At 37.1% G+C, this 144,179-nt stretch overlaps 8 protein-coding genes and 3 long non-coding RNA genes across 15 annotated transcripts; 7 read left to right on the top strand and 4 right to left on the bottom strand.

Moving 5' to 3' along the window:
• Positions 1-9,614: 9,614 nt before the first annotated feature.
• Positions 9,615-13,669, top strand: LOC130470593 (uncharacterized). The gene is made up of 2 exons (XR_008931290.1): positions 9,615-10,642; positions 13,069-13,669. It is a non-coding gene; the product is annotated as an uncharacterized lncRNA (long non-coding RNA).
• A 10,619-nt stretch (positions 13,670-24,288) lies between these two features.
• Positions 24,289-31,841, top strand: LOC130470592 (uncharacterized). Its single transcript, XR_008931289.1, has 2 exons — positions 24,289-31,213; positions 31,313-31,841. It is a non-coding gene; the product is annotated as an uncharacterized lncRNA (long non-coding RNA).
• Positions 31,842-31,845: 4 nt separating this feature from the next.
• Positions 31,846-33,728, bottom strand: LOC110789201 (uncharacterized). Its single transcript, XM_056839845.1, has 3 exons — positions 32,118-33,728; positions 31,898-32,027; positions 31,846-31,862 (listed from the first exon to the last, which is right to left on the bottom strand). Exons 1-3 carry the CDS (start codon positions 33,726-33,728, stop codon positions 31,846-31,848), a joined length of 1,758 nt encoding a protein of 585 aa, XP_056695823.1.
• Positions 33,729-42,828: 9,100 nt separating this feature from the next.
• On the top strand, positions 42,829-51,665 carry LOC130470157 (uncharacterized). Of its 2 annotated transcripts, XM_056839776.1 has the most exons (5): positions 42,829-44,621; positions 49,004-49,087; positions 50,202-50,508; positions 50,603-50,833; positions 50,940-51,665. In XM_056839776.1, the coding sequence occupies exons 1-5, from the start codon at positions 44,353-44,355 to the stop codon at positions 51,192-51,194; spliced, it is 1,146 nt and encodes a 381-aa protein (XP_056695754.1). In that variant the 5' UTR covers positions 42,829-44,352; the 3' UTR covers positions 51,195-51,665. The 2 variants fall into 2 exon arrangements, with proteins under 2 accessions (XP_056695754.1, XP_056695755.1); XM_056839777.1 differs by lacking the exon at positions 49,004-49,087 and having other exon boundaries at positions 42,830-44,621; positions 50,940-51,339.
• A 10,036-nt stretch (positions 51,666-61,701) lies between these two features.
• Positions 61,702-67,596, top strand: LOC110795992 (uncharacterized). The gene is made up of 11 exons (XM_056839775.1): positions 61,702-61,749; positions 61,874-62,296; positions 62,399-62,674; positions 62,774-62,986; positions 63,073-63,419; positions 63,506-63,709; positions 63,802-63,909; positions 63,987-64,068; positions 64,152-64,253; positions 64,359-64,503; positions 67,209-67,596. The coding sequence occupies exons 1-10, from the start codon at positions 61,744-61,746 to the stop codon at positions 64,455-64,457; spliced, it is 1,860 nt and encodes a 619-aa protein (XP_056695753.1). The 5' UTR covers positions 61,702-61,743; the 3' UTR covers positions 64,458-64,503; positions 67,209-67,596.
• Positions 67,597-68,176: 580 nt separating this feature from the next.
• LOC110789202 (ABC transporter C family member 8) lies at positions 68,177-80,348 on the top strand. 4 transcript variants are annotated; one of them, XM_056841008.1, is made up of 13 exons: positions 68,177-69,463; positions 71,491-71,678; positions 71,789-73,433; positions 74,803-75,123; positions 75,193-75,279; positions 75,679-76,278; positions 76,426-76,590; positions 76,681-76,975; positions 77,152-77,366; positions 78,079-78,384; positions 79,083-79,146; positions 79,252-79,491; positions 79,898-80,348. In XM_056841008.1, exons 3-13 carry the CDS (start codon positions 71,997-71,999, stop codon positions 80,026-80,028), a joined length of 3,861 nt encoding a protein of 1,286 aa, XP_056696986.1. In that variant the 5' UTR covers positions 68,177-69,463; positions 71,491-71,678; positions 71,789-71,996; the 3' UTR covers positions 80,029-80,348. The 4 variants fall into 4 exon arrangements, with proteins under 4 accessions (XP_056696986.1, XP_021849538.2, XP_056696984.1 ...); XM_021993846.2 differs by lacking the exon at positions 68,177-69,463 and adding an exon at positions 70,470-70,586 and having other exon boundaries at positions 71,491-73,433; positions 79,898-79,995; positions 80,263-80,348; XM_056841006.1 differs by lacking the exon at positions 68,177-69,463 and adding an exon at positions 70,470-70,586 and having other exon boundaries at positions 71,491-73,433.
• Positions 80,202-86,823, bottom strand: LOC110789203 (aldehyde dehydrogenase family 3 member F1). Its single transcript, XM_021993848.2, has 10 exons — positions 86,556-86,823; positions 84,351-84,419; positions 83,580-83,676; positions 83,263-83,469; positions 82,913-83,037; positions 82,003-82,107; positions 81,718-81,890; positions 81,542-81,632; positions 80,828-80,977; positions 80,202-80,702 (listed from the first exon to the last, which is right to left on the bottom strand). Exons 1-10 carry the CDS (start codon positions 86,751-86,753, stop codon positions 80,451-80,453), a joined length of 1,467 nt encoding a protein of 488 aa, XP_021849540.1. The 5' UTR covers positions 86,754-86,823; the 3' UTR covers positions 80,202-80,450.
• Positions 86,824-91,896: 5,073 nt separating this feature from the next.
• Positions 91,897-94,366, bottom strand: LOC110789190 (transcription factor TCP18-like). The gene is made up of 3 exons (XM_056839772.1): positions 94,215-94,366; positions 92,674-93,938; positions 91,897-92,265 (listed from the first exon to the last, which is right to left on the bottom strand). The coding sequence occupies exon 2, from the start codon at positions 93,634-93,636 to the stop codon at positions 92,692-92,694; it is 945 nt and encodes a 314-aa protein (XP_056695750.1). The 5' UTR covers positions 93,637-93,938; positions 94,215-94,366; the 3' UTR covers positions 91,897-92,265; positions 92,674-92,691.
• A 36,000-nt stretch (positions 94,367-130,366) lies between these two features.
• Positions 130,367-132,535, top strand: LOC110789204 (glutaredoxin-C3). The gene is made up of 4 exons (XM_021993850.2): positions 130,367-130,630; positions 131,789-131,862; positions 131,942-132,040; positions 132,162-132,535. The coding sequence occupies exons 1-4, from the start codon at positions 130,437-130,439 to the stop codon at positions 132,215-132,217; spliced, it is 423 nt and encodes a 140-aa protein (XP_021849542.1). The 5' UTR covers positions 130,367-130,436; the 3' UTR covers positions 132,218-132,535.
• Positions 132,536-132,576: 41 nt separating this feature from the next.
• Positions 132,577-137,198, bottom strand: LOC110789205 (probable methyltransferase PMT27). Its single transcript, XM_021993851.2, has 8 exons — positions 135,705-137,198; positions 135,325-135,474; positions 134,760-135,030; positions 134,389-134,499; positions 134,131-134,305; positions 133,416-133,688; positions 133,140-133,334; positions 132,577-133,056 (listed from the first exon to the last, which is right to left on the bottom strand). Exons 1-8 carry the CDS (start codon positions 137,196-137,198, stop codon positions 132,855-132,857), a joined length of 2,871 nt encoding a protein of 956 aa, XP_021849543.1. The 3' UTR covers positions 132,577-132,854.
• On the top strand, positions 136,020-137,521 carry LOC130470591 (uncharacterized). The gene is made up of 3 exons (XR_008931288.1): positions 136,020-136,160; positions 136,679-136,720; positions 136,946-137,521. It is a non-coding gene; the product is annotated as an uncharacterized lncRNA (long non-coding RNA).
• Positions 137,522-144,179: the final 6,658 nt, after the last annotated feature.

Here is a 144,179-nt window from a genome sequence, read left to right as displayed (position 1 = left end):
TTTTATGTTCAAAGTTTTAGAATTCACCACCAAATTCTAACGTCTGTTAATTGCGCCGTCTGTGGGGCCCACATCCAACGACCAAAAATTAACTTCCCTCCAATTTCACTCGTCACCCTCTCTCTCTCTTCTCATTTACTGCGCTCTTCATCTTCTCAACCATCTTCTGCTTCCTCTTTCACTCTTCCCCTGAATTATTCTCTGTACTTTTGTCCTCAACCACCAGTTTCGAATCTCTCTCTCTTCCATCATTGTTTGTTTCTGCAACAAAGTACAAGAAAAAGGCAAGGTTGGGGACCAAAAGGATCTTCTTGGACGTCACAAGGGGGGGACCAAAAACCCCATGTGTGTGTTGTAATTTGTGGAGAAAGCACGATTAAGGTATTAAACAATAACCCTAATCTCGAATTTGGTAATTAATTAGTAAAAAATTTCTGGTGTTGTTGATTATGAACCCTAAAAAATTGATTTGTTAAAATTGATGCTTTTTGGTTGACTAAAATATAATTGGGTGTTTTTGTATGAATAAACAATGAAATTAGTTTGTAATTGGATTGTTGTACATGAAATTAGTTAAATAATCATTTATTTAATTTGCCCCTTATTATCCAACATTGAAGGTGTTTAGTTGTTTGTGTTACGTGTTTGTTTCCGGGTCTGATAATATGTTCGGGTTTCGTGTGTCGTGTTGAACCTCGTTTCGTGTTTCTGTTTTTGTTTGGTGATTATTGTTTATTTAATTTTGGCTTTATTTTACGGATTTTCAGCAAAATGGCACACTTGTATGAGGATGGGTTTGCTGATCTTAGGATTAAATTAGGTGGGGAATTTAGGGACTCAACATTTAAAGGCAGGCACATTGTGGAGTAAGTGGGGGGTTGTGTTTACTTAAAACCATATGTTTGTATTCAAAACAAGGGAGTGAGTGGGCTTAGACAGATTGTAATCGAGGGGTTCAAAGTCTCTAATCTACCTATACCATCGGATTTGAGGATGTTTTACCGGATGAACGGGCGGTCATTAACCACTGGGAAGGTTGAAATTAGCAATGAAGAGGACATTTTAGGAGTTTTACAGACTAAGGACATACATGGGTATGTTGAGATTTTAACCTTAGCAACATTTGAGCGACCCCAATTACCACCACTTCCTGTAACTCCGTTGTATAGAACCAAACTTCCCGGGTTTTCAGACATTTTAAGAGGGGAAAGCAGGCCCAGAACCAATCTGATCAACCCATTCAGACCTCCTTCCCAAACTTCCCACCCAAGTGAACCCACCACACACAAATCAGCCCAACCCAATATCTCTTCCTTACTGAAATCAGCCCACCCAAATCATTCACAGTATAGAGCAAGGTTGAGTGAAGATGAGGGTTGCAGCAGCCAAAACACAGGGTTTGATTTCAGTGGTATAGGGGGGAGAGTGAAATTGTCTGCTAGGAGGAGCATTAGAAACAGTGGAGTGGGTTCTTCTTCCTCCAATTGGGCAGAAGCTGCTGTTGTGTTGAGTGAAGATGAGTGGTTAGCTAGCCTATCCAACAGGGAACCATCACCACAACCATCTCCCCATCAATCTCCACCACCATCTCCAGTTGCAGATACACAACCTTCCCCACAACTCCACACTGAAAACACTGACAACACACCCCAGAAGACTCCAAAAGTTAAGAGTGTTGCACAGAGGAAGAAAAAAGGGGAGAAAGGGCATACTGAAGTGGGTGGTAAGAAAAAGAAGAAGAGAACAAGTAAGAAAAGGTTGTTTGAAGGGTCATCTAGTTCAGATCTGTCTGATTTGGACATAGATTGGGTTGCAGGTGAGGAAGAGATAGGCTTAGATGATGATGAGTCCTTGTTTTTGCAGACCAAAGTTAGTGATGATCTGTTTAGGCAGCTAAGACATAGTATTGGGGGGAATGCTAACATTGGAGATGAAGGTGTTCAGAGGAATTTGAGAGATCTTGAAGAGCTTGAGGTGAATAACCAAGAGGAGCTTCATTGGGACAGTGATGAGCTAAAAAGTGTTGGTGGATCTGATGATGATTTTGAGGATGATTATTGTACTTTCAACCCTGTAGTGGACTTCAAAAGGAAGATCCAGTTGAAGATTGGGCAGAGATTTTCATCTGCTGTAGTGGTTAGGAAGGCACTAAGGGCACATGCTGCTGAGAACAAGTACGATTTCTACTTCCTTCACAATGAGCAACAGAGGATAACTGTGCAGTGTAGGAATAGGTGTGGGTGTCCTTGGGACAGCAGCAGGGGTAGGAAACCTAATTGTGCATGTCCAAACAAATTCCCTTTCAAAATCCATGTGAGGATGTTGCCACAAACTGATTATCTGCATATTAGGACAATGAATCTGAGGCATACATGTGTTAGGACTACTGTGAACAAAACTGTGAACTCTGATTACTTATGTGAGAGATACTTGGAGACTTGGAGATCAGATCCTCACTGGAAGCTGAAAAAGTTCATGGAAAGGGTGATGCTTGAATTAGGTGTTAAGATAACTTATTCCACTGCTTGGTTGGCAAGGGCTAGAGCAAAGTTGGCTCTATATGGGTCATCAGCAGAGCAGTATGGAAGAGTGTGGGAATATGCCAAAGCATTCTTGAAACATAACCCTGGCAGTAGTTGTTTGGTGTTGGTTGACAGCAGTTTTGGGCCTGAGAAGCCTCTGTTCTTGAGGATGTACTGCTGTCTGGAACCTTTGATGAATGGGTTTAGGAATGGTTGTAGGCCAATTGTTGGATTGGATGGCTGTCACTTGAAGGGTGCATATCCAGGTCTGATATTGGTAGCTGTTGGGAAGGATGGGAATAATAATATCTTCCCCATTGCATAGGCAACTGTGGAGATAGAAAACACAGAGACATGGTGTTGGTTTATTGATTTGTTTATGAGGGATTTTGATGGTGGAAGCAATGGTGTTGGCTTGACTTTTATGTCTGACAGACAAAAGGTAATTTCATTTGATTTTGTTGCTTATATTTCTGGTTTTACTTGTTCATGAAGGTGCACACACTGACTTAAACAATGGTGTAGGGTTTGCTTGAAGCAATCAGGACAGTGACTCCACAAGCCAACAACAGATTCTGTGTTAGGCACATATGGGCAAACTTTAAGCTCAATTTCACTGGAACTTTGTTTAAGGACTTGTTTTGGGATGCAGCTAGAGCTACAACATTTGTAAGTGTCTAATTTCACTGGCATTTGTACACACTTAGTTCAGACTAGATGATATGTGCAGATCAACTGATCTGTACAGATCAGTTTATGCAGATCAGCTGGTCTCTATAGATCCTTTGATATGTGAATATCAGCTGATCTGTACAGATCAAATGATTTGTGCAGCTCAGTTGATCTGTGCATATCATATGATCTGTGCAGATCAGTTAAACTGTACAGATCAGTTGATCTGAACTGATCTGTACAGATCAGATGATATGTGCAGGCCAGCTGTTCTATACAGATCAAAGGATCTGTTCTACACAGTTGGACTCGTTCCCGAGTTGGTTTTCACTTAAAGTCAAACTTTTTAAGAGTCGGACTCGTTCCCTATTATTGCTTGTTTTTAATAAGTTGGTAATGTCAAACTTTTTTAAGTTACACTTTTTAAGAGTTGGACTCGTTCCCGAGTTGGTTTTCACTTAAAGTCATACTTTTTAAGAGTCGGACTCGTTCCCGATTATTGCTTGTTTTTAATGAGGGGGTAATGTTTTTGTTGTAGATGGACTTTGAAATTGCAATGGAGTCCATCAGATTCCTTGATGAGGATGCTTGGTGCCACCTAGATGACATCCAACCAACACATTGGTCTAGGTGGGCCTTCTTGACTGATGTGAAGTCAAACATGTTGTTGAACAACTTGTGTGAGACTTTTAATGCAGTCATCAAAGATGCAAGGGACAAACCAATTCTAACTCAGATGGAATGGATGAGGAGGTTCATGATGAAAAGGAACAACGACAAATGGGAGGCTGCTAAGAAGATGAAAGGAAGGAAATTGATGCCATACATAGGCACAGTGTTTGATGGCTTGGAGAAGTACAGCAGGGGGTGTATTGTGCAACAGAGTAGGGATGACCAATATGAGGTGGAATTAGGCAGTGACCAAGTCACTGTTGATTTGGCTAATAGGACATGCTCTTGCTTCCACTGGGATCTAACAGGTATCCCCTGTGTGCATGCATACTCCTGCATCATGGACAAAAGAGCTAATCCAGATGATTATGTGCATGAGTATTACAGCATGGAGAACTACCTAAAAGCTTATGAAAAGCCAGTGAAACCAATGCCTGGTGCTAAGTTTTGGGAGAAGGTGGATGTTCCTGCACCAGCACCACCTAGATACAAGGTACAACCTGGCAGGCCAAAGGCAAACAAGAGGAGACTGGAAGCAGGGGAGAAACAAGGTAAAGGGAAGAAGGCCAAGGGAGACCAACATACCCAGGTTGAGCACCCTAAAAGACCAAAAAAAAAAAAAAAAAACAAGTGTGGGAAGTGTGGTGGACTAGGTCACAACAGAACAACTTGCAAGAAGGATGGTGCACCTGATCAACCAGCTTACAAAGGGCAGGGTGGTAGGCCAACATCCAACACTCAATGGGTTGCTGAACAGAGAAGAAAGAAGGAAGAAAGGGTACTTAAGGCTGCTGTAGCTGCAGCTGCATGTGCAGGATCTTCAAGTCAGCCCCAATCCCAAGTAACCCAAACACAACAGTCCCAAACTCATCAACACCAGTCCCAAACTCAGCCACAACAACCTAGGACTAAAATGCCAGTGAGGAGGAACATTACTTCTGATTTGTAGTTTGTAGCTTGTAGTTTCTAGCATTTGGAAACAATGCCTTGAAGTGTAATTTTGCTATTTTCAGAACAACACAACAACTCGTGATAATTTTGCTAATTTTGACTTAGTATTATGACAATTAATCAAATTAATGCCTTGGTAATCTTGTTTTTAAGTTCTTGTTCCTGGTATAATTGTTCTTGCTTCTGGTATTGGTGGTGATTGCTGCTGGTATTGTATTTGTTCTTGTTGCTGGTGTTGTTCTTGTTGCTGCTGGTGTTGTTCTTCTTGCTGCTATGGTTGTTCTTCTTGCTGCAGATATTGTACTTCAGTTGTTGATGTTGGTACAATTGTTGCAAGTTCTGAATTGGCAACACAGCCAAAGTTGACTTAGGTTGACTTTGTTCAGTCAACTTTGGTCAGTCAACTTTGGTTGGTAGTTGTTGCTTAGGTTGCTAACTGTAACATGTTCATAATGCTACATTCCTCTTTTAATTGTTGACTTAAAGTTGACTTAAGTTAACAAAAGTTGACTTAAGTTGACTTATGTCCAGAATAGTTCACTTTTAATTGTTCAATTCAACTCATTCTCGAGTTGCAATGACTAAATCTTTCTTCGTTTACGATTCTTTCAAGATTGATCATTTCTTTTCAACCATTATTTCAGTGTCGAATAATTGACAGGATTAGGAGAGGCCATACCCAATTTGGAAAGTTTTGAGTTGACAGAGTTTAGACCTAAAAGAACATAAAAATGACAAGATTTACGACAATTGTAACAACTTATTTGCCTCTTCATTACTCCTATTAAAACGGAACGGTAAGACGAACATATTCATTCATTGATTCCAACGATATTACATTTCCATCCATCAATTAAACGCAATCAATTCGACCATCGTTACACTAAATCATTCAATGATACCATCCTATATTCGGATCAATAACAACCCCAATAATTAAAAAACTACTTGACTAAAATCACAACACCAAATACAATAACTACAAACATTAGGCAAGCCACGAATAACAAACTTTGATCTGCTCCTCCGTTACGAATGTGCTTTTCCGGATCGTTCGTGATCCACCTTTTCGGGTAGCTCAACTCATCAAGTTTTTTTTCATGTCATTCATCTCAATTTGCATCAATATTTTCTCCAACAACAAATTCCTTATGACATCCCTCTGCCAGAAAGTGCTTCCCAAATCAGTCCACCAAAAATACGAGCATCTCCGTGTATCGGTTTCTCGATCATAGAATTTGCAACCAATGAATTTTCGACCCAGATTTTCGTGGGCCCAAGAAGTCAGCCTTGCCACAGGAGCTCCGCAATAACAATATTCTCGTGGACCATCAACCTGCAACAATCAATTGAGTTAAATTCCCCAAATTGCAAAACCCCCAAATTCAACAATTTATGAACCCTAATTTCAATTAACCTGTTTAATCACGCGAACCATGTTGATTTTTGGGGGAAAGCGCCGAAATTGGATTGTTGATGAATTGTACTTGATAATTTGGAAGATGTATTTGCGAATTTTTGAGAATTTTTGAGAATTTTTGAGAATTTTTTGAGGGTGGAGTATAACAATGGAGGTTCAGCTTAAAAGGAAGAAGAAGAAAGAAAAAGAGGAGGGAAAATCAATATGGCCGTTGGATGTGGGCCCCACAGACGGCGCAATTAACAGACGTTAGAATTTGGTGGTGAATTCTAAAACTTTGAACATAAAAGGTGGTTTTTAAAAAAAAAAAATATATAAGGTGGTTTTTTCAAAAAGTTGAACTTTAAAAGGTGGTTTTATCCAAAAAAAATCCTTCTTTTTATTGGTGAGAGAGAGTATTGAGGCCGTGGATTCTTAGCAAGGGATGACAATTACATATGGGTGCTTATTGATTTAGATGTTAGGAAGGGAGACTCAATATGGTTTAACCTTTTAACTTGCAGAACGACACCCAGCATTAGGACCGATTCTATGGATAAGACAACTAAGACTTAGGATTTAGATTGTACTTTGGCATAGCCTAGTCTAGACTCAGATTTTTTTTTTTTATTCGAACATTACTTTTCCTTGAAAACTTCATTTGAACATTATTTTTTGAATATTTTGCCCATGTGACATTTATAATTATTAGCATGTTCGGTTTTGATGCCGAGCTTTGTCGTCGTAGGAGGCCTAACAACGACGCAAAGAGTTATTCTTTTTTATGAGTCGCTTTTAGAACCGAGTGCTTTTCTTACGCCCTCGCAGCAATTTTTTTACGAACGGTTTTTTTGCTACGTGTTTTCTTTTTCGCGGGCACCGAGGCCGCTGCGCCTGACCAGAAGGCCAAACAACAACTTCAGCGCCCAGCGTCGGGCGTGAGAAATTCTGGCGCCCAGCCTGGGGCGTTGAAAATGCGTCCCTGGCTGGTTCTCGTTTTCTGTTTGCGTCTACTTTTGTTTATGCGACTTCGATTTTGCGTGCTTGCCTAATAACGTCCTTTACGCGTTGTGCAGCGTTTGTGGGATTCGTTACAGGCCATCCCGAGCGTCGCTTATTTTTGTGGCGATCGTTCGGGTTTGCGGAACACGTATTTCGGTATAACTCTTTGGCAAATTGGTTTATGAATGTTTGGACAATTTTTAAGGTCGTTGGTTTTTCTAGGACAGTTTGTCACACACAATCATATATTTCGCTACACATAACTAACATTCCATCATGAGGCAATAATAATATGTCATGTAGGTAATGATAGGCTTCTATGGGTAGTTATTTGCGCCTGGCTTGGTACCGTTTCTATCGTAGATCCAACACATGCCCCGGTCGAGGTAGTGTCTTCAGCAGACGAATTTCGCTCAAGAGGCCAACCCGCAAGTGCAAGCCAAGGGGGCATGCAGGCGAGAGGGACCTAATGGGCGAGCGATTGGGTTCGGGATAGGTGTACTACCTGCACAAGTACCGAGTGGGCAACATGCGCGGCGTGTGCACCCCCCTATTGGCGAGAAAAGGTATCCTTAGTCCCAACTCCCGAGGGAGCCGAGATTCGTTATGCGGTTCTGCCCGTTCACATTAATATGCTGATTTTCAGGTCGTCCCAACTTGATAGGGAAATAAACGCGGGGTAGGATCGTTTCACCCTTCGGCTATTTTGATTACCTACAAGCACGAGTATTTCCTTCACTATCCCCAGTGGAGTCGCCACTGTGAGGGGGTCGAAAAAGCACGAGGCTAATGCGTGACCTCGTCACTCGTGGGTGTGACGATTCTTTTTATTCAATCAAGTGTAATTGGATTTCCTGTGAGTTTACACCCAATTGACTAGTAATATAAGAGTCGCCATTCAGTTTTTAACGACAATGAGAAAAACTGACAAAACCCGGTTATCGTGACATAAAGGGAGTGCAATTATGTTTGACCACGACGGCCGTAGGTTCCCTTGTGATCCCTGGTGTGGGGATCTCTCAACATACATCCGCAAGGTAGAGATTGAGGGTTCGGGGGACTGTAACTACCGAGAGGAGTACTCGCTCGTCGATAACTCCAGAGGCAGGATATCCTTACTAGCTCAGCATAAATAATTGAAGGGACATGCGTTAACTATTAAGCTAATCTGAGTTGATTTTAGCAATATGCAACATATAATACTAGATCGATCGCGATTATCTGATTTAAATAGCATTAAGGGACCTAGCATGATAATCCAATTTCCCAAAAATATTATATTTGTTAGGCGTGGTAGAACAATCAGATTTAGTTAGTTTAACAGTTCATAAAAAGGGCGAGGAAAGCAATTAAATCATAGAAAAGGGGCACATTACGACGCACCCTTGAGAGGTGTGTCACGATTCTCAGAAAACTAACCACTTTGACTTTGCTATTGCTCCTTTTTATTTAACGAATCTCAAATTAGGGGACATGATACGTTCTGTTCGATTTATGGATCGATTGCGACAGAACGCGTGAACAATTTCGCAGCGTGAGGCTTAGGCTAGGGGTTGGATCAATACTCATAATAATAATTGTGTGTTGTGTGTTCTTTTCACGTCGAACTTAAGACCCTATTTATAGAAAAGAGTTCGTGGAAAGATAGAATTGCAGAACTCTAATCCACGAGGAATTAGGAAAAAACACGTACCAGGTATTTTCAGCGCCCAAGCCTGGGCGCCGAAGATTTCGGCGCCCAGCTCTGGGCGTTGAAAATAGGATCCAAGCAATTTCAGCGCCCAGGGCTGGGCGTTGAAATTGCTGTTTGGGCCGTTTCTTTGTCAGATTCGGACTCTTAGAATCCGGAGTGTATGAGACTTAATCGAGTCTTTTAGTGCGTATTAATTTTATGACGGAATGCGTCTGGGCCCGTTACGAACTCTAGGCTCGTTAGGATTTCGATCAATACGTAACTCTTATTTTCGAATCGTATTAGGAATAGGATTCTCTCGCAGTTTCTATCTCATTTAGGATTTATGTTGGAGTGCAACATCTAATTCTGACAGGTTTCTATCTTTTATGATTTGCCACTTTTAACAGCTACCCATTACGGCAGTTACTATTTTTAGCAGGTTTCCATAAATGGCAGGTTTCTATAAATAGCAGGTTTCGGGTGAAATGAAAAGGAGAATTGAGATTCGTTATTTTATAGGAGATGCGTTGTCAAGTGAAGATTTATGTTTTCATCATCGAATCTTCCCTTTCGGGAATGGGGACAAAAGTAGGTGTCTAAACGTACGAATCACAATAAATGGCCAAAATCGTAGTGTGAATAGTGTAAAAACAAATGGTGCAATATTTCCGGAACGGAGAAAGTATATTTACTGATTTATTTCTTTCTTTGACATAGGCTACTGAAATAATTTTAGTTTTATACAGAGTACTAAAAGAAATTTACATGTTGCGGAACGTGATTACATGATAGATTGTGTAACATAATCAATGTATTTATGTACAGAACAAATGAAAAATGCAAGTGGTTTTAACTTTTAAGTGTGCTTATCACTATCAAAAAAAGGTAACACAAGTGTACGGGATACTCCCGTAGGCCCAATTCTATACCAGAATATCATATTCTAGTGTTATGGGCTCAAAGTGCAATAAAGGCCAAGGCCCAATCTATGACCTAATACTCCATCAAACCCCTATAAATACTCATTTATGGGGGAAGGTAAACTTAACTTCTCTACACTCTCTACCCCCTCCTCTCTGTACTCCATCTCTTTTATGATATATTACTAATGTTGGGCGTCGGAGGCTCCGATCCGGGGAACCTCCCTCGGGTTCGGGGTTTACTTTGCAAGAAATCACCTCCACATTCAAGATATGAAGATCCGACCACACCACCGATTCCAATACGAAGGAGGGGCACAATAACAAATCATTGTGCCACGAATATCCGATTGGAGTAGAGAAAGAGAGTTCACTGCCAAACTCAAGTTAAAAACAAAACTGACTTATTCAATCTACCACTAGAATTCACAAAACCATACGTTACCTGACTGGAGGGTATTTCCATATTCCAGATCTAAAGTTAACATAGCACATAGTTCTTCTCCTCGAACATATCAAAGAAGTTGATGAAAAAACCATTGCAAAATCAAAGAGCCGACTTTACCTTCTATGCAAACACAAATAGCCGGCTGTTAAGCATCAATTATGGGTAAAGAAATTGACCACAGTATATTGTCGGTCAATTTAAAGAAGAAGACGGAAAGTTAAGCATCAATTGTGGGTAAAGAAGTTGCTCAACGTGAGTATTAAAGCAACAGGAAGGGTTCAGATGCCAAAAGAACCGATTAAATCAACGCTATCGGTGCTTCTCCTACCGACTGGTATGCTACCGGCGTCACCGGATGAGTGCCGTTTTGGTCCGCTAAAGGTGACGACACCAGAACACCGATACCGCAGCTAAGATTTTTCTCCCCTTATTTACGCGATTAAGAGGGTGTTTTAATTCTTCAATGCTCATCCATGATTAACTTACCCATTAAATGGCTGGTTAAAAGTACCTTGCCGACTGGCTTATTGCCAGCTAAAGTTATCTGATTTACTCCAAGGATAAGTCATACCAATGCCATTTGATTTATGGCTGACTTGCTTTCTCCATATCCCAATAAACTATAGATTATTTACTAGCAGGTGATTAATTATTACCTGATTTACTACCGGGAAAGTCCATAACCCATAGTCTGATAGTCACATACCCTTTAAATTGTTGTCAGCCCTGTGTGTAAAATAGTTGTTATGATGATGTGTGTGCATGAATTTCCACAAGTACTCCTTAACGTTCGTTTCCCAGCAAGTACAAAGAGTAATAAGATTTATTGTCAGTCATTGTGGTTTGCAGTCGTACTATTTCTCTGTCACATAAAAATTACAAGGTGGATGAATTCCCTCACTCTCCCTTGTCACCTTACGCATGTAATAATCCTATGTTTTTAAATAGGTTACCATCTAGCCATAATGGACAATACAATTGTGTTAGTGTTACTTCTAACCCATTACCTATAGATTTGGGTCCAAATCTTCGCCATTTACAAATGGGTAAAGTTTTTTGTCTACTCTCTGTCGGGTCAAACTTAGAAAGTTACTACCAGTTTAATTTGCACATGGTCTAAATTCTTACCATCATAATCTTACCGTAAGGTACATGCCTTATACTTTGCTGTCAGCTTTGATATTTTCAGCAAACTACTGTGCTACCTGCTTTTGTTTCCAGTCGCACTAAATTGTTGTCAGCCTAAAGTGGTAAATTATAATCAGCAAAGAGTGGTAATCTCACCCCATACCCCTTTATGTTTTATTTGTTGCCAAATGCGATGCTTTTTAATTCGCTGCCAGTCATATGCAATCAGCAATCCGTCTAGACATGAATTGTCTACTGACCAAATCCCCTCTAGACTCAGAGGAGTGAGTCATGTTGTGAGAGTTTTCCAAAAATCATAATCTAGTACCATTTAATTTACTACCGGTAGATACCAGTCTTATTTGCAAAATCAAAGTCCATACCGGTCTTTTTAAGCGGCATCGACTTAATTCATTTGTTGTTAGCAAGAGTTTAAGTACTCCAACTGTCTTGTAAGTTCCCACGTGTTTGTTAAGTGTATATTATGCAACATCTTGTAATAATGAATACCAAGGGCCACCTACTTTCCTACCAAGAGCTTGCTATTTTTGTTTCTTAAAAAACCGAGTATGTATATTCATAATTACGTGATAATAGGCGGATGCAACCATTTTATTTGCAACCGCCATTTTAAACGGCCTAAGTCGTTAGGTGGTGTTTGATAAAACTAATAAGTTCAATAGCCAGAGTAAATCTAATTTATGATTTAATTGTAAGATCGAGCTATCATTCATTCATTTGTGATTTACTGTCCAAGTATTAAAATTTTCTGCCAGCGAAATCCTTGCCATGCTATGTGCTACTATCTAAAGGGAATTGCAAACCATAGTATAGAAGTTTTTGAAAAATCACACTCATACCATTTAGTGAGACTGTGTGCTACTGTCTAAAGGGATGTCGGTCTAAAAGTGTTAGGGCCCATACCTTCTAATTTTATCACTGATTGTGCTAGAAGTAAATTTAAAATAAAACAAGTAATATAAAATAAAAATTCTTGCTAGCAGCCTGCAACTCTGCAAGGCCATACCTTGTACCAAGCAGCTTTGTACCACACCTAAACATAAGTGTCAATCACAATCTCTCTGTCATACCATAAGTGTTGATGAAGTCAGACTTAGTCTATATTTTATTGAGGAATAGTTCATACTTCCCGTGTCGGTTGAAGTTAATAAGAAGATTTATTGTTTGCAGGAGCTTCTCATAATACAATTGTTGGGTAATAGCCCCTGTCATCGAATTTATTGCATAAAGTGTTGTGAAAAAAGGATATTCTTACCATATAATTCGCAACCGGCCTATTTCTTGATGGACCCGTAAATATGTTGATTACCAAGGGCTTAGCTCACTCACCGTCAAAGATAGTATTAAGCACTCTAGTTTGTGAATTATACAAGGGTCGCAACTCCAATCTGAATACCATGGTATATTGCTTCAAGTTGTGTTGGTAAAGGGTAGTAGTAGCATACCTGTATTAAATATTTTTGGTAGTAATAAGATTTAGAATCTTATACCCATTTGTTGGTCATGATATCAAGTTTTTTACAGATTTAAATAAAGCATAGTGCATTCATATGGTGGTTAAAGGTTATTAAGAGTCTCATTACATATACAATCCCATTTGAAAGCGGAAAGTGGCCAACTTCAGTTTGTAAGTAATTCGTTTGATATGTATGATATAGGTGCTTAATCCAACCATTGCCTCGCATTTTCCGAGTTGAAGTCTAGTCAATCCCATGATAACCTATGAAAGACATTTCATCATTTACGGACGTAAGCAGAAAATTTCTGAAAAACGGATAAGCGGGCAACAATTACAACACTTCATCGTGCGCTAAGCAGGAAAACTCTGAAAAGATAAGCTTGCAGCAATTACGATAAAAGTCAGGAAAGTCTCCCTAAATCCTTATTGTATATGCTTGATGTTAAGTATGGTTATACGTGATTATATGCATGAGAAGGGAACTGCTTCTTAATTATTCATTACACTCACATGAAGTATGTGGTTCAGTGGTTACACTCCTAAGACACAAAGTCAACCTAAAAAGAAAGAGAAAAGCACTATGATCTTAAGGTGATATGTTGTTCCAACTATGTTAGCTAGTACCAATCATGATGTATGTTGCAACGAATCAGGCTTAGAGGTGTCAAGTTTCAATAAGGTTAAGCCTTTAGCGACTTGACTAATCGGAAGTAATCGTGTCCAATTCTCTTGTATGTTGTTAGTTGTAGCCAACAAATACAGTCGTCGTGGAATAAAACATTTAATATGGACTCATCTAACTGCCAAGCATGTAAAGTTAGTCGTACCACCAATAAAGTTCCACAAATGGCTTAAATAGTCTATTTTCCCTTTAGTAAGGAGTCTTGGTATTGTCCCTAAATAGTCCGCATTATAATTAGTGCTGCAAGAAAGTTTTTATCAAATTTGAGGGACTAGCAGGTAAAATGTAACACAGTAATGGCCCAAAGTTTTTTCTTAAAGTAGCAGTGAAAGAGTAAAGGGGTGGCATTCCCTAAATGGTAGAAGCTTGGACTGACTTCGAGTCAAATAATCACACACTCACTCATATGAGCGTATGAGCGTATCATATCCTAAATATGTCATGTAGTATTAGCACCTAAAATTAAGCCTTGGTTTAAGGGTACTAAAGAATAAATAGAATGCCATAACATTTCTCAAATCTCGTTATTGAAGGAAATAATGCCCTTGGTCCAAGTATGCATTCTATGTTAAGTCTAATAAATGCGGTTCAGTATTAATTAACAAGTTAATAATTCAGTGAGATCAAGTGAGCTGAATGCCTAGCTAGAGGCCGCTTCAGTTCAAGTGGAATTAATGATATTAATCCACAGCTTACTCTTGACTGAACCCGTAGGGTCACACAAATAGTACGTAAACGGATCAAGTATTTAATGACATTAAATACTCCATCTATGAATATTCGGAACCGACGGATCTTGGTTTCAGTGGGAGCTAAGATCGTCACAGGCAAGAAATGAATACTCCGGAAACGATGATATTGCCGGAAACGGAAATATGGATCGTATCGGAAATATAAATATTATCCAAGTCGTAGATGTTGTCGGAAACGGAAACATGGTACGTATCGGAAAATATTATCGGAAATGGAAATATTGCTAGAATCGGAAATATTGCCGGAAACGGAAATATTGTCAGAATCGGAAATATTACCGGAATCGGAAAATAATTCCGGAAACGGAAATATTAAATATTTGTTCGAAACGGAAATTAATTCCGGAATCGGAAATATTAAATATTGTTCGTATCGGAAATGAATTCCGGAATCGGAAAATTTAATCGGAAACGCATCGTACGAATAAGCATCGGACGAGGCCTGCCGGACGAGGCCCAGCACGAAGCCAGGCCATCGCCCAGCAAGCCAAGCGCGCCGCACAAACAGCCACGCCAGGCCCAGCGCAAGGCCAGGCCCAGCAGGCTGCGCAGCGCGCACAGCACGCGCAGCGCGCAGCGCGCGCGGGCGCTGCGTGGGCTGCTGCTCGCGCGCACGCATGGGGGCCCATCGTGGCTGCCGTGCGTGTGTGTGCAAGTGTTTGTGTTCGTGCACGTTTCCTAAAACATGCAGAGTTCGGTTAATGATTAAATTCCTAATTCTATTTGATAAATTAATTAAATTAGAGTTCTTGTAGGATTCTAGGTTTAATTAATTTGTATCTGAATAGGATTTCGATTCCCTTTCCATACCCCTATAAATATGAGGCTAGGGCTCACAATTTATAAAGAAGTTTTAAAAGTATTCAAAAGTGAGTTTTTGAGAGAAAATTAAAACACACATCTTGCTCATAAAAGTGCCGAAATTTTCTAGTACCTTAAGGGCGATTCTAGTTGGTCAATCTTAAGGCGGATCCGGACGTGCTGTGGACTATCTACGGAGGGACGACACTTGGAGTCCTAAAGACTTGTTCTTGTTCGGTTCGGGCGCAGCTAGGGAGGGCACGCAACAAAGAGTATGCATCTAAATTATGCTATATGATTACGTGTAAATAATATGTTGTCCTGGGTTAATGGTTGTTTCCGCATGATCTATGTAATGTCATATGTATCATAACCTAACAGTGGTATCACGAGCCCCTTATTATTTTCATAATCTAAATTGCATGAATAGGGTTAAATATTACAAATTTGCAAGAATTAAAAGGGGTGAATAATTTTCGTAATTGTTAATTAATTGCAAATTGCGTTTATTTAATTATACGTACGCAGTTTTTCGGCAGTTTCTTCGTTACTCATCCGAATTGAGTGATTTTTATGTCAATTCCGCATGTAAAAGGCATTCTAAAATATTGACAAAAGTAGTTTTTTTCTGCCGAACCCAGAATTCTCAAATTCGAAGCCTAACTATGACTTTTCGAAGGTTTTAGTTTTTCGAATGCAAAATTTCGTAAATTTAAGATGTTAAATTAAATATTTGCGATTCTTGTTGATAAATCTTGAATTTTTGATTGACCTACTGCATATGTTTAACAAGTTTGAATGCCTAGTCTTGTTAATTATGCAATCTAATTTGTAATTATGATTAATTTGTTGAAAATTAGAATAATTTAGAATTAATTTGATTTTCATAATTAATTGTAATTTAATTAGAAACCTATGATTAAAAACCACCATAAAAATTGTAAATTTATGATAAATTTTAAATTTTTATGACCTAGACTTGAATCCATAACAATCGGAAATCAATTGGATAATAAATTTTCGATTTTTCGCCCTAAAATTATGAAATTAATATTATTTATTAATTTGTCATTAATTTTAAATATAAATTTTAAATTTTTATGCGATTCGTTCATAAAACTTGCACGCACGAAGCAATGGACGCTTCGTGTTACCCTTAAGGGGTGTTGTATAATGCGGGCATGCGACGACGAGCAAGGGAGCTCGTCGCCCGTGCGGCACGAATGCAATGAGCAAGGGCGTAGTGCACGAGCACAAGGCAGCAGCCCTGCCTTGTGTCGTGTGCCACGAGCAATGGACGAATGGGCATGGGCGAAGGGCGAGCCAAGGCAGTCGCGTGTGGGCAGAAAGCAAGCTGCGCCACAACGCCCGTGGCGCGTAGGGTGTTTGCGTTACGATTAAAGATCGTTTTGAATGTTTAATTTGAAAATTTCAGTTCACGTAATTTTAATTAATTTTAAAATTAATAATTTAAATTATTTTCTTGGATTTTAATTTTGAATATTGTAATTATAATAAATTTTATTTATTCTAATTATTTTACTAAAATTAAAATCATGAATTAATTTAAATACGACTGAAATTAAATTAAACTTTTGGATTCAATTATAAATTGATATGAGCTTTAAATTTTAATTAAATTTGTATGTTTCCGGTTGGACTATAAATACATTTTTATGTTTAAAATTAGTAAAGCATATAAATTTATTGGTTTAAGTGGGAGCGCTTTTTAGTCATAAACTCTTGATTAGGTCTACAAATCCTTAAGGTTAAAACAACTTGATTAGAATTAATAAGGACTGAATAATTGGTAGATTATTGGTGCCCTTGATTAATTGCTGCAAATGTTTACGTGATGCATAATGTGTTTTACTAACCAGCTATGTGGGCCATTCATGATAATGAATGGGTGAATGGTATATATTGTATATGTACTGTTTTGCAGGTTATGAAGTGACTAGTATGGCCCAAATAGGATAGAAAATATGGTCTGCGTACCATTAATTTGAATGTAATTGGTCTGAAGTACCAAAGTTATTTTTCAATTCAAATATGGTCTGCGTACCATCAAATAGTTGTAATTAGTTATAGCTTATCCTATTTGAAGAAAATGGTGCCTCCCACGGAGATTTTCAAGACGGACTTTGAAGTTAAAGCTTCAAGATGAAGTCGGGCCATACTAGATCACAAATATCTTATGCATGTTTTAAGTTATTTATTGCTTTTAAATATGTCTTAAAATGCATGAGATCAAAACATGCATAAGACCGATTACATGCATTTTAATGGTACGCAGACCATATTTTCTATCCTATATTTAAAACATATTTAAAACAATAAATAACTTAAAACATGCATAAGATATTTGTGATCTAGTATGGCCCGACTTCATCTTGAAGCTTTGACTTCAAAGTCCGTCTTGAAAATCTCCGTGGGAGGCACCATTTTCTTCAAATAGGATAAGCTATAACTAATTACAACTATTTGATGGTTCGCAGACCATATTTGAATTGAAAAATAACTTTGGTACTTTAGACCGATTACATTCAAATTAATGGTACGCAGACCATATTTTCTATCCTATTTGGGCCATACTAGTCACTTCATAACCTGCAAAACAGTACATATACAATATATACCATTCACCCATTCATTATCATGAATGGCCCACATAGCTGGTTAGTAAAACACATTATGCATCACGTAAACATTTGCAGCAATTAATCAAGGGCACCAATAATCTACCAATTATTCAGTCCTTATTAATTCTAATCAAGTTGTTTTAACCTTAAGGATTTGTAGACCTAATCAAGAGTTTATGACTAAAAAGCGCTCCCACTTAAACCAATAAATTCATATGCTTTACCAATTTTAAACATAAAAATGTATTTCTAGTCTAACCGGAAACATACAAATTTAATTAAAATTTAAAGCTCATATCAATTTATAATTGAATCCAAAAATTTAATTTAATTTCAATTAATTCATGATTTTAATTTTAGTAAAATAATTAGAATAAATAACATTTATTATAATTATAATATTCAAAATTAAAATCCCAGAAAATAATTCAAATTATTAATTTTAAAATTAATTAAAATTACGTGAACTGAAATTTTCAAATTAAACATTCAAAACGATCTAATCGTAACGCAAACACCCTACGCGTTGCACGCCCATGGACCGTACGCACACAGCCATTGCTGGCCATGTGCGCGCAGCCCATGCGCTCGTCGCATAGCTGCTGCTTCCCTATCGCAAGCCTCCGCACGCATTGGTGCTCGCTGCGCGCGCCAGCGCTCATCGCATGCGAGCTATCGCTCGCAGTGCGCGCGCGCGACATCGCTCGCTGGGCGCGCGAGCCATCGCTCGCTGGGCGCGCGACATCTCTCGCTGTGCGCGCGAGCCATCGCTCGCTGGGGCGCGACATCGCTCGCTGGGCGGGCGACATCGCGCGCTGTGCGCGCGAGTAATGCTGGGCGCAGCGCTCGTGGCACGCGAGCTTGCGCTCGCTGCGCGCGAGGCTGCGCGCTCTTGTGCGAGGCAGCGCGCGTTGTGGCGCAGCTCGCTTGCTGCCCACACGCGACTGCCTTGGCTCGCCCTTCGCCCATGCCCATTCGTTCATTGCTCGTGGCACACGACACAAGGCAGGGCTGCTGCCTTGTGCTCGTGCACTACGCCCTTGCTCATTGCATTCGTGCCGCACGGGCGACGAGCTCCCTTGCTCGTCGTCGCATGCCCGCATTATACAACACCCCTTAAGGGTAACACGAAGCGTCCATTGCTTCGTGCGTGCAAGTTTTATGAACGAATCGCATAAAAATTTAAAATTTATATTTAAAATTAATGACAAATTAATAAATAATATTAATTTCATAATTTTAGGGCGAAAAATCGAAAATTTATTATCCAATTGATTTCCGATTGTTATGGATTCAAGTCTAGGTCATAAAAATTTAAAATTTATCGTAAATTTACAATTTTTATGGTGGTTTTTAATCATAGGTTTCTAATTAAATTACAATTAATTATGAAAATCAAATTAATTCTAAATTATTCTAATTTTCAACAAATTAATCATAATTACAAATTAGATTGCATAATTAACAAGACTAGGCATTCAAACTTGTTAAACATATGCAGTAGGTCAATCAAAAATTCAAGATTTATCAACAAGAATCGCAAATATTTAATTTAACATCTTAAATTTACGAAATTTTGCATTCGAAAAACTAAAACCTTCGAAAAGTCATAGTTAGGCTTCGAATTTGAGAATTCTGGGTTCGGCAGAAAAATACTATTTTTGTCAAAATTTTAGAATGCCTTTTACATGCGGAATTGACACAAAAATCACTCGATTTGGATGAGTAACGAAGAAACTGCCGAAAAACTGCGTACGTATAATTAAATAAACGCAATTTGCAATTAATTAACAATTACGAAAATTAATCACCCCTTTTAATTCTTGCAAATTTGTAATATTTAACCATATTCATGCAATTTAGATTATGAAAATAATAAGGGGCTCGTGATACCACTGTTAGGTTATGATACATATGACATTACATAGATCATGCGGAAACAACCATTAACCCAGGACAACATATTATTTACACGTAATCATATAGCATAATTTAGATGCATACTCTTTGTTGCGTGCCTTCCCTAGCTGCGCCCGAACCGAACAAGAACAAGTCTTTAGGACTCCAAGTGTCGTCCCTCCGTAGATAGTCCACAGCACGTCCGGATCCGCCTTAAGATTGACCAACTAGAATCGCCCTTAAGGTTCTAATATTTTCGGTTAGGTAGGCAAGAATATTGGCTGATTTTTCTGCTTAAAAATCTTAGTTTTGAATACTTAAAACTTGTGTATAAATAATGACCCCTAGGCCTTTATTTATAGAGTTATGGAAAAGGAATCGTAATCCTAGTAGGATACGAATTAATTGAAATTAGAATCCTACATGAATTCTATTTAATTAATTTATCCAATTAGGAATAGGAATTTAATCATACACTAACTCTTGTAGATTTAGGAATCACGCATGAGCACAAACTCACACACACACGGCAGCCACAAGGGCTGCCCATGCGCGTGCGAGCAGCAGCCCACGCAGCGCGGCCCACGCATCCGTGGCCTTGGCGCGCGCTGGGCCTGCCTTGTGGTAGGCCTGGGCGCTGCCTTGGCTGGGCTTGTGGCGCGCGTGCTTGCTGGGCGATGGCCCGGCTTCGTGCTGGGCCTTCGTCCGGCAGGCCTCGTCCGATGCTAATTCGTACGATACGCTTCCGATTAAATTTCCAGTTCCGGAATTTTTTTCCGATACGAACAATATTTAATATTTCCGATTCCGGAATTAATTTCCGTTTCGAACAAATATTTAATATTTCCGTTTCCGGAATTATTTTCCGATTCCGGTAATATTTCCGATTCTGACAATATTTCCGTTTCCGGCAATATTTCCGATTCTGGTAATATTTCCATTTCCAATAATATTTTCCGATACGTACCATGTTTCCGTTTCCGGCAACATCTACGACTTGGATAATATTCATATTTCCGATACGATCCATATTTCCGTTTCCGGCAATATCATCGTTTCCGGAGTATTCATTTCTTGCCTGTGACGATCTTAGCTCCCACTGAAACCAAGATCCGTCGGTTCCGAATATTCATAGATGGAGTATTTAATGCCATTAAATACTTGATCCGTTTACGTACTATTTGTGTGACCCTACGGGTTCAGTCAAGAGTAAGCTGTGGATTAATATCATTAATTCCACTTGAACTGAAGCGGCCTCTAGCTAGGCATTCAGCTCACTTGATCTCACTGAATTATTAACTTGTTAATTAATACTGAACCGCATTTATTAGACTTAACATAGAATGCATACTTGGACCAAGGGCATTATTTCCTTCATATCTGTCGTGGAAGCACGGAGGACAGGGACCTGAACGTCCATGAGTTGATTGAATCAATGTCTGGTCTAAAGGTTAGTTCTCCCAACAGGTGTTATAGGATGGAAGTCCAAGAAACACATGTTCAGCTCCTTCGCACTAAACAGAGGGTAGGCGTCCCACTGAGGTTCCATGTGGATCTTATGCGTTCATACTTTGATCGCCTAAGTCTACTAGGAACACCAATAAGCGAAAGGATGGCAGTCTCTATCTTGCTCAATTCACTACACAGTGGGTTTGGTCGCTTCAAGCAACTATACCTAAGTGAACCAAGAGAAGAAACAGTTGCAGAATTTGTTCACCTTGTCAGAAAGGCTGAAATAATACTGGACTGTGAAGCCAAAGATTTACTCAAGGCTAGAAGGAGACCGTTCAAGAAAGGTGGAAAGTCCAAGGGCAATGCTAAATCAAAGCAGGACAAGTCCACATCAAGCTGTCTTTATTGTGATGGAATAGGCCATTACAAAAGAGAATGTCCAAAGCTAAAGGAAGATCAGAAGAACGGAACAGTCGTTCCATCTTCAGGTATTTTCGTTATAGACTGTATACTTGCTAATTCAACTTCTTGGGTATTAGATACAGGTTGTGGCTCACACTTATGTTCCAATCCACAGGGACTAAGAAGAAGTAGAAAGTTAAGCAAGGGAGAAGTCGACCTACGAGTGGGAAATGGAGCACGGATTGCTGCATTAGCCGTAGGAACTTACTATTTGTCGTTGCCCTCCGGGCTAGTTTTGGAACTGGAAGAATGTTTCCATGTTCCAAGTCTTACTAAAAACATCATTTCAGTTTCTTGCTTAGATGCTAAGGGATTTTCCTTTTTAATAAAAGACAATAGTTGTTCGTTTTATTTTAAAGAGATGTTTTATGGATCTGCTAGATTAGTCAATGGACTTTATTTATTAGATCACGACAAACAAGTATATAACATAAATACCAAAAAGTCCAAAAAGGATGATTCAGATCTCACCTATCTGTGGCATTGTCGATTAGGCCATATAAACTTGAAACGCTTAGAAAGACTTCAAAGGGAAGGAATTCTAGAACCATTTGACTTAGAGGATTATGGTAAATGCGAATCATGTTTACTTGGCAAAATGACAAAGCAACCTTTCTCTAAAGTTGGAGAAAGAGCAAATGAACTATTGGGTTTAATCCATACAGATGTATGTGGACCAATGAGTACAAATGCTAGAGGTGGTTTCAGCTACTTTATCACTTTCACTGATGACTTCAGTAGGTATGGTTATGTCTACCTAATGAAGCATAAGTCTGAATCCTTTGACAAATTCAAGGAATTTCAGAGTGAAGTAGAGAATCAATTAGGCAAGAAGATTAAGACACTGCGGTCTGATAGAGGCGGTGAATATCTGAGCTATGAATTTGATGACCATCTGAAAGAATGTGGAATTCTATCAGAATTGACTCCTCCTGGAACACCACAATGAAACGGTGTGTCAGAACGGAGGAACAGAACCTTGCTAGACATGGTCAGGTCAATGATGGGTCAGGCCGAACTTCCATTAGAATTTTGGGGACATGCACTAAATACAGCTGCACTCACTATAAATAGAGCTCCGTCTAAAGCTGTCGAAAAGACTCCATACGAATTATGGTTTGGAAAGCCTCCAAATGTGTCTTTTCTTAAGATCTGGGGATGTGAAGTATACGTCAAACGATTAATTTCAGACAAACTTCATCCAAAATCTGACAAATGTATCCTTGTGGGCTATCCAAAGGAAACAAAGGGGTATTACTTCTACAATACATCTGAGAACAAAGTGTTTGTTGCTCGAGATGGTGTCTTTTTGGAGAAGGATCACATTTCCAAAATGACAAGTGGGAGAAAAGTAGACCTCGAAGAAATTCGAGTCGAACAACAAACTCTAGAGAATGCTCAAGATGACATTCAGGATGAAACTCAGAGATCTTTAGAAGAATCTGGTGAGAATCATGGTCAATCTAGAAATGTTACCCCGCGTAGATCGCAAAGATATAGATCTCAACCGGAAAGGTACTTAGGTATTTTGACGAACGAGAGCTATGACGTTCTATTACTTGAAAGTGATGAACCTGCGACTTACAAGCAAGCTATGACGAGCCCTAGCTCCAAGCAGTGGCAAGAAGCCATGCAATCTGAATTAGACTCCATGTCTGAAAACCAAGTATGGGATTTGGTCGATTTGCCAGATGGCTACCAAGCCATTGGAAGCAAATGGGTTTTCAAACTGAAAAAGGACAAGGATGGGAAACTTGAAGTTTTCAAAGCTAGATTGGTCGCAAAAGGTTACAGGCAAGTCCACGGTGTGGATTACGATGAAACCTTTTCACCAGTTGCAATGCTAAAGTCTATTCGAATAATGTTAGCAATCGCTGCATATTACGATTACGAAATATGGCAGATGGATGTCAAAACTGCTTTCTTAAACGACGTTTTAACAGAAACTGTGTTTATGACACAGCCTGAAGGTTTTGAGGATCCAAAGAATGCTAAAAAGGTATGCAAGCTAAAGAAGTCAATCTACGGATTGAAGCAGGCATCCAGGAGCTGGAATATACGTTTTGATGAAGCAGTCAGTGACTTTGGTTTCATCAAGAACGCGGACGAATCTTGTGTATACAAGAAGTTCAGTGGGAGCAAAATTGCTTTCCTAGTATTATATGTCGACGACATATTGCTTATCGGAAATGACATTCCTATGTTGAACTCTGTCAAGATTTGGCTTGGGAAATGTTTTTCGATGAAGGATCTAGGAGAAGCACAGTACATATTGGGCATCAAGATTTACAGAGATAGATCTAAAAAGATGATTGGACTTAGTCAAAGCACTTATATCAATAAGGTGCTTGATAGGTTCAAGATGGCGGACTCCAAACGAGGCTACCTACCCATGTCTCATGGAATGACTCTAAGCAAGACTCAGTGCCCAAAAACACTTGATGAGCGTAGACGAATGAATGGGATTCCATATGCATCATTGATTGGTTCAATAATGTATGCTATGATATGTACACGCCCAGATGTTGCGTACGCACTCAGTGCTACGAGCAGATACCAGTCAGACCCAGGAGAGGCGCATTGGACTGCTGCCAAGAATATTCTGAAGTACCTGAAAAGGCACAAAGATGACTTCCTGGTCTATGGTGGAGATGATGAATTAATTGTTAAAGGCTATACGGACGCAAGTTTCCAAACCGACAAAGATGATTTTAGATCACAGTCTGGGTTTGTCTTCTGCCTCAACGGAGGAGCAGTAAGCTGGAAAAGTGCTAAGCAAAGCACCATTGCGGATTCTACAACTGAAGCGGAGTACATTGCTGCACATGAAGCAGCAAAGGAAGCTATATGGCTAAGGAAGTTCATAGGAGAACTTGGTGTAGTCCCCTCCATTAAAGGACCAATAGCCCTGTATTGTGATAATAACGGAGCTATTGCACAGGCAAAAGAGCCTAGACACCACCAGAGAGTCAAGCATGTACTTCGTAGATTCCACCTTCTACGAGAGTTCGTTGAAAGAAAAGAAGTCGAGATAAGCAAAATTGGAACTGATGACAACATATCAGATCCATTAACTAAACCTCTGCCGCAGGCGAAGCACAACTCGCACACTGCAGCTATGGGAATCAAGCATATTGGAGAATGGCTTTGATGTCTCTGTTTAATGTTTTAAAGTTTTAGAGTTTAAATCTTTGTAAAACATTATTGGTTAATCATTCACAATAAATGAAATGAATTCATTTTTCCATTTAATTTGTGGTTTATTAAATGATGAGTCCCTTCAATTTGACGATATATTCAAGATAGACTGTCAGGACCAGTCCTGTGACTAAGAAATGTCTATCAAGTGAACTTGAATGTCAAAGGTTGAAAATGGTCCGTAATCGGAGTTTTCTATAAAATTGGACGCATAGAAAACGTTAGACGATTAGAATGCAAGATGACTAGTAGTTCTGTTTCTTGAACTATGTGGACATGGCAATGTCATAATCATTTGCATAGATACTTACTTTGGGAATACTAGTATCGGACAAGACCTATGAAACTTTACTGTAAGAGATGAAAATCTGTCATGAGTAAATTTCATTAAATTATTAAACACTAAATCCTCAATACCTGAGTGATTTGAGATTACTTGTTTGAGAACTGGTTGCTTTGACGTTGACCAACCGTCGCACCGTAAAAGGAGGCTATAAAGGCAACGCTCAGGTAATCACCTATCAAACGAAGTCTAATCTCAAGATCGCAAGATTGGGATTGTCCTCCCATAAATCGGGATGAGATGCTTAAAAGTTGTACAAGGCCACTCGGAGAGCTAGAAACTGTGAAATGCATGGCCGTGCTCGGATGAATCATAGGCTATGATTATCTGTTTATTTGATCAGTTGAACTCTGAAACCGAGGAACACCTCTGGACGTAATAAGGATGACAACTCTTACCTTATGTTCAAGAGCAAGCATCGAGCGACAAAGGAATTAGGAAATGCACACTTGTCCCTAAGGACAAGTTGGAGACTGAAGGAAATAATGCCCTTGGTCCAAGTATGCATTCTATGTTAAGTCTAATAAATGCGGTTCAGTATTAATTAACAAGTTAATAATTCAGTGAGATCAAGTGAGCTGAATGCCTAGCTAGAGGCCGCTTCAGTTCAAGTGGAATTAATGATATTAATCCACAGCTTACTCTTGACTGAACCCGTAGGGTCACACAAATAGTACGTAAACGGATCAAGTATTTAATGACATTAAATACTCCATCTATGAATATTCGGAACCGACGGATCTTGGTTTCAGTGGGAGCTAAGATCGTCACAGGCAAGAAATGAATACTCCGGAAACGATGATATTGCCGGAAACGGAAATATGGATCGTATCGGAAATATAAATATTATCCAAGTCGTAGATGTTGTCGGAAACGGAAACATGGTACGTATCGGAAAATATTATCGGAAATGGAAATATTGCCAGAATCGGAAATATTGCCGGAAACGGAAATATTGTCAGAATCGGAAATATTACCGGAATCGGAAAATAATTCCGGAAACGGAAATATTAAATATTTGTTCGAAACGGAAATTAATTCCGGAATCGGAAATATTAAATATTGTTCGTATCGGAAATGAATTCCGGAATCGGAAAATTTAATCGGAAGCGCATCGTACGAATAAGCATCGGACGAGGCCTGCCGGACGAGGCCCAGCACGAAGCCAGGCCATCGCCCAGCAAGCCAAGCGCGCCGCACAAACAGCCACGCCAGGCCCAGCGCAAGGCCAGGCCCAGCAGGCTGCGCAGCGCGCACAGCGCGCACAGCACGCGCAGCGCGCAGCGCGCGCGGGCGCTGCGTGGGCTGCTGCTCGCGCGCACGCATGGGGGCCCATCGTGGCTGCCGTGCGTGTGTGTGCAAGTGTTTGTGTTCGTGCACGTTTCCTAAAACATGCAGAGTTCGGTTACTGATTAAATTCCTAATTCTATTTGATAAATTAATTAAATTAGAGTTCTTGTAGGATTCTAGGTTTAATTAATTTGTATCTGAATAGGATTTCGATTCCCTTTCCATACCCCTATAAATATGAGGCTAGGGCTCACAATTTATAAAGAAGTTTTAAAAGTATTCAAAAGTGAGTTTTTGAGAGAAAATTAAAACACACATCTTGCTCATAAAAGTGCCGAAATTTTCTAGTACCTTAAGGGCGATTCTAGTTGGTCAATCTTAAGGCGGATCCGGACATGCTGTGGACTATCTACGGAGGGACGACACTTGGAGTCCTAAAGACTTGTTCTTGTTCGGTTCGGGCGCAGCTAGGGAGGGCACGCAACAAAGAGTATGCATCTAAATTATGCTATATGATTATGTGTAAATAATATGTTGTCCTGGGTTAATGGTTGTTTCCGCATGATCTATGTAATGTCATATGTATCATAACCTAACAGTTATAACTTTATGAATAAAATGCATGTTGGAGCTTCAAGGTAGTATAATCAGTAGTCATGAGACTCTAAAACTCGCAACTGTATGTCTGTATACACTACTCAATGAATGGTGCTTTTAAACTTGTTTAAAATGTTAAATAAATGCCCAATGACATCCCAATAAAAGCCAAGGAACTCCTTAGTGGCTATAAATTTATTGGTTTGGAGTAAATTATCTACGCACTTAACCATATGATCCGCATAAAAAAATTGTTAAAATCATGTTCGTGCTAATACAACTTTCGTATCAAGAGGGTTGACGTGTTAACTTCTCGCACAATATGATGATGCCATGCTAGTATGTCATAAGATCTGCATGATTAAAGTACCATCGCTTGTCTAAATGCATGTATTCCTTTTAAGTATCACGATCGAAAATTAATCTCTTACCGGTCAAATTTCTTTACCGTCATTTGAGGTGCATATAATAGACAAATATTATACTAATAGCTATGAGGATGTTGTGCAATCTCACATATACATTTGATTTGGTTAACTATGATTATCACCTTATATTCTCTACAACAAGATTGCAGGTGCTAAATAGCCGGTATGTTTGATATAAGTAAAAGGCCGACATCGCATATCAAAGGTGAAATATGGCAACCAATAAAATGTATGGATGTGATCAGTAGCTTTGGGGAAAATAAATGCCGTAAGGGCACTCCACTGTGAAGCGTAGCAGTCCATAAAGAATGGATGTGATCAGTAGCTTTGGGGAAAATAAATGCCGTTAAGGGCACTCCATTGTGAATCGTAGCAATCCAACGAAATGTATGGATGTGATCAGTAGCTTTGGGGAAAATAAATGCCGTAGGGGCACTCCACTGTGAAGCGTAGCAGTCCATAAGGAATGGATGTGATCAGTATCTTTGGGGAAAATAAATGCCGTTAAGGGCACTCCATTGTGAATCGTAGCAATCCAACGAAATGTATGGATGTGATCAGTAGCTTTGGGGAAAATAAATGCCGTAGGGGCACTCCACTGTGAAGCGTAGCAGTCCATAAGGAATGGATGTGATCAGTAGCTTGGGGAAAATAAATGCTGTTAAGGGCACTCCATTGTGAATCGTAGCAATCCAACGAAATGTATGGATGTGATTAGTAGCTTTGGGGAAAATAAATGCCGTAGGGGCACTCCACTGTGAAGCGTAGCAGTCCATAATAAAACATTGATAAAATACAAACGACAAGGCATATCAATAGAAAAATGGGCTATTTGTCCTAAAAAATCAAGGAGGTTAGTCGTCCTAAATATTAAATAGGCTAGTCGTCCTAAAAAATCAAGGGGGCTAGTCGTCCTAAATATTAAATAGGCTAGTCGTCCTAAAAAAAGGGGGGGGGGGGGGGGCTAGTCGTCCTAAATATTAAATAGGCTAGTCGTCCTAAAAAATCAAAGGGGCTAGTCGTCCTAAAAAAAATCAATGGGGCTAGTCGTCCTAAAAAATCAAGGGGGCTAGTCGTCCTAAATATTAAATAGGCTAGTCGTCCTAAAAAATCAAGGGGGCTAGTCGTCCTAAATATTAAATAGGCTAGTCGTCCTAAAAAAATCAAAGGGGCTAGTCGTCCTAAAAAAAATCAATGGGGCTAGTCGTCCTAAAAGATCAAGGGGGCTAGTCGTCCTAAATATTAAATAGGCTAGTCGTCCTAAAAAATCAAGGGGGCTAGTCGTCCTAAATATTAAATAGGCTAGTCGTCCTAAAAAATCAAGGTGGCTAGTCGTCCTAAAAAACCAAAGGGGCAAGCAAAATAGATTATTAGTTTTATCTGCATATCTTCGACTCATGAGCAGAATCAAGATATCCGCCAATTCTGCGAACCTCTGCAGATAAGGGGGCTAGTTGTACGGGGTGATTACTTTTTCAGAGCAAGCACAACAGTCTAAGACGGTTGTACTTACTCTGAGGGGGCTAGTTGTACGGGATACTCCCGTAGGCCCAATTCTATACCAGAATATCATATTCTAGATTATGGGCCCAAAGTGCAATAAAGGTCAAGGCCTAATCTATGACCTAATAATCCATCAAACCCCTATAAATACTCATTTATGGGGGAAGGTAAACTTAACTTCTCTACACTCTCTACTCCCTCCTCTCTGTACTCCATCTCTTTATGATATATTACTAATGTTGGGCGTCGGAGGCTCCGATCCGGGGAACCTCCCTCGGGTTCGGGGTTTACTTTGCAGGAAATCACCTCCACATTCAAGATACGAAGATCCGACCACACCACCGATTCCAATACCGGAACAACAAGTTACCAATTTATGTACTTCAAATAAATCGATAAAATCATAAAGGGGTAATAAACCCATAACTAAGGATGGAAATATTCAGTAGATGATCCATTAATTCGGTCATCCGTTATAATTAAACGGGTGAAAACACAAATTAAATGGATGAAAAGCGGGTGATGAATGCGGGTCGGATGCGGTTATTACCCATTTATTAATCTATTATTCATAAAGTTAGTGCTTGTGTTTTTTTGTTTGGTTATAAGTTATGCGTGTTAAAAAGTAATTACGTGTTTCGAAAATAAATGTATGTGTAAATAATTAACCTTTTTCTATTGGTTAGTTATTGTTCATATCATTAGGTAGTAAAGTTTTAATGGTTAATAATTTTCACTCGAATGTCACCCGATCCACTCGGTTCACCCGCGGGTGATGGATGAACAAAATGCGAGTGACGGATGGACCAAATAGATACGACAAGAGGCATGCTACATCGCTGTCCACCAGCGATAAAAAAGACCCATACCCACCTTAAAAAAAATATAAAAAAAAAAAAAATGGAAAGATGGTCCACACTTAAATAAATGTGTACAAGTGTTGCTAACTTCTTATATACTGTCATCGGTAATATAAGTATTGTCATTGTTATATATATACTGTCATTGTTGTATTAAAATACTGTCACAATCACCCAAAAAAAGAAAATTATGTATACAAGTGTAATGAAATAGAAAAAGTAAAGGGGTCACTTAAATGAATGGACAGAAGTGTTGCATATTAAATGAATAGATAAAAATATGTATACAAGTGTTATATAAGTATTATCATCGTTTACATAAATACTGTCATTGTTGTATTAAAATATTGTCATTGTTGTATCAATTACTGTCATATTACCGATATTTAGTAATTTGTTTGACTTTTCAACTCATGTAGCGAAAATACCATTTTGCCCTGGGTATGGTCTCTTTTTGTCGCTGTCCACCAACGATGTAGCACTCCTCGATACGACAATGCTCTACCAGATCTAAATTACACCCATTTCCATCCCTACCCATAGGGTCATAACGTATTCCTCCGGGCTCCAGCAGCCGAGTTTTTAAACTACGCATTTTTTTTTAGAAGTGCCCGTATTTTAGACCTGATCAAGACGAGCCCGACCCGCCCGAATTTTTTACGAGTTTGGGTAGAATTTTCCATCCCGGCCCGAAAATTTAGTTTTTTTGGCCGGGTTTGGGAAACACAAAAATACACCTTTTTAGTTATAAATTGGCCCGAAAGCCCGGTATTTCAGGCCTGAAATTAGCAGTTTTGGGCCCGAATCTTAACCCGGCCCGACATAGCGGACTGTTTTATGCATAGGCCCGGCCCGAAGCCCGACCCGGCGTTTGATCAGGTCTATCGTATTTTATAAGCGAAAGGACGATTTTGCCATTCTTAAACAAACCCCCAACCCAATCACTACCACGGCACCACCCCCACCCCCACCCCCCATCTCATCGCAACCACCCCTAAACATTGTCACCAAGGAAAACAAGAGTAAATAGATCTGCAGGTTCCTAAACTTTGCCAAAAGGAGCAGTTAGGTCCCTCAAGTTTCAAAAGGAGCATTTAGGTCCCTGCGTTTGGATGGAATCCGCTGCTTTTTGTTTTCCGTCACTAACGTCCGTTAAAATGCATTTAAATTAAAAGGAAACTAAATAAAAGGCACTAAACGACAAAAAAACAGTTACATTTACCATTTACCAATAATTAAATAAAGGGAAATTCATTTCAGTTAGCTTTTTACAAAAATATAGCTGTTAAGGCTCTCAAAAAACAGAGTATTTAACATTTCATGCACATCAAAACAACAACAAAACACTTAAAAAAAAAATTCTTTCTTCTCCATCTTCTGCTCTGTGTTTTTTCTCTGTTGCTCCACCATAGCTGACTCTTCTCAACATAAAAAGGTATTTTTCTGCCATTTTTTTGTAAATCTTAAGTTAGCTTATTTTAACAATAATTAAACATATTTAGGAATATATTATTAAAACGTAATTTATTTGCAGAATGATGAACAGGGCTATCTCTTTGTTCAACAATGGTGATAATGAACACCCTAAGAGGTGCTACTGTGGATTCACAGTATCCATTCAAAAGGCATGGACAAAAGAAAATCCTGGAAGGAGGTTCATTGCTTGTCCAGATTATGATGTTGAAACAAACAGAAGGGGTTGCATTTTTTTTAGATGGATTGATGAACAAGAACCAACAACTTGGCAAACAATTGTCATACTAGGGTTAATGCAAGATAAACAAAGCCTTGCTGCTGAAGTTGATAGTTTTAGGACAAAACTTAGTGAAGCTAACAATTATGCAAGGAAGAGGGAGGCAGACTATGTGATGAGCAAGATGAGAAGACCTATTAGTGTGAAATGTGAAGTGTGGGTTGTAATCCTAGTGGTTCTGTTTTTTTTTATCTGGTTTGTTTTAAGTTAAGTGGGTTAAGTGGGTAGGTAAAATGTAATGATCTGCACTAATGAAATGTAATGAAGACTTTAAATTCAATAAAATCTAACCTCATGGTCTTTTTTCTAATCTTCTAGCCATTGCAAGATCCTGCAATGCTTGGCTTGATATTGTGTGTCCTTGACTTGGTTGAGTCTGTGACAATGGGAAGTCATGTGTAGGGAAGGAGTAGATGGTTTGCTCACCCCCATGATCAGAATAGAAAGCTGCAGGAGGTCTTTGCCTCTGTGGTGTGGGGAAGTGTTGTGATATAGGCTACATTAATTAAAACAAATTAGGAACAAGTTGGCTTCAGTACAGTAAAGTAACATGTAAGAAAGAATTTGAGTATATTGAATGACTTACAGTAGCTATTCTTTGATACCCATTTGGGTAGGTATAAATACCCACACCCCTATTGTGCATTGGTATAGCTGAACTGGTTCTTGGGTGTTGTTGCTGTGGTGTGGTCTGCTCTGCAGTAGCATGATTGTTGCTGTGTTGTTGTTGCTTAGGGGCATTCTTGCAACCCCTTTTGTTGTGGCCTATCACACCACATAAGCTGCATTTCATAGAACAACCTGTTCTCTTCAGCTTACCAGATGCAGTTACCTCTCCAACACCATATCTCCTCTTTGTTTTAGGTCTTCCATTGACCTTTTTCACCTTTGGAGCCACAACAATGCTATCAGAAGTAGGCCACTCTTGAGGACCATTTAAAGGCTCTAACAAAAATTCATATGCCTTCATGTAGGTCTGTTTGTAGAAATATGCATTGACATATTGTTCTGGGTGGTCTACTTTATTCCATATAGCAACAATTGCATGTTTGCATGGAATCCCACTCACCTGCCATGCATTGCAACTGCAAGTATGTTGGTTCAGATCCACCACATACTTAACCTGTGTTGCACCTTCTCTTACTCCATAGCAAAACCCACCATCCCAGTATGCATTCCAACCCCTAGCCCAAATTTTGTGTTTCTCTAACTGAATTTGGATCCTAGGACACAACATTATCTCCTTTTTACCAATGAAATCTCTTTTCTTATGCAGTCTTTCTATCAAACCCTCTCTGATATCTTCCAACATGGTAATAATAGGCTTGTGCCTTGCACTCAAGATGTATGCATTAAACACCTCACTCATGTTGTTGTCTACACTGTCACAACAAGATAATGGAGTGTAGAATGCCCTACACCATTTCTTGTAGTTCCTTTTCAGTAGGTCTTCAGCAGCTTCATGTGAAATACCCCTCATTACTTCAATGTTTTCATTGAAGTGATTTACTGTGTTGCTTTTTGCAATAGTCCAAAATTGTTTTCTGTACTCTAAACCACCTCCAAACACTCCCCTAAAGTTACAGTACACATGCCTTGCACACACCCTACTTTCAGCTTGTGGAAACACATTTGACACAGCAGCAAGTAAACCCTTTTGTTGGTCAGACATGAAAGTGTACCCTGCTCCTTCACTAGTGCCTAAATCAGTAGCTAGAAGTTCTAGAAACCAACTCCATGTGTCAGTGCTCTCAACCTCACAAACAGCCCAAGCCAAAGGGAACATTTGATTGTTTCCATCCCTCCCTACTGCTACTAACAATTGACCCCCAAATGGTCCCTTTAAGAAACATCCATCAAGTGATATGAAAGGTCTGCATCCTGCCAAGAACCCTTTCCTAAGTGCCTCAAAACACAAATACAGTCTGTCAAACACATTTGCATCCAACTTCAACTTCACTGTGTTCCCTGGATTGCTTCTTAGTATCTCAGCTGCATACCTTGGGAGTAATGCATACTGCTCTTTGTATTCACCAACAATGAGTGCTTGACCCCTTCTCCTAGCCCTGGCAGCCTTGTCTTTGCTCACCCTTATACCCTTTTCTAACCAAATGGTTTCCTGAATATCTTGCACTCTCATGTAAGGGTTAACCTTAAACAGATTCTGGTAGTGTTCTGCAATCCAATGTGAAGTCATCTTCTTAATGATAGGTGTCCTACCACAAGTGTGCTCACTGACAAATGTTTTCACTGTAAATGACCTTCTTCCTCTCTCCCATGAAGCCCAAATTCTCCATTCACTAGTGGAAAAAACCCCTGTTGTAGCCCCCTTGTTGAGGGGGGCATACATAAGCGCGCCTCAATAGCTACTTAGTCAACGCGGGTCAAATATTTTACTATTCTGTTGAGGCGGGCTTTTTTAGTGTTCGCTTCTACAGAAGCTGTTGAAGGGGGCTTTCCTTGCCCGCCTCAATAGATAGAAGCTGTTGAAGGGGGCTTTTAATTGCCCGCCTCAATAGGGTCTATCTGTTGACACTAGTAGAAAAAACCCTTATTGCAGCGGGCTTTTAGACCCCTGTTGCAGCGTACATCGTATGCTGCAACTGGGGGGCCTGCAACAAGTCTGAACTTGTTGCAGCGTACAAGTTCGCTGCAAAAAGTGATTTGTTGCAGCGGGCTTTTAGATGTACGCTGCAACAAGTGCCAAAAAATTGGCAAAATTTTGGACTTGTTGCAGCGTACATATAAAAGCCCGCTGCAACAGACTCAACTTTTTGCAGCGTACATTTATTTGTACGCTGCAACAAGTCTGAATTTTTGCGAAATTTTTTTCCCTTGTTGCAGCGTACAACATATATGTACGCTGCAAAAAAGCACTTTTGGCGGGAAAATTCTAATTTTGTTTAGGGATACCTAGAGTGCCTTGCACCAAATATAGAAACCTGTCAAAACAATAATAGAATAACGCAACCTGTATAACAAATATAAAAACAACAACTGGAGTTTTGTATACTATATATCCCAAAACCAAAGTGCACATATTACATTTAAATATATGTTCCAATTTCAACATAAACATACATTTTAATATAAAATTTATTCTATAACAACTAAACCAACTCGATCAAGCGCGCTAAAGCCAATAATAAATACTTGTTGGTAAAAAACTTAGCCCATTGCTCACGAACCACATCAAATTCCTCGCATAAGGCGCAATCCTCGGAGTGTAGACCTTTACAAAAACAGAAATTTAAATTAAACATTAGATTAAATACAAATTAAATATCACATTTTAACATTCAAGAAACTAATGACAATGTCCTAATAGTCTAAAATGAGTCCTTAGGTTCTTTAGTTCAAAGTTGGGAGCGAAAATGTCATTTTAGCCTAAATATGTCCTATAACGACCAAACAAGCCTTAAATGTGTATAAGTAGTTAGAATAAGTCTTAGAAACTTAAAACTAAGCATATTAAACATGTAATAAGTTTAAAATAAGTCCTTAGGTTCTTTATTTTAAAGTTGGGATCGAAAATGCCTTATTTTATCCTAAATATGACCTATAACGATAAAACAAGCATTAAATGTGCATAAATAGATTGGAATAAGTCTTAGAAACTTAAAACTAAGCATATTTATCATATAATAATTTAAAAATGAGTCCTTAGGTTCTTAAGTTCAAAGTTGGGAGCGAAAATGTCATTTTAGCCTAAATATGACCTAAAACGACACAATGAGCCTTAAATGTGCATAAATGGATTGGAATGAGTCCTAGAAAGTTAAAAATAAGCATATAAAACATTTAGTAAGTTTAAAATGAATCCTTAGGTTCTTTGGTTCATAGTTGGGAGCGAAAATGTCATTTTAGCCTAAATATGTCCTATAACGACCAAACAAGCCTTAAATGTGTATAAGTAGTTAGAATAAGTCTTAGAAACTTAAAACTAAGCATATTAAACATGTAATAAGTTTAAAATAAGTCCTTAGGTTCTTTATTTTAAAGTTGGGATCGAAAATGCCTTATTTTATCCTAAATATGACCTATAACGATAAAACAAGCATTAAATGTGCATAAATAGATTGGAATAAGTCTTAGAAACTTAAAACTAAGCATATTTATCATATAATAATTTAAAAATGAGTCCTTAGGTTCTTAAGTTCAAAGTTGGGAGCGAAAATGTCATTTTAGCCTAAATATGACCTAAAACGACACAATGAGCCTTAAATGTGCATAAATGGATTGGAATGAGTCCTAGAAAGTTAAAAATAAGCATATAAAACATTTAGTAAGTTTAAAATGAATCCTTAGGTTCTTTGGTTCATAGTTGGGAGCGAAAATGTCATTTTAGCCTAAATATGTCCTATAACGACCAAACAAGCCTTAAATGTGTATAAGTAGTTAGAATAAGTCTTAGAAACTTAAAACTAAGCATATTAAACATGTAATAAGTTTAAAATAAGTCCTTAGGTTCTTTATTTTAAAGTTGGGATCGAAAATGCCTTATTTTATCCTAAATATGACCTATAACGATAAAACAAGCATTAAATGTGCATAAATAGATTGGAATAAGTCTTAGAAACTTAAAACTAAGCATATTTATCATATAATAATTTAAAAATGAGTCCTTAGGTTCTTAAGTTCAAAGTTGGGAGCGAAAATGTCATTTTAGCCTAAATATGACCTAAAACGACACAATGAGCCTTAAATGTGCATAAATGGATTGGAATGAGTCCTAGAAAGTTAAAAATAAGCATATAAAACATTTAGTAAGTTTAAAATAAATCCTTAGGTTCTTTGGTTCATAGTTGGGAGCGAAAATGTCATTTTAGCCTAAATATGTCCTATAACGACCAAACAAGCCTTAAATGTGTATAAGTAGTTAGAATAAGTCTTAGAAACTTAAAACTAAGCATATAAAACATGTAATAAGTTTAAAATAAGTCCTTAGGTTCTTTATTTTAAAGTTGGGATCGAAAATGCCTTATTTTATCCTAAATATGACCTATAACGATAAAACAAGCATTAAATGTGCATAAATAGATTGGAATAAGTCTTAGAAACTTAAAACTAAGCATATTTATCATATAATAATTTAAAAATGAGTCCTTAGGTTCTTAAGTTCAAAGTTGGGAGCGAAAATGTCATTTTAGCCTAAATATGACCTAAAACGACACAATGAGCCTTAAATGTGCATAAATGGATTGGAATGAGTCCTAGAAAGTTAAAAATAAGCATATAAAACATTTAGTAAGTTTAAAATGAATCCTTAGGTTCTTTGGTTCATAGTTGGGAGCGAAAATGTCATTTTAGCCTAAATATGTCCTATAACGACCAAACAAGCCTTAAATGTGTATAAGTAGTTAGAATAAGTCTTAGAAACTTAAAACTAAGCATATTAAACATGTAATAAGTTTAAAATAAGTCCTTAGGTTCTTTATTTTAAAGTTGGGATCGAAAATGCCTTATTTTATCCTAAATATGACCTATAACGATAAAACAAGCATTAAATGTGCATAAATAGATTGGAATAAGTCTTAGAAACTTAAAACTAAGCATATTTATCATATAATAATTTAAAAATGAGTCCTTAGGTTCTTAAGTTCAAAGTTGGGAGCGAAAATGTCATTTTAGCCTAAATATGACCTAAAACGACACAATGAGCCTTAAATGTGCATAAATGGATTGGAATGAGTCCTAGAAAGTTAAAAATAAGCATATAAAACATTTAGTAAGTTTAAAATAAATCCTTAGGTTCTTTGGTTCATAGTTGGGAGCGAAAATGTCATTTTAGCCTAAATATGTCCTATAACGACCAAACAAGCCTTAAATGTGTATAAGTAGTTAGAATAAGTCTTAGAAACTTAAAACTAAGCATATAAAACATGTAATAAGTTTAAAATAAGTCCTTAGGTTCTTTATTTTAAAGTTGGGATCGAAAATGCCTTATTTTATCCTAAATATGACCTATAACGATAAAACAAGCATTAAATGTGCATAAATAGATTAGAATAAGTCTTAGAAACTTAAAACTAAGCATATTTATCATATATTAAGTTTAAAATGAGTCATTAGGTTCTTAAGTTTGAAGTTGGGAGCGAAAATGGCACTTTAGCCTAAATATGACCTATAACGACACAATGAGCCTTAAATATGCATAAATGGATTGGAATGAGTTCTAGAAAGTCAAAACTAAGCATATAAAACAATTAGTAAGTTTAAAATGAGTCCTTAGGTTCTTTAGTTCATAGTTTGGAGCGAAAATGTCATTTTAGCCTAAATATATCCTATAACGACCAAACAAGCCTTAAATGTGTATAAGTAGTTAGAATAAGTCTTAGAAACTTAAAACTAAGCATATTAAACATGTAATAAGTTTAAAATAAGTCCTTAGGTTCTTTATTTTAAAGTTGGGATCGAAAATGCCTTATTTTATCCTAAATATGACCTATAACGATAAAACAAGCATTAAATGTGCATAAATAGATTGGAATAAGTCTTAGAAACTTAAAACTAAGCATATTTATCATATAATAATTTAAAAATGAGTCCTTAGGTTCTTAAGTTCAAAGTTGGGAGCGAAAATGGCACTTTAGCCTAAATATGACCTAAAACGACACAATGAGCCTTAAATGTGCATAAATGGATTGGAATGAGTCCTAGAAAGTTAAAAATAAGCATATAAAACATTTAGTAAGTTTAAAATAAATCCTTAGGTTCTTTGGTTCATAGTTGGGAGCGAAAATGTCATTTTAGCCTAAATATGTCCTATAACGACCAAACAAGCCTTAAATGTGTATAAGTAGTTAGAATAAGTCTTAGAAACTTAAAACTAAGCATATAAAACATGTAATAAGTTTAAAATAAGTCCTTAGGTTCTTTATTTTAAAGTTGGGATCGAAAATGCCTTATTTTATCCTAAATATGACCTATAACGATAAAACAAGCATTAAATGTGCATAAATAGATTGGAATAAGTCTTAGAAACTTAAAACTAAGCATATTTATCATATAATAATTTAAAAATGAGTCCTTAGGTTCTTAAGTTCAAAGTTGGGAGCGAAAATGGCACTTTAGCCTAAATATGACCTAAAACGACACAATGAGCCTTAAATGTGCATAAATGGATTGGAATGAGTCCTAGAAAGTTAAAAATAAGCATATAAAACATTTAGTAAGTTTAAAATAAATCCTTAGGTTCTTTGGTTCATAGTTGGGAGCGAAAATGTCATTTTAGCCTAAATATGTCCTATAACGACCAAACAAGCCTTAAATGTGTATAAGTAGTTAGAATAAGTCTTAGAAACTTAAAACTAAGCATATAAAACATGTAATAAGTTTAAAATAAGTCCTTAGGTTCTTTATTTTAAAGTTGGGATCGAAAATGCCTTATTTTATCCTAAATATGACCTATAACGATAAAACAAGCATTAAATGTGCATAAATAGATTAGAATAAGTCTTAGAAACTTAAAACTAAGCATATTTATCATATATTAAGTTTAAAATGAGTCATTAGGTTCTTAAGTTTGAAGTTGGGAGCGAAAATGGCACTTTAGCCTAAATATGACCTATAACGACACAATGAGCCTTAAATATGCATAAATGGATTGGAATGAGTTCTAGAAAGTCAAAACTAAGCATATAAAACAATTAGTAAGTTTAAAATGAGTCCTTAGGTTCTTTAGTTCATAGTTTGGAGCGAAAATGTCATTTTAGCCTAAATATATCCTATAACGACCAAACAAGCCTTAAATGTGTATAAGTAGTTAGAAACTTAAAACTAAGCATATTAAACATGTAATAAGTTTAAAATAAGTCCTTAGGTTCTTTATTTTAAAGTTGGGATCGAAAATGCCTTATTTTATCCTAAATATGACCTATAACGATAAAACAAGCATTAAATGTGCATAAATAGATTAGAATAAGTCTTAGAAACTTAAAACTAAGCATATTTATCATATAATAATTTAAAAATGAGTCCTTAGGTTCTTAAGTTCAAAGTTGGGAGCGAAAATGTCATTTTAGCCTAAATATGACCTAAAACGACACAATGAGCCTTAAATGTGCATAAATGGATTGGAATGAGTCCTAGAAAGTTAAAAATAAGCATATAAAACATTTAGTAAGTGTAAAATAAATCCTTAGGTTCTTTGGTTCATAGTTGGGAGCGAAAATGTCATTTTAGCCTAAATATGTCCTATAACGACCAAACAAGCCTTAAATGTGTATAAGTAGTTAGAATAAGTCTTAGAAACTTAAAACTAAGCATATTAAACATGTAATAAGTTTAAAATAAGTCCTTAGGTTCTTTATTTTAAAGTTGGGATCGAAAATGCCTTATGTTATCCTAAATATGACCTATAACGATAAAACAAGCATTAAATGTGCATAAATAGATTAGAATAAGTCTTAGAAACTTAAAACTAAGCATATTTATCATATATTAAGTTTAAAATGAGTCATTAGGTTCTTAAGTTTGAAGTTGGGAGCGAAAATGACACTTTAGCCTAAATATGACCTATAACGACACAATGAGCCTTAAATATGCATAAATGGATTGGAATGAGTTCTAGAAAGTCAAAACTAAGCATATAAAACAATTAGTAAGTTTAAAATGAGTCCTTAGGTTCTTTAGTTCATAGTTTGGAGCGAAAATGTCATTTTAGCCTAAATATATCCTATAACGACCAAACAAGCCTTAAATGTGTATAAGTAGTTAGAATAAGTCTTAGAAACTTAAAACTAAGCATATTAAACATGTAATAAGTTTAAAGTTGGGAGGGAAAATGCTTCATTTTAGCCTTAATATGACCTATAACGAATTTGTGTATTACATCAAAGTATCAAGCAAAACAAATATGTGTATTTTTGCAATGATTGAAGCACGAATGAAAGTTCTGGCAGGAAATGAGCAGTTTGTTTTTTTCTTTTGTCTCTAAGATTTTAGAAACCTATCAAACAACTACCAATTAATTAAAACCTATCAAACAACTACCAATTAATTAAACCAATACAGTGATACCAAATGGGGCCTTAGCATTCTTATGTCAACTATTCGATGCAATCTAAATGTGTCCAATCTTAATTGGAAGCTGATAGCAGATTGATATGCCTAGGCAAAAGGTTTAATTATTTCACCTTCCCCTAGCTACAACTTTAAACTAAGTAAGAGGTTCTTTATTTTGTACAATAAGAGTACATCATTATACTTAACAGAGATCAATATGCATTGTGTACTACTTAAAACCTTCATATAGGATCATTACTCCTCCAAAAAGACAGTCGCAACTCCACATAACCTGTTCGTTTTTTAATGAAAATTCCAATTAGGAAATAAATAAAGTTCAGAAAAGACAGCTTCTAAAGACTTACATTACCTATTGTACCAATGCCAGCCAATGCGATTCCCAGCCAATCTACAACATTCATAAGCTCCTTCAAGTAAAAATGGGAGAAAATGGAAAGTATAGCAAGTCCACATCCAGAAACAGGTTGGATGACAGATACCTGAAATGGTTAGAAAGCGATCAGAAGATCAAGTTGGTTTCAAAAGAATATAGCCAGCTTAAAACGGGCAAGATAGAAAAAGGAAAGTATCAAGATGCTGACCATTAAACACTGTTGTATGCAGCATAAGCTTCAATTACAGTTGACAATTGAGAATAAAATACACAGAATTAAAAGAGGTTGTTGAGAAAAGATGCAAGAACTTGAGAAAAAGTGAATTTCATGGTACCAGGCTACCAGCAATTAACAAGAAGATTATAGGAAAAAAAATACAAACCAAGAAGTTAAAGAGAATATAGTGTTGCAAGTGCAAGCAGTATAATGCTGCTTCTGCTACAGACCTACAGTATACACTCAGCAAGAAACAATAAACAATCGAAACATATGATTCACTAATGAAAAAACAGACCCATGCTTAAAGCAGCTTACAGACAGATGCTAGATACCAAGGTGACAATCACAATTCATAGGACAAGCAAAAATAAGGAAAACGGGAAGCGTAAATCTCATAACAGCTATCATAAGACAAAAGACACTATTAACACAATTTCTACATTATGTATACTCTATGAATAAAGGACATACTGGCTTGTGCTTTGTTTCTAGCAAAATCATCCTGCACAGTGCACACTAGTAGCAACTCTTCCATCAAAGTAAACCTTCAAGCATCAGTTTCTAAATACCAGTTGGGGATAAAGGGATGTTCGTTCATTACAATATGCACCATTACGTATAAATGTCACAGAAAAGACAACACGAAACAGTTTTAAGGTTCCTCGCCATATCGCTTGTCCCTGAATCCCCACCACCGCAGCGATAAACACCAAAGTACAATACATAATTTCCCAACAAGGGCTAGTTGAAACTATATCATGAACTTTAGCTTAGTTTCTAATTGCCTGGATAGCAAACCATTGTCTTTTCCAGTAACTACAGGAACACACCGGAACAGCCAACAGCCAACAAAATCAACAAAATCAAAATAAAATAAAAGTTGAACAAACGAAAATCAAAAACGAAAATCAAAACGAAAATCAAAACGAAAATCAAAAACGAAAATCAAAAACAATAATCAAAACGAAAATCAAAAACTAAAATTGAACCCTAATCTGAAAACGAAAATAAAAAACGAAAATAAAAATTGAACACACCATACCACCGGAACCACGACGCCGAGCAACCACCGGAACCACGACGCGACGGGGAGATGCTGAACCACGGAACCAAGACAGCGACGCAGGGCTGAACCACGGAACCACGGAACCAAGACAGCGACGCAGGGCTGAACCACGACGCGACGGGGAGATGAGCAACCAACGGAACCAAGACAGCGACGCAGGGCTGAGCAACTCTTGGGTTCGACGGCGACGCGAGCTGAGTTCGACGGCGACCTTGGATATTTGTTTAAGGGAAAAGGCTTGGAGCTATAGCAGAGAAGGAACAGAGATTGAGCGCGGTTTGTACGTTGCAACTAGGAAAGTAAAAATTTTAATTTGAAACGCGGACTTGTTGCAGCGGGCATTAACATGTACGCTGCAATAACTACGGGTTGTTGCTGCGGGCTTTTATTTTGTACGCTGCAACAAACGCATTTGTTGCGAACAACTAAAATGTACGCTGCGATAACCCTTTAAAGGGTTTGACCCGCGTTGACCGACTGGTTGTTGAAGCGTATTTATACTTGTACGCTGCAACAAGGGGGCTGCAACAGGGGTTTTTTCTACTAGTGTGAAGGGGGCTTTTAATTGCCCGCCTCAATAGGCTACATTAAATTTTAAAAAAATAAAACCACCGCCAAACAGATCGATAAGCTTCTCTTCTCTTCACATCTCTTCTCTTCACATCTCTTCTCTTCACCGCGCGACTCCACCACCACCATAACCACCACCACCACCTTCCTCACCGCGCGGCTCCACCACCACCATCTGAAGGAGAGTTTCCCCACCGTCGTCTTCCCTATCTCGGTTGACTCTGTTTCACACAGTGCCGCAATATATCAAGGTTAGGTTATAATTGATTCTTGTTTTGCTTGGTCTTAAAATTCAGTTTCTCTTCAATTAGTTGAGCATAATGAGTTGATTATGCAGAGAATTTAGGCTAATGTTTCAATATTGGATGAATTTACAAATTAGGGTTTGATATTTGTGGTTTTTCTAGTTCAGTTACAAAATAGATGTTAGGTTAAATTTTTCTAGTTCAGTTACAAAATAGAAGTTAGTGATATGGGTTTTGTGTCTAAATGATGAAGGTCTCTTTTATGGTGATGGTTTATGTAAGCTATGTGAGTAGCTCGATCCAAAGTATGCAGATGAAATGAAGTGTTTGAACTTTTAAGTGGAGCGAATCGATATGAATCTGTTGAAAATATGTCTGCATAAAATATACTCATGTGTTCATTGTAATATTGATAGTTTATTAATGATGTAAACTAATCGTTGATATTGGATTGTAGCTTTATAGGCTCTAAAATTACCATAGCTTGATGTATTCACTATAGTATATTGTGATGTTTTTTGTACACGCTTATCTACAATATTCTGATGTATGACAGTGGAGACTGTTGTTGCTGCTGCTTTGATTTTCAAGTTCTTTTAGTTCCATTTTTATTATGCTACAATATTGCTCTTGCTATTGTTGAGTTCCTATTCTGGGGTTTTGTGAGATCGGAAACTGTCCATAGACAGCTGCCTGTGGGGCTTTGACAGGTTCAACAAGGACTAAAATAGGTGCAACAATAAACTTTGTCACCTTCTACTTGGTTGCATTGCCTGTACTAGTTGTTATGGCATTTTCGGTCAAGGTTGGATTTATCGGTCTGTGGTTTGGGCTCGCAGCAGCTCAACCAGCTGGTGTACCTGATGCAACCAGCTGGTGTACCTGATATAGCCTGCTACAGTATCTGATAATAACGCAGATTGTAAACACTTCTTTATTGCAAGTATTATGTTAACGGTGTGAAAAAAACTAGTCTGCCCCCCTAGAGATTTTTTTAGTCTTTTTTTGTTTCTTGGTTAAAAATTTAATCAAGCCAGGTCGTCGAGCACCTGTCAAAATTTGAAAATGTATGCACAGTCCGCAGCAAACCTCCGTGCCTCTTCCTTTGCCGAGGACCAGTCTCATATTAACTAGTTCTACTTACAAGGCTTTTGACTATGGCTGAGTATGAGTAGTGCCAGGTGCTTGTAGCTTAACTCTTGCATAGTTGCATGCATAGGGGCTCATTCAGTTATCCATCCTGTTGCATGGAAACAAACTGTGGTTTGATATTTAACTTAAGAAAGGACTTTAATAACCAAATTAGGAGATTCTATAGCTATGTTATTTTATGTGGAGCTTTTTCCTTTCTGTTACTTTTCAACTAAATCTAATAGCATTTGCTTACTTCTAATTTTCAAGGGAGATGAAGCATCATTGCAAAAAGCGCTGCATTTGGTGTACAACCTCAATCAGGACTGTGTAGATGTTCTGTTTTATGCTTCTTGGTGCCAGTTCTCGAGGAACTTCAGACCAAGCTATTCAACCCTGTCTTCCTTATATCCATCTATTCCTCATTTTGCAATAGAAGAATCAGCCATCAGACCAAGGTTTGGACTTAAAACCAAATCTTAGTTTTTTTTAACTCACCAGTTCTACGCACTGATCTGCACAGCTCAGATCAGAACTGTGCAGATCAATGCACAGAACTGATCAGAACTGACCAGTTCTGTGTACTGATCTGCACAGTTCTGATCTGAGCTGTGCAGATCAATGCACAGAACTGATCAGAACTGACCAGTTTTGTGCACTGATCTGCACAGTTCTGATCTGAGCTGTGCAGATCAGTGCACAGAACTGATCAGAACTGACCAGTTCTGTGCACTGATCTGCACAGTTATGATCTGAGCTGTGCAGATCAGTGCACAGAACTGATCAGAACTGACCAGTTCTGTGCACTGATCTGCACAGTTCTGATCTGAGCTGTGCAGATCAGTGCACATAACTGCACAGTTCTGATCAGTTTTGTCCACTGATCTGCACAGTTCTGATCTGGGCAGTGCAGATCAGTGCACAGAACAGAACTGATCAGTGCACTGAGAAGCTAAAACAGTACTTCATGCATGTAAATTACACCTTCAAACATGTAAATTACACCATACTGTAAGCAAAGTATCAAATTGTAAACAAAGTCATCTTCAAAACGGTTTTTATGTACTTATCCATCATCAACCACCAGAAAGCAAACATCAGAAACTAAGCTAGTATAGTTCGTGTGTCAAAATTAAGATTGCATCATTAGAGAACAAAGATCTTATGCCAAGCTAGTATAGTTCTTGTGTCAAAATTAAGAATTTGTGGCTTGATTTATCTAATTCTGTGTAAAACCTTGTGTTATTAGAAATGAGTCGTCGTTGGATGTACGGTGACCATACTACGGTGGAATACTTGAGTGGGGTTGAGGAGTTCCTTAGATGTGCTTTAGCACACCAACGGAATACGAAAGCCGCAAAGATCTATTGTCCTTGCCGTGATTGTAACAATGTAAGGCGGTTAGCTGATATTGATGAAATTGAGGATCATTTATTTCGTCGTGGGTTTAAGCAAGATTACCATGTCTGGTTTTGGCATGGTGAGAAAATACTTGATCGTCCAAGTTCTAGTGTGAATGAATTTGATGTTCTGGCAGAGAGTGATGAGAGTGATGAGAGTGATTCTGATATTTCTAAGAATAATGAGATGGATGATGATGAGCAAGAAGATAATGAAATAAATGAAATGATGGATGCGGTGAAAGATCACTTGAATGAACGACCTCACATACTCGAGCAGGTATTAAAGGCTGCTGAGACGCCTTTGTACCCTGGGTGTACAAAATTCAAATTGTTAGAATGTGTGGCATCACTTTCCAACTTGAAAGCGGAGAGTGGTTGGACCGAAGAAAGTTTCACGAAATTATTGAAACGACTAGGTCTTTGGTTTCCCGATGGCAATGACATTCCCACCTCTGCCTATTATGCCAACAAATTGACGAATCCCTTAGGCTTAGAGGCCGTCAAGATAGATGCTTGCCCAAATGATTGTATTCTTTACAGAAAAGAGTATGAAAATTTGGATAAGTGTCCAACGTGTTCTATGTCGCGTTACAAGCGTAAAGGGGCCAATTCAGCTAAGAGGGGACCGCCCGCCAAGGTATTGTGGTATCTTCCGATCATACCTAGGTTTGAGCGCTTGTTCTCCGTAAAGAAGAATGCTAAGTATCTGAGGTGGCATGCGGAAGGGAGGAAGAAAGATGAATTCCTTAGACATCCGGCTGATTCTCCTCAATGGAGAACTATTGATAAGAAGTATCCTGAATTTGGCAAGGAGGTTAGAAATCTGAGACTTGCTCTATGTACAGATGGGATGAATCCATACGGCTCTCTGAGTAGTCAGCATAGCACTTGGCCGGTTCTTCTTGCAATTTACAATCTTCCTCCATGGTTGTGTATGAAACGCAAGTATATCATGTTGTCACTCCTCATCTCAGGGCCTAAGCAGCCAGGACATGATATAGATGTGTATCTCGCTCCACTCATAGATGATTTGAAATTGTTGTGGAATGAAGGTGTTCCAATGTTCGATGCTCACACCAACTCAAACTTTACATTGCGGGCAATGGTTTTCTGTACCATAAATGATTTTCCGGCCTATGGAAACTTGTCTGGGTACAAAACCAAAGGAGAACAAGCATGCCCTATATGTGAAGAGGACATGAAGCCCACACGGTTGGATCATTTCAAGAAAAATATCTACCCAGATTTCAGGAAGCACCTTAGTCGATATCATCCTTATCGTAAGAAGAAGAAGGAATTCAATGGGTTCACCGAGGAAGGAGTAGCTCGTACACCTTTGACAGGATCACAAGTTTATGAACGTATCAAAAATGTTGAAACCAAATACGGTAAGTGCTTCAAGTCCAAGTCTAAAAAGGGTGTTTTATGGAAGAAAGTGTCTCCATTATGGGATCTTCCCTACTGGAAAGATTTGTCGGTTAGGCATTGTCTCGATGTAATGCACATTGAGAAAAATGTGTGCGATGCTATCATCGGGACTTTGCTAAACATACCAGGAAAGACCAAGGACAATGAGAATGTGCGGAAAGATATGAAAAAGAAGAATATTCGACCAGATTTGTGGCCTGTTAAAAAAAAGGATGGTACAAAGACCTTTCTGCCTCCAGCGTGTTACACAATGTCGAGAAAGGAGAAGAAGAAGTTTTGTGAGTGCTTACATGGCATTAAGGTTCCCTCGGGATATTCGTCGAATGTTAAGCGCCTAGTGTCTCTCTCGGACCTTAGGTTGATTGGTATGAAGTCTCATGATTGTCATGCACTGATTAATGTATTTTTGCCAATTGCACTTCGTGGGATATTGCCGAAACACGTGAGACATGTTATAACAAAACTTTGTTTGTTTTTCAATTCCATATGTGCTAAGGTGATTGATCCGGAGACTTTGGATGCTTTGCACAATGATGTTGTTGAAACTCTATGTCGATTTGAAATGTATTTTCCGCCTTCTTTCTTTGATATAATGGTGCATTTGATTGTCCATTTAGTTCGCGAAGTCAAGTTATGTGGTCCGGTGTTCTTAAGATGGATGTATCCTTTTGAGAGATTTTTTAAGACTTTAAAGGACAAAGCAAGGAATCCGGCTAATCCAGAGGGTAGTATCATTCGGGGAGTCCTTAAAGAAGAGATTTCTGGATATCTAGCTGAGTTTTTGTCAAGCCTTGAACCAATAGGACTTCCAAAATCTCGACATGTTGGTAGGCTCGCAGGGGAGGGAGTAATTGGTAAAAATGTGATATCTCCTCCATCGGAGAGGAAGAAGAAGGCACATCTTTGTGTGTTGCAGCATCTTACAGAGGTTCATCCTTATTTAGAAAAGCATCTGCTTGAATTGCAACATTGTAATCCTAAGTTGAAGGAAAGAGCGTTGATGCGGGAACATAATCGCACATTTATTGAATGGTTTAAGAAGGAAGTTGGAAAGAAACAAGACCATGATGTTTCTGATACGATCAAGTGGTTATCTCGAGGTCCTCGACTATGTGTTCGATCTTTTGAAGGATATGATATCAATGGGTTCACATTCTACACTAGAAGGCAAGATGAAAAGAGTGTAGTGCAAAATAGTGGAGTAAAGGTTGTTGCATCATCTAGGGTCTATGCAAGCGCTAAGGATAAAAGGCCGGTTGATTCAACACAATCATATTATGGTGTTATCGAAGAAATATGGGAGCTTGATTATACCTATTTTGTGATCCCTGTTTTTCGGTGTCAGTGGGCTAACAACCAAAATGGTGTGAAGCGAGATGAAATTTTCCCGGGTTTAACCTTGGTGAATTTTGATCGACTAAGTGACAGTGACGAGCCATTCATTCTAGCATCACTAGCTAAGCAAGTTTTTTATGTGGTTGACAATATTGATCCTAGATGGCGTGTTGTTGCCCAAGGAAAAAGACATATTTTGGGTATTGATGATGTTGTAGATGAAGATGAGTATGATGAGTATGATGACACACCTCCGTTACCAATGGTTGTTCAACCATTGCCAGAAGAGGAGGATGCAAATAATACTAATCATATGCGTACAGATCATACGGAAGGAATATGGGTTACGAATCGTAATTGAAACATACATGTGTAAGTTCGGGCTTCACTTCTGATGCATTGTTGAAGTTTTTGACTTTGTTCTTTCTATTCATATCTGAAAGCCTGTGCGCCTTGGAATTTTTGTTATCTTGACTACTTAAATTTGAATAGTGAAGGATACTTGTGGATATTAATTCATATTTTTTTTCTAAAAATTCAACCCCAATCAATTGCCACTTGTATTGTGAAGAGGAATTGCAGTGATAGTCTCCTACTTTATCCCTCCTATTTAAGTTACTGAGAGTCTGATACTTCTAATAACTTGACTAACTTTATCTGGTTTTTTCACACAGGTGTAAACTTGGTGAATGTCGTATCCTCTTATGTGAGCCAGGTTCCAAGCACAGGTTGCAGAAATTGCAGTTGAATTTTCCTAGGTTAGTTTTCAGTACATTTTGTCTAATAATATCAATTACCTGTTCTTGTTTGCATGGCTTTGTGATTGGTAACTTAGTTTCTGATGTTTGCTTTCTGGTGGTTGATGATGGATAAGTACATAAAAACCGTTTTGAAGATGACTTTGTTTACAATTTGATACTTTGCTTACAGTATGGTGTAATTTACATGTTTGAAGGTGAAGATTTGAACTCCAGAATCATCAAATTAGACCAGGAATCAAATTTGACATATATTGCATTTTATCAATCCACGAGAACTGCAAGTAGCACAAGGAATATGCACTGATCAGAACTGTGCAGTTATGTGCACTGATCTGCACAGCTCAGATCAGAACTGTGCAGATCAGTGCACAGAACTGGTCAGTTCTGATCAGTTCTATGCATTGATCTGCACAGTTCTGATCTGAGCTGTGCAGATCAGTGCGTAGAACTAGTGAGTTATGATTTTTTTTTGGGTTGTTTTTTTAGGTGAGGTTTGATTTGGGATTGTTTTGCATGTTAGGTGTAATACCATAAGGCCATTATTTTAGGTATAGCTTTGTAAATGGCCAATTGTAGCATTTTGCCCAGAACTGTGCAGTTATGTGCACTGATCTGCACAGCTCAGATCAGAACTGTGCAGATCAGTGCACAGAACTGGTCAGTTCTGATCAGTTCTGTGCACTGATCTGCACAGCTCAGATCAGAACTGTGCAGATCAGTGCACAGAACTGGTCAGTTCTGATCAGTTCTGTGCATTGATCTGCACAGCTCAGATCAGAACTGTGCAGATCAGTGCACAAAACTGGTCAGGTTCTGATCAGTTCTGTGCACTGATCTGCACAGCTCAGATCAGAACTGTGCAGATCAGTGCACAGAACTGGTCAGTTCTGATCAGTTCTGTGCATTGATCTCGTAGAACTGGTGAGTTATGATTTTTTTTTGGGTTGTTTTTTTAGGTGAGGTTTGATTTGGGATTGTTTTGCATGTTAGGTGTAATACCATAAGGCCATTATTTTAGGTATAGCTTTGTAAATGGCCAATTGTAGCATTTTGCTCTCTTTTCTAAGTATTGCTCCCTTTACTAAGTATTGCTCTCTTTTCTTTGTTGCAGGACCGTAGCTACCATGGATGATCATCGTGATAATGAAATACAGGGAATTGATGGAGCTAGTCATCCTACGGGGGAATCACAAGGTACCAACACTAGTAAAAAGACCAAATTCCGTGGTCCGTCAAAAGGAGTTCAAGCCAAAAAGCCTATGCATCTTCAGTATAATCAATATGGAATCCCCGATGGAGAATGGTCAGGAGAATACGGGAAGCAAGTTGGGTCTTGTGCTGCTAGAATTAACATTAATGTGAAAGAATATTCAACGTTAGATGAACACACAAAGAAGGGGTTTTGGGAGGAGACCAAGGTAAACATTGAATAAAAACTTGATTTGTATTCTCCTAGATTATCTATTTGTGTAGCATACGTTTCTAACAATCTCTTATCCATAAAATTAACAGCTTCTGTTCCACATTATTGATGATCCGGCTAAAAGGAGAGAAAAATATTTTCATATGTGTGTGGCGAAACGCTTTGGAGCTTTCAAGTCCAGGTTAACGCGGCGTTGGATAACTAAGAAAGAAAAAATGCCGAAACATCAGACAAATGACATGCCTTGGGACATCTACCATCAAATCACAGAGGATGATTGGAAAACATTTGTGATAGAACGAAACAAGCCGGAGATGTTGGTAATAATGAATTTACTTTGCTAGATATTTTTTTATATAATTATATGATTAGTGTGTTGTTGCCATCTTTAAATGTTCGACATGTTCTTTATGTGTTTTTTGACAGGTTCGTAGAGAAAAAGCAAGTAAAAGTGCATTACAAAACAAGCACCCACATCGCACAGGCCAAAAGGGTTATGTTAGAAAGAGACCAGAGTGGATAAATGATGGGCGACTACCGCCAGAGGCAGCTTTAACCCTCTCAAGTGGCTCCTCCTCAGTGACCTCATCACTCACCACAGCGCCAGATAGATTTAAGAAGTTTAGATCAGTAGAGTGGATCTTGGCTCATCAAGTTAAAAACAAAGAGGGAAAGTGGTGAAGGAAATAATGCCCTTGGTCCAAGTATGCATTCTATGTTAAGTCTAATAAATGCGGTTCAGTATTAATTAAACAAGTTAATAATTCAGTGAGATCAAGTGAGCTGAATGCCTAGCTAGAGGCCGCTTCAGTTCAAGTGGAATTAATGATATTAATCCACAGCTTACTCTCGACTGAACCCGTAGGGTCACACAAATAGTACGTAAACGGATCAAGTATTTAATGGCATTAAATACTCCATCTATGAATATTCGGAACCGACGGATCTTGGTTTCAGTGGGAGCTGAGATCGTCACAGGCAAGAAATGAATACTCCGGAAACGATGATATTGCCGGAAACGGAAATATGGATCGTATCGGAAATATGAATATTATCCAAGTCGTAGATGTTGCCGGAAACGGAAACATGGTACGTATCGGAAAATATTATTGGAAATGGAAATATTACCAGAATCGGAAATATTGCCGGAAACGGAAATATTGTCAGAATCGGAAATATTGCCGGAATCGGAAAATAATTCCGGAAACGGAAATATTAAATATTTGTTCGAAACGGAAATTAATTCCGGAATCGGAAATATTAAATATTGTTCGTATCGGAAATAGATTCCGGAAATGGAAATTTAATCGGAAGCGTATCGTACGAATTAGCATCGGACGAGGCTTGCCGGACGAAGGCCCAGCACGAAGCCGGGGCCATCGCCCAGCAAGCATGCGCGCCACAAAGCCCAGCCAAGGCAGCGGCCAGGCCTACCGCAAGGCAGGCCCAGCGCGCGCCAAGAGGCCACGGCTGCGTGGGCCGTGCTTCGCGGGCTGCTGCTCGCACGCATGGGCAGCCCTTGTGGCTGCCGTGTGTGTGTGAGTTTGTGCTCATGCATGATTCCTGAATCTGCAAGAGTCAGTGTATGATTAAATGTCTATTCCTAATTGGATAAATTAATTAAATAGAATTCATGTAGGATTCTAATTCCAATTAATTCGCATCCTACTAGGATTACGATTCCTTTTCCATAACTCTATAAATAAAGGCCTAGGGGTCATAATTTATAAACAAGTTTCAAAGTATTCAAAAGTGAGTTTTTTTTGAGAGAAAATTAAAACACATCTTGCTCATAAAAGTGCCGAATTTTCTAGTACCTTAAGGGCGGTTCTAGTTGGTCAATCTTAAGGCGGATCCGGACGTGCTGTGGACTATCTACGGAGGGACGACACTTGGAGTCCTAAAAGACTTGTTCTTGTTCGGTTCGGGCGCAGCTAGGGAAGGCACGCAACAAAGAGTATGCATCTAATTATGCTATATGATTATGTGTAAATAATATGTTTCCTGGGTTAATGGTTGTTTCCGCATGATCTATGTAAATGTCATATGTATCATAACCTAACAGTGGTATCACGAGCCCCTTATTATTTTCATAATCTAAATTGCATGAACATGGTTAAATATTACAAATTTGCAAGAATTAAAAGGGGTGATTAATTTTCGTAATTGTTAATTAATTACAAATTGCGTTTATTTAATTATATGTACGCAGTTTTTCGGCAGTTTCTTCATTACTCATCCGAATTGAGTGATTTTTGTGTCAATTCCGCATGTAAAAGGCATTCTAAAATTTTGACAAAAATAGTATTTTTCTGCCGAACCCAGAATTCTCAAATTCGAAGCCTAACTATGACTTTTCGAAGGTTTTAGTTTTTCGAATGCAAAATTTCGTAAATTTAAGATGTTAAATTAAATATTTGCGATTCCTGTTGATAAATCTTGAATTTTTGATTGACCTACTGCATATGTTTAACAAGTTTGAATGCCTAGTCTTGTTAATTATGCAATCTAATTTGTAATTATGATTAATTTGTTGAAAATTAGAATAATTTAGAATTAATTTGATTTTCATAATTAATTGTAATTTAATTAGAAACCTATGATTAAAAACCACCATAAAAATTGTAAATTTACGATAAATTTTAAATTTTTATGACCTAGACTTGAATCCATAACAATCGGAAATCAATTGGATAATAAATTTTCGATTTTTTCGCCCTAAAATTATGAAATTAATAATATTTATTAATTTGTCATTAATTTTAAATATAAATTTTAAATTTTTATGCGATTCGTTCAAATAACTTGCACGCACGAAGCAATGGACGCTTCGTGTTACCCTTAAGGGGTGTTGTATAATGCGGGCATGCGACGACGAGCAAGGGAGCTCGTCGCCCGTGCGGCACGAATGCAATGAGCAAGGGCGTAATGCACGAGCACAAGGCAGCAGCCCTGCCTTGTGTCGTGTGCCACGAGCAATGAACGAATGGGCATGGGCGAAGGGCGAGCCAAGGCAGTCGCGTGTGGGCAGCAAGCGAGCTGCGCCACAACGCGCGCTGCCTCGCACAAGTGCGCGCAGCCTCGCGCGCAGCGAGCGCAAGCTCGCGTGCCACGAGCGCTGCGCCCAGCACTGCTCGCGCGCGCAGCGCGCGATGTCGCTCGCCCAGCGAGCGATGTCGCGCACCAGCGAGCGATGGCTCGCGCCAGCGAGCGATGGCTCGCGCCAGCGAGCGATGGCTCGCGCGCGCAGCGCGCGATGTCGCTCGCCCAGCGAGCGATGTCGCGCCCCAGCGAGCGATGGCTCGCGCGCACAGCGAGCGAGCCAGCGCGCCCAGCGAGCGATCTCGCGCGCGCACTGCGAGCGATAGCTCGCGTGCGATGGGGCGCTGTGCGGAGGCTTGCGATGAGACAGCAGCAGCTATGCGACGAGCGCATGGGCTGCGCGCACATGGCCAACAATGGCTGTGTGCGTGCGGCCCATGGGCGTGCAACGCGTAGGGTGTTTGCGTTACGATTAGATCGTTTTGAATGTTTAATTTGAAAATTTCAGTTCACGTAATTTTAATTAATTTTAAAATTAATAATTTGAATTAATTTCTTGGATTTTAATTTTGAATATTATAATTATAATAAATGAAATTTATTCTAATTATTTTACTAAAATTAAAATCATGAATTAATTTAAATGCGACTGAAATTAAATTAAATTTTGGATTCAATTGTAAATTTATATGAGCTTTAAATTTTAATTAAATTTGTATGTTTCCGGTTAGACTAGAAATACAATTTTATGTTTAAAATTAGTAAAGCATATGAATTTATTGGTTTGAGTGGGAGCGCTTTTTAGTCATAAACTCTTGATTAGGTCTACAAATCCTTAAGGTTAAAACAACTTGATTAGAATTAATAAGGACTGAATAATTGGTAGATTATTGGTGCCCTTGATTAATTGCTGCAAATGTTTACGTGATGCATAATGTGTTTTACTAACCAGCTATGTGGGCCATTCATGATAATGAATGGGTGAATGGTATATATTGTATATGTACTGTTTTGCAGGTTATGAAGTGACTAGTATGGCCCAAATAGGATAGAAAATATGGTCTGCGTACCATTAATTTGAATGTAATTGGTCTAAAGTACCAAAGTTATTTTTCAATTCAAATATGGTCTGCGAACCATCAAATAGTTGTAATTAGTTATAGCTTATCCTATTTGAAGAAAATGGTGCCTCCCACGGAGATTTTCAAGACGGACTTTGAAGTCAAAGCTTCAAGATGAAGTCGGGCCATACTAGATCACAAATATCTTATGCATGTTTTAAGTTATTTATTGCTTTAAATATGTCTTAAATTGCATGAGATCAAAAGCTTGATTATGTTGCATGATTAAGGATTTTAGTTCACTTAAAATCTAACCAACATAGTAAGAGCCTTAAGTTCCAAACTTAAAAATTGAGTTAAAAGGTGCCATGCCAAAATATACACTTGCTTGGATATCCTTTACATCAATCTAGTAATAGTTTTCGCTCAGCGAGGTGTTACTTATTGGTCCTAAAGGGGCAAGGTACACAAATAATTGTGAGTACATGTTAGTTTTGGTGAAACTCAACGATATAAGTAAGGAGTCCTTTTATGTCGTGGCAAATCCGATAGGTTTACCTAATAAGTTCTTAGACGTACCTATCAACCAAGAATAGTTTCTAGACTATTAGCAAAAGGCTTTTGCTTACCTAAGATGTTCTAGGATTAAGTCGACAAACTGTGCTTAGTTCTTCAATGATTTTAGGATCTTGGAATCATTTTATTCTCACCTGCCGGAACACATAACTTGAATAAAATGCTTAATAAACATTGAATGATGCATGTATGCTAGAATTTAAGTTTATTAAGAGAAACTGTGAATGGTTATTTATTTGTTTATTCTTTTCAATTGTAGTTTTTAATATGGCAAACAACAATCAAAACATCATCATGGGTTCTGAGCTTATGGTCAAGCTGAACCTGACAAATTTTCTTGAATGGGAAGCTAAGCTAGTTGAAATAGTCAAACTCAATGGACTTGAGTATGTACTATCACATCCCATGCCAAGCTACTATGCCAGAGACATGACCCCTGAGAGATTTTACGCCTGGGATGCGGATCTCAAAAAGGTTATGAGTCTCATGCTGAACAATATCCCTGATGATTGGGCTAGAAGGTTTGTAGCCTATGAACCTTTTACGCTCATCAAGAATCTGAGGGATATCTGTCGTGGAAGTACGGAGGACAGGGACCTGAACGTCCATGAGTTGATTGAATCAATGTCTGGGCTAAAGGTTAGTTCTCCCAACAGGTGTTATAGGATGGAGGTCCAAGAAACACATGTTCAGCTCCTTCGCACCAAACAGAGGGTAGGCGTCCCACTGAGGTTCCATGTGGATCTTATGTGTTCATATTTTGATCGCCTAAGTCTACTAGGAACACCAATAAGCGAAAGGATGGCAGTCTCTGTCTTGCTCAATTCACTACACAGTGGGTTTGGTCGCTTCAAGCAACAATACCTAAGTGAACCAAGAGAAGAAACAGTTGCAGAATTTATTCACCTTGTCAGAAAGGCTGAAATAGTACTGGACTGTGAAGCCAAAGATTTACTCAAGGCTAGAAAGAGACCATTCAAGAAAGGTGGAAAGTCCAAGGGCAATGCTAAATCAAAGCAGGACAAGTCCACATCAAGCTGTCTTTATTGTGATGGAATAGGCCATTACAAAAGAAAATGTCCAAAGCTAAAGGAAGATCAGAAGAACGGAACAGTCGTTCCATCTTCAGGTATTTTCGTTATAGACTGTATACTTGCTAATTCAACTTCTTGGGTATTAGATACAGGTTGTGGCTCACACTTATGTTCCAATCCACAGGGACTAAGAAGAAGTAGAAAGTTAAGCAAGGGAGAAGTCGACCTACGAGTGGGAAATGGAGCACGGATTGCTGCATTAGCCGTAGGAACTTACTATTTGTCGTTGCCCTCCGGGCTAGTTTTGGAACTGGAAGAATGTTTCCATGTTCCAAGTCTTACTAAAAACATCATTTCAGTTTCTTGCTTAGATGCTAAGGGATTTTCCTTTATAATAAAAGACAATAGTTGTTCGTTTTATTTTAAAGAGATGTTTTATGGATCTGCTAGATTAGTCAATGGACTTTATTTATTAGATCACGACAAACAAGTATATAACATAAATACCAAAAGGGCCAAAAAGGATGATTCAGATCTCACCTATCTGTGGCATTGTCGATTAGGCCATATAAACTTGAAACGCTTAGAAAGACTTCAAAGGGAAGGAATTCTAGAACCATTTGACTTAGAGGATTATGGTAAATGCGAATCATGTTTACTTGGCAAAATGACAAAGCAACCTTTCTCTAAAGTCGGAGAAAGAGCAAATGAACTATTGGGTTTAATCCATACAGATGTATGTGGACCAATGAGTACAAATGCTAGAGGTGGTTTCAGCTACTTTATCACTTTCACTGATGACTTCAGTAGGTATGGTTATGTCTACCTAATGAAGCATAAGTCTGAATCCTTTGACAAATTCAAGGAATTTCAGAGTGAAGTAGAGAATCAATTAGGCAAGAAGATTAAGGCACTGCGGTCTGATAGAGGCGGTGAATATCTGAGCTATGAATTTGATGACCATCTGAAAGAATGTGGAATTCTATCAGAATTGACTCCTCCTGGAACACCACAATGGAACGGTGTGTCAGAACGGAGGAACAGAACCTTGCTAGACATGGTCAGGTCAATGATGGGTCAGGCCGAACTTCCATTAGAATTTTGGGGACATGCACTAAATACAGCTGCACTCACTATAAATAGAGCTCCGTCTAAAGCTGTCGAAAAGACTCCATACGAATTATGGTTTGGAAAACCTCCAAATGTGTCTTTTCTTAAGATTTGGGGATGTGAAGTATACGTCAAACGATTAATTTCAGACAAACTTCATCCAAAATCTGACAAATGTATCCTTGTGGGCTATCCAAAGGAAACAAAGGGGTATTACTTCTACAATACATCTGAGAACAAAGTGTTTGTTGCTCGAGATGGTGTCTTTTTGGAGAAGGATCACATTTCCAAAATGACAAGTGGGAGAAAAGTAGACCTCGAAGAAATTCGAGTCGAACAACAAACTCTAGAGAATGCTCAAGATGACATTCAGGATGAAACTCAGAGATCTTTAGAAGAATCTGGTGAGAATCATGGTCAATCTAGAAATGTTACCCCGCGTAGATCGCAAAGATATAGATCTCAACCGGAAAGGTACTTGGGTATTTTGACGAACGAGAGCTATGACGTTCTATTACTTGAAAGTGATGAACCTGCGACTTACAAGCAAGCTATGACGAGCCCTAGCTCCAAGCAATGGCAAGAAGCCATGCAATCTGAATTAGACTCCATGTCTGAAAACCAAGTATGGGATTTGGTCGATTTGCCAGATGGCTACCAAGCCATTGGAAGCAAATGGGTTTTCAAACTGAAAAAGGACAAGGATGGGAAACTTGAAGTTTTCAAAGCTAGATTGGTTGCAAAAGGTTACAGGCAAGTCCACGGTGTGGATTACGATGAAACCTTTTCACCAGTTGCAATGCTAAAGTCTATTCGAATAATGTTAGCAATCGCTGCATATTACGATTACGAAATATGGCAGATGGATGTCAAAACTGCTTTCTTAAACGGCGTTTTAACAGAAACTGTGTTTATGACACAGCCTGAAGGTTTTGAGGATCCAAAGAATGCTAAAAAGGTATGCAAGCTAAAGAAGTCAATCTACGGATTGAAGCAGGCATCCAGGAGCTGGAATATACGTTTTGATGAAGCAGTCAGTGACTTTGGTTTCATCAAGAACGCAGACGAATCTTGTGTATACAAGAAGGTCAGTGGGAGCAAAATTGCTTTCCTAGTATTATATGTCGACGACATATTGCTTATCGGAAATGACATTCCTATGTTGAACTCTGTCAAGATTTGGCTTGGGAAATGTTTTTCGATGAAGGATCTAGGAGAAGCACAGTACATATTGGGCATCAAGATTTACAGAGATAGATCTAAAAAGATGATTGGACTTAGTCAAAGCACTTATATCAATAAGGTGCTTGATAGGTTCAAGATGGCGGACTCCAAGCGAGGCTACCTACCCATGTCTCATGGAATGACTCTAAGCAAGACTCAGTGCCCAAAAACACTTGATGAGCGTAGGCGAATGAATGGGATTCCATATGCATCATTGATTGGTTCAATAATGTATGCTATGATATGTACACGCCCGGATGTTGCGTACGCACTCAGTGCTACGAGCAGATACCAGTCAGACCCAGGAGAGGCGCATTGGACTGCTGCCAAGAACATTCTGAAGTACCTGAAAAGGCACAAAGATGACTTCCTGGTCTATGGTGGAGATGATGAATTAATTGTTAAAGGCTATACGGACGCAAGTTTCCAAACCGACAAAGATGATTTCAGATCACAGTCTGGGTTTGTCTTCTGCCTCAACGGAGGAGCAGTAAGCTGGAAAAGTGCTAAGCAAAGCACCATTGCGGATTCTACAACTGAAGCGGAGTACATTGCTGCACATGAAGCAGCAAAGGAAGCTATATGGCTAAGGAAGTTCATAGGAGAACTTGGTGTAGTCCCCTCCATTAAAGGACCAATAGCCCTGTATTGTGATAATAACGGAGCTATTGCACAGGCAAAAGAGCCTAGACACCACCAGAGAGTCAAGCATGTACTTCGTAGATTTCACCTTCTACGAGAGTTCGTTGAAAGAAAAGAAGTCGAGATAAGCAAAATTGGAACTGATGACAACATATCAGATCCATTAACTAAACCTCTGCCGCAAGCGAAGCACAACTCGCACACTGCAGCTATGGGAATCAAGCATATTGGAGAATGGCTTTGATGTCTCTGTTTAATGTTTTAAAGTTTTAGAGTTTAAATCTTTGTAAAACATTATTGGTTAATCATTCACAATAAATGAAAGGAATTCATTTTTCCATTTAATTTGTGGTTTATTAAATGATGAGTCCCTTCAACTTGACGATATATTCAAGATAGACTGTCAGGACCAGTCCTGTGACTAAGAAATGTCTATCAAGTGAACTTGAATGTCAAAGGTTGAAAATGGTCCCTAATTGGAGTTTTCTATAAAATTGGACGCATAGAAAACGTTAGACGATTAGAGTGCAAGATGACTAGTAGTTCTGTTTCTTGAACTATGTGGACATGGCAATGTCATAATCATTTGCATAGATACTTACTTTGGGAAGACTAGTATCGGACAAGACCTATGAAACTTTACTGTAAGAGATGAAAGTCTGTCATAAGTAAATTTCATTAAATTATTAGACACTAAATCCTCAATACCTGAGTGATTTGAGATTACTTGTTTGAGAACTGGTTGCTTTGACGTTGACCAACCGTCGCACCGTAAAAGGAGGCTATAAAGGCAACGCTCAGGTAATCACCTATCAAACGAAGTCTAATCTCAAGATCGCAAGATTGGGATTGTCCTCCCATAAATCGGGATGAGATGCTTAAAAGTTGTACAAGGCCACTCGGAGAGCTAGAAACTGTGAAATGCATGGCCGTGCTCGGATGAATCATAGGCTATGATTATCTGTTTATTTGATCAGTTAAACTCTGAAACCGAGAAACACCTCTGGACATAATAAGGATGACAACTCTTACCTTATGTTCAAGAGCAAGCATCGAGCGACAAAGGAATTAGGAAATGCACACTTGTCCCTAAGGACAAGTGGGAGACTGAAGGAAATAATGCCCTTGGTCCAAGTATGCATTCTATGTTAAGTCTAATAAATGCGGTTCAGTATTAATTAAACAAGTTAATAATTCAGTGAGATCAAGTGAGCTGAATGCCTAGCTAGAGGCCGCTTCAGTTCAAGTGGAATTAATGATATTAATCCACAGCTTACTCTTGACTGAACCCGTAGGGTCACACAAATAGTACGTAAACGGATCAAGTATTTAATGGCATTAAATACTCCATCTATGAATATTCGGAACCGACGGATCTTGGTTTCAGTGGGAGCTGAGATCGTCACAGGCAAGAAATGAATACTCCGGAAACGATGATATTGCCGGAAACGGAAATATGGATCGTATCGGAAATATGAATATTATCCAAGTCGTAGATGTTGCCGGAAACGGAAACATGGTACGTATCGGAAAATATTATTGGAAATGGAAATATTACCAGAATCGGAAATATTGCCGGAAACGGAAATATTGTCAGAATCGGAAATATTGCCGGAATCGGAAAATAATTCCGGAAACGGAAATATTAAATATTTGTTCGAAACGGAAATTAATTCCGGAATCGGAAATATTAAATATTGTTCGTATCGGAAATAGATTCCGGAAATGGAAATTTAATCGGAAGCGTATCGTACGAATTAGCATCGGACGAGGCTTGCCGGACGAAGGCCCAGCACGAAGCCGGGGCCATCGCCCAGCAAGCATGCGCGCCACAAAGCCCAGCCAAGGCAGCGGCCAGGCCTACCGCAAGGCAGGCCCAGCGCGCGCCAAGAGGCCACGGCTGCGTGGGCCGTGCTTCGCGGGCTGCTGCTCGCACGCATGGGCAGCCCTTGTGGCTGCCGTGTGTGTGTGAGTTTGTGCTCATGCATGATTCCTGAATCTGCAAGAGTCAGTGTATGATTAAATGTCTATTCCTAATTGGATAAATTAATTAAATAGAATTCATGTAGGATTCTAATTCCAATTAATTCGCATCCTACTAGGATTACGATTCCTTTTCCATAACTCTATAAATAAAGGCCTAGGGGTCATAATTTATAAACAAGTTTCAAAGTATTCAAAAGTGAGTTTTTTTTGAGAGAAAATTAAAACACATCTTGCTCATAAAAGTGCCGAATTTTCTAGTACCTTAAGGGCGGTTCTAGTTGGTCAATCTTAAGGCGGATCCGGACGTGCTGTGGACTATCTACGGAGGGACGACACTTGGAGTCCTAAAAGACTTGTTCTTGTTCGGTTCGGGCGCAGCTAGGGAAGGCACGCAACAAAGAGTATGCATCTAATTATGCTATATGATTATGTGTAAATAATATGTTTCCTGGGTTAATGGTTGTTTCCGCATGATCTATGTAAATGTCATATGTATCATAACCTAACAAGTGGAAAGTTGACCCGAATGATAAAGAAGCCGTAAATATTGCTAAGATGGCTGTAAGTGCATATGAAATTTTACGTTCTATATCCTTTTCTTTCCTAATTCCTAGTTCTATTGCTAAGATTGCTTCTCCTTTCCATCATGTATACCATCTAATTTTTACTTTCCTAATTCTTATAGTTGGAGTACATAGAAGAAGAGGGAAAAGGAAATATTTCATTCACCCAGGGAGAAGATGCCCTCACCAAGGCTATGGGAAAAAAGGATCACCGTGGGCGTGTCAAGGCAACAGGTGGAGTTAATGTCGGTTACAAAGTTGCTTTCGGTCCAATAGACCGAAGTAGTAGATGTGGCCATATTGAACCATCACCGGAGGCTATCGAATCAATCAGAGCTTCGGTGAGAAGGGAGTTTGAAGATCAATTAGAGAGAAAGGTGGCGGAGGCCCTCCAAAACCAACTAGCCACATTGAAAGCAACCGGTCAACTACACACCCTCTCTACCCCCGCACTTGATTCTGCTCTTGTAAGTGATGAGTTTGATGTTAACCGTGCACTCGTAACCTGTTGTCCGAGTTCATCGCAGCAACCACGCGAGCTGAAGGTATATATTCTCTATAGTGCATACACTCAAAACACCCCTAGCTAGGTTTTTAATATTGTACTTTGTAGTGATTTCTGAAATTTTGTAAATTTATTTGTGAAGGCCATAACTCCATGTCGTCTTGCCCTTGAGGATAAAGTTTTGGGTAACAAAGTGATAGTGGCAGATGGTATGGCGTACCCATTGGATGGTTCGTTGCACCAACACTTTAGATCGATGAAGCCTAGTCATTATAAGGTCCAAGTTGATTGTATTTACGACGGACATGATGATGACACTCTTCCGGTACCTACTGGAGATGGATTCAATAACTTAGGCAGGGCTCTTGCTAGTTTTGTGCAATGGCCAATTCACTTGGTGATTTTCGAAGAAGACGAGGTATAACTTTTTTATTATTAATTGTCATTCATTGCGTTATGCATCTGTTTAGAATTAGATTCAGAGCCTTGAACTCCTTTGGTTTCTACCTCTGTTTAGGAGTACTCTACTCCACGCCCAACAAAGAAGTCCAGGAGTCAGATTTTTGAAGAGGTGGTTGGTAGCTCCAAAGAGAAGAAAAACGAATTAATTGTCAAAGAGAAGACAACAGAATTAGTTGTCAAAGATAAGACAACAGAATTAATTGTCAAAGAGAAGGCAACACTTGATTTAGGGTCCAAAGAGAAGACAACACTGAAGTTAACGGCCAAGGTAAACCATATGCTTCCCACTCCCCTGTGCTTCAACACTGAAATCAAAACTGAACTTTTCATGCTAGCTTAACATTATTGTTACAGGGAAATTCATGCTCAAATAAGTTGGAGTCGAAATCGAAGTCGAAGAACTCTAAGACGGCCAAAGAGATGGTAGGTAGTTGTGATCGTAAAACTGAAGAATCAGCCGCCAAAAGTAAGAAGCAAAATTTGGCAGACGACACAATTCAAGGTCTTGGCCCATCATGCAATTATTTGAAGTTTATCATCAATACGGCGCCCGGTGATGTATATAAAAATACTTCAATCCCATTGCCCGCTTCGGTTTGGCATTATGACGAAGATCGACAAACTTATGTAAATGAGGTTGACGTTGAAGAGTTCCTTAGAGGGGCGTGCCTCAACATTTCAGTGATCCAAGTCTATATGATGTAAACTTTTCCATCGATATTTTTGTTTTTGGTTTTGTCAACTATAATAGTTTTTGAAATTTTTGCATTATACATTTACTTTGTAGGTGTTTATTCCACGAACACACCTTTGCATTTGACAACTCTCAGATTGGGTTTGTTTGTCCCGAGGCAATGTCAAGCTCTAGAATCAAGGCCAACCCTCAGGCTGCATCAATGTATTTGAAAGTAGTTTTCAATGCTGAAATTGAAAAGGAGAAGAAGGGTGATCCTAACATTACCAAGTGGTTTTTGATCCCATACCATCAAGAGTAAGTGTTAGAGATTGATCGATATTTGGTAAATAGCTATGTTATTGTTATTTTCATGCATAAGGTTGCAATAACATTTATATATAATGCAGAAATCATTGGATTTTGTACGTGTTAGACCTACGTAGAGGTTGTGCGTATATTTTCGACTCTGCGATAGGTTCCAACCGAGAAAATAGTGCATGGGGAATCTTGTGTTTGTAAGTTACTTTCAATTCTTTTTAAGTTATTTCTTTTCGTGCCGAATCAGATTCATGAAGTTTTACTCAACTTCCAGGGCATACCAAGTGTACAAGTTTAATGATGGGATTTGTCCGAATAGAGCGACTATGCAGGGGTTGAAAGGCTTCCATGTAAAGGTATATCATGCTTACTAATTAGCTTTACTTTTTTTTTTGGGTAACTACTTGGATATATAATTTATGATTTATCTCCAAATCAGTGTGCTCAACAAGTCGGCGCCCACGAGTGTGGCTATTACGTTATGAAGTTCATGCATGAAATAGTCACGTTACACCATAACACTGATGAGCGGTTAGACAATGTTCGTTCTTTTACCATATGTTAGTTGAACTACTAATACTAGTACTTTTACGTAGTAGAATTCTTAATTTACAAGTAGCATTACTTATCATGTTACTTATTTCAGGCTTACACTCCAAGAAATGCGCCTTATACCGATGAGGAAATAGATGTGGTTCGTGAGCAATGGGCTAAGTTTTTTACAACCGAGTATTTATTTACTTAGGTTGTTTAGACACAAAGATGGAAGCGTTTATATCTTCATGGATTTGGTAAAGTTCTTTAATTTTTCCATAATTACAAGTCTGCTGGATTTGCTAATTTATTGCTTTGAATACTAATCTGCTGGTCTTGCTGCTGTTGCATGTGAATTCTGATCTGGTGGTCTTTAGAATTTCACTTCCATCTGTGTGTTTCTCCTCTGTTTGCTTCTGTTTAGAGCTAAAATGACATTTCCGCTCCCAACTTTGAACTAAAAAACCTAAGGACTCATTTGATTCTTATTACATGTCTAATATGCATAGTTTTAACTTTCTAAGACTCATTCGAATCTATTTATGCACATTTAAGGCTCATTAGGTCGTTATAGGTCATGTTTAGAGCTAAAATGACATTTCCGCTCCCAACTTTGAACTAAAGAACCTAAGGACTCATTTGATTCTTATTACATGACTAATATACATAGTTTTAACTTTCTAAAACTCATTCGAATCTATTTATGCACATTTAAGGCTCATTAGGTCGTTATAGGTCATGTTTAGAGCTAAAATGACATTTCCGCTCCCAACTTTGAACTAAAGAACCTAAGGACTCATTTGATTCTTATTACATGTCTAATATGCATAGTTAAAACTTTCTAAAACTCATTCGAATCTATTTATGCACATTTAAGGCTCATTAGGTCGTTATAGGTCATGTTTAGAGCTAAAATGACATTTCCGCTCCCAACTTTGAACTAAAGAACCTAAGGACTCATTTGATTCTTATTACATGATTAATATGCATAGTTTTAACTTTCTAAAACTCATTCGAATCTATTTATGCACATTTAAGGCTCATTAGGTCGTTATAGGTCATGTTTAGAGCTAAAATGACATTTCCGCTCCCAACTTTGAACTAAAAAACCTAAGGACTCATTTGATTCTTATTACATGTCTAATATGCATAGTTAAAACTTTCTAAAACTCATTCGAATCTATTTATGCACATTTAAGGCTCATTAGGTCGTTATAGGTCATGTTTAGAGCTAAAATGACATTTCCGCTCCCAACTTTGAACTAAAGAACCTAAGGACTCATTTGATTCTTATTACATGACTAATATACATAGTTTTAACTTTCTAAAACTCATTCGAATCTATTTATGCACATTTAAGGCTCATTAGGTCGTTATAGGTCATGTTTAGAGCTAAAATGACATTTCCGCTCCCAACTTTGAACTAAAGAACCTAAGGACTCATTTGATTCTTATTACATGACTAATATACATAGTTTTAACTTTCTAAAACTCATTCGAATCTATTTATGCACATTTAAGGCTCATTAGGTCGTTATAGGTCATGTTTAGAGCTAAAATGACATTTCCGCTCCCAACTTTGAACTAAAGAACCTAAGGACTCATTTGATTCTTATTACATGACTAATATACATAGTTTTAACTTTCTAAAACTCATTCGAATCTATTTATGCACATTTAAGGCTCATTAGGTCGTTATAGGTCATGTTTAGAGCTAAAATGACATTTCCGCTCCCAACTTTGAACTAAAGAACCTAAGGACTCATTTGATTCTTATTACATGTCTAATATGCATAGTTAAAACTTTCTAAAACTCATTCGAATCTATTTATGCACATTTAAGGCTCATTAGGTCGTTATAGGTCATGTTTAGAGCTAAAATGACATTTCCGCTCCCAACTTTGAACTAAAGAACCTAAGGACTCATTTGATTCTTATTACATGATTAATATGCATAGTTTTAACTTTCTAAAACTCATTCGAATCTATTTATGCACATTTAAGGCTCATTAGGTCGTTATAGGTCATGTTTAGAGCTAAAATGACATTTCCGCTCCCAACTTTGAACTAAAAAACCTAAGGACTCATTTGATTCTTATTACATGTCTAATATGCATAGTTAAAACTTTCTAAAACTCATTCGAATCTATTTATGCACATTTAAGGCTCATTAGGTCGTTATAGGTCATGTTTAGAGCTAAAATGACATTTCCGCTCCCAACTTTGAACTAAAGAACCTAAGGACTCATTTGATTCTTATTACATGACTAATATACATAGTTTTAACTTTCTAAAACTCATTCGAATCTATTTATGCACATTTAAGGCTCATTAGGTCGTTATAGGTCATGTTTAGAGCTAAAATGACATTTCCGCTCCCAACTTTGAACTAAAGAACCTAAGGACTCATTTGATTCTTATTACATGACTAATATACATAGTTTTAACTTTCTAAAACTCATTCGAATCTATTTATGCACATTTAAGGCTCATTAGGTCGTTATAGGTCATGTTTAGAGCTAAAATGACATTTCCGCTCCCAACTTTGAACTAAAAAACCTAAGGACTCATTTGATTCTTATTACATGACTAATATACATAGTTTTAACTTTCTAAAACTCATTCGAATCTATTTATGCACATTTAAGGCTCATTAGGTCGTTATAGGTCATGTTTAGAGCTAAAATGACATTTCCGCTCCCAACTTTGAACTAAAGAACCTAAGGACTCATTTGATTCTTATTACATTACTAATATACATAGCTTTAACTTTCTAAAACTCATTCTAATCTACGTATGCACATTTAAGGCTCATTGGGTCGTTATAGGTCAACAACGTACTTAATTATCTCTATAGTCTGCAACTATATCTTTTAATTTTATGCTTCAATGGAATGTAAAGACAATATCGTGAGTGTAAACTTTGGTACTCATATATATTTTCCTTCCATGCAACTTGCAGGCTAGGGATCGAGTCGATTGGAAGAAAGTCAACACGACCTTACTTAAGGTTTGTAATGCATGATCTAAAGGGACCTAAGTGGCTGGATTAGAGACATTTGTTAGATTAGCTCTCTAGCCTTTTGTCTTTAGTTGTTAATATTAGTTGTAATTTGTTAGACTAGCTAGGTGTTTAAAAATTGTAAACATACGTACTATATATACGCTTTGCTCTGTTGGGTTAATATAAATGAAGTTAATGTAATGATTTATTTATCAAAGATAAGCAGATTCATACCTTTGCTATTTTGGTGTTGATTGGGTACAGGTTTCAATACTCAATGGAGTATATATCTAGTTGTGGTTATTGCCGCCTATTTTATATTTTAAAAGAATTTGGAAAAAAAAAAATTAATGTTGTTGAAGGGGGCTTTTAATGTACGCCTCAACAACATATGAACTTTTGGCGCAAAAATAAGGACCTGTTGAGGGGGGCATTTAAGAAGTGAGCCTCAACAGAGGAGGCTGTTGAGGCGGGCTTCTTAAATGCCCCCCTCAACAGGTCCTTATTTTCGCGCTTTCTGTAGAGGTTTTTGAGGCGGGCTTTTGAAAGCCCCCCACAACAGATCACCTGTTGAGGCGAACAAAGCCCGCCTCAACAGATCACTGAGCTGTTGAAGCTACGTCTGTCGCAGCGGGCCTTGTTCGCCTCAATAAACCCAAAATGCCCCCCTCAACAGGTATTTTTTCCACTAGTGATTTACAACCTTTATCTTTGTGCTCACACTCTGCACAAACCCTAGTGGAATCATTTTTAGAAAATGGAAGATCTGGGTGATTAGAATGTCTTGATGATGGCAAAGGGGGTGTGCCTCCCTTAAAGCATGGGCTCCTAAAGTCAAAGTAACGGCCAAAGTCAATAAAACAGTAAGTAAACCCTAATTATTATACGGAATCTAGATTAAATACTTCTAAATTAAGAAACAATAGTTTAATCTAGATTAAAATAAACACCATTTTCAAGAAAATGCAAGCATCAATTCGAATTAATCAAACTCTGTTTTTCATTTAAGTGAATCGAAAACAGTAAGTGAAACCCTAATTACTACAAAATCTAGTTTAAATTAATTCCAAATTAGGCAACAATTGTATAATTTAACATATTAAACACCATTTTCAAGAACATGCAAGCATCAATTCGAATTAAATATTGGAAAGTAAAAACGGACGAAACCCTAATTCCAACTTCAATTGATAAATTATGCGAAATCAGCCCACGATTGTTTAAATTAACATATAAAACACCACAATCAAGATAATGCATGCACCAATTTTGGGAAAAAGTTACTTAACAAAAAAGCCCTAATTTATCATGGCTCATCTGCAAACATTTATTGAAAAAACCGACAAATTGAATGAAAATACCTTCGTCCCATCTTGATATTCTTGTTCTCTTCCTGGTGAGACCTTCCCACTTGGAATCAGCAGTCCTCTTTCCTGATACGCAAGAACCCATTTTTGCAGAAAACTCAGAGTAATAACTTCAAATTCTTTTAAGTGTTTGAGTGAGTAAATGGCAAAAAGACAACTGAGAGTGAAAATGGAGGGGGACCATATAAATAGGAAGTGAAAAGGGGGGAAATAGGGTTAGGAACAGTAAAAAATTACCGCCAAAACATTATTAGGAAGGAACCAGAAAAAACGTGGGAAGTTGGAAGGTTTCCACGTGTACACATTGAAAAAGTAAGTTGAAAAGGCTAAGTAATTGGAAAACGCTTATTTTCATCAAAATCATCTGTTTTCAATCATTAATCTACGTGTATATTAATTCTCCTTTTATTTTAATAATTTTTAATATTATTAAATGCATTTTAACGGACGTTAGTGACGAAAAACAAAAAGCAGCGTTTTCCATCCATTTTGAGGGACCTAAATGCTCCTTTTGAAACTTTGAGGAACCTAACTGCTCCTTTTGGCAAAGTTTAGAGACCTTCAGTACAGTTTACTCAGGAAAACAATGGAAATTCATCATCATCATCGTCATCGTCATCATCTCTGCAATATTTAACATTTATCTCCATGGAGTTACTTGATGTGGCAAATCAGGTGTATCAACGTGGGGATAATTACTTGATGTGGCAAATCTATCATCACCAATGCTATCCAACCTGAAACAGAGAAGAAGAAGCCGCCGGAGAAGGGAAGCACCAACGCACCTCCCTTTCCGCCTTCATAGACGTTCCTCCGCCGCCGATCCGCCGCGTCGTCCTAGCTAGGGTGAGTTTTTACACTAATTTTTTTTAAGAAAGCTGTGCAGCACCGCCGTGGCCTCCGCCCAAAAGCTGTGCGGTACCTCCCTTTTTCAATTTTTTAGTCCAAGCATAATTGGATATCTTATGAAGTTGTACTCAACAAGTTTCTTTAAATTTAACAATCTGTGTTGCTAATATCTATTATGTTTAATGTTATTATATCCCCGGTTTCTTAAATATTGCACAATGACTGATTTTACGTTTTCCAACGTATATTTTGACTCTTAATATATCAAATTATGCATAATTAAAAATTATAAAAATTGATATTTTGAAATATATATCGAGACGAATCTAACGAGTTTTCATATGACTGTAATTTTTCTTAGCATGAATCACAAAAGATGAACTACCGTCTAATATAAATAGTGTAAAGAAAAAGATGGTGCGGTATTTATGGAACGGAAGTATTATTATTGTTACTATTGGACTGCCGGAGTTTTCGATCGGAATTGTGGGGTGAGGGGTAAAAAATGTAAGGGGAGAGGGGTGGACTTCTAAAGGGAAAAACCGTCATTTTGCACATGAAATGCGGGCATTAGAAAACGCGGGCATCATTTAACGAATACTCCTAGCTAGTAGTGTATATGGAGTATCGGGGTATTTTGGAAGAATCGTACAAAAAAGGGATATTTTAGTAATTTCGCGTTCACGAGTTGAAGGAGTTTCCGAAGAGAATAAATGTGGTACTCCGTACTTTTAAACACAAGTGTTGTACGTGGTACGTTTACAGATAAATGTTGCATGGAAAACCATAAATGTTATACATGTCAAAGTAGAATTCATTTTCTTAATTTTTTTTGAAAACTTAGCAATTATTTACAAATTTTCCATTGATATGTTCAACTTAAGAATTTCTCAAGTCATAACCCAAATATCTAAATAGCACTAACAAAAAACAAAAGAAAAGATCATCTTTTAAAAAGTAGGAATACTTTTAGTTTTATTCCTGTTGTCTGATTGTTAAAATGGCATCAAACATCAATCCCATAAGTAGTGAAGCAGTAGGCACCATTTTAAATTCTCTATGTTGATGATTTTGCCGCAAATCAAAACCATGGCTTTGGCTCCCTTCACCACCTTACTAGGTAACTTCACTTTGTTATACATGCAACTTATGAACATATCATCCTAGCTTGCATGGTTGATTTCTTTTGATAACTGTTTTTATCACCAACTTGTTTGATTGAACACGTGAAGTTCTAGAAGTCTTACTTACTGAGGGGGACTGAGTAGGTAACTTCCTAGGAAGTCAGACTGATGTGTTTTTCTCAACAAAAACAACAGTAGAGATTTCTACTTCCTGTGGACTTTAACTTCAATTCGTGTGTAGTTGTGCAATAGAGCGTTTCATTCACCTGATTTCATTCATTTTTCCTAAACTTATCTTATTTGAACTTATTGTTGGATTTAGTGCTTCAAACTAGTGGAGTAATGGTCTTTAATTATAGGGACATGATTAGTCATGGGCTCATGGCCCATGGACAGTGTTGGTGCATTAGTTGGTTTGTGCACTGGCCACTAAGTTAGTCATGGGATTATGCTTCCATAGTTATAGTTATTGCTGTGCCTATATAAGGCTTATATGCGTGTTATTGTCAATTGGATCGAATGAAGATAGTAGTATCATTGTCAATTGGATTGAATGAAGATACTAGTATCATCTCAACATTTATCACAACTTATTGGAACTTATTTTTGTTATAAATTGTGTTTGAAATAACCTTTATTTTTCTGGAGCTTATCTTATCTGACTTATTTTTTCCGAGTTTATCTTATCTGAACTTATTTTTCCTGAAGTAAGTGCAAGTAAGGTGAACATAACAGGGCCTATGTCAACCAAAACCACCACTTAAAAGTTTGTGTTTAAGGCAATCCATAATATACTTGTGCAAAGTAATCAAAGGCGGTCATTATGTAATGTAAGAAAGTAAACTTGGTTATTTCAGTAGCCAAAGGTTTCTAATTACTCCACCTTCAAACCATATGCAGGGCTTTTCCTTGAGGAGAAAGGAGGCACATTTGATAATTTGGGTTCTTCCTCGTTTCACAGAACTGTAATAGATGCTGTCAACCTTATCTTCCTCGTCTTCTTTTATTTGGTACTTGCGCTAACAATCTGTTACAAAGAGCAAAACCAAAGGAGTTACAGAAGGAACTGGTTCTTTTTCATCGTTACAGTATGTACCACTCTTGTTAGTATCGCGTATCTCAGTACAGGATCATGGTACTACCTTCTATCAAGTTCTGAGAAAGTGAAGAAACTAATTTGGCAAATTTATGTTTTTAGGGGAGTAGTTTGGTTATCCTTAGCTGTGTCTTTGAACGTTCAAAGATCAAGACGGGTCATCAAGGTTTTAGTATGTACATGGTGGACATCTTTCTTTGTACTGTCCTCAGTTTTAGACGCGGAGTTACTCATAAGAGAACAGATTCATGTCTCAGATGTTGTGCAGTGGCCGATAACTGGTTTGTTGTTTGTTTGCGCTGTCAAAGTGATGATGCTAAGACATGATTCTAGTTTATCAGAGTCATTATTAGTACCTCAACCTCACCGAGTTAAGCTCAGTTTCTTAAGTAGTTTGATCTTCACTTGGCTTAATCCATTACTTAAATTAGGCTACTCGAAACCCTTAAGTCTCGAGGACATCCCCTGTCTGTTTTCTGAAGATGAAGCGAATTTAGCCTACAAGAAGTTCAGCAATGAGTGGGACACCTTGATGATCAAAGATGCAAAGAACAAGCAAAAAAACCTGGTTATTAGAGTCTTAGTTAAAGTTTACTTGAAAGAGATGATATTTGACGGGGTACTTGCTTTAACTAGAACGATAACTGTAGTCGTTTCACCCTTACTACTCTACGCTTTCATCAGATACTCAGATGACAGCAGTACTGATACTACTGAACATGATCTGTATCGAGGTCTGTTCTGGTTAGGATGTCTGGTAGTTGTAAAGGTGGTTGAATCTTTATCACAAAGGCAATGGAGTTTTCACTCGAAAAAGTCAGGAATGAGAATAAGGTCTGCTTTAATGGTGGCTATCTTCCACAAACAGATGAAACTCTCTACTGTGGCTAAAAAACTGCACTCCACTGGTGAGATTGTTAACTACATTATGGTGGATGCTTATCGGATGGGTGAAATCGCGTGGTATTTTCATTCATCCTGGAATTGTGTACTACAGCTTTTTCTGTCACTAGGAATACTTATAGGAGTTGTGGGATTAGGAGCTTTACCTGCCTTGGTCCCACTCGTTATCTGCGGGGTATTCAACATCCCGTTTGCCAAACGACTTCGGGAATGCAAAGCCGAGTCCATGTCAGCGCAGGATAAAAGACTTAGATCAACTTCAGAGATCCTCTGCAGTATGAAGATCATTAAGTTACAATCATGGGAAGAACATTTCCTGAAACTGATAAATTCACTACGAGATAACGAGTTTAAATGGTTGAGGGATGCACAGCATAACGTTGCTAACTGTACCGCGTTGTTTTGGTTATCTCCAACGATAATTTCTTCAATGGCCTTTTGGGGTTGCTCGTTTTTCAGGAGTGCTCCGTTGGATGCTGTCACGATGTTTACTATCATTGCGACTTTAGCTGTTATGGGGGAACCAGTTGTGCAGTTGCCTATGGTTTTCTCTTCAATGATCCAAGCAATGGTGTCGTTTGACAGGATCAATAAGTTTCTGCTAGACGATGAAGTGGATGTTACTGATTCAGTTGGAAGCAGTATATTCACAAGTCAAGAGAACAGTGTAAAATTACAAGCCGGAAATTTCAGCTGGGATTCAGAATCTCCAACATTAACCTTGAGAGACTTGTCTTTAGAGGTGAGGCCGGGTGAGAAAGTTGCAATCTGTGGACCTGTTGGAGCTGGGAAATCTTCGCTCCTATATGCTATACTCGGTGAAATGCCCAAAATTTCTGGCAGGGTAAGTCGTTTCTTCTGAACTTATATTATCTGAACATATATATAATCTGAACTTATCTGAAAAACAACTTATTTTTTTGTGAAATAAACTTATTTTTTTGTCTGAAATAAGGCTATTTTTGGCAACAATTAGGTCTTGCATGCACAAGGTGTACAATAAATTTATTATACACCATTATAACTTTTACCCAGTTTTCTCTAACTTTTACCCAATTTTCTCAATCTTTTATATTATTAAAAAAAAGTTGATAGATAAACATTTTAAAGGGTTAAATGATTAATTTTATACATTATTAGTGATTTTGAAGAAATATTTTGTATTAAAATGAAAAATTTTATCACTAAAAAATAGAAAACTTTTACCTATATAAAGGTAACTTTTAAGCATTTTACGTTAACTTTAGCTTTGGTGTACAATATTTATCGTACACCCCACGTAAATAAGAATTTGTGTAGCTGACATCAACCTAAACGGATAAGGTAGCTGAAACTGTTAAGATAACACCTGAAATTGGGTGCTGAAACTGATAAGGTCATAGTTTACATTAACTGTTTGGTACAACTAATTTCTTAAGTACTTCAAATTAAGTGAGATTTATTTCAGATGAAACCTTCCATGGTATGCCTTGTTTTAAAATTCAACCCCCCCCCCCCCCCCCCCCCCCCCCAAAAAAAAAAACAATTAGCGAATGTATTTATTTCAAATGACAGTATGAGTGTGATTTTCTTTTTAAACAAAATTGGATAAGTATATATAGCTGAAAATAAGTAACAGACCATTACCAACAGGGGTGAAGCATAGTGAAGGCCTAGGTAGGCCATGGCCCCCCCCCCTGAAGGCCCAACCGCACCTATTAAATAAAAGACTAACAAAGTTAACATTAGATAGTTTTCTATTGGACTGGCCCCCCTAAGCGGCTAAGTCCACTTGCTTAATTAGTGTTCGGCCCCCCTTGATAACCGAGTATGGCTTCGCCCCTGATTACCAATAATGAATAAAAACATGAGCAGTAGTAGAAGATAAACTCTTTAAAACACAGTTGAAAAATACATCCACCCTATGCCCATTACCACTTCAACAACAAGTCTACAACATGTGCTTTATAGGCAAAAAATTTCAGTTAATGAATGTGAAACGTTACTCTTGTTAACGTTTGGTTTTCAGTCAAGTGATCCACCTTAAATTTTAGTTTAGCTTCCTACCAAACACTCCTAATCATTAAGGTGACTTAAATTATTAGCACCTACTCATTTAAGGTGATTGAAAATGGTTGCCAAACAGAGCCTAAGTAAAAAATAAGTCGAGTAGAACATAACCTAAGTTGTACCCTCAATGCTTTCGATCATCTGACACTACTTCATGGCTTTAGGTTGATGTGTTTGGATCAATAGCATATGTTTCTCAAAGTGCTTGGATACAAAGTGGGACAATTCGTGATAATATATGCTATGGTAAGCCAATGGACAAGAACATGTATGAGAAGGCCATCAATGCTTGTGCACTGGGTAAGGATATCATGAACTTTAGCCATGGTGATCTGACAGAGATTGGCCAAAGAGGTATAAATTTGAGCGGAGGGCAGAAACAGCGGCTTCAACTAGCTCGAGCTGTTTACAGTGATGCTGATATTTACCTCCTTGATGACCCTTTCAGTGCAGTTGACGCGCATACTGCAGCAGCCTTATTTAAGGTGAGCAAACTGTCTCAAGTTTAATTACAGGAAAGTTATAAGCAAAACTAACTGTTGAGAGTATTTCAGAACTGTGTCATGGGTGCTTTAAAGAACAAGATTGTGATTCTGGTCACCCATCAAGTAGAGTTTCTGTCACAAGTTGATAAAGTTCTGGTATGAAATTAATTTTGACATTTGTTGTTTAAATTTTTTATTGTCCTTTCTTCCTTCAAAAGATAAAGAAAGAAACTTAGCTTGTTTGTGACAATTCGTGGACTATGGACAGGAGTGTACAATGAGCATGGTGCACCAAAATAACATATGTACACAAGACATTGCGACAAAAGAACATACGATATATTATTTCACTTGTGTTATAAAAAAACAATATATTGTTTCATTTTTATTGGAAGTATAGGTAATAAATATATTAATGTCTTCAGTCTTCACGTAAGGTAATGTTCTTTTAGCTATGTACTTGTGTTCTTATGGTGCAACATGCTTAGTTGCTTACTGTGCACCATGGTCAACCATCTAAATTGTGTGTTTGTGGGGCCGTGGGGGCGTACGCAGGTTCTGAAAGATGGTCAAGTTACACAATGCGGAAGCTATGAGGATCTTTTGATGACTGGAACAACATTTGAGAAGCTTGTCAATGCTCATAAGAGGGCAGTCACACAGTTAGGTCCTTCAAGTATTGCACCAGAACTTGACAAGGCGGCAATTGAAAGACCAATGGTGTTTTCCAACACTTGTGACGACAACAAAGACACTCCTACGAAACTTTTACCGCAACAACTAACAGAAGAGGAGGAGAAAGAAGTCGGGAATGTAGGATACACGCCGTACTTGGATTACATATCTACCTCGAAAGGCTTAACTGTGTTAATTCTAAGTGTGATCTCACAAATTGGTTTTGTAGCTTTGCAAGCTGCTTCAAGATATTGGTTGGCTTACGCCGTTCAGATCCCTGAACTAAGCATGGGTAAACTAATAGGGGTTTATGCTGGCCTTTCTTTCCTTAGTATAATATTTGTACACCTGAGGTCTTTGTTCACAGTTCAGCTAGGTCTTAAAGCTTCCAAAGCTTTTTTCGAGAGTTTCATGAATTCGATATTCAGAGCTCCTATACTTTTCTTCGATTCAACTCCAGTTGGACGAATACTGACTAGAGTAAGATGACATTTTCTTTTTTAATCTTCTGATTTTGTTCTCTTCACCTGGTTTGGTCTGGTCTGATTTTAATGTTTTCTGTGAGTGTTTTTTGCTTTTTCTGGTCTGGTCTGCTCTGATTTTTCTGGTATGTTCTTACCCGTGTAGGCATCATCAGATTTTAGCATTTTGGATTTTGAAATACCTTTTGGAATTTCCTATGTCTCGTCTGTTGCAATTGAGGTCACGGGGATTATTCTGGTCATGGCATTGGTCACCTGGCAGGTACTCATTGTGGGAGTTTTTACCCTGGTAGCATCAAAATATTTTCAGGTACTGCTTCCTTAACTACTATCTGTAGTCCTGTAGTTTAAATTTACCAATTAATTTTTTATTGACATTCTTCGCTTCAAAATACTTCAGATTCAGTATCAAGCTTCTGCAAGGGAGATTATACGTATAAATGGAACCACAAAGGCACCGATCATGAACTATGCAGCTGAAGCATCTCAAGGAATGATAACTATTAGGGCATTCAAAAAAGTAGACCAGTTTTTCGACAACTACCTGAAACTTGTCGATACTGATGCAAAGCTTTTCTTCTACTCAAACACGGCTATGGAATGGTTGATTTTAAGAATTGAGGCTCTTCAGAATATGACACTCTTTACAGCTGCTTTTCTGTTCATTATACTTCCTAAGGGTTCCGTTCCCCCAGGTAGTATACAAAGTACTATTTATTAACTTAGGCCCTGTTTTTTTGAGCTGAACTGAACTGAACTGAACTGAACCGAAAAGTCCTGAAATTCAGCCAAAAAGAATAGGGTCTTACAAGATTGCATTTTGTGCCTACATAGTAGAGTTTATTCTTTGTTTTTGGTTGTTGTTTTGCAGGATTTGTGGGGCTTTCTCTTTCCTATGCTTTGTCATTGAAGGGCATCTACGCCTTCATGATACAGTGGTACTGTAACATATCAAACTACATCGTTTCAGTTGAAAGAATTAAACAGTTCATGAACATAGAACCCGAGCCTCAAACTGTCGTTGAAGATAATAGACCTCCATCTTCTTGGCCTTCAAAGGGTAGGGTTGAGCTACAAGATCTCAAGGTACGTATGAGCAAAAAAGTGGAAGGAACTTTTTCAGTCCTTTTATCTTGGCTTATGCTACTCTAGACCTGATTATACTCAGCCCGACCTGACCCGATCCAAAACAGTGGGTTTTGGGCAGATTTTTAGGCTTGTTTTTCAAGTCCGGTCCGATTTAAAAAAAATATGACTGGTTATTTCCAACTACAAATTGAATTTTGAGTTATGAAATTGGCCCGGTTCAAAAATGGCCCAAAAAACCCGCTACTTTTGGCTTGAAATATAGGCTTTTGTGCAGAAAAGACCGACATGAAGTTTGGCCCTACCTGGCCCTATATAATTGGCATAAGTTGTTAGACTTGATCAAAATGCGGGTTGGGCCACAACCAAAAAAATCTGCCCATTATATTAGGATGGGTTGGGTCATACTTCGGGCCTATTTTTTCTACCCAAAAAACGATATTTCGGGCAAAAAGTGACAGGTTTTGCAGTCCGGGCCAGTTTTATAACTGAAATTCCAATTATGAGTTGTCCAAAAACCAAATCGGGTCGGGTCAGGCCCAAGACACCAAAACCCATAATTTTTGGGACGGGCTCAAGATGATCCGGCCTACGTTTTTGGTTGTGTCCCGTCCCGTTTTGATCAGGTTTATGCTACTCTAATTAACATTTTCAGTGATACCAAAGTGCTGAATTATGTTCTGATGTTGTCTGTGTTGTTTCACGGTTTCAGATAAAATACCAGCAAAGTGCTCCACTCGTACTCAAGGGAATCACTTGTGTTTTCAAAGAGGGTACAAGAGTAGGAATCGTGGGAAGAACAGGAAGTGGGAAAACAACACTGATAAGTGCATTGTTTCGGTTAGTAGAGCCTCACAGCGGAACAATCTGTATAGATGGCGTAAACATTTGCAGAATTGGACTCAAAGATTTAAGGACTAAACTCAGTGTCATTCCTCAAGAACCAACTCTCTTTCGAGGTTGCATTAGATCTAACATGGACCCTCTTGGTCTATACTCTGATGCTCAAATATGGGAGGTAAGTTCTTGTATCCTAAGACACAACATTTCTTCTACTATGTCGATTTTCAAAGACGAATTTGTGAGAAAACCCCTTTTATGTCCCACTTTTTTTCAACAAAAAACTAGTCCCGGTCAACTTTAACCCGGCCCGTTGACCCGACCCTAAAAACCTGCGGGTTTGGGCAACCTCAAATATACTTTTTTAGACCAAAGCCCGAGCCCCCCCTAAAACCCCGTTTTGGTCGAAAAGTCCGTACCAAATTTATGGGTTAGGTCATGAGTTTTGTGTTAAAGCACGGCCCGACCCAAATTTTGACCACCTCTAAAAAAAATAGTTTTTGATTTTATTTTTGTGAGAAAACACCTTTTATGTTAATATTGTTTAACAAACACACCCTAAGGTCTGATTCCGACCTAAAAGTCAGTTTTCAAGCATTTATTTCCAATTATTCCTTCCAACTATGTGCGCCGGTTTCTATGATAATTGTTAATAGTGTAATACAAGTATATATTTGGAAGTAAAAAGTGGAAATTAATGTCCGAGAACTTGACTTTTTGGTCGAAATCCGACATCAAGGTGTGTTTAGTAAAAACTATTACAGAGTAACGTATAAGGTGCGTTTTTTCACAAAAGTGTGATACAAAAGGTCTTTTCTCACAAGATAGAAAAAAATTACAAGCTCCTCTAAATCTATTCATCATTTTGGTATGTAGGCACTGGAGAAGTGTCAACTTAGGCTTACAGTGAGCAGCCTTCAGAATCAGCTTGACTCATTAGGTTAGTTCTATATCAAGTACTGTTAAAATGGAGTTATTTTTCTACTTATACATCAGATTCAAATATCGCGTGTTTAATCAAAACCATATCATCTCTTCTTCGCAGTTGGTGATGAAGGCGAAAATTGGAGCATGGGACAGCGCCAGTTATTTTGTCTAGGGAGAGTCCTCTTGAGAAGGAACAAAATTCTGGTGTTAGACGAGGCCACGGCTTCTATAGATTCTGAGACTGATGCAGTCCTTCAGAAAATCATCAGAGAAGAATTTTGTGAATGCACTGTAATAACGGTTGCGCACAGGGTCCCGACTGTAACAGACAGTGACATGGTCATGGTTCTCTCTAATGGTATGATATGCTTCATATTTTCTTTCACTCATTTGTCACCTGGTTATTGTGTGGGTCGGGTCAGGGTTGGTGCGGGTCAAAAGTGGGTCAGGTAATGAAAGGGTCAGTAATGGACGGGTTAAAGCTAGTTTTCAAAATTATTGAGTTATAAGTTTGGCCCTATATTGACCCTGTCTAATAAAGGTCATGTCCAATCAGAGCCCTTCCTAATAAGAACCCTATTAACATGACCCGAACCCTATATCTACCGGGCTACCCTGTCCAGTAACCAGGTCTATTTGTTAGCATGAACAACATTACAGCTGAAAATCGGACACCTAAGGTTTTTGAAGACGTTGAACTTGAACCTACTAACTTTATGATGAACCCTCTAAACCGATGTTGAATATTGATCTAACTTGTGTAGGTGAGGTGGTGGAGTATGATGAACCCTCTAAACTGATGCAGTGCAATTCGGCGTTTTCTAACCTTGTTGCTGAATATTGGTCCAGCCTGCACTGCAAGGTTAGCTCCTCCCATAAACTCGGCAATGACTAGTGACAACATTCATAGACAAATAGCAAAATGTCATGTTTTTAAGGCACATCAAGCTTGGAAAAACAACTTCATGCTATAGTATACTTCTACTCTTAGCTAGTTGTTTCAAAGAATTTTCTTTACAATAACTGCAGAATTAGCAAACATTTAATTCAAGTACACGAGCACATTAGTAAATGGAAAACAACCTCTCTGTAATTGTAATTGTAATTGTAATTGTAATCGTAATTGCAGGGGTAAGGTTGATTACATCCAACTCCTCTCCCTTAACCTGCTTGTTTTCGGATCCACTCTGAAGGCAATGAAGGTAATGATAATGATACATGAGCACATTAATACAACATACAAACTGCATAAATAAATGCAAGTGGGTAGTGAAAGTCATACAACAAATAAAAACATATGTATTCTTTCCAACTGTATTAGTCATCTTTGGGATGTCCTTTGAGGCCAAGCAAGAGAAGAAGAAGGTTGATATAGTCGATTTTGTAACCTAGCCTACAAAACTCCATCTTGAACCCGTTCCATGGAGGATACCTCGCAGATAGATCAGGAAAGTAGCCTCGGTACAACACGGATTTCTCATGGCTAAACGCATCAAAAGAGTACTTGCCGTGATATCTTCCCATCCCGCTTTGCCCTACTCCTCCGAATGGTAGCTCCTCGCAAATATACTACAAGAAACATCAACCAAACAAGTACCATATGTTAATTATTGAAAACACACAACAATTGTTTACGATATCATAATTAGTTGTAGTACTTATAAGTACTTAAGATTCGAGATCGTGAGCATTACCTGAATCATTACGTCATTGAAAACCAAGCTTCCGGAGGAGGTTTCTGAGACTATCCGCTTTTTGAAAGCATCATTGTGTGTGAATGCATAGAGAGCAAGTGGCTTCGGCCTCGTATTGATGAAGTCAATACTTTCTTGAATGTTTTTCACCTGTTTCACATTTTATTAGAAAGCTCCATACAAGAGTACACAAAACACTTATCATTTGTTGAAATTAGAATATAGCTGAGATGATTGAGATGTGAGAGGAGAAAGAAGAAAAGAACGGAAATATAATCTTCAATAAATCCCCTCTATAATCTGAGTCATCTCTAGTCTAACATGGTGTGGTATCAGAGCCTTAAAAAGCTTTACAGTAATTCATACACCACCTTTTAGCACTCGATCATTTGGGAGTTTTTTCTCATCTAGGGAGCAATAAGATTATACTTCCTCTGTTCTTTTTTAAACGACACAATTATTTAGGCACGTTTGCCAATGCACGATTTCAAACATCAATATCTTCCATTATGGATAACAAAAAATTATAGAAAGTTGATATTTAAAAAATATTTATTGAGACGAATTTAATAAGACCCCACACGACTCTGTTTTTTCTTATGCATAAATCACAAAACGAAATCAAAGGAACTTGTGTGAATAGTGATCGACAATAATCCAATTGTGTCCTGTAAATAAGAATAGAGGAAGTATATAACTGTATAATATACTTACAGTAATTATTGGCAAAATTGGGCCAAAAATCTCCTCGTTCATGACCGCAGAATCAAGTGGGGGATTCAGAAGGATTGTTGGCTCAATAAGCCTGCAAGTGTGAACAACTTTGTTACTACACAAAAAAAAACTTCCTATTTATGAATTCTTATGAATTAGTTGAGGAGAAAATATACAATCTCTTTTCGTCGTATGATCCCCCAAGCACAATTGAAGCAGCCACCGCCGGATCCTTAAGATAGTTACATACTCTGTCAAAGTGACGCTTGTTAACGATCCTGCTAATGCTTCCCAAGGTCTCTATGTTCTCCCCATAAAGACGTCTTACCAATGTCTTCAACATGTCGATCTAAAAAGTACAACAATTGTACTAATTAAATGACGATAATAAGTCAAAATGGTGCAATTATTTAGAAACGGAGGTTGTATACGAATTAATATGAAAGAAATGTATATATAACCAATGAGGACGTGAACTTCTCCTCCACGAGCACATAATCTATAGAGATGCAAGCTTGCCCGCAGCAAGCGCCCCATTTAGCAGATGATAGCCTTCTAAGAGCCACCTTGAATATTTTGTGGAGTTCAACAAATCAACAATTATAACACATTAGTCATCAAAATTGAGGAAATTGATCAATCTCATTCGGTAAAAATCAACAAAAACACTAGTGAATCAATAAAAAAAAGTAGTTTAACTAGTAAAAAATGTTATGTATAAACCAAGTGAATAGAATAAGGCCTAGCACGACTTTTATAGTATTTATTTATTTTGTAAATTCAAATTATGTTTGTCGTTGTAATATACTTCTCTATCCCTTTTTGTTTGTCTCATTTGCTATTTTGATCCGTTTTTCAAAATATTTTCTCGTTATTAAAATGATAACGACGCTAAAGATGACACTGGACCGGATTGACCCTACACAAAAAAACACAACCAGACATGGGCACAGAAAAGCCCATCCCAGCACAAGCACGAGCTCTTGGGTCTAGGTTGCATTTTTTGGATTATGACAAGACAAAGTTCCCTAAATTGAGTAAAAATTAGGCATGGGCAAGATGGTCCGGCCCGACGGCACGTGGACCTGGCTGCATTTTTTAAATTTTCATTCTGGTCCATCACGTTATAAGAGAGCTTGGCGTGGGCTAGACTCGTTCATAACTTCAGGCCCACAACCAGTGGGCTCGGCCCGTAGCACGGCTAGCACGGCCCACAAAGCCACAACCATCTTTAAATGGGATCACAACTTTACTCTTGAATTAAATACATTTTGCATCATTATCTTTATTATCTCTTCTCAATTTCACTCACCTAAATAAGGCACATTTAGTTGATTGGGACAAACAATAAGGGACTGAGAGAATACGTACCTTGAGATTTGAGGATATTGAGGAGTAATCAAAGATCAAGGGGCACTTCCCACCTAGCTCTAAAGTCACAGGGGTTAAATGCTTAGCAGCTTCTGTCATCACTATTCGACCAATCTTTGGACTCCCTGGTCAAATTAAGTTCACCATACTTAATTTGTTTTAGCAAAATTATTATCTAATACTCTTTCTGTCTCATTTTACTTGTTTTATTTTGCCAAAAAAAAAAAATTCTCACAAAAAAATTGGTCAAATGGAGCAGTTTGATTAAAAAGCTCTCACAAAAATTAGTCAAATGGAGCAAGTGAAATGAGACAGAGTGAGTAACATTTCTTCAATAACACGAAACTCACCGGTGTAGAAAATCTTGTCCCATTTCTGCTGCAAAAGTTGTTGACTAGCCTCCGGTCCTCCTTCAATGACCTTAATCGCGGTGTTGTCCAAGTATAGAGGAACGGTGTTAGCAAGAAACGAGGAGGTTGCCGGTGCTAGCTCTGAGGGTTTTACGACGATCACGTTTCCGGCAGCTATAGCTCCAATCAAAGGTTCCAATGCCAAATCTAATCATCATTATTAAACCAATATCAGTTAATTATTGTTTCAACAATTAATTGACAAGGTATTAATGGAGAATCAACAATTGTAATGCCAGACGGCCGCCCAGACAGACCTAAAGGGTAGTTCCAAGATGTCATAATCAGAACAAGGCCATATGGATCTGGTACTATTTCTGCTTTGGAGGGATATAACAGTAATCTCATTCCAACCTGCATAATAATATATATTATTAAAACTCTAAGGAAATTTATGTCATCTATCCATGTATCACTTACTTTTGGGGAGGACAAAGACATTTTATTCGGTGACTATTTTCTTTTTGTAGTTTTAGGACAATCTTTTTCTTATTTTCTTGTATTTTATTTGCATTTGCCCCCTTGATAGCCATTTGAACATTGCCCCTTCATTTCTTACTAGCTCATTACAAGTCAATAACCTTTGTTTTATTTCGATCTCACCCTTAGAAGTGATAGTGAAGCTTAGTGTTATAACACATGTCATACGCACACATTAGTCAATAATGCGACAATTATATTACAGAGCATATTCACAATTATTTTACGATTAGTCAATTGTCGTTTAGATTATACGGAGGAGCATATTCCCAATTATTTTACGAGTAAGTTTTCTGTCAGACAGTCTTTTATAAAACCATTATAGTTTTTCATCAATTGTTTTTTACTTATTCCTAGTTTACCGAATTAATCAAACAATCTTTTACGAGAATTTACCAAACTACCAATCAAATTACTTACGATGAACAAGCTCGTGTACATTTAAGGTAATTAAGTTTATAATAACCAAAGATGTCTTAGCCGCCTAGTGGTTAACATTAAGATATGTATACGATAGACTTGATGTTATAGTAAAAAAAAAAACTGACCTTTTTAGGAGTCATCCACTCCTTTAAGCAACTCAAAGCATGAACGACAGCTTTCTTTGCAGGTCCAACCTATCAACGGTTCAAATAAAATTAAAGTATCACAATCAGTCCAAAATGGCCAAAGAGAGGTAAGTTGTGACTAATTATGGTATTGGGCCGGGCCCTCCATGAAATAACCCGACCCACTATGGGAAAAAAACATGGCACGGAATGGAGGTTGTGGGATATGCTTGAACCATATTTTTAGGGAAAAACATGATAAGACTGCAGTATTACACGAACCGATACGATAAAACACGTAAAATTATACTTAGGCACGTCAATCAAAGATGTCTTGGCCTAGTGTTTAAGACTGAGGATTTGTGTACTGGTCATAAATTCCAATTTTTCTGCCCCCATTTGTAATTTATATTTTCCTTATGTCTCATTCGCACCAAAAAGAAAAACTTAGGCACGTGAATTAGGACTGTGTCATGAACCGCTCTTCTAAAACTTTCGGCACGGAAAATAGCTAGTGGGTTGGATCTATTCAAGCCCAAAGCACGGCCCAAAGACATCTTTAAGCCATTTTTAATTATAAATACTAGTGCTGAGCAAAACTATCCGAAAAAACAAAAACCTGAACCGGTATCCTATCCGAAAAAGTGGGTACCCGAACCGATATGGTTACCGGTTCGAGTATACTATCCGAATTTTGGTTATTGGATATGGTTACGGATATCATTTTATAAATAACGGGTGCCCGATAACGATCCGCTAAGCACTTTTATTAAGTTTTTACCAATTTAAATATTTTTTCCGAAGAGCTCAAAATCCTAAATGTTAATAATCAATATATAATTTGACTATATTCTAATTTCATTAGTAATGTAGTCAAAATCATGTGTTAATGTTGGTGTTTAGTGTTGAATGATATTACAATAACTAGTTATAAAGTCTATTTTTTTTCAATTGGATATCATACCCGATATCCGATCCGAAAGTTTGAGTATCCGGGTACACGAACTTAACGGTTCGGTTCATGGATATCAGTTTTAGCCTTATTGATTATCGGCTACCCGATCCGATAATGCTATTGGTTCGGATACCCAACCCATGCTCAACCCTAATACCCATCTATAATCGAGAATATAGGTCTTTTTTGTTCACATTGGTATTAATCTTATTTATGAGTAAAAATGAAATGGCCCATATCACAATAAGTGTAAGCACGGTCCGTGAAAACAGAGTGTGAAATTGTGAGGGATCCACATTACATAGGTTGGGATACCCATACCCATACCCGCACCCATACCCATACCCGCACCCATACCCCCATACGGCCCATACCACTTTTCACTGAAAAAATGACTAAAATTTGCAACAAACAAATAGACCAGTCTGTCCACATGAACTGGGATGAATTTATTGAGGCCTTCATCGCCTCATTTTAATATATTTTCTACTTTTGCATTAAAAAAAAAACTGGGATGAAATAAATACTTCTCCCATTTTAGCAATGACAGTTTTAGAAACTGAAATGTCCAGAAATCTGATCATAATGTAACAAAAAATGGAAAGAAAGGCTAAAAAAAAAACTCTGTAAATAAGATTCGATTGTTATTCACTACTCTCTCAGTCACTTGATATTTTTCCTATTGGAGACCGAGAAGTCAAACGGAGCAAATATTAAGAGACGGAGTGAGTAAAAAATTTACCACTTATGAACACATGCTACAAATAGACAAAATTTACCACTTATAAACACATACTACAAATAGATTTATCTCGGATTTTCAAGGTGTTCTATATTGTCGGCTAATTACAATAGAATCTTATGTTTGAATCCCCACGCCCCCATTTGTTAATTTATATTCTCTGCTCATTCACACCATAAAAAAGTTTAAAATAATAAAAGATCTTTAGAGATCGTCAGTGACATTTAAAACTTCAAAGATAAACACAGTCCCCAAAATCTTTAGAGATTGTCAGTAAACATTTAAAACTATTTTAACAAAATTTCACGTCGATCAATGTAATGAATGTTTGATTCAATTACAAAACTTATCAATTTTCGTACTCCAATTAATCCTCCTAGTCCACAAAGGAAAAACTAATAAAAGTAGATAAAAATCTATGCTTTTCTTTTTAATTGTCGTTTTTTCATTTGCACAGTAATTTGCGAAGAAAAGAAAAAAAAAGGAAAAAAAAAAAAAAGAATAAAACCTCATCCTTGAAAGCTTCAACTTTGCTCTTTCCAACATCATCAAAAAGTGCTTGAAAACACTTGTTTTCTTGTTCTTCAAGCAACCTTAAAAGAGCTTGTAGTTGTGTTTTCCTCCATTCAAAACTTGTTGTTTTTCCAGATTTGAAGGTTTCCCTTAACTCTCCTAATAACCTTTCTGATGATATTATTTCGTCCATTATTATTGTTCTTATTTTGCCACTAAAAACTCAATTGTTGGCATACAAATATATCAACCGTTGAGTACACGAAATACCGCAAATTTCCAACTAACTTAATTAAATGAGGACATTAAATAAGTGGGGGCCAAACCAACGTGACCATAAAAACAAATCTTCATGGTTAATTATGGATTTATTGGTGTGAATATATGTAGTTGGTCCGTATTTGTAGAGATGATCGGATAAGGATTGTGCATTAATTTGTGCATGTTAGGCTCAAGTATTACTAGTCCATCTAATTCTGGTGTGAACGAGTCATAAGAGCATTATAAATTCGAATCGTTAACTTATTGTATGCAGATCTTTAATCTTTAGATTCTTACTATTAAGGACGGATCCAAATGGTATATGTTCCCATTCTAGGTTACATTGGTCATCTAATATGGTATTGGAGCCAACGTGACATAAAGGTCCGGGTTCAAATTAATCTCATCCATCCCTCATTTCAAAGTGGAATATTTCGCCTCATTTCAAACAAGATTTAGTTGACGCAAATGTCACGGGTTAATTAATGATAAAATGAAACAAAGAATAGATTAGTGGTAAAAGATTTATTGTTTAAACTTAATGTCAGGGGTTCAAAGTTCAAACCTTATGCAAACTATGTTTGACATTTTTTGTACGTATGTGCAAATCACTTAGAGAGAACGATCCATAAAAGCGCCACATGTCACGTATACTTTCTTGTAAACGTCTTTTAATATGTAGTACATATATTATTATTTTTTGGTGAAAATAACCAAAATATTATTGTTACACGTTTGACCACTTGCTTGAATCAATAAATATTTTATTCATGTGTACTTTGTTGGTTTAATATGTGTAATGGTTTATAAAGATCTTAGTTTTGTTTTAGAATCTAGTGTGTAGTTGTGTAAAACTCTCTATTTTATGTAATATTCAGCCTACATCAAAAAATAAAAATAAAATAAATAAATAAATCAACTAGTTAGATGAACTGTTATTGTCAGTTATAATGTTAATGCTTCTTCGATCGTACTACGTATATATAAGTTATTAGGTGCCAATACTACTTTCATTTTCGTAATTTATTGAATTATTATCTCATTTTGATATGGAAATTGGAATATTGTCTTTCTCTTTTCCCTTGTGTCCCCCTTCACTTTCCTCTTTCTTTTTCAAAGCTAATTACAGATATGAAATCTTGTTATCTTTCTATTTTTTATTTTCAAATATAGTGAATTAATATTGAGTGCGTTAAAGATGGAGATGGAGTGGAAGATGTTGAATGTATATGTGAATTAAATAATGAATTGATGTTGAATAAAGAAGATGAAGTGGAAGAGACGTTGGATTTGTAAAATATACGAAGTACTCCCTATGTATTTATTTAATAGATACACTTGAACAGGCACGGGTGTTAAGAAAAAGAATTGAATGCAATAAAATAATAAAGCAAGTGGATTTAGGTAAAATATTTTAATAAGTAAACAAGTGGCCGGAGACCATGTCATTTTGGGGGTGGGAGGTGGGTGAATTTCTAAAATTATTTATTTAATAGGATGGTGAGTCATAGTGTAAGTTAGATGTATTATTTAATTAGATGGTGGGGTTGATAAGTTACTAAATATGACAAGTGTATCTCTTAAATAAATACGGTCGGTAAAGACAAGTGCATCTCTTAAATAAATACGGAGGGAGTAGCAAACAACTAAAGAAAATTTGAAAAAAGAAAAACAAACAAATTGATGGATAAAAGGAGGAGATAACACATGTCACTTAATTGTCTATGATTTTCCTTTTTAAATACTACTAGGCAGGGGCGGACCTACTTGACCCCGGAGGGGTCCAAACGGACCCCCATTATTTTCCAAAAAAAATTGCTAAATTAATGTTAGGTAATTAATTGCACTTAAAATAGTTAAAATATATCTAATGAACCTGCAATAATGACAATGAAATAAATTTGGCTTATTGGTTCCTTGATTTGTATTTTAACCAACCAACCTGGGTTCGCAACCCATCTAGGATATTTATTACAATTTCTTTTAACTTTATTTGTCATTCGTTGATCCTATTTTTTACAATTTCTTTTAACTTTATTTGTCATTCGTTGATCCTCTAAATTCTTCATTTTTTTTCTTTGTAAGTCGTTTCTTCTTCTTCTCTTTTTATTGTTTTTGTTTCTATAATAATTCATGATTTTGCTTTATAAAAACCCAATAAATAAATAGTAGTGTTATTTTTTTGAATTTTTTTCGGAATTTCCATAAGATATACTTCTAATAATGTATGTAATACTTCACTTTTATAGACTTATAGTTGCATGTTACTTTGAACTTTTTAGAGGTCTAATTAATTACTTCGTATATAGATTTATAATGTCAATTATTTTAATAAAGTATCTCCTTCAAAGTATGAAAAACTCGTTTTCATTTTAAATTGAAATCGCGTCAAGTTTTTGTTATAATCTGGACTATGTATTGAGTTTTATAGTTATGAAAACCTAAAATTAAAGTTCTTAAATTCTCTACATATTTTATTAAGGCGTTTATAATATTTCGATTATTTACCTTTCGACTTTAAGCCACTAAAAGGAAATAAAATTATAATTTTTTTGGACTCCCATATATAAATTCCTGGATCCGCCCCTGCTACTAGGTACAGAAAGTATAGACTAGGTATAGATTAATTAGATGATGCAAACCTCTTTTCTTTTTCTTTTTTTCTTTTTTTTTTTCTTTTTTATTATTATTTTTACCAAGGCTTAAGATGAGATGTATGATGCGTTGGTGGATAATGAGTCAAAAAATTGAGGATGTTGATCTATTGTGTAAGCATTAAGGCTCTATTGGTTTGGCATAAAACTTTTTCAGTGAAAAATATTTCATGGAAAAATACAATTCGAAATTAGATTTCTTTTGTTTGATTCCTTACAAGAAAATTAATAATAAAAAGAAAAATGAGAGAATATGGGTGAAGATTGATGGGAAGAAGGAAGATGGAGGTAAGGAAGAAAAGATGGAAAATTGGTTATTCTTTTTAAATGAAAAATGTTTACCACCTTTGAAAGAGTTATGAAAAATTATTATTAATCACCTGCCAAACCAAACAACGTAAAATGATACAAACGAGAAAAAGCATTTCCTTTATAATGTTTTACTCCCTACTAAACGGAACCTAAGAGAAAAACTAATTTAAAATTGTATTTTTTTCCTCTGAAAATCTTTTCTTTCGGCCTTAGAGTATCCCAGTGGTAAAACAAAACACAAATTCTTATTTACAAGTGGTGTACAATAAATATTGTATACGGGGTAAAAGTTGACTAAAAATGTTTTAAAGTTACATTGATATATGTAAAAGTTATCTATTTTTTAGTGATAATTTTTTTTATATTAATAACAATTATTTCTTCGATATCACTAATAATATGTTAAATTAATCACTTAATCCTTTAAAATATTTATCTATCAACTTTTTATTTTTATAATATAAAGTTACAAAAAACTAGGTTAAAATTACAACAAACTGCATAAAAGTTATCTTGGTGTACAATAAATTTATTGTACACCTTATGCGCGCAAGACCTTTTGAAAACAAAATTGATCTGACAAGACTTGAGTTAATAAAATAATGAACCAAAGGATATATTTTATTAACCCATTTGAAATAGGTGAAGATGATATTTTGGGAGCAATTGAGCAAAGGTCAAGCAATTTTCGATTTTTTTTTTGCACGGGGGCAAAGGTCAGTCATGAACTATGTCCAGTAGTTTTTGCAATGTTCTTGAATTTGTATGTAAGAAAATAAATTCCATAATTTAAGGGATCGAGTACAAAAGAGACGTTCTATGCCCCCTTATTTTTTGTTGCTTATTGCTTATTTTTGTGAAAATCTATTAAAGCGGTCCAGATAAGGTCATACCATATCAGTAATATTAAAAAAAAATCATAGAAAAAAATTATGTTGAAACATATATTTCTTCCGATTTTTAATACTTGCAACGTTGATAACTTTCATGCATGCTTATGCAAAACTTTGATCATTAATTAAATAATTATAAAAAGTTAATATTTTGAAAATGCAAATTGAGACGAATCTAACAAGATCCTACATGATTATATATGTTTTATCTTACGTATAAATCATCAACAACAGTCAAAATAGAATATGTAAATAGTGTAAAATACACAAATGTTGCGAGTATAAAAAATTGGAGGAATTATAGTCTTTCCAAACAACAAATATTACGTACGAGTGTACATGTGCACCATGCATGTTGATAAAAGAAGATAGAGTGAACTCCTCTTATTGCAATATGGTTTTAAGGTGTAATCTCTTACGGTCTTGTAAAGTGGACTCACAATCTCTCTCTTGATGACCGGTTCAACCATACCTGTATTTAACATGTATCAGAGCTAAACTTATAACTTGGACCTTGAACTATTAATACCATGGGAAAATTTGAAAATTTGTGTGTGTGAGGGGAGTGTCGAAAAACACGCTCTAGCCCATGAAACAAAGCATGTGGCCGAAGTAAAAAGGGACTTCACATGGGATAAGTGCAGAAGCAGAATACTGAGCTGTCACTAATGTTGTCTCCGAGACTTGTGGCCAACTTGTTTGTTGTAAGTCGTCGAGTTAATCACTACTTTCACACTGCTTTACCGTTCAACTTTGAGCTCCATTAAGTTATACAAAATCAAGCAACCTCAAACCGAGACTCTGTTTATTTAAACGGGAAAAGAGTTTCCATGAAAAAAAACAATTGGAAAAGTTATTGATTGGAAAATGATTTTCCATGGAAAATACAAGTGGAAAATAATTTACCTTTGTTTATTCCCTTACAAGCAAGGTTATTGGGAAAAATGGAAATGGAAATGCAATGAGCGGATAGACGGGAGGTGAGAAAAAGAAATATAAGGAAATAGAGAAGAAAACGTGACATTCCTTCTTTCAAAAAGAAAAAAAATTGTTTTCCACCCTTGAAAAAGTTGGTTTTTACCCTTAAATTTTTTTATCTTGCACTCTTAGCAAAAACAAACAAAGAAAATTTATTAACAGAAATTTGTTTTCTGACAAAACAAATAGAGCCTGAAAATAAATAAAAGGCTCCTCAACCTATACATTTGTTGCTACATTTTACAAGGTGCAACAATCATTTTATTTTTAAAGGAATCAACTTACAACAATCATAAAATCATAAAATTATAGTATAATAGGAGAGATCCATTAAGGTAGCACTAGATACCATAACTTTAAACATGATAACTTAGTAAATAAAAAATACTAATGAACACAAAAAAGTTACCATACACTATGCGTACATGTACTGATGTACATAGTACCATACCAATCGAATACCCAATACATACTCCCCATGCCTACTATAGGAAGTGAATCATCCTAACACTATAAACCTTGTTAAAAACGAAGAAGAGATATAGAGGCCATTTCAGCCAGCTAGGACGACCAGCTTGATATGCTTATTTTCTTGTTATACTTGGACCTGCAGAGATGATAATTTAATTAATTACATACACAAAATTAATTATGCAATCATCAAGAATATCCACAAAGGGCTATTTTAACATGTACAACAATTGTATGCTATTTTTTTTGGGGCGAATCGAAGCGATATAGAGCTGATTAAATTACAGTGAATCGTAGCAGCAAGCTATAGCAAGATCTCTCTGCCACTTACAATACCCCGTCGGCGTATGCTATAATTAGGTTAGTCATGCATATATATAGACATGTACACTATATATACATATAGAATGATTAAGTATTATGATAGCGGTGGATAGCTCAGTTGGTTAGAGCTTTTATTTCGATTCCAGGTGATCCTGCGATCGATTCTCATCTCGTTGCACCCAAAAAAAAAGAATGATTAGGTATTATGAAAAATAATTACCACTTCAATTAAGAAACTTCAAAGCCTAGCTAGCTTGTTGGTTGATGATAAAGGCAATTGAGTACTTCCAATTCCATGATAATCTTCCTTACTTTGCATCCTTTCTAAAGTCCTCATCTTTGCCCTTTCTCTTGCCACCTTCCTTTTCTCTTTTGTCATAGTCCTCTTTGGCTTAGTTTCATCATCATCTTCTTTATCACATGTTGAACTTGAACTACCTTTCTTCTTCTTCATCATCATCATCATCTTCTTAGGAGTACTCTCGCCGCCGTTATCACCACCACCACCACCACCGGAGGCGGCGGAAGGGCGGCCGCTTCCTTGCAACTGTTTCCTTTGAGCAATCTCCTCAATAGACGACTTAGATTGCATCAACAACCACTCAAGAGTTCTACTACCTTTATCAAACCCTAAAATATCTTGTAGGTTAAAGAACGGTCGTGCAACTTGAAGTGATAGCCTCATTCTCCGTTCTCTTAGCCCATGAGCGGTCTTAATCTTACTATGCCGATCTTTATTCGACGTTTTCTTCTTCTTTTTCATCACATGACAACGTCGACTAACACTGGTTTTACTATTAGTAGTTGAGTTTATGGTAGTGTGATTCATTTCAACATTGTTATTTTCAACTTTTTCATCGATTTCGAGATCTTCAACCTTGTTGTTTGAATCATCCTCCTCTAAAATGGGTGAATCATCGAAAGATTGTTGGAGGAATTCGAGTTCATGGTTGCTAAGAAAATTATCGTAGTTGATCTTGTTGTAGATTGAAGGAGAAGGCAAGTGATGATGATGATGATAGTAAGATGTAGTAAAAACATGATTTGGAAGAAAATCTTGTTGCTTGGAATTGTTAGGGTTTAAATCATCAACAAGGTAGCTAAATATATTGTCCACATCAAGAATTGGACTAGTAGAAGTAGTAGTATTATTAATATTAGAGAAAGTAGAGGGGTTCAACATGGTGGGATCTGGTGCAGTAGTGCTGGTATGATCGCACCCTTGATTTCTGTATAGTTTTGATGGAAATCGACCGGTGTAATAGTGTTGGTATGATCGCACGTGCCCTTGATTTATGTGTAGTTGTATATTAACACTAGGCTATTTTATTTGAAAGGGAACTCTCAATAAAAAAATTAAAAAAATAAATTGTAGGAGACTATTTTTTAGTTTTTGAAGTAAACTTTTATTTTTCAAGTGCTTTAATTATTCCACGAAGTCGTTGTACGTTCACAAGTTTGTTCCGTCGTTTTCAATCTAATTTTCTGCAAGCAAAGAATCAAACTACAAGTTAAGGTTGACATAATGGAGAATATAATACAAATTAAGAAACACGAATATGCATAATAAGATTAGATATCTTTTGTACATGCTGTATGACTTTCATTATTCATTAATAAATTATTAATTGTAAATTAGATATCTTTAATAGATATTGTATGACTTTTCATCGATGAATTAATTGTAGCTTCAAAGAAAAATAAATATAATAAGAAGAAAAATTAAAGGGTGGAAGAAGTAAATTTTAGCAATTGACCTACCTTATACTCCGTACCATAATAGGAATAATAAAGTGGGTAAAAAGAAATAGCTTGAGAAAGACAACACACGTTCAACTTTAGAAAAGGGGAATTGAAATGGAAAGAGGAAAATGATGGGGATGTTGAGAGTAAGGGGACTAGATATAAAGGATTGAAGTGATGATACAAAGAAGAAGAAGAAGATGCTATTTGTGTAACACGTCACATTCAATATGCATGACACGAGTAAGGTCTTGTTCTCTTCACTTGATTTAATCTGATTTTTTTAGTTTTTGGTCTGATCTGGTTGGTATTACGGAGTAATGTTTTACTCCCTCCGTATTTATTTAAGGGATACACTTGACCGGACACGGGTATTAAGAAGACAAATTGAATGGAATAAAGTAATAAAACAAGTGGGAATGGTTAGATATTTTAATAAGTAAAAGAAGTGGGCACCATGTCATTTTAAGGGGTGGTGTATAGTTCTGAAATTATTTGTTTAATAGGGTGGTGGGACATAGAATATATTTCTATTAGATACATTATTTAATTAGATGACGGGGTTGATAAGTTACTAAAAATAGCAATTGTATCTCTTAAATAAATACGGTCGGAAAAGGGGCAAGTGTATATCTTAAATAAACACCGAGGGAATATGTGAGTGTTTTTACTTTCTGGTTTGGTCTGATGTAGTCTGAATGTTTTATGTGAGTGTTTTTTGCTTTTTTCTGGTATGATCTGATATGATCTAATAAGCAATAAGAATAAGGTGGAGAGAACAAAGTCTAAGTGAGTGGATAATACTCCTTTCGTACTTTTTTTAGGTGGAGTACATGTTGACTAGTGCAAGTATTAAGAAAATTTAGTTGAATTCGATATACGGAGTAATAATGATGCAAGTGAAACAGTTGATAGTAAAGAAATATATTACCTCTGTTTCAAAAAGATCTTTACACTTACTATTTGCACAGACTCCAATGCAATGTTTGATCGTTAATATATCCAATTCTGTAAGACAAAAAATTATAAAAAATTAATGTTTATAAAATTCATTTTGAGACGAATCTAACAAGATATCTGATGATAATTTTTAAAAGATATAATAGTGAGTATTTATAGTCAAAGTTTTGATTATTGGACACATTTTTCAAAACGTAAAGAACTTAATGAAACGGAGGTAGTATAGAAGGAAAAAAAACAAGTGGGATGTAAAAGTTACAAAAAAAAGAAGATGTTACGGACTATTTGTGTAATAAGTCATACTTTCTCTGTTCGGTTTTACTGTCCACACAGCTTTTTGCAACGTAAATAGATAGATAATAAATTATATTTATGCCCTATTTTTAGATATAATAAAGGGAAAGTGTGGATTATTAAATACGGATAAGGATATTTTGATAAAGTCAAGTAGATAAAGTTTCAAAAATAAAAATGTTATAACTAAAAAGAAACGTATTAAAATAAAAACGTTGCAATTAAAAGAGGTGAAATACTTCATATGTTCCGGAAGTATCCCACCATTTATTTTTTACACTATTCACACTATGACTTTGACTATTTTTTGTGATTCGTAAGTAAGGAAATTTTAGTCATTTGAGGTCATGTTAGATTCGTATCGATATTTTCTAAATGTTAATTTTTTATAATTTTTATTTACACACGATTTGAGATATTAAGAGTCAAAGTAATTATGGAGTAGATAAGTAAAATTCAATCATGATGCATTATTTTCGAAACGGAGAAAGTAGAAACGTTGCAATTAAAAGAGGTGAAATAGAAACGTTGCAACTAAAAGAGGCTGAGTCAGTACAGTGTGAGTAAACCAGTGGATGATAGCATTTTGCATGTGAATACAGTGTGTTAAAAGAAGCTAGCGCATCTATGGAACAAGATATTGACAGAAAACTCATCCACAAATTAAACAACTTTTCAGTGCTATGCTTTTCTAAGTAGCCTATCAACTTTCAACAAAACATGCATCAACTGATAAACCTCATTCACATATTCATCAGTAAGCTATCCAAGTTTGTACTATGTTGTTATTACGTTGTCACAATGTCATTGGTTAGACCATGAATAATGGTACCAAAGACTAGCTTGGAATTACATAAAAGTTGGAGCCAATATGATTTGTAGCTTTGTAATAGCACCTTCAACTGTAAGTTACAAGAATTGTAGCTTGTATTACTGGCACATTGAAATTTTAAGCTATTTTCATACTTCTTCTGTTCTTCTTTACATTCACAAAATGAAAAACTCCAAATTAGGTTGCTTCAAAAGAATTAAAGTTCCCGTAAATACGATGTGGGTTTTCCTACTATGAATCATCAATTTTGGAGCGTAATTATTGAATTAATTGTGTAATGTCAACTAATTGATTTGTTGACCATTATTACCTTAATTGCTTCCTTCATTTATGGCCTAATGGATGACCAATTAATAACCTTCTATTCTTGTTGATTGTTTCGGCCTATTTAAAGGCTATTGATTATTCCTCTAGACACACAGAAAATTAACCTCTTCATCCTCTCCAAAAATGAAAACACAAAATCTACCATTGTTTTGGGCATTGTTTAAGGGTGTTCTCAATCTTTGTATCTGTCCACACCGGATATGAAGAGTCGTGTAACCCTGGGGGTTGATTGCCATGAGTCCGTGTGTGTAGCGGGGCAAATTCAACTTTAGGGCAGTGATTGGTGTCACGCCACGACATAATTTCAGATAACTCATTCTAATTTCATCTACTATTAGTCATATCTCCTACAATCTAAAGTTGAACTTTTATGTTTTTATTATTATGGCTAATAGTATTGCGTTGAAACGTATTTTGTTGTTACGAGGATATCGATTCAATCGCTGCCGCAAGGAAAATTACAACTAACTTTGGAGAACAATTTCGCAATCAAATTCAATCCCAGAACCCTAATCTTTTTATCCTGACGTTTTCAATCCCCAATTTTGACCTCAAATTTGCCCTCTTTTTTAAAAAGTTAGGGTTTTGTCAAGAGAACCCTAATCGATGCAACTCAATTTGAAATTGCAGAAATTGGGTCGGTACAAATTAGGGCCTTTGCTACAATCGGGATTCCGACGACTCATTTAGGAGGATCTGGTTCATTGAGCTTACGATCAGGGTTAATTAGTTTGTCAATTGTTGCACCGAGTGACTGAAGCACCGTCATTGTGGTTAATTCGACTCAATTTATTGGGGTTTCTTTATCTTTTCGATTGATTGTAAGGTATGTGATTGTGCACTTGATTTTTATTTTACGCAATGTAAATTGAGCTGTGATTGATGGTTTTCTTTCAGGTGCAATAATACCAGTGTGAAAAGAAATAGTTTTTGTGAAATTTGAATTAACTATTGCATTGATTCTATGGAAACAATTTTGAAGATGATAAAGTGATAATAGGGTGTTATTGATTTTCTTCTGTTTAAAGGGTACGGTAATTGAACTATAAGAGTAAATTCACAAGGACTTTAAATTTTGTTATAATTGTAGAGTGGAATTGTAAATCTACTTCGTATACTTTTATACATATTTTTGTTTCATATACTTGAATCTCGAGGTATAACTATTTCATGTCAAAGGTTTAGGGGAGACCAATTCGACCTCATTTTTTATCTTTAACGGAAATTAAAAGTCCTACTTGACCAAACACCAAATAAGCGTGTAAACATAAGCTATTATGTTCATCTGTTTGCACGAGGTATTGCATTATCATTTCCTTTGAAATACCTTGTTGTAGGTGGATCCTTTTTTTCCTTATTTATTTAGCGCAGAAGCAAGTTACTTTTATGTCACATGACTAATAAGGTCATGAGGTGTTTTCTAATAGTGAATGAGACTCATATGTTGTATGATGAATTCATGAGTAATATTTTGGCTCAAATTTCTTGAGAGTAACCAATTAAAGTGGACATATGAATGAGTTATGATCTATTATCCTTGAGACTTGTCAAACCATGAAGGAGCCAAAACATTTAAAAATTGGGTTGATATGTGACAAATAAGTTGGTAAAGGTACTACCAAACTGAAATGAATATGTAGTGTTTGATAAAATAACCAATTTTCTATTGAGTGACCATCATTTTATAGTATGTTCCTAGCATATTGTTGTTGAAATTTATATGGAAATAGTCTTCCATAAATTGAGTTTGCTAACGTGTTTGGAGGTCTAATGTTTTATGTTTGGTTATCAACTTGATGTTGCTTATGTGGTAAGCAGAATATGTAGACAATCTTGTGTTGCAGGTGGAGAATGTAAAGTGTTCTCACTAATCACTGAAATATACCTTGGGATGGTGGTCAAACGAGTATGTTTGAGATGTTCATTGGGTTAATAGAAAGTGATAATTCTATTATGGAGTTGAGTGTCCATATCATTGAATTCTACCATTAGAAAAGCTTTTGGATGTTAGCTCATTGTGGGGGTAAGGTGATTTTTCTATTTCTCCACATTATTATTTACATATTACTATGTATGTGGGTTGTCGGGTACAATTAGTTAATTGAAAAATGTGAGATCCATTGTTGGTGAATCCAACTCCATTAGTACCATGGATTTTGGCTTACAAGCTATATTGAGATAGTTTGTAATGTAATTAGAATACATGCTTGAGGCATGGATATTAATCATGAAAAATTGTGATGTCACGTGAACGTGAGAGGAATATTGAGATTCTCTCATCAAAGGCCTTTGTAGAAATTTTGTGCTGGAGTCAGCATTAAGGAATGAGTATGAAGCCTATGCGGAGTAAATTGTGATTGATACCCGTCTTAGAAATAACTAAGTTCAATGGGTCAAACGAAGTCACAAAAGAACTCAAGTATTGTACTACAACCATTCCTATTAATAAATTAAAGTGATTTGTACTTTTTCTACTGTCATATGTGTAAGGTTGAGTCAAAACTCTTAATAAGTTCATAGCCTTGTGAAGGTGGTTTGTGACAGTACAAACTTGATGAACTTACCTATGTGAATGTGGGGGTTACGCCCAATCCCCTATGAGGTTCCTTAGGCTAGGCCCTCTAGAGCGTTCATGAAAAACCAGGCAATCGTGGGGCATCAACTATTAAAGTTCGCGAGAACACTACTTGTTTTGAGAAAAGTTTGGTGCGCTATTGTGTTACTACAGTCCCCATGCAAGGTTCAAGGGTAATTCTACCTTACATGGTTGTATGACATAATAGTATGCACTAGGTATCAATTCAAGTCCACAAGACATTGATACTTGTAAAACTAAGTATCCCTTGCCCAAAACATCTTCTCATAATAAAGCCTACGTTCTTTTGAATCATGTGGGGGAATGTTGGAGTTTTCCCCCTTTTGGTCTATGTTGAAAAACTCCAAATTAGGTTGCTTCAAAAGAATTAAAGTTCCCGTAAATACGATGTGGGTTTTCCTACTATGAATCATCAATTTTGGAGCGTAATTATTGAATTAATTGTGTAATGTCAACTAATTGATTTGTTGACCATTATTACCTTAATTGTTTCCTCCATTTATGGCCTAATTGATGACCAATTAATAACCTTCTATTCTTGTTGATTGTTTCGGCCTATTTAAAGGCTATTGATTATTCCTCTAGACACACAGAAAATTAACCTCTTCATCCTCTCCAAAAATGAAAACACAAAATCTACCATTGTTTTGGGCATTGTTTAAGGGTGTTCTCAATCTTTGTATCTGTCCACACCGGATATGAAGAGTCGTGTAACCCTGGGGGTTGATTGCCATGAGTCCGTGTGTGTAGCGGGGCAAATTCAACTTTAGGGCAGTGATTGGTGTCACGCCACGACATAATTTCAGATAACCCATTCTAATTTCATCTACTATTAGTCATATCTCCTACACTAATATGGTTATGAATACTATTCATGCAAGCTCTTTTGACTTCATTTTGTGATTTATAGTCGTGTGGGGTCTTATTAGATCCGTCTCAATAAATATTTTTTAGATATCAATTTTTTACAAACTTTTCTTATCCAAAATTGAAGATATTAGTGTTTGAAATCGTGCATTGGCAAACGTGTCTAAATAATTGTGTCATTTAAAAAAGAACAGGGGAAATATTTTGTACTATACTTTTTAGCTACAAGATGTCCCAATGACAAGTGACAAGAATTGTAGCTTGTATTACTGACACGTTAAAATTTTAAGCTACTTCATTTTTTTAGCTATAAGTTGCTCCAATGGTAAGGTAAAAAAAAAACTGTAGCTTGCATTGTCATATCAAAAGATTTAAGCTAGCTACTATACTTTTTAGCTAGCTACAAGGTGCTCAACAAGAACTACAGGTTGCATTTGCCACATCAAAATTTTAAGCAACTACATTTTTTGGCTACAAGGTGTTTCAATGGTAAGTTACAAGAACTATAGCTTGCATTATTGTCACATCAAAATTTTAAGTTACTACACTTTTTAGCTATAAGGTGCTCCAATGTTAACTTTTAGAAATTGTAGCTTGCATTCCCACATCAAAATTTTAAGCTACTAAATTTTTAACTACAAGTTGCTCTACAAAAAATGCAGCTTGCATTGCCACATTAAAATTTTAAGCTACTACATTTTTTTAGTTACAAGGTGTTCCAATTGGAAGTTACAAGAAGTGTAGCTTGCATTGCCACATCAAAACTTTAAAGCTACTAAACACTACAGCTACGAGGTGCTCTAATGGTAAGTTACAAGAATTGCATCTTGTATTGCCGCAACAAAGTTTTAAGCTACTACAACTCTTTAGCTACAAGGTGCTAATGGTAAGTTGTAAGAACTGTAGCTTGCATTCACACGTCAAAATTTTAAGCTACTGCATTTTTTAGGTACAAGGTGCTCCAATAATAAGCTACAAGAACAGTAGCTCGCATAGCCACATCAAAATTTTAAGCTACTTCACTTTTTAGCTACAAGGTGCTCCAGTGGTAAGCTACAAGAACTGTAGCTTGCATTGGGATATCAAAATTCTAAGCTACTATATTTTTTAGCTGCAAAGTGTTTCAATGATAAGCTACACGAATCGTAGTTTGCATTATTGGCACGTTAAAATTTTAAGCTCCTATACTTTTTTGCTAAAAGGTGCTCAAATTGTTAGCTACATATTGCTTGCCTAAAAAATAAAAATTTAAATAACGTTTATCATACACCTGTCACATTTAAATGGAGTACATATTTATGTTTTTCAATCAAGCTTGTATGGAGTAGCTTGTTTGGACTGCAACATCTTATAACCTAGCTACTCAAATTTTTTTTTTTTGTTATTAATAGTGAGCTTGTAGTTATATATTTTATTATTATTGCTAGCATGTCCTTAATATGTACCATTAGATTTGATATAAAGTCAATTAGCTTTCTAGAGGTACTAGCTTTGTAAATTACAAGTGGTCTATTAATATGTCCTTAATATGTATCATACTTAACCAACACCTATCATATGTTAGGCAGTACAGTTAAACAAGTTTACAATTAAGTCATTACGTACTAAATGTTTTGCGACTGGAGGGTCAACTTTGTGATCTCTAAATCACTGGGTGAATTTTCCACCAACTTATATCGGTTTGTTTTATTGTAGTTTGACTTGCCACACCATATTTAAAAGCTAATATATATTTTTAGACGCAAATTAAAGTGCTGCAATATTTAGCTACAACATATTATAGCTTACAAAAAAAATGTATAAAATAAAACTTTGCAAGCTACTCTATACCCATTATTTTAGTCTCCAATACTCTGTAATGAGCTTATAGCTATAAATTTGTATTGTAATTGTAATCGGTTCTTTGTATTGTAATTGTAATCGGTTCTTAAATTTTATTCTTTTCGCCTTATTTTTATGGTTTATTAGACCAAACCAGATCAAACCAAAACAGAAAAATCACTCATAGAAAACATGCAAAACAGACCATAACATGTCAGATCATAACCAGATTAAAAACTAGAAAAAGCATCCAAGATCAGATGAAGAGAACAAGGTCTTATTATGTATCATTGGATTTGATCTAATGATTAACACGTCGGACCCACCAAAATCAAACAAATTGGCTTACCATTATAAAAGTAATTAGAGCATCTTCAATGGCAAACCCATTGTCAAATTAACTTGTCATGCCACCTAAAATTTTAAGCTAATTAATGTTATAGCTAGTTTGTATTCCAATACTAAGCTAGTTTACTAAACTAGCTTGATATTTCAATGAGCTCACTTTTATAATTAACCATTTAATTTTAATTTTATTTTCATTATTACTTAAATTCATATTGGACCAAAAAAATTCAAGCAAATTTATTTGGCCAAGCTAATTTATTAAAATCATTGCAATGGTTAATTAAGCTAACAGCCTGAAACTTTTGCAAATTACAAACAAGTCCCTAGCTGCAGCAATTGAAAAATGCTCTTAGTTTAGATTGATAAGTTGATGTCATGATGTGGCAAAACAAAAGTTGCCAGTGTTCATGCTTTAGTTTCACTCTACTTATTGTACAAATTCAGAAGAAACTGCATGTGAATTGTGAAGTTGTACATACTCGTACGTACTTTAATAATGATATCAATAATAAAATACACTAAGCATTCAAACTTTTCCTTGTAGGAAATTCTGACTACCTTTTGTCTCTCATGTAGTACATGTTGACTAATTGTCAATACTAATGCTCATATGAACCTGTTTTGATCTTCATCAACCTATGACTAGCTAGCTTGTTGTTGGGAAGTGCTTCTGGCACATTTTTAAATGGGCTCTGGGCTGGGCCGGCCCGATACAAAAAGTACAACCCGGTACAAGCACGGTCGTGGGTTTAGTTCGGGCTATGTTTTTTTTGAAAAAAGAACGACACAGACTCACGGTCAGGTAAGACAAATCACGTAAATTTTTGTAAATTAGTTTATACGCGAAGATACGGCCCGACACAGCACGAGGGAGTGTGTATTTTGGCAGCATTTTTTTTAAATTCCCGGCTCACATTCATCTTTAAGCACCCCCATTTTTTTTTGTGCGAATGAGCCACAAGGGCAATACAAATTACAAATGGGTGCGGGGGATTCGAACTTGAGACCTATTGTACACAGACCCTCAGTCTTAACTACTAGTTCAAGACATTATTGGTTTAATTAAGCACACCCATTGTAAATGCACACAAAACTATATAAAAATGAGAAGTGCCATAATCAATTCCACTTTTTATCGATCACTCATGCATTATTCAACATTCACAATGATTTCGACCTATTTGAATTTTAAGTACTCCATCCCTCCAGATATGGGTATGAGGAATGCTAAACATCAAGTGAATTGTGCATGGCAATATGCATGCATGGATACAAATTATCCAATTAAAACCATTTTTGATACCATTTTTTTGCATCAAATACAAATACAAAGTATTATGTATAAAGTACATGCATATGCTGATATGCAGTACTCCCTGTATATTTTTTAAGAGTTACATATCTCATTTTCGGTAGTACTTTTTATGAGTTACTTGAAGGAAATAATGCCCTTGGTCCAAGTATGCATTCTATGATAAGTCTAATTAATGCGGTTCAGTATTAATTAACAAGTTAATAATTCAGTGAGATCAAGTGAGCTGAATGCCTAGCTAGAGGCCACTTCAGTTCAAGTGGAATTAATGATATTAATCCACAGCTTACTCTTGACTGAACCCGTAGGGTCACACAAATAGTACGTAAACGGATCAAGTATCTAATGGCATTAGATACTCTATCTATGGATATTCGGAATCGACGGATCTTGGTTTCAGTGGGAGCTGAGATCGTCACAAGCAAGAAATGAATACTCCGGAAACGATGATATTGCCGGAAACGGAAATATGGATCGTATCGGAAATATAAATATTATCCAAGTCGTAGATGTTGCCGGAAACGGAAACATGGTACGTATCGGAAAATATTATCGGAAATGGAAATATTGCCAGAATCGGAAATATTGCCGGAAACGGAAATATTGTCAGAATCGGAAATATTATCGGAATCGAAAAATAATTCCGGAAACGGAAATATTAAATATTTGTTCGAAACGGAAAATAATTCCGGAATCGGAAATGTTAAATATTGTTCGTATCGGAAATGAATTCCGGAATCGGAAATTTAATCGGAAGCGTATCGTACGAATAAGCATCGGACGAGGCCTGCCGGACGAGGGCCCAGCACGAAGCCAGGCCATCGCCCAGCAAGCCAAGCGCGCCACACGAACAGCCAAGGCCACGCCAGGCCCAGCGCAAGGCCAGGCCCAGCAGGCCGTGGCAGCGCGCACAGCGCGCGCAGGTGCTTGCGTGGGCTTGTAGCTCGCGTAGGCCTCGCTGCGTGGGCTGCTGCTCGCACGCACGCGCATGGGCGGCCCATCGTGGCTGTCGTGTGTGTGTGCGTAAGTGTTTGTGTTCATGCACGATTCCTAAAACGTGCAGAGTTCGGTTAATGATTAAATTCCTAATTCTATTTGATAAATTAATTAATTAGAGTTCTTGTAGGATTCTAAGTTTAATTAATTCGTATCCTAATAGGATTCCAATTCTCTTTCCATACCCCTATAAATATGTGGCCTGGGTTCACAATTTATAACGAGTTTTAAAAGTATTCAAAGTGAGTTTTTGAGAGAAAAATTCAGTCACACATCTTGCTCAAAAGTGCCGAAAATTCTAGTACCTTAAGGGCGATTCTAGTTGGTCAATCTTAAGGCGGATCCGGACGTGCTGTGGACTATCTACGGAGGGACGACACTTGGAGTCCTAAAGACTTGTTCTTGTTCGGTTCGGGCGCAGCTAGGGAAGGCACGCAACAAAGAGTATGCATCTAATTTATGCTATATGATTATGTGTAAATAATATGTATTCCTGGGTTAATGGTTGTTTCCGCATGATTTATGTAATATCATATGTATCATAACTTGACAGTGGTATCACGAGCCCCTTATTATTTTCATAATCTAATTTGCATGAACATGGTTAAATATTACAAATTTGCAAGAATTAAAAGGGGTGATTAATTTTCGTAATTGTTAATTAATTGCAAATTGCGTTTATTTAATTATACGTACGCAGTTTTTCGGCAGTTTCTTCGTTACTCATCCAAATCGAGTATCCAAATCGAGTGATTTTTGTGTCAATTCCGCATGTAAAAGGCATTCTAAAATTTTGACAAAAATAGTATTTTTCTGCCGAACCCAGAATTCTCAAATTCGAAGCCTAACTATGACTTTTCGAAGGTTTTAGTTTTTCGAATGCAAAATTTCGTAAATTTAAGATGTTAAATTAAATATTTGCGATTCTTGTTGATAAATCTTGAATTTTTGATTGACCTACTGTATATGTTTAACAAGTTTGAATGCCTAGCCTTGTTAATTATGCAATCTAATTTGTAATTATGATTAATTTGTTGAAAATTAGAATAATTTAGAATTAATTTGATTTTCATAATTAATTATAATTTAATTAGAAACCTATGATTAAAAACCACCATAAAAATTGTAAATTTATGATAAATTTTAAATTTTTATGACCTAGACTTGAATCCATAACAATCGGAAATCAATTGAATAATAAATTTTCGATTTTTTCGCCCTAAAATTATGAAATTAATATTATTTATTAATTTGTCATTAATTTTAAATATAAATTTTAAATTTTTATGCGATTCGTTCATATAACTTGCACGCACAAAGCAATGGACGCTTCGTGTTACCCTTAAGGGGTGTTGTATAGTGCGGGCATGCGACGACGAGCAAGGGAGCTCGTCGCCCGTGCGGCACGAATGCAATGAGCAAGGGCGTGGTGCACGAGCACAAGGCAGCAGCCCTGCCTTGTGTCGTGGGCCACGAGCTATGAACAAATGGGCATGGGCGAAAGGCAAGCCAAGGCAGTCGCGTGTGGGCAGCAAGCGAGCTGCGCCACAACGTGCACTGCCTCGCGCAAGAGCGCGCAGCCTCGCGCGCAGCGAGCGCAAGCTCGCGTGCCACGAGCGCTGCGCCCAGCGTTGCTCGCGCGCCCAGCGAGCGATGTCGCGCGCACAGCGAGCGATGGCTCGCGCGCACAGCGAGCAGTGGCTCGCGCGCATAGCGAGCGCTGGCGAGCGCGCACTGCGAGCGATGGCTCGCGTGCGACGAGCGCTGGCGCGCGCGCAGCGAGCACCACAACGTGCGATGGCTTGCGATGGGAGATGCAGCAGCTATGCGACGAGCGCATGGGCTGCGCGCACATGGCCAGCAATGGCTGTGTGCGTGCGGCCCATGGGCGTGCAATGCGTAGGGTGTTTGCGTTACGATTAGATCGTTTTGAATGTTTAATTTGAAAATTTCAGTTCACGTAATTTTAATTAATTTTAAAATTAATAATTTAAATTATTTTCTTGGATTTTAATTTTGAATATTGTAATTATAATAAATTTTATTTATTCTAATTATTTTACTAAAATTAAAATCATGAATTAATTTAAATAACGACTGAAATTAAATTAAACTTTTTGGATTCAATTATAAATTTATATGAGCTTTAAATTTTAATTAAATTTGTATGTTTCCGGTTAGACTAGAAATACATTTTTATGTTTAAAATTAGTAAAGCATATGAATTTATTGGTTTAAGTGGGAGCGTTTTTTAGTCATAAACTCTTGATTAGGTCTACAAATCCTTAAGGTTAAAACAACTTGATTAGAATTAATAAGGACTGAATAATTGGTAGATTATTGGTGCCCTTGATTAATTGCTGCAAATGTTTACGTGATGCATAATGTGTTTTACTAACCAGCTATGTGGGCCATTCATGATAATGAATGGGTGAATGGTATATATTGTATATGTACTGTTTTGCAGGTTATGAAGTGACTAGTATGGCCCAAATAGGATAGAAAATGTGGTCTGCGTACCATTAATTTGAATGTAATTGGTCTAAAGTACCAAAGTTATTTTTCAATTCAAATATGGTCTGCGAACCATCAAATAGTTGTAATTAGTTATAGCTTATCCTATTTGAAGAAAATGGTGCCTCCCACGGAGATTTTCAAGACGGACTTTGAAGTCAAAGCTTCAAGATGAAGTCGAGCCATACTAGATCACATTTATCTTATGCATGTTTTAAGTTATTTATTGCTTTTAAATATGTCTTAAAATGCATGAGATCAAAGCTTGATTATGTTGCATGATTAAGGATTTTAGTTCACTTAAAATCTAACCAACATAGTAAGAGCTTAAGTTCCAAACTTAAAAATTGAGTTAAAAGGTGCCATGCCAAAATATACACTTGCTTGGATATCCTTTACATCAATCTAGTAATAGTTTTCGCTCAGCGAGGTGTTACTTATTGGTCCTAAAGGGGCAAGGTACACAAATAATTGTAAGTACATGTTAGTTTTGGTGAAACTCAACGATATAAGTAAGGAGTCCTTTTATGTCGTGGCAAAATCGATAGGTTTACCTAATAAGTTCTTAGACGTACCTATCAACCAAGAGTAGTTTCTAGACTATTAGCAAAAGGCTTTTTGCTTACCTAAAATGTTTTAGAATTGAGTCGACAAACTGTGCTTAATTCTTCAATGGTTTTAGGGTCTTGGAATCATTTTATTCACACCTGCCGGAACAATAAAATCGAATAAAATGCTAATAACTTGTTTGAATTGCATGGTTGCTTTAATTTCAAGTTATTATTCATGATAAATGTTTAGACTTTGCATGCTTCAATGTATGTTTTAATTATTGTTTATAATTAAATATCTTGCACTGCAATAAATCCTTTTAGAAAGGTAACAGTAAATTTCCTCGACTGGTAGTGAATCCAAGAACGATTCACGGAAATGGGAGAAAGTGAGCAATTTAAAATGTACGGCAAACCAATTGGTGCTTGTGAATTCAAAATACAATGTAGTTTTGAGATCATAAAGCATTGAGCTTAAAACGCTCAGCTTTACCAATGGTTAACAACCTAATATCTTTGTCCATTTAATTCTCGAATGAGTCTAGTCCCTAGACATTCGAATAGATCGATGCTTAGAGAACTTTAGAAGCTTCTGGTAAGATCATCTAGTTGAAACAGAATGTTCAACATAAATTAAATGGAAAGAACCTTGTTGGTGACATTGGACATGTCTAACAAAGTATAAAAGTCAACACTAGAGAATTCAATTCTTAAGACTATAATAAATGGTACAAGAAATAGGAAAACGAGGAACAAATGAAAGGAATTTACGATTCCGTTTCTACCTATAAATTTATGTTTAAAGAGAAGTGACCTAGCAATCAAACTTCCTTGGTATCATATACCGCTTGAGGTTCTTACTTCGGTAATAACTCAAACAATGGAAGCTAGGATACACTAAATGACCTACAAGTGGGAAATGAAGCATGGCAATGCTACATTAGTTGTAGGGTCATCTAGTTTGTTTTAAGTCCTTTCAAAGGCTGGAACTAAATGGCTATTTTGTTTCATAATCAGCATACCTAAATTTCTGCTTCAAACACAGAAAGACTCACATTCAGAAGAACAAAAACAATGCTTGTTTGTTTGTTTATTTGAATGAAATGGTCATTTACGGAATGAGTCAATATGCTTGATTAAAACAAACAACTCTTTAAAGAACTTTACTAGGTTCAAATCAAACCCTTGATTTGAGTTCCATTAATCTTTGGCATTGTTGCTTAGACCATATCAACAAGTTAACATTCACAAGCTCTATTTTAATAGACTTTTGAAAGTTGGTTGATTTCTAGATCAACTTAAGACAAGCTAGTCTTACTTGTTGAAAGTGACAAAGAATATGAACTATTGTTAGAGCGCCTAGACGATAGAGTTCAAAGCTAAAGAAAGGTTTTATGACTTTATTATTTCACATGGATTTGAGTGAATATAGGTTTATTTACTCAAATGTGATATAAGTTGAATCTGTTTGGCTAGTTCAAAGATTCAGAAGTATAAAATCCACTTGGCAAGAAATCATAAAGATCTAGGTTAGATCATGTTGATGATTACTTGAGACCAAATATGATCATCAATGATTGTGTGTTGTAATTTCACAATCTAGGTCCATAAGATATAGCATATCTTAGTTGGAATAATCGAAGTCAATTAGTACTTGATTCGATCAATGATGGATCATAAAGACTTTTCCTATAAATTCTAAAACAAAATGCTCAACTACCACCAAACTAAACCAAATTCGTCAAAGCTATTGAAAAGTAATTTCAGAATAACTTTTCATAAAATATATCTAGAGAGTTGCAAAACTCAGTGGGAGCTTAGTGTTTATCATTCGACAAACTAAGGCTCAAGTATAGATATATGTTTCATTGTGATTTATTCAAATGAGACACAAGGGTATTGTTTCTACCACGAATTTTTGAGAACATAATGTTTGTTTGCTCGAAATAATGTCCTTTTGGAGATTCGTTTCCAAAATGACAAGTGGGAGAAAATAGACCTCGAAAGTCTTCGAGGCGAACAACAAACATAAACGGACATTCCGGAGGCTTTTCGAAGTGCTTCAGAAAACCCAAACGTATTCTTTAAGGACTTTACAAGTGGCTTTAAAGAATAGACATCTCTTAGAAGACTTTACAAGTGCTTCAAGGAGAACAGAATATTCAAAGGACTTTCAAGTAGCTATTGATATTCTATTGTTTGATGTTCTATACCCTAGTAGGCATAGAGTTCAAGTCACTGGAACTATGAGATTCTTCTATTAGATAGTGAAGAAACATGGAGTTCAGGTCATTGAAGCTATGCGATTCTTCCATTAGATAGTGAAGAAACCTACAACTTGCAGTCAAACTATTATCATATAGATTAATGAGTTTGTGACTTGTAAGAAAGCTATGACGAAACCCAGATTCCCTAAAATGGTTAGAGGCCATATATAGACTATATGTTTAATTGGTTAAAGGCCATAAAACATACTCAATGTTTTGATGACAAAATTGAAATTTTGTTGATTTGCAAGAATAGTTTCACACCTATTGGTTGCAAGTTTGTTTTAAGGATAAAAACCATCAAACATGGAATTGTGTTCACACACAAAGCTAGATTAGTTGCTAAAGGTTACAAGAAAATTCATGGCATGGATTGTGTTGAAACCTCATGCATAATCATAATGCTCAAGTCTATAAATCAAGCAATGATTGCATATTGGTACATATGGCAATTGGATGACAAAATAATTCCTCAATAAAATGTTGGAATAAACTATGTACATGGTATGTCATAGGATTTGTGGATCCAAATAAATGCTTGAAAAGGAAAGCTAGCTTATAAAATCTAAGTACAGATTTAAGCAAGCAATTGGGAATTGGAACTGTATTTTAAGTGAAGCTAATAAGCATTTTAGTTTCATAAAATATACATGATTCTTATAGATATATAAGAAGTTTAGTGGGAGTACTTAAAACTTAATTGGTCCTATGTGTATTACACACATATCTCTCTATTGTGAAATAACATTCAAATGCTAATGACTTAGATTTGAAATAATTCATCAATGATGGACCATGGAGAAACTTAGTACATACTGGGTATTAAGATCTATTTACAAAGATCTTATGATATTGTTTTGGATTAAGTAATGGCATTTACTAAATCAAACACGAAAGTCTCCATTGGAGATATTCGACCCATGTGAATAAATCTAAGTAAAGGATGTTTGAACTATGTATAAGCATTTACTAAGTTAAACATCAAAGAGTCTAAATGAGATTCTTAACCTATATTATATGTCAAAGAATTTAGCTGAATTTAGTATCTACTGAAACTAGATAAGCTAAAGTTACATGAATAGAATTCAATTGGGAAATATTCTGCAAAAGAATTTATCATGTATGATATAATATGAGGATCGCCAAAAACGTATCGTATGACTTTAGGCATGACGAACATATACCAATCTCTATTGATCTAAGTGAAGATCAACTAGATTGAGATCAAGAATACTTATGGTACTTGAAAAGGTACATAGGAATAGTTCTTGATTCAAGGAAATAAAGATATGTTAAATATTGATGCTACACGCATAAACACTGGCAAAGGATCAAGCAAGACCCTTTGGAGTTACCCATTGATAAGGACGAGCTATAGAGCATCGTGTTTTGAAAATGGCAACATGGGTTGGAGACCATGAGTTGTTGCGTGGGAAATTAAAATAATAATTTCTATGTTCTAAGATATAGTTGGAGAATCTTCCACATATCTATGAACTGCCTGGATAGGTAAATCCAACCAAAGCATCACTAGCAACCTATACAATTGAAGTAAAAGTAATTATTGCCTAAGAAGCAATAAAACAGGGTTGTTTAAAGTTCTTCACTGAACTTGGGTAGATCACCTATCTGCTGGCTTGATGGTTCTTCATTGAAAAATGCGTAGAACCACTCTTGAAGCAAGAAAACCGTCTGCTAACTTGATGGTTCTTCATTGCAAAATGAGTAAAACCACCATCGAAGTAAGAAAGACTAGATCACATAATAAACAAACTCGAAAAGATCTTATCATCATATCTCGAAGAACATTCGATGAAAAGGATATTAAGATTGGCAAAGCATGATAACTAAACCTATGCAACAAGTGAGAAGCAACACTCACGTTGTAGCACTGGAAATCAAGCATAGCTTTGAATTCCATGAATTGTTTTAGAAGATGGGTTTGGGGCCCATGGTTATAAAACATTGGGATTGAACATTTATCATATATGAAATGTATTTTCATATTCCATTTAATCTTGGTTTAGTATTAAATGATGAGTCCCTTCAAATTTGACGAAATATTCAAGATAGACTGTCAGGACCAGTCCTGTGACTAAGAAATGTCTATCAAGTGAACTTGAATGTCAAAGGTTGAAAATGGTCCCTAGTCGGAGTTTTCTATAAAATTGGACGCATAGAAAACGTTAGACGACTAGAATGCAAGATGACTAGTAGTTCTGTTTCTTGAACTATGTGGACATGGCAATGTCATAATCATTTGCATAGATACTTACTTTGGGAAGACTAGTATCGGACAAGACCTATGAAACTTTACTGTAAGAGATGAAAATCTGTCATAAGTAAATTTCATTAAATTATTAGACACTAAATCCTCAATACCTGAGTGATTTGAGATTACTTGTTTGAGAACTGGTTGCTTTGACGTTGACCAACCGTCGCACCGTAAAAGGAGGCTATAAAGGCAACGCTCAGGTAATCACCTATCAAACGAAGTCTAATCTCAAGATCGCAAGATTGGGATTGTCCTCCCATAAATCGGGATGAGATGCTTAAAAGTTGTACAAGGCCACTCGGAGAGCTAGAAACTGTGAAATGCATGGCCGTGCTCGGATGAATCATAGGCTATGATTATCTGTTTATTTGATCAGTTGAACTCTGAAACCGAGGAACACCTCTGGACATAATAAGGATGACAACTCTTACCTTATGTTCAAGAGCAAGCATCAAGCGACAAAGGAATTAGGAAATGCACACTTGTCCCTAAGGACAAGTGGGAGACTGAAGGAAATAATGCCCTTGGTCCAAGTATGCATTCTATGATAAGTCTAATAAATGCGGTTCAGTATTAATTAACAAGTTAATAATTCAGTGAGATCAAGTGAGCTGAATGCCTAGCTAGAGGCCGCTTCAGTTCAAGTGGAATTAATGATATTAATCCACAGCTTACTCTTGACTGAACCCGTAGGGTCACACAAATAGTACGTAAACGGATCAAGTATCTAATGGCATTAGATACTCTATCTATGGATATTCGGAATCGACGGATCTTGGTTTCAGTGGGAGCTGAGATCGTCACAAGCAAGAAATGAATACTCCGGAAACGATGATATTGCTGGAAACGGAAATATGGATCGTATCGGAAATATAAATATTATCCAAGTCGTAGATGTTGCCGGAAACGGAAACATGGTACGTATCGGAAAATATTATCGGAAATGGAAATATTGCCAGAATCGGAAATATTGCCGGAAACGGAAATATTGTCAGAATCGGAAATATTATCGGAATCGGAAAATAATTCCGGAAACGGAAATATTAAATATTTGTTCGAAACGGAAAATAATTCCGGAATCGGAAATGTTAAATATTGTTCGTATCGGAAATGAATTCCGGAATCGGAAATTTAATCGGAAGCGTATCGTACGAATAAGCATCGGACGAGGCCTGCTGGACGAGGGCCCAGCACGAAGCCAGGCCATCGCCCAGCAAGCCAAGCGCGCCACACGAACAGCCAAGGCCACGCCAGGCCCAGCGCAAGGCCAGGCCCAGCAGGCCGTGGCAGCGCGCGCAGCGCGCGCAGGTGCTTGCGTGGGCTTGTAGCTCGCGTAGGCCTCGCTGCGTGGGCTGCTGCTCGCACGCACGCGCATGGGCGGCCCATCGTGGCTGCCGTGTGTGTGTGCGTAAGTGTTTGTGTTCATGCACGATTCCTAAAACGTGCAGAGTTCGGTTAATGATTAAATTCCTAATTCTATTTGATAAATTAATTAATTAGAGTTCTTGTAGGATTCTAAGTTTAATTAATTCGTATCCTAATAGGATTCCAATTCTCTTTCCATACCCCTATAAATATGTGGCCTGGGTTCACAATTTATAACGAGTTTTAAAAGTATTCAAAGTGAGTTTTTGAGAGAAAAATTCAGTCACACATCTTGCTCAAAAGTGCCGAAAATTCTAGTACCTTAAGAGCGATTCTAGTTGGTCAATCTTAAGGCGGATCCGGACGTGCTGTGGACTATCTACGGAGGGACGACACTTGGAGTCCTAAAAACTTGTTCTTGTTCGGTTCGGGCGCAGTTAGGGAAGGCACGCAACAAAGAGTATGCATCTAATTTATGCTATATGATTATGTGTAAATAATATGTATTCCTGGGTTAATGGTTGTTTCCGCATGATTTATGTAATATCATATGTATCATAACCTGACATTACTTTCATTTTTAGTAACTTCTACATTAAAATATTACAGCAAAGTCTTCACTCCCCCATTATTTATTATTTATCTTTCTTCTATGTCACCCACACGTGCTCATATTATCTTTCTCACAACAATTATTCACCCACTAGTAAATATTACAATAAATAATTAACATATTCACCATTTATATCATTACTAATAATAAAATCAACTTACCTTCTTTAATATTACTCCACACTTATGTCAAATAATCAACATGTAACTCCTCAGAAAAGATATGGAGGGAGTAAAAGTTTTCTCTTTTTCTGGTATCAACACCCGGTTCACTCTTAGGGGTAATGCAGATTCTGGGCAAGTAGTGGGTGGTTAGATTACAGTATTCTCCCAATTATTAATATGGGAGATCAAATACGGATTTTCTCTATCAAATTCAGCCTCAATCACCACCGAACCAACAAGCAATCGGTTATTAAAAGTTTTCTCTTGACCGTACAATAAATCTTGTATACAACAACCTATTGCTAACGTCATCGGTGATGTTGTACATTTCCTCTTTTCTCCTTTATATCTTACTCGTACTTTCCAAGCTTTTTTATGTTGTTGGGATGTCATAGATTGCTTCTGTCCCATAAAAATGTGCTCCTTTATTCTGGCACATACAACTATACAAGTTGTTTTTTTTATGTGAAATTTTGACCATGATTTTAGGTTGATTATTGATTGTTATTTTAATGTGATGATATAAAAGGAAATGTAAAGAACATTTTGAAACACTCAAAAAGGAAAACGTAAAAAATAAAAAGAGACGGAGGGAGTAGTTAACATGATAATAAAAAAAAGAACGAGTGAGTGAGACTCTATTATGTTCAACTTATTTTGACTTATTTCAGGAAAAAAAATAGTTCAGGTATTCAGTTAAATTCAGATAATATAAGTTTTAAAAAATAAGTTTTTTCCATAAAATTTTACACACAAATAATTTTATTTCGGGCAAAATAAAAAAAAAAAAAATCCAGATAAAATAAGTTCAGAAAAATAAGTCGGATAGTAATAGCTAATAAGTAATAAATATTTCGAATACTAAATAATATTAATGATTCAAGTACTCCTAATAATATGAATAATAAAAATGATATTATAATACTACTAATACTAATAATAACTATTATTATGAAGAACGAAAATGATAAATAATAATAACATAGTAATAAATATAAATAATGATGTACATTATAATATAATAATATTTTTTAACATAATAATAATAATTATAATAATAATAAGCACATATTAATGCGATTATTATGGCGATTGTGGCGATTATTATGGCAATTAGGGCCGATTAGGGCACGTTCATATTCAGGCAGTGGGTGCGGCGAAGGTCCGACGAGGGGTGCGAAGGTTCGGCGGTTTCAGGCGTCTTTCCAGGCTGTTTCACGGTGGTTTCTAGGCGGTTTCTTGTGCGGGCTTTGAGGGCATTTTTGGGTCAGTTTCCAAGCAATCTCGGTTCAGTTTTCCGGCGAGTTATATTGGGGGTTCAGGCGGCAGAATTAGACGGCATAATTGGAAGGTTTCAGGCGGGTTTGTGACCAGTTTCAGGCGACATTTTTGGCGGTGGTTCTGTAGTTTGGCGGTGCTGTGTTTGACGTTATTTGTCAGTCATGGTGATTCTGCTCTTGTGGTTCTGCTCTTGTGGGTTTTTTGTTGGTGTTTTTGCAGTGGTTCGTTGGCGATTCTGTAGTGGTATCGGATGTTGGTGTAATCGTGGTTGTTGGTGTAGCAGTGCTTCGGTCGTTCGCAGCTGTGTTTGGTGTTGTGCTTGCGTTGGGTGCTGCGCAAATTGTGGGTGTTGCTATGCATATTGTTGGGTGTAGCTGCGCAAATTTTTCGGTGTTGTGCTGCGTTTGATTGTCATTTCTCCAGCCATCCCCACGGCTACACCGTGGAAATCACAAGCAAAAGTAAGTTGCTTTATGTGTTGATAGTGGATTTTGTTGTTTGGGATTACTTGAGTTGTTGTTGTGGTGGCTTTCAATATCAAAAAAATCTCATTCTTTCTTGGAGTTGCGTATTGGAGTTGTTGTATTGGAGTTGTTGTTGTTGTTGTTGTTAGGTGGTGTTGCTTCTTCTAATGCCTACTGTTGTAGTGCGTTTCCATTGTCCTTTTGTGGGTCTTAATGGATGTCAAGATGGCGGGGGAAATGGGCTAACTAGGAGCTCTTTGATCACTCATCTTCGTGATCGTCATTGTAGTAATCCTGCCGCACAAGCAGTCACATGACACTCTCTTACCACTGACTTGGCTATTTTCACTGATGCTGAGTTGACCTTCCGTCGTATGGGGATTTGGCTTTGCGGGGATTGTTTCAAGACGCATGCTATTTGTTCTAAATGTCATCATGGTGCAGGTTCTAATTTTATGGCCCCACCTGATGATGGGGATGGTGTTGTTCGGTTTGTTCTCTACGGTCTTTCTAAATCGCAACTCATTCTGATGTACCTAGTCATGTGGATACTACGGTGCAAGATCTTGATTGTGGTTTTAGCGTCACTCTTCTTGACAGATTGCTTTCTACACGTCTTTGCACTGTGAAATCCATCCCTCCCAAATATTGTTTGGGTTTTTCCCGGGTTTTAAAAGGCGCGCTTGATAAGGTGATTTGCAAGCCTGACGACATCTCTTGTTGGGTTAATCTTCTCGTGTTGCCTTTGTGTATCCTTAGGACTTTTAGTCCGAGGAGTAATCGCGAGTGTTCTTCTACCGTTAGGCGGCAACGACAGGAAGAGAGCATTGCTAATGCTATTCGTACTTGGAGTGAGTCGGGTGGTAGTATGTTGATTTTGCGAGAAGCTTTGGCAGCTGGATCCCATACTTTGATGGATGTTGATGAGGATCTTGATTTGGCAGAATGTAATATCAAGCAGTGGCGTAGGAAGATTTGTGATGGTCATTACACTGCTGCAGTCGGTGTTCTTTCCTCTTCTGGTGTTGCGCCTTATAATGAGGCCACTCTTGCGGATTTACAGTCCAAACACCCTTCCTCTCCATCTCCGTCCTTGCCTAATATTCATGTTGATCACCATCATCTCATGGCTACTTCTGCTGTTATTTTGGACCGGATTAGGAGTTTTCCACGTGGCACATCTTGTGGGAGGGACGGGTTGCGAGCTCAGCACCTTATGGATTGTTTGAGTGGTGTTGTTGTAGCTGTTTCAGATGAGTTATTTGACTCCATTTCTGGGGTGGTTAATCTCTTTTTAGCTGAGAAATATCCTATGGGTTTGGGAGAGTATGTTGCTAGTGCTCCCCTCACACCTCTTGTCAAGCCCGGTGGTGGTATTCGTCCTATTGATGTGGGTACTGTTTGGCGACGTTTGGTTTCGAAGGTTGGTGTTGTTATAGTTATTTTGATGGTCTTCAATTTGGTGTCGGGGTATCTGTGGGTGGTGAGGCAATTCTTCATGCTGTGAACCGGTTGATTGAGGATCGGGGTTCTGATGTGGGTCTTTCGATGTTGTTGGTGGATTTTCAAAATGCATTCAATTTAGTTGATCGCGCGGCCATGTTACGTGAAGTTCACCTTCGTTGTCCGGGCATTTCGCGATTGGTTGAGTTCTGCTACTCTACTCCTGCCAGACTGTATTATGGAGAGCACACATTATGGTCGTCTCAGGGGGTGCAGCAGGGTGATCCCCTTGGTCCTCTGCTCTTTGCTTTGGTTTTACAACCCCTGGTTTGTAAAATCAGGGACACTTTTGATGTATGTCTTCAGACATGGTATTTGGATGACGGCACTATTGTTGGTGACACCTTGGTGGTTGGGAAGGTTCTGCAGTTGATTATGGAGGACGGGCCTTGTCTCGGGTTGCATCTTAACGTGGAGAAGACCAAGGTTTTCTGGCCTACAGAGGACCCTCGTAGCAGGCTTTTGGCCTTTTGGAGGTCTTTCCCCCTAATATTGCTCGTCCTTTGCATGGTGTTAAGTTGCTAGGTGGTCCCGCTAGTTCCAATTCAGTTTTTAGTGGTGAGCTTGTGATGTAGAGGGTGACCAAGACCATTGGGCTTATGGATAAGGTTGCTCAGCTTGATGATCCTTAGTGTGAGCTATTGTTACTTAGGGCTTGTACCGGAGTTTCTAAACTCTACTTTGCTTTGCGTACTTGTCCTCCTGGTATTTTTGAGGCGGCTCAACGCACCTTTGATGAGGCTCTTCGATCTTCCTTGGAGTGTATTGTTACTGCTTCGGGGCCTGGCTTTGGCGATTGGCAGTGGCGTCTTGCCACCTTACCTTTTTCTTTTGGCGGACTGGGTGTTTATTCCGCAGGTGATGTTCGTCATTATGCTTTTCTTGCTTCTCGATTGCAGTCTTTTGGTTTGCAGACAAAGCTTCCACGGCATACTGATATTGTTGGTCATTGTCGAGTATTTGAGGATGCACTACTACAGAAATATCATTTAATAGCGTTGGTTTAATAGCGCTTTTCACCCTAATGCTGTTATAGATATCAAATATAGCATATAATAGCGCTTATCAAGTAAGCGCTGTCATAAATGTACATACTATAGTGCTTAGGATAGAAGCGCTGTTGTATGTACATATATACTATAGCGTGTATGGTAGAAGCGCTGTCAAATAATAAATGAAAAAAGAAATTTTTTTAAAAAAAATCAAAGAACCGCTCTGCTATACTCTTCACTGTCAAAACTTCCCTTCTCACAGCAAAACCCTAGGCGTCGATTTCCTTTCTCACGGCGGCGAACTTCCTTCTCACGACGGCGTGCTGTCTTTCTCACGGCGAAACCCACAGAGGCGTGCTTCTATCTCAAGGCGAAACCCACTGAGGCGTGCTTCCCTTCTCATGGAGAGAGTAAATAATCGAATTTGAAGGTATACTCCATAATATTCAAGGAATTTTGCTGATTTATGTTTGAGATTGTTCTTAATTTTGCGTGTTATGTGTGCGGTTATGGTTAATTAATTTTCTTGAATTGGTTTTGCGGGGAAGAGGGTTTGAAGTCAATTACGATTGGTTTAATTATGGGTTTTGGGGTTTGGGTCCTCTGAATTTGTATATGTAGGTTGATTCCATTGTTTGGTTCGTAAATTATCCAGATTTCTGTAGTAGTGGTGTTAGGGTTATTATTCTGTTTCTTCTTTTTGTCATGGAAGCCCTTGATGTCATTGTATTTTCCACAAGAGTTTGAAATTTCTCAAAAGAATATGCTTCTGAGGTTGAAACTACAGATTGAGGAGAAATGAACTAGAACAAATGGTTAGTTTCTTATGATTTTGGTTTATGTTTTTAATCTCATTACAATAATATTGGTGTTGTTACCATGAAATTGTTCATCTCGTACTTTGTTCAACTGATTAATGCATTTTGGTTACCTTTTTGAATGAAGTAAATGTTAATTTGTTGGCTGAAATGCTGGGTGTAATAACAATTTCATGTGACATGTTTGGTTTTCTTTGATAGATTTGTACTTTAAGGCAGAATCCAGATATAATTGGTAGCAGTTTAAGTGACGATGAGCTTCCTGAAACTGGTGAATATTCTATGATACCTCAGCCAGATGAGCCCCCCCTCCGACAGATAAGTACAGAATTAGTACTGGCAATTCCAGGTAGTCAAATTCAACGATCTCAGAGACTAAGTGATGAAGGTTCTGGAAGGAAGAGAACGAGGGAAACTGGTTCAAGTTTGCAGATGTTGTGAACAAGATTTCTTGGTGTTCGTTTCAGTTCCTTCAATCGCTAGGTTATGTTGAAGGAACCAACAAACATATGATTTTATTAATTAATGTATTTTGCGTAGTTTAATGTTTAGAATTTTATTTTAGATCTATGTAATCGGTTTTGTTAGGGTGACAATTGTAAAAATTCTTTTAATCGAGGTTTGGAAATTAATTTCAACTATTTACCATTCTTCAATATATGGTGTTATTTTGTGGCAAAAAATGAAATGCTTTTCTGGTATATTATAAATAATAAAAGTAATTAAAAATAATAACTTTAATAGCGCTTTATATACATCCAATATTAGAAAATAATTTAAAATTTGGCGGTAAATCTTTGACAGCGTTTTTTTAATAGCGCTTTTAATGTGCTATGAAAGAAACATTTGAATTATCCTGATATGACATATTACAGCGCTTTTCAAAAGCGCTATTAAAGGTACCTTTTACTTTTAATAGCGGAGCCATCAACAGCGCTTCATGAAGCGCTGTAAAAAGCATTATTAAGCGCTATAAAAAGCATTTTTTGTCGTAGTGATGCGTTGAGTCTATTTAGTAAAACGGTGGAGTATGACATTCGGAGTAAGCCTAGTGAGGTCGCTGCCCCTAAACTCATGAAGAAATTGGTAGATATATATTTCACAAAGGTTACTGCATCTGCAGAATCCATCTTCTATTTATCTTCTCGGCAGTCGGCGTTGTGGAAATCGCAGCAGGGAGATCACACATCTGCTTGGCTCCATGCGGTCCCCATATCAGGTTTGGGACAGACGATGAATGCTAAGGCTTACCGATGTGTGTTGTGTTACCGGTTGGGGGTTCCTTTGTTCTCTGTTACGGCGCCATGTTCTACTTGCTCCAGAGTCTTTGCGGGAGACACCTTTGGTGATCATGAGGTGTCATGTGCTGGCATCGTGGGTATTAAACATCGGCATAATGTGGTTTGGGATACCCTTGTTGATGTTTGTTATCGGTCTGGGATCTCGGCGCGGAAAGAGGTTGATCTTGGTCTATCTGGAGTGAACGATGGAGCTCTCCGACCAACAGCGTGTTGCTCTACTCTTGGGATAGGGGCTGTGATGTGTGTGTTGACTTGACGGGATCATCTCCTTTGACACAATCTGAGTTGTCTGGCTTTGCTCCTGGCCGGGTTGTGACTGATGCAGCTGTTCGGAAGCGGGTCAAGTACGAAGCACGTTGCAGGGCCATTGGTTATGGCTTTCTTCCGTTCTCTTTCTCTTCTTTGGGGGAGCTGGATAAAGATGTTGTTGAAGCGGATTCAGAAGTTTTCTAGGACTTAGGATATTGGAGCTCGTGCTGCTGCTCATATTTTCACCAGGATAGGTTTTGCTATAGCCAGAGGAGTGGGGGCCCATTGTATCTCAGCTTCCCACTAACTATTTGTAAAATATTTGACTTTGTTAGCATTTGATTTATTGTCATAATAATAATAATAATAATAATAATAATAACAATATTAAAAACAATATAAACACAATATCGTGCTTTTGAATTGAATTGAACTGAGCTGGATGAAGCTAAGATGAACTGAAATAAAATGAATTGAATGGAGTTAAACTAAATTGAGCTGAATGAAGCTAAATAAACTAATGTGAATGAAGCTAAATAAACTAATGTGAATGAAGCTAAACTGAACTGAATAAAGCTAAACTGAACTGAAATCAAACGAAAATAAAGGTAAAAAACAAAGAATGAGTCTAGAATATAGTGTCAAAACAGAAATCATAGCTTAGCAAACTTTGCTTGAGTGTGGAGGAGGTGGGCCTCCCACATTATTTGAGAAGGTCATTTCACTAAATGAGGTGAACTACCAACCGACATAAACTCCCGCTCAAAGTAGTCGAGTTACAGGTTAGCAATTCCATGTTTGAGGTTGAGTTGTCACACTTAGAGCTTGTGTATGGTCAACGTAGCGGGTTGGGTGGGTCGTGAGTGGGTTTGGTAGGTCGTGGATTGGAGATAATTGACACACGATCCGTCTCAATTAAACCAGGGTGGATCGAGTTGTGGGTTGTGCGGGTCGAGTAGGCCTGATAGTGATGTGTTTGGTGGATTATGATTTATGATAGATGTGATCCGATGGGTCAGGTGGTTTTTTTGGTGGGTTTACATGAGTTTTAGGAACTGATTTGGATCAGTTGGGTTTGGACGATTAATTAAGCGTTAAAAAGTTACAAATTTTATATGAACTTAAATTAATTTATTTTATGTTATTCACATACTCACATAAATGTGGTTAATGTATATTTACACGATACAATTAGAATTTATTAGCATTTTAAACATACAACTTGTTTAAATTAGGATAAGTTTCGCGGGTTGGGTTCGTGTGTGGGGTGGGTTAGGTTCGTGTGTTGTGTGGGTTGGGTGGGTGGGTCGGGTATGCCGTGGTGGGCTGTGTTGGCCTGATGGGGTGGGACGAAATGGGTGGTGTTGAAAAAATCCGACCCACAACACATCAAAAAAAATCCGGGTTGGACGGGTTGTGTCATGGGTCATAAATGAGTGTGAATCACGTGACACACTATGGGTTGTGTCAGGGTGGGCTGGGTAAAATCCGACCCACTGACCATCTCTAATTATAAGTGTTATAGTTTGAATTTCCGCTATAATTTATAAATTATATTGCCCTCGTAAAATCGTACCTCATTCGGAAAAAAGAAACAAAAAAAACTTCTTATTACGAGATAGTTTAGGATAGGGGTGTACAAAAAATGATCCGGACCGATAAAATGGATCGGACCGAACCTACCCAGATCGGATCGAATGCAATCGGTCCGATCTTCGGGTTGAGAAATATCAATTTTTGATTTTTGGTCCGATCCGGTCCGGTGCGGTCCTGTCCGATCCAAAACCGGTAGGTCTTTAGGATCATGTGTCTCCCACCAACTAGTTCTTTTATCCTACTTTTTAAGTTTTAGGCCACTTCTTGGGCTTATTTTTGTTTAACATAATAACATGGCAATTATATAGGACAGAGTTTTAAACTCCTTGCCTTGGACTTGACAAGCTTTCGAGTTGGAGTCGAGCTTTAATTGCACTTATCAAGCTCCTCCCGAGCTTGGATTTAAAAACTCGTCGAACTTCTGGCTCGAGCTTAGGCGGGAAAATCAAAACGAGCTTGCCTCTTAATGTTTACTACCATATTTGGTATTTTTCGGTCTTTAAGATGCGAACTAAAACGTTAATATAAATTCTTAGTTTTTTATTTTATTTTAATAAACAAATTAATTCATTGTTAAAAAGTCATACGACATCTAAATAAAGATTTAAATCATAACAATCGAATCAAATAAAACTTCTTTTTACCATAGCTACGTATGATCGTAGTATATCAAACATTTTGTATACCCTCTTTTATATGGCTGTGATTTACAGCCTTCATTGACGAGGGGGTCTATAGACCTGTTGTACCCGTGACAAATATGATTTTCGTCTGATTCGTCTGATTGTAGTCGAAAGATCGACATCCTCTTCGATCCCGCATAAATCTTTACCAAAGAAACAACCTGAACAAAACTAAACACACAAAACTTAACTAAAAACAAACCACCACAAGGGTACTTACTACACCGAAACAATCAAACCCACCATATGGGTACTTACCACACTGAAGCTATGTAGTTTTATTGAGATCTAACGCAAAAACACAACAAAATTGAAAGAGAAGGGGCAGAAATAACCAAATTTCAGAAGAAAATTGGTTATTTCTGCCCTAAAAACCCCTAATTTTTGTAAACCCTAAAAAGAGAGAGAAAAGAGGGAGTAATATAAATTCTTAGTTAAAGGTGTTGTATGTTAAATATTGTACATCGGAATAAAAGTTAAGTCAAAATGTTTAAAACTTTTCTCGGTGAAACATAAAAGTTATCTATTTTGTAATGATAAAAAATTTCGCTTTAATAAAAATATTCCTTCAAAATCACTACTCCATATAATATATAAAAGCAACCATGTTACCCTTCATAATGTGTATCCATCAAAATATCTATCTATCTCTATTATATAAAGGAACGGCTGAGGTTAAAATCGTAACAACACTTTTCGTGTCCCCTTAGTATTTTACTAAACTACCCCTGCAACTAAGCTACCCTATTCTCAACTTCAGCCTTCCTGCTCCTCCCGTTTTCTCTCTCCTTTACGATCTTCTTTCTCCTTCGATCTTCCTCAAATCCGTTCTACATTCCATCTTCTTCTTCCTCCCGTTTTTTGTCTCCTCCCTTCACTCAAGATCTCAAATCTCCAGTCCTCTCTCATCTTCGATCTCATCCTCAGGTAATTCATACAATCAATTCCTTTTTTTCTATTTTTTTGCATTAATTTTGTTGTTTCTTCGGATTTGGTTATGTTTTTGCGACCCCGATTTTACAAACTAGGGACTTTAATTGCTATTTTGTTTTGGTTTTTGCAATTTTCATTTCAAGGTTTTGCTTTTGATTAGGTTTTAGAAATCTGATTTGGATTCCTAATAGGTTTTTTCGCCGATGGATCAGATCGCTCAATGGAGAGAGGATTTATTGATGAGGAACAGTGAACCCCCAATTTCTCTCTTTTATTTTCGCTCCAATTTCTACCCCAATTTCTTCAATTTTCTTGCCAAAATCGATCTGCTTAAAATATACAGGTATGGATTTTGAATTTGAATAATAAAATATTTGGGATTTTTCCCCCTGTTTTGATAATTATTAGGATTTTTAATTAGGTGTTGATAATTTAATTTCGTTTTGTAATTATTTTCAGGATTTTTAATCAGGTGTTGATAATTTAATTTTTATGATTATTTTGGTAAATTATTGAATATGAAAAGTGTAGCGTCAATTTTGTGAAATTTCTTTTGATTTTGAGCATATTTTCGTTTTGATTTTGGTAGTTTGAAGTTCTGTGATATTTTATGGCCTTGGCATATTTTGTTTATGGTAGTTTGAAGTTCTGTGATATTTTATGGCCTTAGCATATTTTGTTTATGGTAGTTTGAAGTAGTGCTGGAGGTCAGTCCCCTTGGCTGTGTTCCTGTTTATCGTGACAACCATGACCATGACGCCACATGGTGTGATGAAAGACAAAAATATGAACTCAACAGTCTGCTTGCTTCCATTGTTGGTCATTTATAGGTCGAACCATGAATGAGATCCAGCGACTCCTTGCCCAAACAACTGCTGCCTTGGGCCTTCACAACTCTCTGAACTTCTTTGGTGTTGATGATGTTTCTGACATCGTGGAGACGCCTGCCTCTGGTGAGTTTCTGACATCTGAACTTCTCTCTCCTCCCTCCCGTTTTTCTTCCTCAAATCCTCTCCTTCAACCTGTATTAAAATACTCTCATATTCTCTCCTTCCTCAAATCAATTCAGGTGAGCGATTACACAATATTAGCAGATGAATTGAAGCATCTATTTTATACCTGACTTGATCTGACTCGCCAATGGCTATAAAAGAAATGCAGGCATCAACTTATCCAAATATCTGGTGAGGAATAATCTTCAGGTTTCTTATACTTTATTGCTTTTTTTTTACTAGGTTTTGTTTAGCTTAGGAATAAACTTTGGCTGCTTTGGTGGTTTTTTTCCTTTTAATGTTGGGACAGATCTGTGGATTAGTGTCGCACGGCCGCAGGATCGCCGGTCATGCCTGCATAAAGCCCCTTGGGTGGCTGTGTTTCGAGCAGGTATTTTGAATTTTTCCTTTTTTCGGTTTTTATTCTTTTTATATAAGTACCAACAGTTGAAGCACTAGGGTTTTTTGTTGTAATTTGTGTAAGGTAAGTTAATATTTCATACCACGATGGGGTTTTCCCCCTGTTGCTTTCTAATCTTTGTGCGCAAAAAATCAGAAAAAAGAAAAGATTTTGCATGTTGCTGGGTGCTTTTTGAGCTTGATTTGGTTCTGATTTTATTAGGTTCAAGTGTTAATTTGGATTGTAATTTTGATTTGAATTTGAAAGTTTTTCATCTAGGTTTTTTTTATTGGTTCTGATTTTGATGAACAAATTTTCTTTTGAAAAGAAAAGAGGACTAATATATGTATGATTTGTGTGAAAGATTGATAATTTCCTTTACTGAACTCATTCTTATTAGTCCATTGAAGTTATTAATGCCATCATCAATTCATCACTGGTCACAAATCATGTATTTGTGTGTCCTCCAAGCTTTCTTATGTATAAAGAGCTTAATCCTTGCTGATATTTTCTGCATGTTAAAGTGTTTACTTATTGAAAGTAATTGATTCCGTAGTTAATCACATTGATGGAGTGGTGTAATGTACCAAAATACAGCCTAATCCTAGGATATACATGATCAATTAAGTTTGACTAATTGATCCTAATTGATGCTAATTGATTCTAATTAATGCTAGCCTAATCTTAGGATATTTACAGAATATTAAATTGATTTACAAAATATTCTTTGACTTAGTATTGCCATATTATATCACTGATCACTAGATTTCTTGGGTTGCCAGATTAGAAGGGAGAGGGCTCATGGAGAAAGTGTATGTTGCAACAATGTCAGAGCGCTCTTTGATGAGCTCCCAACGCCACATATCATTGTTGAAATCACACCCTTTCCTGCTGGACCTCTGGACCTCTTACAGAAAGGGATTATGCCAAAGCTGAGAAAGTAGAGAAGGTGCTCAGATATAACTTTGTAAATAATTGGCAACTAACTTTGTAAATAATCAAGAGTTTGCATTTGCATCTTGAACTTTGTAAATATTCGGAACTGGATCATAAGACTGTTGACTCTTTAATATTTCCAATATATAATTTTAGTTTGTCATAATCTTGCACGCATCGCGTGCATATAAGACTAGTACTATATATTAAAAGGCGTTTAAAAGAAAGTATACGTGACACGTGACGCTATGTTTATGGGTCGTTCCCTCCATGTAATCTTCATATACATTAAAAAAAATTAAACATTATTTACGTAAGGTTTGAACCCCTGACCTTGAGTTTAAAGGATGAAGCTTTTACCACTAAGCTATTATATGTTTCATGTTATCATCGCAAAAAGAAAAATTATAAGTAATTGTGAATTGTGAATGTTATTAATGTAATAACCCGGGGCATCGCCCGGGCCTAAAACTAGTTTATAACACAAAACTTGATCAAAACATGTTAAAAATTATCAAAATACAATAAATTTATCACGGAGTATACACTTAGGCCTTGTACTCTTCAACTAAGATCAGACAAGTTTCTATAAGTTAAATAAGGTTTTACTACGTATAAATTAAATAAATTTCTTAACTTATCTAAACTTATAGGACTTGAAAACAAGGTCTTATAAGTTGAAGAGAACAAAGGTTTTAGTTCGTGCAAAACTTTCAAAAAGTAAATATATCTTTACTTTTACACGCATATTTTTTTTTTCAAAGATGATATTCTAACACTATACGGGTATAACAAAACTCTGACTATATAGTTTTTATAGATTAGTGAAATTTATGATCTAGTCTTTTTTTTAAAGTTTAACCCGAAAAAAAAAAAGCATTGAGGCAAACATGGATGGAGTGGGGGTGTAAATGAGCTGAGCCGAGCAGAGTATTACTGTGTTTATGTTCATTTAATTTAGGCGAGCCCGAACTTTCAACCAAGCTCAAGTTCGGTTTGTTTAAGAGATTTTGTGTTCGTGAACGGTTCATGAACGTCTCGTTTATTAATCGAGACCATAAGCGATTCTTGGGGTGTGCAAGGAGAGCGACAACACAAGCCCCTCAAATTTTAGATATAGTATAATTAGTTTCCTAAGTGTTAACAAAAACAAAATTAAAGTAATGATTACGGTAAAAAGAACCCCAAGACGGAACAACCGCTCCTCTCTCTCTCCTTCTCTCTTCTCTCTCCTATCTCTCCTCTCTCTCTCCTTTTTCTCTCTTCTCTCTTCTCTCTCATCTCTCTCATCTTCGGAAATTATACTATTTTCGACCATTTTTCTTGTTTTTTCATTGTTTTTCTTGATGTTCCGTCTTGTTTTGGTTTTGTTTTCCGTTGATTTGTTCACAATTTATTCTTGGGTTGTTCCCAATTTATTTGGGTTTTTCCTAGAGTTTTCTAGGTTCTTGATTCTTCATCCATGGATGAATTTTTTTTAGGGTTTCAATAATTGGGAAGGAGATTTGGATTCATACAAGTTTAGGGTTTATCATCAACTCGTCGATTAGAACAATTCGTGCGCAAATTGCGAATGACTCTACTTGGAAGGATGTGAAAACACTGAAAATCACTGCTCGCGTTAAGCTAGAAGCGGTGAGTACAAGATGGGCTTTAGGATGCAGAATAGTAATTGTTTTGAAGCAGATCTATTTTATCATTGTAGATGCCGTATGACTGATTATTAATGAAATTGTTCTTCCCCTTCAAAAAAAAAAAAAGTAATGGTTACGGTCATGGGCTAGATTCTTAACAATTCTTTTTTTTTTCTCTTTTCTTTTCATTGAATAAGCGCCTCATTTTGAGAAATTACACAGGGCCCTGTATTTCAGACGTCATTGTAGCCCAGACACTGATCGAGTGATCGTGACGAGTTCATAAACGAGCTTTGCGCTTTAGAGTTTAAGCATTTGAAAACATAATTTTGAATTGCACTAATTTACCCTTTTAAATTCAAAATATTTTTATTCTATGATATAATCTTTTGGATGTTAAAAATCAAAATACGATTTTTATCCATAATAAAATAACTATGTATAGGAAATTTGATTATTAACAGAAATAAACGGTGTTCATGAACATATATAAATAAACAAGTTGTTCATGAACTTAAATGAAAAAGCATACGTATGTTAAGTTCATGCTCGTATATTAAAACGAGTTTCAAAAGTTGTTCAAGCTCGGCTCATTTATTAAATAAACGGTTTTTTCATGAAATGTCCCTGAGGTTTCACGAAATTCACCAAATACCCCTGCGTGTTTCAAAATACATAGTATACCCCTATTTTTTTCGTATTGTTCACCAAATACCCCTATTTTGACTTTCCGTTAGTCCTCCGTTAAGTCATGTTTATAATTCACCAAATGCACCTATTTATAAATGTCTTGCACAATATACCCATATTTGTAAATTTGTTTGCACCAAATACCAAAACTGCTTTTTAAATTGCAGAATTTGAATCTAACGTACACAAGCATCTTCACCTCTAGATGTTTCCTTTGTTAAGTCAGGAGCATTTTTTCTTCTAGTAGTTCTTCCCAACTGGGACGGAGCACCTTTGCCTCCAGAATTCCAGATGTTCCATTACCCAACAGTGGACTGACAACTTCCTTTTAGCTCCGATATTCTTGCATCCCTCATGTCCCTAAACAAAGAAAATGCAGATTGGAAATCCTGGCTTGACATTGACGCTTTTATTAGAGAGTCATAACAACTAACATCCAAGTGCAAGCCAGAACAATTGATCTCCGCTACCATTTGTGCAGCTTCAGCTGTCCGATACTCTTTACAGTAGGATTTTAAGATTGACAAATACACACCCCAAGTCCAACAGAAGCTCCTTTAGCTTTCATCTCATCCAATATACTATGTGCTTTATCCAACATCCCAAGTACAATACAAGCATTAACAATACCAAACCCCGTAGATTGTTCCCCAACGACATTTCAGGCTCTGACATTTTAGCTTCAACAACCAATGCTGCTAAATCCTTAATACTCTCATGCTTTAGAAACCCTTTCACAATCTCACAGTAAGTGTCTTCACTAAATTTTGAACACCAAAATTGCAAAAGAAATTACCAAGGCAATCGAAATCCATATTTGAGGAACACTAAAATTGCAAAAGAAATTACCAAGACAATCGAAAACCCAACAAAATTGAATTGGGGCAAATCGTTCAATTTTGCGAATAAAAGCTATGAACCCTAGAAATTGGGGATTTCAAGAATCAACAATTATTTGATTGAAGATTCGAAAGGAGAAATTAGTGAATGAAATCAGAAGTGGTGTTGGTTGAGTGGAGGAGAAAGAAAGTTTGTGAGTGAAATCGAAATCGCGTCAAACATCTGAACAGTACGAAAAAATACCCATGTTTGTGTTTCTGAGTAATTTGAGGTGAATCTGCCATTGATGAATTGGGGGTGAGATCGAAATCGCGTCAAATATCCTTTTTGTCGCGAATTCACCCAAAGAACACCCAGATTTTGTAGCATTTGAGTAGAATTGAAGGAAGAAGAATAGGGGAGATGAGAGACGAGAAGAAGATGTTTTTTTTTTTTTGATTTTCTTTAAGGTTTTTCATCCTTAATCGCCCTAAATACGAATTAAGGGTAAAATGGTAAAACACAGCTAACGGCAGGCTAACGTCCATTAAGTACAGGTGCATTTAATGAACAGTACGGATAAATAGGGGTATACTATGTATTTTGAAACACGCATGAGTATTTGGTGAATTTCGTGAAACCTCAGGGGCATTTCATGAAAAAACCGTTAAATAAACAAACAGGAACGAACTTTACCCGAACTCGAACCCGAATCCGAACCCAAAACCAACCCCAACCCAACCCCAAACCCGAATCAGGAATACTTTGCGAGTCTTCTGAGTTCTAACTAGAAACACGCGTTGACTTAAGAGGAGAAAATACAGAAGAGAAGAGCAAAAGGAAGAAGATGAAGCGATGCCATGGAAATTCTGCGAGTTTATGTAAGCTGAGGAGTACAATGTTCTTGATAATGGCGGCCATGATTTTGTTGAGCGAAAATGGCGGAATCAAAGCAGCCATGGCCAGCAATTCAGCTTCTGCCTTCGTCAACAATGTCATCTACTCCAATCGAATCGCCGTCTTCTCCAAATCCTACTGCCCGTAACTCATTCTCTCTCCCTCTTTCTCTCAATCACTTTGTTTGAAGCCCTAATTCCGATTAGTTTGCTGTTTTGGGGATTTTTTTTTTTCGTTAATTGATTGCATTACCGCTTTATCTTTGCATTCTCGTTGTAATTAGGGTTTCGCTTTATACACTGTGATTTTCGGATTGAAATTGGAAAAGGCGTTAACATTGTTATGATCAATCTGCAATTCTGCATCATTCATTGTGTAATTTGAATCCGAAGGAACTTACAAGCTGACACTTCAGTAATTGAATCACTTTATGGAAGTTCCCCTTCCGTTTCTTATTGATCTTGCTCTTTTAGCTGTGCACATTTTCCATACATCTTTGATTCTTTGACCACCAATTGCTTTAATTTTGTACTAGTAAAAGTTATAAAAGTATGCTAAAATTTGATATTGTTAGGTCATGTTCTGTTCACCTTATTTTCACTTATTTCAGGTAAAATTAGTTCGGATAAGTTTAGTTAAGTTCAGATAATATAAGTTCAGGAAAAATAAGGGTTGACCAACTACAATTTATAACTAAAATAAGTTTTGATAAGTTTTGATAAGTTCTAATAAGTTCAGATAAGATAAGTTCAGGAAAAATAAAGGAAAATCAGGTGAATAGAACGCAGCAATGTTTTTTCAGTAGATGTTGGAATAAATTAGTAGATTATCTTAAATTCTAAATAGTTGCAAGATTACATTAAGAAACAGACGAAGTATATCTTACATAAATTGTCATATTGCCGCAAATTTCTACTCTGTATGTTGTTCTGTATAGGGATTTAATTCGGATGCTGATGGCATCCATTCTTGACGCGAAAAACTTGTGCCGGTTTAAGCTGCAATTGGATTTTATCAACATTTGAGGAAAAAAAATACCGTCAATCTACACTTTTGCAGACCGTACATTCAATAACTTTTATTGTACATTACCACTAGATAAACGTTTTTATGTTTATCAAGGAGATTCATTGGGAATTTCCAAGGGTGTATGATTCTTGATGTTTATAGAACATAGAACATGCCCTTTTTTTTATTCAAGTCATGACAATGAATATACAGAGAACTAGAGAAGAGCTTCCTAGTTTGTGGTTTAATCATCGATATTGTAATCATTGACATTGATGTTAATCCTCTGACCAGATACTCTTTGCGAGCCAAGCGTATATTCAGAGAACTGAATGAAGAGCCATTTGTTGTGGAGCTTGACCTTCGAGGTATTTATTTAGTAAGGAGATTGTTTTGCAAGACATTTACACTGTTAGTTACTCCTAATTGACTTGATCACCATTTCAGATGATGGGTCTCATATTCAGGATATTCTGCTTGAACTGGTTGGTCGACGTACAGTCCCTCAAGTTTTTGTGAATGGCAAACATATTGGAGGCTCAGATGGTATGTTTATGTTATCTCTGATTTGATTGAAAAGTTCTCCTGTTAGTAGTAACTGAAGTTTTGTTTACCTTGTTACTTGTCAATCATGACGGGGATGATGCTCTTCTTGTCTTTAATTCAGATCTTCAGAGTGCTGTATTGAGCGGGCAATTGCAGAAGCATCTCTCGAGTAGCTGACCACTCTTCAATGAAGATATTGAAGAGAAGAACAACCACACAATTGGTTTTTGTCAAAACATATAATGTTCTAGATATGATCACAGGTCATGGCTTGTTTTCTACTCATGCGAACTTTGATAGGGTTATAGTTTACAGATGTCTTGCTAAACTACTTCCGTTTTGTCTTGGTAGATAAGAAAACAAAAACTTTGTCTGCTGTTTTCATCATAGTGTATACGTTGTATATATACTCCCTTTTATAATTCTCTTTCTAGGAAATGAATTTGTAAGCTGTTACACAATTTTGAATGTTGTATTCTAAAATGGTTCTGAACTTGTGTTTGTGTAGAAGTGTAAACCAACTACGATACACGTGATTGGATATCTGGCTGTTATGATATTGAATCGCGAACAAGAATTTTTCAACATTCTACAGTCGTTCCATCTTTTATGCTACTAACATTATGCTGTCATTAAACTTTCAATTCATGCTACAATTTTGTTGAATCACACATTGGTATTTCAATCTATGTTTGATACTGGTAGAACAGCAACTGAGCTGATTCATAACATGCTATTTCTTCTAAAAATTCTCCTAGTATGCTAAGCAGGGAATTTGCTGGATGTGCCAAATCTTGAGCTTCAAGTTCAGGTATCACGATGTTGGTCGCCAGTCAGACTTTGTTGCACTTAGTATTCCTTCTTGATCCTTGGAGAAAGTCAAATGGACCTCCCAGTGCAGTGATTTTAGCAAGTTTTCAACTTCTCCGATTGAGCTGGACTCGTCACGAACAATCAACTTGCCTCCAGGTCTAACTATTCTGTCTATTTCTGCCATCACCGATGTAAGTTTGCACCTACAATTGAAAACCACACAGAAATTATAACCTCCTATATATAATTTGAATGCATAATTGTTTTCTAAGCAATAGAATCCCACCTTTCTTTCAGTTTTGAGAAAAGATGATCAGCATGCAGAAGATCGTACGTTCGAGGGTACGTGCTGAAAGATTCACACCAGTCATGGTAGATTCCGAAGAGGCCTCTTTCGTAAATTATGGGAAGTGTGTCCGGAGAATTTACATTGACAACATTCAGGACCCAGATGTTAAGGTCTCTTAATGCCGCTGCAAATCTGAAAAGGTGAAGTTTTAGTTATTCCTTCATCTCATTTGCTTTAAATTATAAACATGAAAAGAGAAAAAAGGATCTCCACCCTCCATAAACAGCTCTCATGTCCATAACATTCCTCACATTTGACCAACTGATTCCAAGTCCATTAAGATATGACTTGTTCACCACATCTTGCCAGTGCTCGTAATCTTTTTCAAAATCGTCAGGAGCTGGTTTTCCGTATATTCCCATCTGAGTTTTGTTCAGCCAGTATGGAGGTGCCTGCAACCTTTTAGCCCACCTAATCGGCCATTTGCTTCCCCTTGCTGACTCATCAGTTGGCACCCGATGCATGCATGCTTGCAGAGGTACATACCTACTCAAAAGATCACCAATGATTAGATGTCCTCTATTCCTTCCTTTTTGGGGCAAAGGCTCCTTTTGGTTTGGCGTAAAACATTTTCAGAGAAAAATGATTTTCTGTGGAAAACAATTTCTAAAGAAAAACACAATTTCAAACTAGTTTTCCTTTGTTTGGTCCCTTACAAGAAAATTAATAGAAAAAAAGGAAAATGGGAGAAGAATGGTGAAGATTGATGGGAAAAAGCAAGAGGGGGGTAAGGAGAAAAGGTTGAAAAGTGGTTTTCCTTCCTTTCAAATGGAAAATGTTTTTCCACCTTTGAGGGAGTTATGGAAAATTGTATTTCATCCATTGCCATACCAAACAACGTAAAATTGATTGAAAAGAGGAAAATCGTTTTCCATGAAAACGTTTTACACCAAACCTAACGGTGCCTAAGTGTGAGTAAGAAAACTACCATGCAGCATCTGGATCGTCATCACTCTTACACATTGGAGGTTTGTTTTCCTTTCTTTGGTCATAACATTCATTGTTTGTGGGTTTCCGGAATATGGCAGCTCCAATCTTATTTACAACATCTTTCTCTTTTTTCTCAAGCTTCCAGCACATCGATGCAGTCAGTGCAGACATGGCTTAGAAGATTGAACTACATTTGTCAGTTTCTTAGAATATGCAAGCTTTTGTTGTTAAAATCGAAAAGTTGAAACATAAATACCTTCCCATATCTCCACATCCTCTTTGAGCTTTTGGTACACAGGTGTAGCTGACCAAATAAAATGCCCTCCAGGTCGTAGTACTCGGTTCAGCTCGAGTAAAAGTCTACCACCTTCATGGAAATTTCAAGAAAAACATTAAAACCTTTATGCATCTGATGAAACAGAGAGTCAATACCCCGACCAGGAATTCTATATTAAGAATCAGTCAATCCTCTTGTTAGAGTGTCTACCAAATAATTTCTTCTTGTTTGACTGAAAATTACTCCACATATTAGTTTTTTGGGAAGGTTTGTCTGTTCTCTTTTTTTCTTTTGTTAATATTGAATGGTAGATAAGGAAATTAAAGGGAACTGGAGGTTAGACTACTAACCTTCTTCATGCCAAGGAACCCTACAACGAGCACAATGCACAGCATCAAACACTCTGCTAGGGAATGGGAGCCTCTGAGAACCCATAACAGCAGATATCGCAGGTATGCCTCTCTCAAGGGCAAACTGTACCTGAGCCTCATGTTCATCTTTGGGTGCAAATGACATTGTAAGTACATCCCTATCAAAAAGAAAGCCTCCAAAGCTTGCAACACCACATCCAACATCCAGTACTACTCTCGTGTGCTTACCCCATTTAATTCCTGGAACTGTCTGTAGCCAAATAAGTGGCAGTGTCAGAAACGCTGCCTCTACTTTGCAGTAATAATATATATTTTGTGTATATGTGTGCTTCGTGATTTCTTTTCTTTTTTCGTGAGATGATGATATTGTTTGTGCAGTCGGTGTATATGATTATGTTGTGATTCAGACATGGCAAGATAAAACCAGATACTGCACGGCTGCATGTTCAAATTTATTGTAAAAATGAACTTTGATGATCACATTTTCACCCTGTGCATTCCTCGATTATATTATGTTAGTTGTAGTGATGCAAAATTGACTCACCTTTTCAAGGAAATCAATGTAATGAAGAGCACCGTGAATAAATTGAGTTCCACCTCCCGGAAAAGTCAAGAACTCCCCTGAAACTTTCACCCAGTTCTGGTGGCCTTTCACCTTTGCTAATTCTGTGTGAGGTACGTTGTGAAACCAAATCTGCCAAACTCCACACAGGCAAAACTTAATCACTCTCAAACTAGAATAGAGCTCAGTTATGATCTGACAATACAATGATTACAATCTCACCATTGTGGTTCATAAGTTAAAGTATAACATACAAATATGTATCATGTATCATGTTATTACTTTATCTAAATTGAACATGTATATCTTGTTGATTTTAGGAGACAGGTGAAAGTAATTGTAACAATGTAACCTGTTCTCACCTTATTCCTGCTCTGTGGCCACTGGACAGGTTTCTTGTACCCTTGAGGAATGGGGACAAGGCAAGTCGAGGGATCCTCGGGGCAATGCCTCTCACGGTGCTGAAAATGTTTTGTAGTACGCAATTTTTTTAATGCCTTCTCATTGTCCAAACAAGGAATATAATCATAGCTTGCTGTCACATTACAGAGCTTCCATGTATACCCATATAGACTCTCTTCATCTTGTCCCTTTACATTATCCTTCTGCCTTTGTTTCTCATCATTAGAGTGAGCTGCCTGTGTCGACCAAGACCTTTTTGACTCATTCGACTCCCTTGGAATCCCCGAGTTTGGGAGTGAGCTCGAGTCACTTGATTTCTCATCAACCAATACTCCCGCTTTGTCTTTTGCTTGTGTACTTTCCTCGTTCTCCTTCTCAGAATCTCCCTGCTTGGCAGCTTCGTCTTCTTGCTGTTGGTGGGTCATTTGTTTTTCTTCCTGTTTTGTATTTGAATCTTCGCTGCTGTCCTGTTTTGTGTTGGAATCTTCGCTGTTGTCCTGTTTCGTTGGATCTTGCTTTGTCTCATCGCTAAACGTGGTTGGTTTTTCATCCTGTTGCTGCTGTTGTTCCTCTACAGTCTCTTGTTGATTATTATTATCCCTTTGTTGTTCTTCCTCCGCTGTCTGTTTGTTTTTAGCCTTCTGTTCTCTTTCCTGTTGTTCTGGTTGTTGTTGTTGTTGTTGTTGTTGTTCTGGTTGTTGTTGTTGTTGTTGTTGTTGTTGTTCTGGTTGTTGTTGTTGTTGTTGTTGTTGTTGTTGTTCTGGTTGTTGTTGTTGTTGTTGTTCTGGTTGTTGTTCTTGTTGTGGTTCCTGTTTAGGCTTGTTAATGTCCTGATCATGTTCAATATTTTGTTGAATGTTCTGTTTCTCGGTGAGAGTGCTCTCTTCCAAAACTTGTACCTGATGTTCGTTTTTCTTTTCATGTTCTTCAACAGACTCTTTACCACCCAGAATCTGAGCATTTTCATCAACCAAAGGTAATTCATTCTCTTTCGCCTTACCACCAGTATTTTCATCAACAATTTCAGGTTCATTATTTTCCTGTATCGAACCCTTCTTTTCCACAATATTCTGGTACGAATCTCCCACATTAGACTCTTTAGAGTAATCCTTGGTAGTAGTAGCAGTACTCGACTGATCTAACGACTTCTTCTGATCTTCCTCGGTTTTCTGAGACTCACCGTTCTTCAATGCATCATCAGGTAAATCCCCGGGATTGTCTTCAAACGTCCCGGAATTGATTTTCTCGTTCGGTTTACTGAGTTCGTTGGATTCATCACGTGTAACAATGGTGGTGGAAGCGCGAGGAGTGGGTTTAGGAGGGGCTATGTTATCAGAGGTGAGCATCCATACACCCAAAACACATAAGGCTATGAAGATTACGGTTGTGATTGTTGAAACGTATGAAACCGAGGAAGACGGTCGCTTGTTGCTTCGAATCCTTCCAAAAGCCATTTGAAGGAAGGATTTTGATTAGCTTTGTGACTTACAGATTATGCAGATGTGTTAAAAAAAATTAAAAAAAATTGAGAGAGATGGGAATGAAACATGAGGAAACTATGATTTGTTAGTGGAGGTTCCGAGCTTGATGCAGCAGAATTGAAAGGAAGAGAGAGAATGTCTCAAAAGATCCAAGATAGTAGGAAGAGGGAATTAGTTGGAGGCTTGGAGCATTTCCTTACATTAAGATTGACTACATTTGTACTCTGTATGTATAATTATAATAATATTACAATAACATTACTCATATAGTTATTATACGGAGAAACCATTTACAAGTTGGTGGAGTTGGTAGGGTTAGGTTACAAGTTCGAGCTTCATCAGTTGCGATATGCGGAGTCGCTTACGCTCATTGACCTGCATAGCAAGGCTAGCTAACCAGATATAGGTAAGCGGTTCTATAGTGTCTAAAGATAGCACGCCCCAACACGAGCACGAAGTTATGTGCTGGGCTCGGGCCGCATTTTTTTGGAAAATACAAAAAGGCACAGTCTGACAAAACACGTTATATTGTGCGAGTTAGGCTTATACATGATGGGTTGGCCGGCCTGACCATGGGCACATGGGTTGTGCATGTGCTGCACTTTTGAAATTTGCGACCCCTACGCAAACCATAACAAGTAGGCTTTGTGGGCCGAGCCCATTTAGGCACAAAGGTATGTGGGCTCAGCCTGACCTTGTCAGGTCCAGAACCATCTTGAATTGCGTGTAAAAGAATGTAAAAGTTTGCCATACTTTTCGGTTTTTCCTTCTCAATTTAAGTAATAATTTTGATATAGGCTTAAGTTGCAATAATAAAAACAAAATACAAGTGACTCAAAATCACACGAGTAGCAGGACCATCGCTTGTGATCCCTTGATTGTTACAACGACTTTGTTTACAATGCTCTTTAGAACTTAGCGAGCCAAAGTCACTTCCTCTAATGATTTCCTTATCGAAGATTGAGCGGCTGGGTTGATAACCATTGAGAAGTTTCCTTAATCGCCTATTGGACTTGGACAACAAAGAAAGGAACGGGAAAAGAGTAATTACACGAGCTGGTTGCAAACGACTTGTGAATTGTGAATTGCTCACAAGCCCAAAGAGCCACCAAAAGTGACTCGAAAAAAGCATGCTATGTACCTATAAGGGAATCATCGTTTAAATATGAGTTTTTGAAAACAATGAGAAACAATCTCATCGCTAACCTAAATTAAGAATTAATACATGTTAATCTCAATGACCAACAAACAACCAAGACCCATGGACACCAAAACTCCCTCCCACACACACCCCTTTTCCTTACATAATTTCCGAAACCTCGCTTCCAAGCACACTCATAAGACAATAGAATCCTTCTTTAGCCTCACATCTCTTGATCTCCTCCAAATTCCAGCCAACATACTTTGGAGGAGGGAAGGATACTAATTATTCAAACTTCCCTGTACCAATTAATAAACCCCAACACTACATCATCATCAATCTTCCAACTTAGACGATCCCACATAGGACCTCCAATCACAACCCGCACTTTCGAAACCATAATGGAAAACCACTTGCAACCATCTCATAGAGGAAATTAACAACAAAAACAAAGATCAGTAACACTACAACTACTACGCAAAAGTGACATCTAACACAATGCTTAACCAAAGTAAACAAACCACAATCAAAACAACCACCCAATCACACAAACAAGGGGCAAACTCACAAACCCCATGAAACAATATTTTTGACTAAAACTTATACAAAAACAGAAGCAAACTTCTAGTCTGTACATTTACTATCAAGATCGGGGTTGCCGAAACCGCAAGATAGCAACTAAGAAAGCCTCCGTAGAATTAGCCCAAAAAACATTTAAAAACGAAACAGACAACCCAAAAGGTAACACAACCTAACCTTCTAGTCTTTCAATTTGTTTTGCAGAAGCCTTTCCTTACACATTTTAAGAAATTATTATTGAATTAACAGAGCAACTCATATACTATGTACATTTGTGGTAACATAACCACCTCATGTTCCCAGCATTGAACTGCAATACTCAGTAGAAAATATCACTAAGGAAAAGAAAAGGAGGTGCAACAAAATGCTACCTCCATTTCAAAATAATAGCACCTCTATTTGCACTTTGGAATCAAAATGGTGCAACTACACCTGCAATCCTAGGGCAAAATACACTGGTAGCAGATTACTCCGTACATTCTTGGTCTGAGAAGCTGTCAGATTACACCAGTGGCCTTCTGTCCAATCATATTCAGGTGGTTTCTATTGTTAATTTGAGGTTGCTGTCTGATATTCTTAACCTCCTTCCTAGAATTCCCACCATAAACAGGGAATACACCCTATCACTCTATCAAAGATGTGATCTTACAAACAGCATTGCAAAATCCACTATGCAGAATGCCAGACTAAAAGGCTTCACCTAGTTCGTCTACACCAAAACGAAAAAAGATTACAAGTGAAAAAACCCATGTAGGATTCGAACCTACATCTTTGTGCAATACAATAACACACAATGCTCTACCAATTTGAGCTAATAGGCTTTCATATTGTTCAACAACAGTCATCAGATCATTAATACATTAAGAAAAACAGCAATTTGAACATGATTGTAGAACAACCAAGGCACCAACAAATGCAAACAGTTCGAGACATTGTTGTAGAACAATTAAGGAACCCACTAATGCAAACAGTTCGACAAATCAGTAGCTGCTGCAAATTCAGGATAAACATCAGTACCCAAATTTGAGCTTTTAATAAAGACATAATATGAAAGCAATTTGAACATCATTGTAGAACAACCACGGCGCAACCAAATGCAAACAGTTCAGCGAATCAGCTGCTACAAGGTTTTTATGATGCCAATTTAGGATGGGCATCAGTACCAAAAATCCGACCCAATACAAACAATTTGAACAACATTGCACAACAACCAAGGCAGCACCAAATGCAGACAGTTTGGCGAATCAGCCGCTACAATGTTTTTATGATGCAAATTCAGGATAAATATCAGTACCCAAAATTCAAGCTTTTAATAAAGACATACATATGAAAGCAATTTGAACATCATTGTAGAACAACCAAGGAACTACTTTCTGTGAATCAGTAGCTAAAAGGTTTTTATGATGCCAATTTAGGATAAACATCAGCACCCAATTCGAGCCCTTAATAAAGAAATATAACATGATATGAAGCACCAAATGTTTATGAATTCAGCATATAATTGTAGGTCACAGATCCTAAGCAACTGTTTATCCAATTCATTATTAGAGCTAATAGGATCATTTCACTTTGCAGGTGCTACTAACTAAAAAGGTAAACACTGATTAAACCCTAAATGTAGCTCAACTTCCAAAATTATCAAACTAAAGCAAACAAATTTAGCTTAAACCCTAACTTTAGCTGAACTTCCAAATTATCCATTAAAAGTAAACAAATTTCTTAAAATAGTGTCATTTCCACCAAAATAAAAGAAATTTGTAGCTCATAATAAGAACCAATTATAAAAAGGACTTTCCAACCTAATCTAATTTCAATGATGTTCCTATTTTGTACATGCATCCATTCAAAGGGCAGCACCTTATCCCAACATAAAATTAACACAAGAAAACACTAACAATTAATCAAATCGGAAAACCCTAACTGCAGATTTCAAATTCACACCCCAAAACAAAAAGTGAAATTAAAGAAAAAAGGGGCGAAAATCAAAGCTTAAACCCTAAATTAGCTGAACTTCCAAATTATCCAGTTAAAGCAAACACATTTCTTAAAATATTGTCATTCCCACCACAGTGAAGGAAATTTGTAGCTCATAATAAGAACCAATTATAAAAAAAGACTTTCCAACCTAATCTAATTTCAATTATGTTCCTATTTTGTACATGCATCCATTCAAAGGGCAGCATCTTAACCCAAAAAACAAAAATTAACACAGGAAAACACTAACAATTAACCAAATCGGAAAACCCTAATTGCAGATTTCAAATTAAAAGGAAAAAGGGGCGAAAATCGGAACCTTCAGTAAGCAACCAAGCTTCATCACAAGGTCCGGGAGGGGGAAGCGACTTGAGGTGGGCGATCAAAAAGAGAGAGAGAAAGAGAGTGTGAGTGTGTGAATTTTGTGAATAATATATACTCCGTAATTAATTGTTTATGTATGTTTGGAGAAGGAGGAAGAAGACGGTGGCGAGCATCGAAGAGAGAGAAAAACAATTTTCAGATTGAAAACTATTATTTTTTGGTACAATTTCCATCATCGGAGAAATATAATCCTCAGAAATTCAGCGCTGAAATTTCAATCTACACGGTTGTTTAACTCCTTCTCCGCCGCTACGAGCCACCGTTCATCCGCCGACGACTCCGCCGCCCACCCCTTTGCGCTTCCAGAACCCTCCATTTTCTCACCTTCTGCTCAAAGTACTCATTTTATAGTTGGGGCTTCTGGACTACCCATACTATATTGGGCTTCAGTGTGCCCGATTGATAGCAATAGGGCTGCCCGAAGATGTGCCAAATTGGTATTGGAATAGCAGGTTTAGCCCAGCCCATTTAAATGTACAATTTAAGAAGATGAAAAATGCTTCAGCTCTGTTTGGTACAACTAGAGCTGGCAAAATCTGACACGACACGAATCGAACATGAAAAAAGCGGGTTAGTGATAAGGTTTATGACCCGTTTATTAACACGAAACTGACACGACTTAAGCTGATTAAGAAAAATCAACCAATAATTTAATATATTTGGTTAAAAACCTTATAATAAAGCCAACTTTATCGAACAAACACGACAACACGACACGAACTGGACACGAAAACAAAGGATTAGTGTCAAGAGATTATGATATATTAGTTAAATGGGTCAACACGACACGACACATTTATTAAATGGGTCGGGTTAATGTTGAGACTTTTCCAACCCGTTTATATTCGACACGAACATGAACATGACCCGACACGACACATTTGCCAGCTCTAGGTACAACAGATTTGATTGATATTAACTTATCTGAAAATATCAATATTATCTGAACTTATTTTGCTGAAATAAACTTTTTCTTAAGGAAACTTGTCTTAAAAATCTATTTTTGTTGAACTTAAGTTATCTGAACAATCAAACTCTTCCTCTCTTTTCTCTCTCTATTTTTTGGAGTGGTTGAAACAATTTTTCATTGTGTTATGGGTTCATAATTTTATCATTAGTATCTTTAATCGCTATGCATTAGCTCAAAAATTCAAGTAAAGTGAGAAATGATATTAAAAAAGCTGATTATTTCCTCTCTTTTTTATGCGAATGAGCCACAAAGGGCAATATATATAATTACAAATTGGTGTAGGTAGATTCGAACCTATGACCTGTTGTTCACAAACTGTAATACCCCGAAACTTTTAAACTCGTTTATTAAAAATTAATAATATTTTATTAACGTAATTTCGTTTCAATTATTAGAAATAATTTAAAAATTTCGTTATTTTAAACGTTTTTACGATTTATTTTAAATGATAAATTTATAAACGAAAATTTATTTATTTTTCGTTAACGATATATTTTACGAGACTTTGTTTTAATTAAACATTTATATATTTAGTAATTTCCTAAAATAGCAATTAAAATTCATAAATTTGGCCTAACTACTTGAAATTACTAAAATGCCCCTAAAGGACAAAATTTTCAATTAGCTTCTTCCTCCTTGCCTTCCACGTACATGGAAGAATGAAGCCATTCTTTCCTTCCTCTCTTCCCTTATTTCAGTCTATATTCATTGCCTTGGAGACCAAGAACTTTTGTTCTTCTAGAAATCTACCTAATTATAAATTCAACCCAATTTCAGAATTATTTCAATACAAAAACCAAATTAACAAAATCTGAAAATTCCTCCCTTGTTCCTTCTTATTCGAACCACCACAACCGGCAGCCATCTGCCACCACCTTAACCACCACTGCCGACCACCAACTACCCAGACCCGACCTCGCCGGCCGACCACCTACTCCTACCATACCTCCCTTCGCTCTCCCTCCTCCTTCGAAATACTCCCTGCCTCCCTTCCCTCTCCTCTTCGTGGCACCACCAAAGCAACACCACCACTCCGTCGGTCACCAATCACCAACCCCACGAACCACCAGCCACCACGTCGAGCACCCAGAACCACCCTTGCTTCTTCCCTGCTTCACCACTCTCCACCCCTGTTCGCGCCCCTCTTCCCCTTCCCTCGCCTGTTTCTGCCGCCTTAAACCACCATCACCGTCGCCTCTCGGCGCGGTTCCGCCGCCCAGGCTGAGCCGCCCAGCCTCCCTCCTCTTCGTGCCCTGCGTCCCCGTGCCCCCCTCCCCTGCTGCTCGTGTTCTACAATTTCAGAAACAAAGTTTCTGAAATTGAAACTTTGTTTTATTCCTCCTTATTCAAGTTGGGCCAAATCAATTGGGCTTTGGGTAAGACAAACCTGAATTTCAGATTATCAATTCCTTAATATTTATGTTTTAATAAATTTTATGATATAATTATTTACTAATGAATTGTTATTATTTTCAGGAAATAAATAAATATGATTATCGAGTTTAAGAAAAATAAATTACCGTACTAAATTTATCAAGGACATAAATTAAATAAATCTTGTGTAATTGATTTAGAATATATGTATATATACTTCGATTGAAATTTCCATAAATTATATTTATCACTAAAATTGGTATTTAATTATATTTTCATTAAAACTATGAAATTATATATTTCTAACATTATTATTAGAAAATTCGTTATTTTTAGTAATTCGAAATTTCTAAGTTAAATTATTACCATATTAATAACTAATTCAATTATTCAATATTTTGAAAGAAATTGGACTCGGAGTTCAGGAAGAACGATCCATCGAACAGGGAATATAAACTACGGTTGAGGTAACATCTATTGCTAACACCCACAATCCCCTTGTGAAATATGTTTTATGAGATTATGAAATATG

This window comes from Spinacia oleracea, chromosome 3 (genome assembly GCF_020520425.1).
Source record: "Spinacia oleracea cultivar Varoflay chromosome 3, BTI_SOV_V1, whole genome shotgun sequence".
NCBI classification, from domain to species: Eukaryota; Viridiplantae; Streptophyta; class Magnoliopsida; order Caryophyllales; family Amaranthaceae; genus Spinacia; species Spinacia oleracea.
This window is presented reverse-complemented; position numbering and strand designations above follow the sequence as displayed.

Bases quoted from the DNA above. Each gene is read 5' to 3' on its own strand.
- LOC110789204 (XM_021993850.2), top strand. From the start codon at position 130,437: ATGAAGCGATGCCATGGAAATTCTGCGAGTTTATGTAAGCTGAGGAGT. The intron at 130,631-131,788 runs GTAACTCATTCT...TCCTCTGACCAG, and splicing joins TTCTCCAAATCCTACTGCCC to ATACTCTTTGCGAGCCAAGC. The intron at 132,041-132,161 runs GTATGTTTATGT...TCTTTAATTCAG, and splicing joins ACATATTGGAGGCTCAGATG to ATCTTCAGAGTGCTGTATTG.
- LOC110789201 (XM_056839845.1), bottom strand. From the start codon at position 33,728: ATGACTTCACATTGGATTGCAGAACACTACCAGAATCTGTTTAAGGTT. The intron at 32,028-32,117 runs GTAAGTCATTCA...TAATTAATGTAG, and splicing joins GGTATCAAAGAATAGCTACT to CCTATATCACAACACTTCCC.
- LOC110795992 (XM_056839775.1), top strand. The intron at 63,420-63,505 runs GTAAACTTTTCC...TTTACTTTGTAG, and splicing joins GTGATCCAAGTCTATATGAT to GTGTTTATTCCACGAACACA. The intron at 64,254-64,358 runs GTTCGTTCTTTT...TACTTATTTCAG, and splicing joins CTGATGAGCGGTTAGACAAT to GCTTACACTCCAAGAAATGC.
- LOC130470157 (XM_056839776.1), top strand. From the start codon at position 44,353: ATGTTATTTTATGTGGAGCTTTTTCCTTTCTGTTACTTTTCAACTAAA. The intron at 44,622-49,003 runs GTTTGGACTTAA...TTTTTCACACAG, and splicing joins GAATCAGCCATCAGACCAAG to GTGTAAACTTGGTGAATGTC. The intron at 50,509-50,602 runs GTAAACATTGAA...TAAAATTAACAG, and splicing joins GGTTTTGGGAGGAGACCAAG to CTTCTGTTCCACATTATTGA.
- LOC110789202 (XM_056841006.1), top strand. From the start codon at position 70,526: ATGTTGATGATTTTGCCGCAAATCAAAACCATGGCTTTGGCTCCCTTC. The intron at 77,367-78,078 runs GTACGTATGAGC...TCACGGTTTCAG, and splicing joins TTGAGCTACAAGATCTCAAG to ATAAAATACCAGCAAAGTGC. The intron at 79,147-79,251 runs GTTAGTTCTATA...TCTTCTTCGCAG, and splicing joins GAATCAGCTTGACTCATTAG to TTGGTGATGAAGGCGAAAAT.
- LOC110789205 (XM_021993851.2), bottom strand. From the start codon at position 137,198: ATGGCTTTTGGAAGGATTCGAAGCAACAAGCGACCGTCTTCCTCGGTT. The intron at 134,306-134,388 runs GTATTTATGTTT...CAATCTTCTAAG, and splicing joins GGATGTGGAGATATGGGAAG to CCATGTCTGCACTGACTGCA. The intron at 133,335-133,415 runs GTGGAGATCCTT...TCACCTTTTCAG, and splicing joins ATGAGAGCTGTTTATGGAGG to ATTTGCAGCGGCATTAAGAG.
- LOC110789203 (XM_021993848.2), bottom strand. From the start codon at position 86,753: ATGGACGAAATAATATCATCAGAAAGGTTATTAGGAGAGTTAAGGGAA. The intron at 82,108-82,912 runs GTACGTATTCTC...AAAATATTCAAG, and splicing joins CAATATCCTCAAATCTCAAG to GTGGCTCTTAGAAGGCTATC. The intron at 81,891-82,002 runs GTTATATATACA...TGTACTTTTTAG, and splicing joins AGAAGTTCACGTCCTCATTG to ATCGACATGTTGAAGACATT.
- LOC110789190 (XM_056839772.1), bottom strand. From the start codon at position 93,636: ATGTTGAACCCCTCTACTTTCTCTAATATTAATAATACTACTACTTCT.